Source organism: Molothrus aeneus, chromosome 17 (genome assembly GCF_037042795.1).
Source record: "Molothrus aeneus isolate 106 chromosome 17, BPBGC_Maene_1.0, whole genome shotgun sequence".
Lineage (NCBI taxonomy): Eukaryota > Metazoa > Chordata > Aves > Passeriformes > Icteridae > Molothrus > Molothrus aeneus.
The window spans coordinates 6216053-6347797 of record NC_089662.1 but is presented as its reverse complement, the minus strand read 5'-3'; the positions used below and the strand labels follow the sequence as shown (position 1 = coordinate 6347797).

The window sequence follows — 131745 nt, the reverse complement described above, 5'->3', positions numbered from 1 at the left end:
TTTTTACAACATCCTTTGTTGGCTGGGATCCAGGCAAGCCAGGAGTGCTCTGGTTTGTCACAGCTGAACCACATAATGCCCTAAAGAGCAGCCAGGCTGCTACCTGTGTGGGGCCTTTCACAATGCTCTGCACTTACTTCAACCTGACAGCCCATCTAAAAGCACAGATCCTGTTGTTTTAGTCACATCTCTCTCACGCCCTCTCTAGCTATCAAAAACAAGCCCACAAAGGTGCTAAATGACTGGTGAGACGGAGCCCAGAGGATGAGTAATGAGAGGCTGAGCCGTCAGCCTCGGGTCCCTTGCTAGCCCTGCTGCTTCTCACATTTGTCTAGCCAGGGTTCTCCTGAGGCAAGAGAGCTCAAGGCTGCACAGCACGTGCTGGGCTCTGTTTTTACTGTTGGTATCTACTAAAACTGCATGGGTTCAGCCCATTCAGTGACTTCCAAGCCCTGACAGCAGGAGTTTGGATGGGCTGGACACTCCCATGGGGTATAATAACTCAGCAGACCATCTTCTGCTTCACTGTGCCCTTCTCAGTGCTGGGGTTTGGGTCAGGCTTTTTTTGGTTCAGCCAGGATGAGTAAAAGGCTGTTAAATCAGGCTGATTCTCTTCTGATGACTAAAATGCACATCCAGACTGATGAAGTGCAGGGTAGAGGTGATGTGCAGGCACATTGTCTGTTGCAATATTCACTCACGTGTGAAAGGGAAGAGGAAGCACCTGCGTGTAGAAAGTGCTGTTAAGAGCAAATACTTGCTTATCCACTTCCCTGATTTATAATAAACAAACCATCTCCCCAGGGGCTGTGCTATTCCCCAGCTCTCCAGGCTGGGAAATGGCTAGGCACAGTGAGGAAAAGCTTGAGATCTGGGAAAAAGAGAATGGAAGATCAAAAGCAAGAAGGAGGCCAAAAATGCAGAAGTGTGGGAGGCACAAGAGGAGAAGGAAAGGACTGGGGAGTTTAGCCAGTCCAGAAAAGTTTTGCAGCCAGAGGCAAGTTCAAAAGATCTGAAGAAACGGACTTGAGCACATCCTGTGGGTGGGAGAAAAAGAGACACTAAGCAGGAGCTCATGTACACCAGCAGCCCATCTAGCTCCTCCAAAAAGAGAGAAGCCCATCTGGAAACTCCATCAATCGTCATGAGCATCAGTGTTTTAGAGCACCTGGCTGACTGGCCACACAAGAGAGAGGGGTGCAGCTCAGGCAAGGTGGGTGCCTGTCCTGTGTGGCTGTAAAAACACAGAGGCTGCTGGAAACCTGAACCACGGGGGTTTCATTCTATGAAGCATCTGACAGAGCAGACATTTTGTGGCAAATTTCCCAAGGGTTTGGGAGAGGAGTTTGGCAGATTGTGGCAGAATGAAAGGATGGAAATCTGCAGACAAACCATTTCCTTCAGTCCTTTCATTCATACCAGCTCGTGGTGTTGGCATTGTCACAACAGAGGCAATGCTGGGAATGACAGGTGGAATTTAGTGCATTTGGATTTTAATCAGCAATTATTGTAAAACACAATGATGCTTCAACTGGTAGGTAATTTAGCTCCAATTCCAAAAATATAGACTCATCCATTCTAAATGTCCAATCTCTTCCCTCCAAGCAAACTAGCACATAGAAATGTATGAATGATAACCAAGCAAAGTAATGATGGCTGGAGAATTAAGATGGCTCAGAACTACCCAGCCAAATTACATATTAATAGAATGGCAGCCATCCCAGGCCAGGCTTAGAGAGACTCAGGCTGGCTTCTCTCACTGACACTCCAAGGGCTGTGTCTCTATCTGATTCCCCTGTGCACTCACACAGGCACAGAGGAAAGGAGAGGAAATATTTAAATACTGTTGTAGCAACAATATTCAGTGCCAAGACTGGGAAGTTCTGCTACCTGTGCAGCTACAGCATTTCTTGGCAGGAATACAGAAAACAGAATCATAACATCACAGACATTTCATCTTTCTGGTGTTCTGAGTTTGTGAATTTAGCTTTTTAGCTAAGAATGCATTTGTGAGCTACCACCACACCTGGCATTCAGAAGCTCTCAGAGCTGAACATCTCCCAGCCACTCTGGGAAGCATTCCATAGCAGGGACCTGCCCATGCCCTGGACAGCACTAAACCAGCTCAGACCCTCCTTGGGAGAAACCCAGCAAATGAGGGCACATGAGCTCTGTGCTGCTGAGGCTCAGGCTACCTGGGAGCTGGTTTTGTTTGGGTTTTATGAAATTACAGAATATTTTGAGTTGGGAGGCAGCCTCGTTCCACCCCCCTGCTGTGGGCAGGGTCACCTTCCACTTGACCAGGTTGCTCAGGGCACCATCCAACCTGGCCTTGGACATTTCCAGGGGTGAGACAGCCACAGCTTCTTTGGGGAACCTGTCCCAGGGCCTCACCCCTCTCATAGGTAAGACTTTCTTCCTAATATCTACTCTAATCCTGCCCTCTGGCTTTTTGAAGCCATCTCTCCTTGTCCTGTCAATCCATGCAAATCCTTGTCCAAAGCCCCTCTCCAGCTCTCTGTATCCCCTTTACGCACTGGAAGGGGCTTAAGGGCTCCCCAGAGCCTTCTCTCCTCCAGGCTGAATAGCCCCAACTCTCCCTTTGAGCATCTTTGTGACCTCCTCTGGTGTCACTCCAGCAGCTCCATGTCCTTATGTTGTGGTCCCCAGAGCTGGATGCTGTGGCAGCAGCTCTCTGGCCACAGAGAGAAACACAACTGTCCCAGGCATCATCCTGGGGAAGGCTGTGAGAAGATCAGAGAAAAGAATGAGAAACAATTCTTATCTTCACTTGCTGCACCTGGTATTGTGAACATGGGGAATGTGTTACTGAGATTCGTTTACCAAAGGGTGGTTTCTTAATTAGCCACTGGTGATGGTGTTTGGATTTGAGGACCAATTAGGTCAGCCTGTATAGTAACTGTCTTAAAAGAACAATGGGTTTCTTAATAAAGATTATTATTGATCAGCCTTCTGTGAATCATGGACTCTATGCTAATTATTACCCATTTGGGGATGCCTTGACACTACAGGATGCAGCCCTGCAGGAGTGGTGTCACCAGAGACGAGGGAGAGAACAGCCCCCAATGTGCTGATCTTGCTGCAATCCCTGCTATAAACGTCCCTTAGAGCAGAGACCTCTCAGCAGCCCAATGATAATTTAATTTCGTTTTAATGTGAGGATTTGGGTCCTTCAGTTGCCAGAACATATAACCATGTGGATAAAATGTTCCTTACTGCCACCTGCCTCATCCCAGCATTTCTGCTTCCCTGCAGGAGGGGCCCTCCAGGGCCATGGATGCTGCTGAAGTCAGTGGCTTTTGGGCTACAGCCCCTTTGCACACAGCTCCCAGCCTGGGAGGTAACCAGTTTGTGAAATATCTCTTTTAAACGAGTCTGCTGAGTCTCCAATAAGAAGAGGACAGAAATAATCCTCTGTGAGGCTTCCTACAGATGGGTTTTAGTACCTGTAAATGTTGTAACAAACGGATTTGCTCTGGGATTGGATGGACATTGGCAGATTTATGGAATGAGGTGATGCAGGTGCAGCACAACTGGAACTTGTGGGGACAAATCCCTGCAAGCACTTGAGGGTATTTTAGATGTGTTTCTATCTTGTGCCTGCACCTGGGCTGGGGGTGGTCTCAGCCTAAAGGGTTTTTGTGCCCCACAGTGCTGGGCAAGGCACTAGGAGCCAATGGAGAATGGAGAAAATGCCTTTTCTTCACCTCAGGCGCTAACAACAGTTTGGTGAAATGTGTTTCCATGTTTATGGCTCTACCACAGAAGCTGCTTTAACCCTTTCCCTTGTTTTGCCTTGCCTTTTCCCTCCTCCTTCCTCCAGGCTGTGATAACTGTGTCCCCAAAGGAAAGGAAGATTCACTTGTCTGCAGTTAGCAGAGGGGCTAAATTTGTTATACATTATGCACATTCTTCACGATGCAGCATTTCTTGCTTGAACTTGAGAGGAATAATGTTACATAAGAAGCCCCTAACAGATTGTCTATAGAACACTACACAAGACAAATAGTTCAAAGCTGTGACTCAAACTGTGGAACTACAAACTGAAAGCAAGGCCAGTGCTGATCAACCAAGTGACAACACATGTTTGATCATAATACCCTAAAACATTGCATCTGCTTGAAAATAAACAGAGATCCTTATGACCTGTTGTAGTTATCACCAGCAAGCTCACATTTAGCTTCACAACTCCATTCTGTCTTCTGACAGTCCCCAAAAAAAAAAAAAAGTGAAAAAAGTGCTCTACCTTTCAAAATGCCTTATCTATATATGCCATCAACAGACTGCTCCTTCAAGTGTTGTAACTCCTCTCTTAAATCTCTAAGTATAGAAAACTATAGAAGGAAATATAGAAGGAAATGTAGGGGATTCTGTACTGGGCAGAATGTGTATCTTCTGAAAGTTTAAAATTAAAGCAGCACACTATGAAATTCACCACAAGCATGTCTTGGAAATATATTTTTACAATGATTGTTTTAGTACTCTCAGAGTTATTATATTTCTTATCATCTGCCTATAAGGATACACTGGTAGCACCAGTGAAAATCCAGATAATGTTTTCATGTTTTTACAGACACTATATTTCACCCCAAGTACTGGAATATATCACTCCATTTCTTATCTCACCCATCTTGTTTTTATTCTCCTCTTCACATTTAATTTCAACTCTTTTTTACATTTGCAGTCTCATCAAATCATTCACCCTTTTTTTCAGTCTGTTTCAGGGCATGGTTGCCAGCATTCCTAATGCAATTCAGGCTGCGTTTCACACTTTTCACAAGGAAAAATTTTCAAGTTCATTCAGATTGCTTCCAATCTTCAAAATATTAGTCCTACTCATTCAAATACTTAGTAAAAGTACTGTAAAACAGTTTGCCATATTTTGCTTTTGCTGCCAAAAATACTCCCTTACTTTAGAATTCAGCTATTAAAGTGTTTATCATCATTGCCTGAAAATCTGTCCTTTTTTTACTTCAATTCTTATCATTAATGGTTTGATGTCCCCCATTTCACAAAGATATTGTGCTGAGTTGCCTTGAATCTAGTGGAAAACATCTTCAGTTTGCCTCTGACAAAATGGAGTTGCAGCAGTGATTCAGGACTGCTGAAAAGCTGCTTCAATAAAACAGGACACTTGTCATATGAAAGCAAATATGGTTTGAATGCATCCTAGAGGTCAATAAATCTGCTGCTGGCTGGCTGTTGAGATAACTACCTTGTCTTACAAGGTCTGAGATTGCTTTTGGTTTATATCAGTAAAACTGTGGGGGTTGTAGAAATATGGGCAGGGGGGATTCACTGCTCCTAATGCATCAGCACAGATTGTTCCAGCTCCTGGCTGGATCCCTGATGGACTGGGGGGACAGCACAATCCCTTCCCTGGAGGTCCAGGTTTAGTTTTGGTTTGTTTTGGTTTTTTTTAATTTTGTAAACACCTTGTTAGTTTCTTTCTCTCCTCTCTCTCTAAAATTCACATCACCAAAGGAGATGAGGATTTTGTTTATCCAGCAGCACCTGCCCAAGGTCTTAATGGGCTGATGACACACTCCTCAGCATCTGTAGCAGCTCACTGTGGGGTTCAGGGTCTGGAATCCACTTTTGTTTTCCTTGAGCAAAGGGCCAAATTCAACCTGTATGTGTGAGCTCTTGCAGAGCTGTACCTGGGTGTGTAACCCCAGGAGATGGGGTCCTGTTTCCCAGGGCCATTGGGACTGGGCTCTGTTCCTGTGCATCATCCCAGCTCCACTGACTGCTCCACTTTTACCTTGGGCACAGATGTGCTCCTGCTCCAGCAGATGCATTGCTGCCCTGGGCAAATCACTTATTGGAGCAGATGCTGATTTTTGTTTTTCAAGGCAAAATGCACGCAATGTGGAGCCCTGGACAGCCAGCAGGAACTGCTCCCCCCAGACACACCTTCCCCATCTCCAGCTGATGGCTCTGCAGGCATCTGCCCAGCTTCCCTGTGCCAGGGGCTCTGCTTCCTAACAAAGCTGCTTTCCATAGTGCCAGTGAGTGTTAGAGGGGCCTACACATCCAAACATTTGAAGGAAATGTGAAATACTGATATAGGAAGAGATGGGTAATTGAAAACCAGGGTTAAGCCACAGCTCTGAATTCCATGCAAATTCCCCCATAATGGATTTTGCAGCAGCAGCCCTGAGCTGTACCTGAGCAGCTCTGAAGGGTCTGCTCCCATCACCTGGCTGCTGGGGGGCTGCAGGGGGCTGCAGCACCACCTCTGCTGTCCCCACCTTGCTGGCACAGGACTCAGACAGTGTGGGAACACTCCTGTCCCCACCTGTATTTTGTGGGCGTTTTGTGCATTGATGCAATGGAAAATCCACTCAGTTCCTCCTCAAGCAGAGGCAGGAGCTGTCTGAACACCTCTAGGACATCTGCTCTTGTCACATCCTCAGTCCTCTTTGTGTCTCATCAGTGCACAACTTTATTCTGGAGGTTTGTCCTTGATAAGAGGAGGAGGAGCTCCTCACCAATAGTAGGGTTTCCCTGATTTTGCCTGGTTTTCCCAGGTTTTAGCCCTGGGTCACATCCCTGCTCTTCCCTGTCCCCTCCATGAACACCCAGGGAGCCAGAGGAGAGCAGTGCTGTACCAGCACCTTGGGATGCCCAAGGGCCACTGCTCCTCTTGGCTGCCAGTTAGGGAAAAATCTGGAAATTGGATCCATCTCCAAGAGACTTTGATTTCTTAATTTGCTTTCTGCTTGATTTAGCTCTTTTCTGAAACAATCTCAGCAATGAAAAGCCTTTTCAGAATAGAACAGGAAGGTTTTCTTTCTTCTGAAAACACTGAAACAAGATGTTTTGATTCTGCCAGATTTTTTGTTTGTTTGTTTTGTTTCAAAACAAAATTCCAGTGAAAAGCAGTAAATTTTGTGAAGTACTTTGATTTTGATGGCTCTGTGTATGCTGGCTTCGATATTTTTCTGGCTATCCCCACTTGGGAGAAGCAGGAGGGAAGGCAGAGCAGATGTCACACTGTGCATTGCAGAGCTGGAGATCTGGCACCCATCTGGCAAACAGCCTCAGGAAGAGTGGGAACATGGTGTGGGTGCAGCTGGGCCACAGGAAGGGACAGCACAGGAAGAGGGAGAGCCATGGAAACCTGTCTGATTACAGGGCCAGTAAGCACTGATGGGCCAGCTCTGGCAGCAGAGCTGATTCCCAAGTGACCTTGAACAAATGTCTGAGGCCCTGTGACCTGTGAGGAGGCAACAACCTCTTGTAGCACTGTGTCTACTAAAGATTGAGGCTTTTTAGAGCTGGGGCATCTTTTAATTGAATCACAGAATCACTCAGGTGGCAAAAAACCCATAAAATCACTGAGCCCAGTTTAACCCAGCACTGGCCACCATCACTAATCCATGTCCCAAGACACAATGTGTGGTGGTGTTCACAGGGGTCCCAGGACAAGGGAAGAGATGAGAATCTTGACTCCATGTTTCAGAAGGCTGATTTATTATTTTATGATATATATTATATTAAAAGAAAATGATATATTAAAACTACACTAAAAGAATAGAAGAAAGGATTTCATCAGAAGGCTAGCTAAGGAAAGGCAAGGAATGGTAATAAAATCTTGTGACTGCTCACAGCCTCAACACAGGTGGCTGTCATTGGTCATCAAATAAAACCAATTTCACATGCTGGGTAAACAATTCTCCAAATCACATTCCAAAGCAGCAAAACATGGAGAAGCTGAAGCTTCCCAGCTTCTTAGGAGAAAAGATCCTAACAAAAGGATTTTTCATAAAATATGTCTGTGACAACATCACATCTACATGTCTTTCAAATCCCCTCAGAGCTGGTCACTCAACATGGCTTTTGTGTTGTTATTTTGAACACAGCCTTCATCTAGACTGGACTAGCAAAGCAAGCAAGAGCAGTAATTACCTGGACCTGTGAGTTTTTGTTAAGACAGGCAGTGTCAGAAGAATTTAAATGCAGATCCCAGCATCCTGCCGACACAAAAAGAAATCCAGGCTTTGCAAAGTCAAAGAGAAGCAGTTTTGTCCTCCTGGGAGCTACAAAATAGGTTGGGATGCCAAAAATAACCTGTTACTAGTTATAGATGCTCCAGCTCTTTTACCAAGACATGAAAACTTGAGCTGGGTTTAATACAAGACACTTGTTTAGTGTCACTGTGACCTTCTGCAGATTTGCCACCCCAGCTTTAACCAAATTAAAGACTAATCTATCCTGTCACTTCATCACTTTGTTATTGCACAAAGCTTCCTCAGTGAGATTCAATCCTTCTTGTAATGGCTCTGTTTCCTCTCTGAATTTATTTGCATGAAAACCTGGTTCCTGAGTAGTTGGTCAGGAAATAGGGAGGGATTCAGGCTGCAGCTCTCAGGAACACACAAATGAAGTGGGGGCTCTCACAGGTGGTTTTGGGACTTGGGGTTGCTGCTCCCTTCATTTTAGGGTCAGAGACCCAGCTGGCTTTGGATGTTCCACAGTTTCACACCTGCACTGACAGAGCAGCAGGCTGTGCCGGAGTCCAGTGAGAAAACATTTGGCCCTTCTGAGAGAGTCATGGCCCAAGGATTTTTCTAAGGGAATTAATCTAAAATGCAAACCAAATTCCTGTTCTAGAGACCATTCCGTGGCACAGGGAAAACAGGAAATCCTCTGAGCTGGGCCGCAGAGGTGCCCTTAGTGCTGGCACTGGAGTGACACAGGCAGGGCCCACACAGGGTCCTTCTCCTCCCCACCTTTCTCCTCCCAGCTATTCCATATTTCAGGAGCTCCTTTCCAGTCTCTGTGTGTTCTGGAGAAACCATGAACTGGACAAGAGGCAGAATTGTGTCTGGAAATGGAGATGGCTTAGAGGAAAGATCAGCAGCCTGGTGCTCAGGGCTGGGAATGATCGCATCTCCTGCTCCTTCTGGCCTGGCTGCTGCAACGCCCAGGCCCGAGGGGAGAGGAGAGGCAGCAAAGGGGGTCACTGGAACAGAGATGAGCTAAACAAAGGATAATTTTTCAGGCAACAATTCATCATTTAAAGCTGAAGCAGAGAAATATTTTTGCAGCTAGCACAGCATTAAACAGATGGGCTAAACCACTTCAGCAGCAAGCAGGTGTCTCAGGGCTCTGAAAACCCACCCAGCCACGGCCACAGGGTGATTATCCTGGGTGACCCAGGTGTTTCCAAGACAAGAAGGCCAAATCCCTTCCTGCAGCCACTGCTTTTATTGATTTATTTATCTGCACAATGTGCCAGGGGTGTCTCTGGAGGATGCCTGCAATGGTACAGCCCCTGCCTGAGGAACAGATGCTCCTGGAGAATCATTTCCATTTGCAAGACCTCACATCAAGAGAGCAAACATGAGCCATCCGTGCTGCCTTCGCCCCAGCCTCCCCCTCTGTCCCAGCTCTGCCCTGCTCTTGCCATGGCCACAGCTTCTGTATTTTTTTCAATGCCAAAGCATGCAGAAACAGGCTTGGTCTCCATCTGGTTTGCCTGGTTTGTTCAGGTAGAGCCCTGGTTTCATCCAGGTCGTGTGGGAGGTGGTACAGAACCAGGCAAGGAGAGTGGGAAGGCCCAGGGTTAGTGTTACACTCTGGCACTTGGCATATTCAGGAATTTTCTGAAGCCAGACAAGGGGCTGTGGAGCACTTGGGTGGGTAAAACCCTGGGTGAGGTTTGGAAGAGTGGGAGGGCTGTGGGAAGTGCAAGGCAGACCCTGTTCTGGCACGGTGCTGTGGGAGATCCCAGCTCCCCTTCCCGCTCCCTTCCCAGGTGCAGGCTGGGCCCAGCCTGTCCCAGCCCATGCAGGTCAGGGCTCAGGCACAAGGAGGTGGCACTGGGCATTGTCCTGCCTGTGCCAGGATGTCATCCTCTCAAACATCCATGGCTCTGGGGCCGTGCAGCATCCAGGGAGCATCTCCCCTTCCCTCCTCCACCTGGGAGCTCCTCAGGCAGCAGGTACATATCAGTGCTGGGGCAGCCTGCTTGTCTGCTCCAAAATCAGCCCAGGAGGAGGAGGAGGAGGAGGAGGAGGAGGGCTCAGAGCTACCCAGAGGCAGCTGATGCTGCTGTTGCCGTTGGCAATGGTGCCCTCCGCTCCCTCGGCACCTCGCTGTGCAGCTCTGACGTCAGGGGCCTCTGACAACTTTGCTGTCAGTCAAAACCCTTTTCACAAACAGACACTGACAGTTTGCAGTGCAACCACCAAGCCTGGCTGGCTCCTTTCCTTTCTGTCCTTTTTTTAAGTGCACAGATTGAAATTTTAAATTGCTGGTCCATTGCTGGCCTCTTGAGCAAATGAATTTTCCCGTGGTCCTTAGAGCTGTGTCCTCTCCTCTGCCAGGTCCCCACCCACTGCCACAGCCCTCAGACCAGCCCTGACCCTGGGAGCCTCCCTGCAGCAAGAAAGAGCCTCCAGCCTTGGATTTACCAACACCATGAAGGTCTCAGGGTGATGGTGACTGGAACAAAGTCCTGCATCTCCTGGGGCTGGTCATGTTTAGCAGGTAGTTGAGACCCTACAAAGGCTCATTTTCCCCCTTCTCTTTCCATTTATCTTTCTTTCCTTTTCTCCTTTTCTTTCTTGCAGGAGCAACCAGAGCTGGCCCTGCTTTGGAGATCCTGGGTCCTCCAGCCTGAGGCTCTGAGGGAAGACAGAGATCACTGGGGTTCAGGTGCTTGTGCAGGGAGGCAGCCAGCCAGTGCCTTTTTTCCCTTTATCCTGAGCTGTGCTGGATCCCAGGAAGTGTAATATTTGCTCAAACATCTCAGTAAATCCCCCCTGTGCTACAGGAGGTCACCTTCCCTAATCTGTGATGTCCAATTGCGTAACTGAGGTACTGAACAAATAGCTTAAATTTAATCTGTGTTTGCTTCCACCTCAGGCGTGACAAACCAATTCCTGGGCAAGCACAGTTTCAGCACAGGGTTGGGAACACACACTGGTCATGGAAACCTCGAAAAGAGCAGAAAAAATTAGGGAGATAAACCAAGGAAGGTTTTTCTGCCTGCTGCAGCACCTCTGCCTGTCAAACATCACTCCAAGGCTGGTATTTCCATGCCTTCAGCAGAGATCAAGACTTGCTGTGTCCAGGTGAGGTCCTGGGACAAAAGCAGGAGACATTGCTGTGGATCTCAGCAGGAGGATGCAGTTTTGAGGAGCTTTGTGTCAGTGTTGTGAGGCACCAACTCTCATCATCCCTGAAACCCTCCCACCCCATCCAGCACCAAGGGGAGGGTGGCAGATTAAAGACAACAGAAAAAAAGCAGAGAACAAGGGGCAGCAGGACTGCAGCAGGGCTTGGAAGATGTTCTGTTAACAACGCGGGTGATGAGAGGCAGGGAGGGATTTGGTTCTCTTGTTTCTCTCCACGCTCATTTTTCTTTGGATCATTAATGACCTTTCATTCAACAGCAGAGATATTAATAGGATCCTTCCATTCCAAATGTCCCCATCTCCCCTCTCTGCTCCCCCTCTCTTCACACTTTCTGGCACTCTAACAGTTTCCTTCTCATTAATTAAAACAAATAACAAGCTTATACATCTCATCAGGGTAATTCAGACTCTAAACATATCAGCCATCTCTTGCCCCAGGCACTGTGGATGGAGCAAAACCAGCTCTTTCTCTCCCTGACGTGGTTTCTTCTCCCTCTTGGAACAAGGATGTGCTTTAAATGTCCATCCTCAGCCAGACACCACAGTGAGCAGGAAATATTGTGCCTCTAAGCACCCACTGGGTCCTGCCTGCTCTGCTGCCCTGCCCTGAGCTGCTCTGGCTGGTGCCAGCCCCATGTCACGAGCTGTCACTCCCTTCTGCATGGCACAGATGTCCCAGGTGCTCTGACCCCTGGTAAGCAGTGCCTCACTCCCTGCAGCCACTCATTGCCTCTGGACCCGCTTCCCAGGCTGAGGGATGGACAAACAGCCCTTGGCACGCTGTGGTTTCGATCTGGCCCTTAAATGCAGCCCCCTGCTGAGCCCCTCCACACAGGGGTACAGCCCAGCCCTTCCCATGGCAAACACAGCACAGGGCTGCTGCTGCTGATTTCAGGCACCAAATTCATGTTTTCTACTCCCTTAGCTGAAAGTCTTTGAGTGGGATCACATCAGACAGTAAGAGGGGCCGACACAGAAATGGCTGGGGGCTCACACCACTCCTGGGGATGGGAGGTAATTCTGCACATGGATCTCAGGCAGCTGGGGCATGTGTGTGGCAGGAAGATGCCCCCATGGCTCCGAGCCTGGCACTGCCAGGAGGCAATGAGCATGGTTTCCAAGGGAAAGACAGCAGAAATTGAGTGAAAAGGAGCACATGCTCTTTTTTACCAGGGCTGAAAAACAGCACCAAATCTCTGTCCCTGGAGGTAGCCAGGGAGAGGAGACTGCTGCCCAGCCCACAGAGCATCTTCTGTACAAGAAAAGCCTTAGCTTCAAATCTCCTAATTTACCCTGAGTTTTTCTGTTTAATAGTATTCATAGTGGGAGCCATCTGGACTTGGTACTTTATTAGCTTAGAATAATTCAGCTGCTTTGTTAATCTCATCCCATTTCATAGGGTTCATTCCAGTTTGCTCGTGGTGCACCCCGGGACAGGGCAGGGCTGCTGCCCTCCCTCTCCCTTCACCCATCATGCTGCCAGTGTGGAGCAGCCACCTCAGTGCAGGTCCTGTCTCTCCAAACACGGCCTCACAGGCTTCTTTAACATCTCTGACTCTCTCAGCAGGCAGTTGGAGGCTTCTAAATCCACTGGGCTTTCCTACTGGTAACTGGGGACTGCAGCGAGTCCCTGCAGCTCCTCACAAAGCTTCCCCAGCCCCTGGAGGGGCAGAACTTGGCACTCCCCAAGGGCCCAGAGTTCCAGTGCCACATCCCACACTGGGGGCACTCCCCAGCCCCCCAGGAGCCCAGCAAGCCAGGCTGCTCCTCAGCCACAGGAGCCACTTGCTGCCCCAAATGCTGGCCTTGTTACAAAGCCATAACTGAGCTCCTATCGTGCTAAATGATCACATTTCTCTCTATTGAGAGAAACCAATTTGCCAGCAAATTTTCTTCCGCTCTGCCTGTAGCACTGTACCACTAAGTGGTCATCAAACTGGTGCTGGGCTTCCTGAGCATGTACAGAGGGACAACTCCCATGGACATCATGTTCCTCTCCTCTCCTCTCCTCTCCTCTCCTCTCCTCTCCTCTCCTCTCCTCTCCTCTCCTCTCCTCTCCTCTCCTCTCCTCTCCTCTCCTCTCCTCTCCTCTCCTCTCCTCTCCTCTCCTCTCCTCTCCTCTCCTCTCCTCTCCTCTCCTCTCCTCTCCTCTCCTCTCCTCTCCTCTCCCCCTTCTCTCCACTCTGCCAGGGAAATAGCAGGAACCACGTGAATGAGATCATCTGCTCCAAAATTACTCACAGTGAATTAATCACCCAGAGCGGCAGCACTGCAGTGGGAGTGAGCCAGGGTCACTGGCAAGGAGCTGGTGGCTTGGGGAGGAGGCAGCAGCCCTGCACCAGGGATGGTGCTGCTTGGGCAAAGGTGCTGCAAGGAAGGGCCCTTGTCTTCCTTTCCTGCCACTTGCCTCCACAGAGCCAGTGCTTCACACCACCAGGGTTAGGGTCAGGCTGATGGAAGAGTGCAGCCAGCAGAAAACATCAAATTACTTCCCCCTGGCACCATAAATTAGAAGTGCTCATCCTGCTGAGAGAACCAGGTATGAAGCCAGCCCTGAACCTGGTGAATATTTCCCTGCCCTTTGCCTCTCTGCTGCCCAGCAGAAAAGCAGGGATGGGCAGGGAGGATGGTGCTGCCCTGGGAGGATGCTGCAGGCCAGGGATTGCAAACAGCATTTGCACAGCTGTAGGACAGAAAGGGGCCTTTGCCTGGATGGCAGGTGACACAGCCATGGTGACAAGGACAATTTCATGGCAGTGTGTTACCACACTACTCCTCAAATAACATTTAGTAATAATAATAATCCATGTACCCAGGATGCTTTCAGAGGTGCAGCTCCCTGGTACCCACCTCAGGGTACCACACTATTCCTCAAATAACGTTTAATGATAATAATAAACCATGTACCCAGGATGCTTTCAGAGGTGCAGCTCCCTGGTACCCACCTCAGGTACCCTGGTGCACAATGTTGCCCCACTTTGCTCATCCTCTCCAAATGAAAAGTGCAAAGGTGAAAAGGTCCTAGGGACCTGGCACAAGCTGAAATTACCCAGACTCAGACAATTTAGGACACCGTGTGAATCCCCACAGGAATAAAGCAGCTGAGCTGGGCTGGAAAGAGCAAAGCAGAAGCAGCAAACAGAGCTGGGAAGAGGGTGCCTTTATGGAGCAGTGGGTGAGCCAGCAGCAGGAGGGACAGGGAGCAGAGCAGGAGGGACAGGGAGCAGAGCAGGAGGGACAGGGAGCAGAGCAGCAGGAGGGACAGGGAGCAGAGCAGCAGGGACAGGGAGCAGAGCAGGAGGGGACAGGGAGCAGAGCAGCAGGAGGGACAGGGAGCAGAGCAGGAGGGGACAGGGAGCAGAGCAGCAGGAGGGACAGGGAGCAGAGCAGGAGGGGACAAGGAGCAGAGCAGCAGGAGGGACAGGGGGCAGAGCAGCAGGAGGGACAGGGAGCAGAGCAGGAGGGGACAGGGAGCAGAGCAGGAGGGGACAGGGAGCAGAGCAGGAGGGGACAGGGAACAGAGCAGCAGGAGGGGACAGGGAGCAGAGCAGGAGGGGACAAGGAGCAGAGCAGCAGGAGGGACAGGGGGCAGAGCAGCAGGAGGGACAGGGAGCAGACCATTCCTCCTCCTGCCGTGTCAGCTGTGACAGCGCCTGGCCCCGCGGGGTCTCACAGCCCGCACAGGAGCCCTGCCTGTGGGGAGGTGGCACGGATCCACTGCAGAGACACAGCAAAGAAGGGTTTCTGTGCTGTGGATCTGACCTGCAAACACCTCAGTGGGTGTTTAGTATTTTGCTCCCTGTCTCAGACTGCTCCTTCCTTCTCTCCTGGCCTCTGTGGTTCATTTAGTGATACATGATCCATACCCATGTTCACCTGGCATGGACCTGCATTCCCTGTAGATAAAATGATGTTCACACGCTCAGGTCTGGCAACAGGAGTGAGTTATTTCCCACAGAGGGCCTTAAAGCACTTTGCATTTGTCACCCCACTTGCAGAGGTGCAGAGACAGGAGTGGGTTTGTTCAGTACCACCTGGCAAGAAGATCACTTGCTGCTGGGTGATGGCACCAAGGATGAGCTGCAGGGAGCTGCTGCACAGGGACCTCCAGGCCAGAACTGCCTGCATCAAGCCAGAGACACTATTTTTTTCTTTCCCAGGTATTTTTGCAGGCAGGGATGTTTTGATAGCATGACATTACCCTTCACAGAGCTGGAGAGGGATGCCACCCTGCAGCTGGGGACAACCAGCTCCATTCAGCTCTGAACTCAGCTCCCAGTCCCAGAGCTGGCTGCCAGCTGAATAAAACCACTTTGAATCAGAGACATTAATGGGGATAAAGCATTTGTCCCAGCTCCTGCCCTCTCTGCTACAGCAATGATGCTCACTCAAAACCAAACATTTGTCTTGTATCCACTGCACACCAGGACATGATATCTGTGTGCTTGGATTAATTTGTCAGGTGGAAGATGGAAATTTGTGGATACAGTCACAGGTGTGAGCCCCTGGCAGCCCCTGAGCCCCCAGCCCCCCACCAATATAACACCACACCTGCAACCACAGCTCTCTTCACTGAGAGCAAGCAGGCACAACTTTTCACAAGGATATTTTTTGGGAAAGGCAGCGAGAAGCCTGAGAGAGGAGAAAACAATTCTTATCTCTATTCTCTACTCCTGTTGTTTTTGCACCTGTGGAATGTGTTAGGAAGACTGTTTACCTGAAGTGATTTGTCAATTGGATTCTGCTGAGGGTTGTTTTGTTTCCTTGGCCAACTGGTCCAAGCTGTGTCCTGACTGTCTGGAGACAGTCACAGGTTTTTCTTTAGTACCTTTTGTATAGTATAGTATCTCTTTAATATATTATAGTTATAATATAGTATTAATGTAATATAATATCGTTTTAATAAAGCAATTGTTCAGCATTCTGAATCAATGGGGTCAGATGCCCATCATTCCTAGATGCAGGGGTCAGCCTGTATGTGATGCACATCGTGTGTCCAGCCAGGGCTGTGGCCATCCAGGTGCTGGAACCCAGGAAATTCCTCTGGCTGCCCTGGAGGGCTCCAGCCCCTGCCTCTGAGGGGGGCTCAGAGACCTTGGCACAGAGCCCAGGACCCCTGTGCCTTTGATCTTGACCCATGGAAAAAACAATTACCAACCTTATATGAGGATTTACAAGCCACAACAGTTTAAGTAGAATGACAGTGAATTTAACACGGGGTGAAAAAATAGATTTTTGAGGTTTTTAGAATGGGGGCTCAGGGTCCCAAGACTGAGGAATTTGAGCATGCCCTATCCTTTTTCCTTGTTCTTTCTAGCCTCCATCTTCTGGGTGATGTTGGCACTTTTAGATTGGTTTAGAGTAGAAGCTCACTGTCTAACATAGGTGATAGGTATTGGGAAGTTATGGTAAATAATGTACACAGAGTTTTTAGTATAAAAATATAACACCAGTGTGCCTCAACCTGGTGTTGACAGACCTGGTACACGTAAATAAGTTATGCTAAATAATGTACACGTAGTTTTTAGTATAAAAAGATAACACCAGAGTGCCTCGACCCGACCTGCCAGACAGACCTGCAGCGGGTTGGAGAAAGAATGTTATAGATAAGAAATAATAAACAACCTTAAGAACGAGAACAGAAGAATTCTGACTCCTTCTTTGACAGCCAGGCTGGGAAAAGAGGCTTGTAGGTATCTCAGAGTCACTGTGACCAGCAGAGATTCTGAGATCCAGGCACTGACAGAGCCCTATCTGTGCATTCATCCCACCCAGCATCCCCCCAGAGGAGCTGGGCTGTGTTGTCTGGAGCACTAAGATAATCAGGATGTTGCTTCCCCAAGTGAATGTTTCTGTGGTGTGCCAGTGCTGGGATCCATTCAAAACAGGGATGCTCAGACATGCACTTCCCAGCAGGAGTGTGCATGCAGAACAGCAAGGGGTGTGTGTATGTGCTCAAGGCTTCTCTGGGGTTTTAAGAAACACTAGGGAAATTAGATATTTTTTTAGACCTCTTTTTGCTTTCCGGAAAATTGCATGCCTTAATGAAATGCTTGTGTGTGGGCTCTAAGTCGTCAGCAGCCCAGATAAAGTCCAAATCCATTTTGTTCATGTTTTGCCTGTTTCAGAGAATCCAAACTATTTCAGGGGGATTTATGCCCATCATAAAATCAAGCTCCTGTCCCAAAACAGCTGTAAGAAGGTACAGCTGAAAATATAAAGGTTTAATAAAAACTTGTGGAGTAATTTGACTCTTAATCCCAAACACAATCTCTCCCCTCAAATAACTGCAGTCCCTGCAAGATTAAATTCTCCCTACGTATTGTTTTTAAGTCTGATACCTTCTATTGAGCTTAGCTGGGTTTTAAGTTCTTTAATCATGGCTCTGTAATTGCACATCTTATTCAGTTTGTCATGCAAAGAGTTCCCAAGGAAGATTTTGTAAAGATTTCTCCATATCTGGCAGTAGGGTGTGACACATGTCTGAATTTTGAAGCTGCACTGTGCAGGGAATGCAAAAGGTCAGTACTTTTGAAAAGCAAGAGGAGGCTGGGGCTTGTGTTCTCATTTTACCTCTGAGCAGCAGGTCCCAGGAAAATCAGGACAACTGCAAATTGTTGTTGAACCGGGTGCCTCACAAGTGATGGGGAGTGTGTTCCTGAGGCAGAATGGGTTTGGGGAAAGGCAGGACTAGTCACCCCCTTTGCCCTGAGCTTCCCTTTCTTCCCGTAATTATCAAAATCCCAATTCACAATGGATAACTGAATAGAAGTTTTAAGCGTGGGCTACAAGGAGAAACAGGCAGTGATAAAAAGAGGCCTGAAAAACTCAGGAGACCTGGTGCATCACCAGACCCTCCTAGATGACCTCCAGCAAGTCCTTTGATCCTTGCATTCCCCTGGAAACACTGCTGAGGAGATGTCCCTCTCCACTGCTCTCATCAGCCTGGACTGCAGCCCCTGGGGCTGATGCATGGTGGCCCATGGAGGCAAGGACACAGAGCTTGTAGCATGGGGTGCCCACATCTCCTTTCTTTTTTTGGTTCCCTCAGGCCAGGAATGCAAAGTTCTCCCTTCCCAGGGCTTATTGAAAATATCCTTCAGCTTTACTGCAGTTTGCCTGGACAAAGACAAGACCCTGCAAAAGACTGGCTGTGTTGGCTCTGTCCATGCAAAAGTCACCAAAATAGCTGCTTCACAAGCTCCCCTAGGGCTCACTGGAGAAATGCTCTGGAAACAGTGCCACTGCAACAAGCAGGTCCTGTCTGCATCTCACATACTCAGCAAAACGTCACAACCTGGTTATATTTAAGTCCTCAGCTTGAAAATCATTGTTGTAACCTCCCCTGTGATCTGCCTGGGCAGTGTCATAATTAATGGTGCCCTTGCTCAGAGTACAAGTGGAACATGTGATGGCTCAGTGAGCTATAAATCACGACAGAGTTTCCATCTGGTCCAGCATCTATTTATACCTCACCAGCCCCAATTAACTTTGAAACTTGGGGCTGGTGTTTAAGGAGAAAAATGGTTCTTGAAAAGTGTGATGGGATATGTGGAGATGTGGATGGGAAGGAAGAGATGGTGGAGGCTGACACTTCTCCACAGAGGGAACTGTGGGCTGGTCTCTGCAAGCACCACAGGCCTGTCACAGGGGTTTCCTACCATCAGCTGAAGGCTGTGACTCCCTGCTCTGTCCCAAAGTGTTTTATGATGCATTGCTCCAACCCCTCTGCATCTTCCTCACCAGATTCTGGGATTGCTTTGGCTGAAATGCTTATGTGCCATTCCAGCAGTGCCCAGGTGTGGATGCACCTTGGGCCTGGCACAAGGTATGCCCAGAGCACAGAGTCCTGTGGAGCTGCTGAGGGCTCTGTGTGAGAAGCTATGGCTGGGACACAGCAGTGAGGGATGGTACAAGGGGTGCCTGGCCCAGAGCATCCCCTGGGCACATCCCCAGCTCTGCAGGGAAATGGAGTGGCTGGGAAGGGTACAGCAGGCACACACATCTCTCTCTCCATCCTTGCTGGGTCAAAGCCCCAGCAATGGGCACAGTGCAGAGATGCTGCCTTCCTAAAGAGAGTAAAAATCTGTGCCTGGTTCTCTTGTACAGAGAGCCCACCCACCTCCCCCATCCATCACTCCCTCACGTGTTTCATCTTTTGCTCTTGCAGCACTATGGCTCCTGGAATCCTGGCCAGCTCCCAGCTCAGGTAATTACACACTGTCTTCCAGTATTTGAACAGGATATTTGTTCTCCTCGGTTTCCTGTCCTACACGCCTGTGCAGGGCTGCAGGCAGCCTGTCACCCTGAGTGAGTGTATTTCCCTGGCAGAGGCACTCATCTAGCTCCAGCACTACGTGGGCATTTTGTAAACATGGGATTATGTGGATGCCCTCCCCAGGGACTCCAGGTGGGCTCCAGCTCCTCCTGGGCTGGACACAGTGACCCGAACAGGTGTGGAGCTGTGGCACTTCCATATTTCCACCTTAGCAGGACAACACTCAGCCTGGATCTGAAAACTCCCAAACCCTCAGCTCCCTCTTTGGAAGGCTCTTTATGGCTCACTCCTTGTCACCTCCTCTTGTTTATGGCTCACTCCTTGTCACCTCTTCTGTTGACATCAATCCTTTACAGATGCAATCTCCAGCATGTACAGATAATACCTGACAGGAAGGTCAGAGAAACAGAGTTCATGTGCATCTGCCCTACTTGAAAATCCCACCAGGTGATCGTGAACAGAGCAGTAGCACAGAGCCCTTTGCCAGCACTCCAGGAGCTCTGCTGAGCCAGGGATACACCACCTGCCTCTGGGCTTGTTCCTACCACACTCCCAGGTGCAGGTGGATCACTGTGCTGGAGCTTTCTCTATGGCAATAGGAACAAGCTCTAGGGGAAAAAAAAAGTCCTACTTTCTACCAAATCAGATCTATTCCTGTGCTTTATTGGACTCCTTGTAACGGAATCTTGAAGAAAGTTGGCAACAATTTACTCTTTTTTTTCAGAGTTTCTGGAGCGGGGAAGTCTCGTTAACTAAAGACTGCAGGGAGAAAAGAAAGTTCTTAGAGGAAAAAGTGGAGCACAGTTCTGTTTCCTGAGGGAGGAGAGAAAATGTCCTGGATGGTGGAGCTCAACCCTACTCTCCAAGAAACAGCTAACTGTCCACTGCACAGCCTGCTGAACTCACCCTGCCCTTGGGCAGGAAGGAATTGATTGTCCTGGCCAGGCTGGACTTGACATTCCACCCTTTTGATGGAGAGTCCTGGGGCTCGATCCCTCCAGCTCTGTGAGGTGCCCATGAAGCAGTGCAGCAGGTTATCAGCCCCATCCCTCAGCTCTGTGAGGTGCCCATGAAGCAGTGCAGCAGGTCCATGTTGTTTGAGTAGATTTGGAGCCTGTCCTTGTCACCAGTTATCAGCCCCATGCAGCTGCACCAGAGCCCCAGTCTGCAAAAGGACAGGCAAGGGGCAATCCTAAGCTTCCAGCTCTTTCTGTCCAGCCTCTGCTGACTGTGCCACAGATTTGTATTCGCTGGAGTCCTCATGGTGCTGTCAGGCTGCAGCTGATCACCGTAAACCCCTGGAGAACAGGAGCTGCATTGAAAGCCACATTTTCCTTCTTGGGAAGGAACTCACTACTAAGCAGTTCGGAAGATTTGCATTTTTTTCTTTGCAAAGTTTCTGGATTTGAGCTGGGTGGCAGACAGGTGCCAAGCAGCCTGGGAACCAAGAAAGATGCCTGGCACAGGTTTTCCATGTGCAGCAGTGATTACACAGAGCAACTTCCCTCTGCCGCCAGTCTCAGCTTCCCAAGTGAAGGGAGAGCTCCAAGATGATGATTAGGCTGGGCCTGCTATTTTCTCACTCTGTTCCCACGAGGCTTCCTCACTCTGGTGCTCACAAAGTCTACTGGTTCATAGCTTTCCTGTATTCAGGACTGCTTGGAGATATTATAATCCCAAGGGCTGAGCCCTGGGGCAGGCAGAGCAAATGGCTGTCTCCAACAGCAAGAAAATTAAGAGAGGAAAGGGAGAAGATAGAGAACAGTAAAATCTGTGACACCCTAGTGCTCATCAATAATAGTTTCCACTTAAAATGTCAAATTCTTCTATTTCAGGGGGAGTTCTACCAGTAAAGAAAGCAAAGGACATGTGGGAGACAGACCCTATAAAAAAGCAAACACCAGTTCCAGCCTATCTTGTGCACCCATGGCAGGGACCAGTGTGCATTCCATGTCCACACTGTGGATGGAAGGGAGAGTCATCCCTGCAGCATCTCATGGGGAAACCAGGGGTGTCTGAGCTGCAGAAGAGGAATAGGTTGGCAGAGGAATCAGCAATTTGATGGACCCTGTGCTGGCTGGGGAGTGGGCTCCAAATCTGCTCAAACAAACCAAGGTGCATGGAGCTGCACGTGCACATGTTCCACCACCCCAACACAGCCCAGAGTCAACCTGTCAGTGTGAGCTCTCTCTCCTCTCTCTCTTTAGGGAAGTTTCTTCAGACTTTTGTGAGGAAGCCACTGATGAGGAAGTCACTTTGCCCCGTGGACATGGTGGTTGTGTGAGCTGGGCAGACTGGTGGCCAGGACACTGTGCAGTGCCCCTGGCTCAGTTCAGAGCCCACATGGGGTGGCATTTGCTACCAGCCTCCTTCTCCCAGAGCTAATTGCAGCCTTGCTTTGCAGAGCAGGCACACGTTGAGGCTGTGCTTGGGGACGGCTGGTGGCAGATGGTGTGTGTGTGGTGGCGAGGCAGTGCCACGTCACAGGCTCTCTGAGACATTTGGCCAGGCTTCCTGACAGCCGTGTCCCACCACCCAGGAGTTCAGCTTCCTGGCAAAGCCACTCCTGCACTTCTGAGGAGTGCTCCTGTCCTTGTCACCAGGCTGAGCGGACACCAAACCCTTTCTCTTTGCTTCCTTGCAGGTGAGAGGCTCCCTGGTTGCCTCCTGCCCAGGGCCAGAGAGATTTGCCACACAGCCAAGCAGGGAGTGATGGTCCCTGCCAGCCTGAAACACCCCCACCTGTTGCATCACATCCTAAACTGCACTCTGTGTTCCCTCTGGTGAGGAAGATCTTATTCCCATGCTTTTGGATAAAACCCAGCACAAACAAACCATAACTGATGGTAGATATGACAAATAATGATGATCATGGGAATAATGGCATCACTGCTGCTCCACTGTTTCTTCTGATTTCTTCCTTTATTTAGATAAATGTGAAGAGAAGAGCACAGAGGCTTGGCCATAGAAAGAGAAGTGGGCAGATAAAGAGGCACTGAAGGGATGTGTTATGAAGGACCATAACACCAGTCCTCTGACAACCAGAGGAGTGTAACAGCCTGGGCAGTCTGAGCTCAGCTGCTCAGGAGCCCACTCTGTGCTTTGTCTTGCTGCCTGCTGGTCACAGGATCTGCAGCTGCACTCTGGACTTGTCATCACTGAGATTTTGGAGTGCAGTTCCCAGGACATTGTCCTGATCCCTCACAGTTATTGCCTGGGTTAATGCCATTAACCACAGGGCCATACATGCCACAGGAGGTCCCTAGGCACTGTGACAGGGTTGTCACATCTTGCATAGATCAAGGCTTGGCTGCCTCGATCTATGCATGATGTGACAATGCCCATCGTGGGGCTTCTCCAGCCCCAAAGTGCAAAATGACAGCTTTGTCAGATGACTGTGATGTGATAATGTTGTAACAGGTCTTGATTGTGGCTCCTATGGTCACAGACAGGCTTCAGAAGAGCAGGGCTGCAGCCTCTCCTGCCTTTAGATGGCATTAACCATCAGCTGCCTGGCAGTCCTGCTGACTGACAGCTCTGTCACCAGCACTGCTGCACCCTGTGAAAGGGTTTCATCCCTCTTGCCTGCAGCTTTGGCTGCAGAAATGAACTCTCTGAGCACTCCCATTAGACTGAAGCAGAGGATCACCTGAGACCTGGGCTGGTGTGCAGCACAGGATCAGAACAGCCAGAGCAGTAGATGGCAGGATTTGATTGAGTCCAGGATGTGGTCGCCTGACAGGGGTGTATATTTGGCTCTGTTCTTATTCAAAGGTCATTAAATTAAGATTTCATGAGACCCCCACACTGCTATAAATGTTGCTGAGCTCATTTCCCGCACTGGGTAGTGATTTATCTCACAGCCTTGATAAAATGACTAAGATAAAAATGTCACCCAGTGTCACAGAGTTGTAAGTAAGGTAGAAGGAACAGGAGACTGACACGATGGATTTTCCTAGCAAGGGAAGCATTAATAAATGGTTTCTTTCTGATGTTCTCATTAGTTCTCTCTCATTCATCCTCAGGACCTGCCAAGCACAAATGACACCACCATTCTGCACCAGAATGGAGAGCAGATGCCCCCATGCAACCTTTCTGCATCCAAAACCCCATTTCTATCTCACCCTGCTTAGTAGTTGATGTATCAAGGGGAAGCAAGCAAGATACCACAGTACCTCAAGAACCTTTTACTGTCACATCCAGCCTTGTCTCCTGAAATTTTTTACACTCTGGCAGGAATGGTTTAGAGGAGGCAAGTGGCAGCACCACAGTTCTCTGACACAATCCTTTCTCCCTCCTCATCCAGCAGTGCAGGGGATCACTTACAAAAAAAAAAAAATTATGTCCTGGATTCATTTCCCTTCCTTTCTGCCTGTGAAGAGGTTGTAGACTCTTCTACTTTCTTAGAATCTAATCAAGAATATATTTTTTTCCTTGACTCTTTACTCCGAGGAATGAATGCCAAAGAATTAGTCGTGTCATGATTAGTCCTGACCATGAATCACATTAAATTGCTTCTGTTCCTTTATTGGACATGCTGGCTGGATCCTGGCATGTGTTATTAAATTACTGCTCTGACAGAGAAGAAATAACAATTGTGTGGCAAGTGAGTGCCATAGGAAAGAGGCAGATTTGGGAGCATTGCAGGAGCACAGTTTCTCTTTTCCCTGATAAACAGGAAAAAATCATGTGTAGGAGATGACTTCAAGAAGGAAGCAGAGCATTGGGCTTTGAGGATTTTTCCCCAGGGTTTCTGAGCACCCCAAAATCCCAACCGTGTGTGAGGGGTGTGTTCAGAGCAGTGCCAGGGTATGCTGTGCATGTCAGGTAAAGTTGTTCTGCTTGGGCTGTATCAGATGGATCAAGCAGCAGAGCAACATGGAGAAGAGAAATAGGGGAGCCCTAACACAACACTCCAGTGCTGCAGAAGGCTTCATACAAGCAGAGATATGGCTGATCATCATAAAGATTGTTCAGAGAGAAGAATTAGCCAAGAACTGGAGGTGAAGGGAGGTTAAACATAGGCTGAAGGAGGCCCTGTGGGCATCAGGATGTCAGAAAAGTGAATGTTTCTAAACCACTTCTGTATGGAAGGAGCACAAGCCATGCTTGAGCCATTTTCTGGATTTTTTCCTCTGAGTGAGCTGTTCACAACCTTCTCCTGAGTCAAATGCAGAATCACAACACTTCTGAACATTATAGCAAAGCTATTAAATGCAGGGAGAAACAGTGTGCAAAGAACAGCGCACGTGTGTAGAGAAACTTGCATCATTGCAGCTTGCTGAGCAGAGATGCTAAACCACAAATGAGGAACAGGAAAAGAAAAGCAACTTGACATTGCACCTTCATGTGCACGTGCAGATCCCACAGTTACACCAGCTTGACAAGATCAGAAATATTTGCCTTCTGCTCTTCCATATTGCTGTTCTGAGGAGTTCATTAACACTGAAGTGTCAGCTTTCCCACCCCTCCTTGCTTTCCTGTTGTGGCAGCAGTGTTGCTGTACCCTTGTTTAAGGTAACAATAAATGAAGAAAGACCAGCTTTGGGATGTGGAAACTCTTCCTCAGATCCATGTGTTCAGATCCCTTGCTTCTTTGCACCATCAGAGGTACAATACAAGCTCCAAAGAAGGACATATATGTGCTGATTCCAGACAAATCAGTGAGTCTGTTAAATTATACCTTGTCTCCTGCACTGCCAAGTTTGCCCTCCCTCTGTCTGCAGCTGATGGGTGCAGTTTGAGTGCAGCTCTGGGACATCTAGTGGCTGGTAGCACTTGTAGTTAAGGGCTTAGAGCAGTTTTGTGGTGCTTCCCCCAAGAAATCTGTCAGAAAACCAATTTAAAACAAAAAGACACACGCTGCTTCTATTCCTGGGACTACAAAGACTTCATCCCTTGATATATTCATGTTTGCAAAATGTTTAGGTGTGCATTTGTGATGATTCCTTTGCATCTCTGTCTCACCCAGCCTGGGAAGACATCTTCAGCTGTTCTCATTTCATTGTTTCTTTCCCACAGTTTTTTCTGTATTAAAGGCTTGCCATGTTCCAAGCAGCTGCCATTAGCATAGATAATTGGATAATGTTTTGGCAATCCAAGAGTGAATGTGTTAACACATTGCCATGTACTGCCCTGGCCTTTGGCTGATCTGTGAGCATTTGATAAATGAATCAGGCCCGAAATAAAGATGACTTGTAAAAACCAGACAGATCTTTAATATTAATAGAGAAGTGTGAATTGGGATTTTCAAGAAAGCCTCAGTCTGCTATGAGCCCCAATCCTTATTCTTTCAGGATTAAACTTAGACTGGAACCTAAAGGAGTCAAAGAAGCAGCAAGAGGCCTGGTGTGTTTTATGAGCCTGGATAGTCTCCAAGGAGCTGCAGTATCCTGACCAGAGCTCTAGTCACAGTTGATGGCTTTCTGGGGATTGAGAAAAAATTCAGCTATGTCTTCTCTTCAGTCTTCAATGCAGCCTGTACCTTTCCATCCCTGATGATACCTATTAGCCCTGGACAAAGCAGAGAGTGTATCTCAGCCCAGGAGATTGCCACGCTACCAGGAAAAAGGATTCAGTGCTGGAAAGAGCTTTGTAACTGTGCAATCTTTTCTGATTCATGTTTGTGTCTGCACTGCTCTGAAAATGTGACTTGAGGCACAGCTGAAAGTGCAGCAAATGGCCCAGGGCAGACCCCCTGCTCTTTCCCTTGCCAAATCCTTTATCAGCCATTTGGGAATCTCCTGCAGTGAATCCAGGTCTGCAAGATCAAATTAATTTTGTTATAAACTCCTGGGTGTCACGTACTCCAGAGTACAGTTTGTCATGGGTTAGATACTGAGTCAGCTGTACAAATGTTAAGAGCAGGATCAATTTTCCATGATTCTTTTCCAGGAATCCTGCTGAGGAAACTCAGGTGGCCCAGTATCAGCCTTCAGACTGTTTTCTTGCTCTGTTCCTGGAAAGCAGGAGAACAATGCTCATGATGTCAAAGGGTTCATTAAAAGGATGTCAAAAGTGACTCATTTGGAGAGTTCCTCCTGGAGTCAAGGGACTGTTTAAACAGCTCCTTAAAAACACAAATGAATCTGCAAAATGCTGACTTGCTCAGGAACCCAAATTCTGGCCATCTCAACTGCCCCCCACTGCTCACATCAAGGTCAGCATGAAGGAACTTTTTGTTTATGCTGTTGTTGAATTCTGCCGGGGATAAAAATATGTTCTGTGCTTGGAAATCATTGTAATTTCCAAAAGCATGTCACTGAGTAAGTCACAAAGCTAAAGTGAATCTTGGTTTTGGATTCTCTTTTTTGTTTTGCCAGATCAGACTGTCTTACAGTTCAGCAGGGAAATGACATTTTGTTTTGTAAATACTCACACAGAACTTGAAGTTTCCCTTAAAGGCTTTAAGCTTTGTGGAAAAGTAGATCAAATCTAGTAACATATTGAATCTGGTTAGTGAAATTTCAGGAAGTGCAGTGTGATGAAATGTCCTTACTTCGCCCTTGGGAGAAATGGTACCTTCATTATAACCAAACAGCTTTTTCATATGGAAATAGCAGGTGGCAGGAGTAGAAACAGACTTTCATTTTCAGAGAAACAGACGGAACAATTCCAGTAAAAGTGGAATAGCAGAGCTAGGTTGAAATGGTTGGCAGTTTTATTCTGCAAAAATATTCTACTTCTGCCATGAGAAGACGTGTCACTCCTTCCCCTCTCTGTTTTTCAGCCCCCTCAGTACAGCTCAAATAAAAGTGTCTACTGTAAGGACCAGAGTTTAAATATAATTTAGGAAGAAATCTAGTTCAGTTTGTTTGGGAAAACTCTCCAAATCTATCCCAGAGCTGCACACAAACTTCCGGGGAGAAAAAGCAATTAAGAGCACTGAATGCACAAAATAATCCATGGAGCCAGTGTCAGACAAAACTGAACTCACAGCTCTCAGGGCTATGATTTATTAATCCTTTTATCAGGCCTATGCCATTCTCTGAGTTATTTTCCAGCTCTGACTGCTGGCAAGCATTTCCTTGGAAGCTGTGAACTGTTAAACTATTAACAGTCTAGTGGTAGGTGCTTATTAAGAAAAAGACACCTTGAAGCACAAGCCAGAATAAAGAATAGATATCCAGCTGGAGTTGTGCTACTTCAGAACTCTCACCCCGACTCGTCTGAGAAAAATCAAGTTTTTGAGAGTCAATTGCATGGGGAGGTGGATGAACAGTCATCCCCTCCTCTGCAATTGATTCATTGCACTCTGGAATTTGGGATTTGGGGCAGAAATGGAAAGAAGGAAATTGCTGTCCTATTTAGGAGCAGATAAAACTCCACCCTGTGCTGTAAATTCTTTTTTAAAAGTCAGGGTTTTCACAGGATGAAGGTTAAATATTTAATGCATTTATACTAATTATAAAGAAACACTTTGGAGCTCCAGGCAGCTTGTATAGTTCTTTAAACTTCACATTTTTAGCCCTTTGGATAGTTCCTGTTTAAAAGGAGAAAAGCAAACACCAAAAACCCAGGCTGGACTTTGAAGTATGGCCTGAAACAGATCCATATTGCTGGGAGAGAAGCTGCCTTTCCCCAGAGACATCCAGAGAAAACGTCATGCCAGGCTCCCCTATGCATTATACCAAAGAAGGAGCTCCACCACTCTGTGTCTTAAGGAGATTTTTCTCCCAGTTTTCCATAAGGGGCCTGGACTTGTCCAAGCTGATCTCACCAAATCCCAAAGGGACCCATCCCTCTGCCAAGCTGAGGCTCCTCATCTGGCTGCATCTTTCCATAAAGAATTCCATAAAGAATTTCCATAAAGAATTCCATCTTTCCATAAAGAATCCTGCACATGCTGAGGAGTGAAACATCAAAACCGTAGCCGACCTACCTGTCATTACCCCAGGGAGGGTTATTCCTCCCATAGCTGCTTTTCTAGCAGAAATCCCACTTCAAAGGCACCTGAAGATAGCTGCTTGTGAGGAAGCTGGAGCTCTGTGGGACCCAGGCAGCCAAGGCTTGGAAGAGACACTGGCTTGGAAGTTCTACACAGCAGACTGGTATTAAATACCAAAAGAGAAAAGAATGAGAAATCAGGAAATGGAATAATATTGGTATTTCCTAAAGATCAGAGTTTCCTATGAAAATGAACACATGCCATGCAATTTCAAAATATCAAGACATTTGCCTTTCTTTAGAGCTTCTCAGAAACAGCTAATAAATAAAGTTCAGGGGTTGGGAAGTCACCTCTTCAAACCTCTCTTCATATGCTGCTTTGAAACTGGATTTCCTTAGGGTCACTGAGTTGGCAGTTTTGAAGGGTTTGCTATGTGTTCCTTGGCTTGAATTTTTCTTAGGCATTACCTGGCATCAGAAGTACACACTGACTCTCCAGGTCCCAGCAGCTACAAAATTTACAGCAATATATTCCATTCCATTTCTCCTTGTTTTTTTACACTGCCACTTTTTATGAGCAGAACATAAATTACCTGAGTTTAATTCATGACCTAAAGTTCAGTGCATTTCCCCAGAAATAGCATTCTCTGTTTGGGGCACTACTGCCAAAATTGCATTCCTGGAGCTGAATTCCTATCCCATCCAAGACATTTGTTCCAACCACATTTCCCATCATACTATTTTATACTATTTAGGTCATTTATATTTTCATGCTCCCACAGTTACTTCTTGTAAGTTGCTTTGCAATTATGCTCTTAACTGAGTTCTCTAAAGTCACCTTCAGACCTTTAAACACCTTCAAATTAAAACAACCACTTGACTTTTGTCCAAATCACATTTAATAGAGAAGCTGCACTAAACCACTTGCATTCCTTGGACAGAAGGAAGGACTGAAAGATGCCCAAACAAAGTATTATTTAGTCTAGCATTTAGTTGGCAGGGACCATGAGGAAAACCTGATGCTCTTTGCTTTAAAGGTTGCTTTAATTAAACTTATTAATAGTTCTATCCTATGCAAAATGCTTATGCTTGAGCCCAGTTTAGTTGTAATTTTAGTTCTAACTAACCTAACTCTAGTTTTAATTTCATCACAGTAGTCTGTAATGTCACAAGCAGCCTATGCACACAGAAAATACATGACATTATGCAGAAGTTTTTTCCCTTGGAGCTTTTTAAAATTTCCTATTGCAGAAATATTAATTTTAAAAATACTGTTTTGCTCTTTCACGTTCCTTGTTGATTTCTTACAAGTCTCCTTTCTTAGAGCCATCATGTGCAATTCAAAGCACACCACAAACAGCACTGGCAAATGATGGAATTCTTAATATTCTGATGAGACTTCTGGTGAACATCCCAGCTGTCAGCTCCAGCAGGTCAGTTGTGTCAGCTGCCACAAACCACTACACCAGTTCCATGTGGGATCCATCACCTAATCCACTATTTAGTGATCTGGGAGATCAGCTTAGAATAACTGAAACATCTGGCTGTACACTCTCATACACAGAGCAGAAGATTGGGAAAATGAATACCAGAACAGTCAAGAAATAAAATATACTCAGTTGGTGGCGATTGCATTTTGTGAGTGTCTTTCATACAGCTTGGAAGTGAAACACCCTCGTTTTTCACTCAGGCTATAGGGAGAGATCAGCTGCAGGGACAGCGATCGTGCACTGCCATCAACTGTTTGCTTCTGGTACCCACAGCAGCTGAGACCTACAACTTTCAACACAAATGACCAAAACCAAAAAAATCACAAAAATTGAGCGACTGGTCAGCATGCATTTTTGAACAAAGCTTTATGCACTTATTTTAGTAGAAATCTCAGGTTCATTTTTCCTGTACCAGCAGCCGCACACCTGAGGGCAGGTACGGGCTGCCGAGATCAGAGACTGGAGCACTCGAGCTCTGGTGCCATCTGCTGGGAACAGATATCAGGATGTTCTGACACGGCTGCTCGCACGGGAGTGGAGCCAGCCCTCCCTGTTTGGCAGCTGACATCTTTGTCAAAGAGCTTGTTCCACTTCTTCTACCTGCTCTTGATGTTAAGTACTAACTCAGTGCTAGAGAAGTGGTTTGGAGATGGAAAGTCTCTCTCTCTAGTGAATCATTTGCAAAAGACATGAACCAAGTGTCCCTGCAGCCCCAGCCGCCTGCAGAGCCTCCTTTGAAGGGTGAAGCCTGGGGTGTATCCAGGGAAGGGTTCGGGTCTCACAGTCCTTGTGAAGAACCTCTCCTCCAGCAAAGGGACTCCACCTCGGCCATGAGCTGTCTCCTCTTTCAGAGCAAATCCCGTGATCTCCTCCCTTCTGGTTTACTCTTTGTGAGCACTCTCTCAGGGCAGCTGCTCTGTGCTCCCCACGGCAGTGACAGGGTTAACACTGACCAGCTGCTAAAGCCAAATTCCATTTATATCTCACACTTATCTACCTGAAATGTGGCTCTTTGGAAAAACCCACGGCAGGATGTTTTCTGCTGGAGAGCCAGGGCAGGCTGGCCTCTGTTGTGCTTGTTTACTCATGGATCCAGCCTGTCCCTGAGGTAAAGGCTGTTCTTGCACAGAGTTTGGTGTCTCCTGTTTTAGATCCTTTGAGCTGATGTGCACTTCCTCCTCTGAAAGGTGACACATTGAGCCACTTGCTGCTGGTGCAAGCTTTTCCAGAGTTGAGGTTTGGTGCTGGTATCAGCCTTCACCATCCCTGGAGGAACTGCAGGGTGCTGTGGTATTCACATTTTTTGGACAAGATTTTTTCGTTTAGGATTTTTTTTTTCTGGGAAGCTGAAAAGCAGCTAGAGGTTTTAGAGAAAAGAAAAACAAATTTTATTTCATTTGCTTTTCTTGTGTTGTGTTTATTTAGAATGTGTTTGGAGATTGTTTACTTACAGGTGATTGCTTAATTGGATTTTGGTGTGAGTTGTTTTAACTCATTGACTAATTAGGGTTAAGCTGTGTTGGGACCCTGAAAAGAGTCACGAGTTTTCATTATTTTTTTTAGTATTTAGTAGGGGTTTTTTTTTTGTATTTTTAGTATAGTATAGTATTTTTAATATAATATTATATTAAATAATATTATTTAATATAGTATTTTTATTAGTATACTATAATAAAGTAATAAATTAGTTTTTTAAGAACATAGAGCCAGATGCATCATTATCTTCCCTCATCAGTAGACCCTATTTACAATAGGGTGCCCTGCTTATCTCTCGCACCAGAGCAGCCACAGGACTGGGAAGGCCCCAGGGTAGGAAGAGCTCAGGGAGGAATGATCTGTATCATTAACACAGTTATGTCTCAGTGGCCTCTGACCCAGCAGGGACCCAGCTGCAGGAGCTCAGTGAAAGCAGAGGGTGATGCTTCACCTCCATGACTACACAGCATGGAACTGTCCCACCTGGATACCGTGGTGGAGATTGCATGTTCCAAAAGTACCAGTTGAGAAGGATTGCGAGCACCTCAGCAGTGATGATGAGAATTTTGTGTGGACAAATTGGAGGAGCTGTATGAAAGGAGCTCAGTGCATCTCACTGCAAGTAAGAGGCATGAGCTGTAATAACACAGGCAGGAAGGGGAGAAGGGTGAGGGAGGCACAGTGGGAGTCTAAATGAACAGGTGTCGACAGCACACCTCTGCAAACTGAGTATGATACACAGATATGCAGGCAAGGAGTGCAAGGAGTGTCAAAACCAAGTAATTCTGCCATGAATCAGCACCCCCAAGGCCTCAGCAAGAGCACTGGGAACGGCCCAAATAGAAACTGAGAAGATAAGGACTATGGGGAAGATCAGGGGAAAAAACAAGTTTTGCCTAGAAAAGAAAAAAGAGAGTGATGACAGCAACTAATGGAGCTGAATCAGTGTTTGCAGCTTAAGATAACTTGTGGGTGCCAAATAATTTTCCTTCTGACTTTCCAAAGTAATTAACCTTTGGACTGAGACTAAGCAGGAAATTAATGAAGTCCTTCCATCACCAAAAAGGAATCTGACAGTGACTTTGACGGGCCCAGGACTGTATCTGAAAGTAGAAGAGAAAATTGGACTCTGGGATGCTGTAATTGAACTGAGCCCAAATAATAACACTGACGAGTGCTGCTGCCATAGATTTGAGATCTGGGTGCAGCGCAATTGAGTTGTGTGTCCTGTCACTTCTTATCCAAAAGGATTATATGGATTACAAAACTGAATCACTTTACTTGGATTCCTTTTTGGAGACCAAGCTAGACTTCTCCTCATGGCCCAAAAATGTTCTCTTTTGCCATTTCCCTAGAAAATGTAGTTTATTAGTTGCAAAAAACTTATCTAGCCAGTAAGGATCTTGATTTTTCAGTGAAAACATGCAACTGAAGGGAAGACATTTTTCAGGGAAAACATGCCACTGTTGTAGGGAAGAGTTGCTACTACAACAGCATTTAAAGGTGATTTTGCAATTCAAAGCATTTGTGAAATTTGATTTTGAGGGTGCACAGAATAACCGCAGTTCCTGTTTTCCGAGGATACGTCCCTTCTATGTCCCTTTGGAATGGTGTGCTCAGGGAGGTGGCAGGGTCACTGTCCCTGCTGGTGTCTCGGGCCGGGTGCAGCACTCCCTGCCACGCTCTAACTGGCACGGCGGTGGTCAGTTATAGGTCGGACTCGATGATTTTAGAGGTCTTTTCCAACCTAATCAATCCTGTGATTCTGTGACTACCGTGAGGTCCAGCCAAAGAACAGCAGTGCGAAAAGGCAAGAAAACCAGAAACTCTTTCTTTTGTTGTCGGAGAAACTGCTGCACTTCCAGGCCGCAGCACCCCCTGCCCAAACTCCCACCCCAGCGCCTCCCGCCGCACCAGGGAGCTCCGCGGAGACAAAGAGCGGCGGGTGCGGGGGTGTGAGCGCACCGCAGGCCGTGTCTGGGGGGTTCTCCCCGCTCGGGGTGCGCTCACACAGCAGGCGGGCCCCGCTCACCCCGCTGAGCCCCGGGGCCGGGCCGGGCCGGGCCGGGCGGGATGAGCCCCGTCGCCATGGCGACCGTCCCGCCGGGGCGGCGCGCGGGGCGGTGGCGCCCCCTGGCGCCGGAAGGGGCGTGTCGCGCGGCGGAAGCGGGGCCGAGCGCCGCAGGGTGTGTGCGCGTGTCCGTGCGAGCGGCCGCCGCTGCCGTCGCCTCCGCCCGTGGGATCCGCGCGCGCCGCCAGGTGAGGGCCCGCGGCCGCCATCGCGGTGGGCATCGCCATCGCGGGGCATCGGCATCGCGACCCGCGGGCCGGCCCGCCCCGGCCTGCCCCCGCCCGCTCCACCCCGCGCGGGGAGCCGCAGGCCGCGGCGGGCGCGCCGTGCGGGGGTTCCCGCGGGAGGGTCCCCGCTTCTGCCTCCCCGCTCCTGCGTCCCTCGGGCCGGGTAACGGTGCGACCCTCGCCCGGCGGGCTCGGGCGGGCGGCGCCGCCCCTCGGCGAGCGGCCGGCGCTGCCCCGCCCCGCCCCGGTGAGTCACTCGGTGCCCGGGGCGCGGCCGCGCTCACCTGGGCCCGCCCGGCAGGAAGGGCTGCGAGCCCCGGGCCCCGAGCGGCGCTGCCCGGAGCTCGCCGACACCGCCGCACGGCTGGGCCGGCCCCGGGCTTCCCAACGCCGGGAGCTCCGTGCCCAGCCCGGAGAGCGCAGCTGCCGTGGCCGTGCCCGTGAGCCGGCCCACGTAGGTGGTCATGGCCCTGTATGAGCGCTTTAGAAGGGAACAAAATGCGTTTGTTAATTTCCGATTTTGATCATTCGTATCTATTTGGGAATAGGGATGCGTTTAGGGAGGACTCCACAGGGAAAGAAGGTTGGTTCAAGCCAGTCCCAGCTTACAAAAAGGCTGGGCAGTAGCCCAGATCTAATGGCTATGGGTTTTGTTTGAGGTATGTATAACCAGGTGTTAATTGGGATGTTGAAATAACAGTGGTACACAACCATTGTATTGGCATAAATGCATCTCACGCAGAGATCACAATATAGATCGGTTGCTTTTAGATAGATTCCTTATTAATAGTTAAAATACATTTTCCAGTGATAGGAAAACAAAAAAATACGTCATGTAGCACCATAAAAGCTAAATTCCCATGGAAAAGTATCAGAGACTTTGGCAACGTTTGTAATGGTTTGTATCTTCAGTGGCTGTAGGAATATTTGTGTTTTCACATGTTCACTAACACAGGATACCTCAGTCAGAAATTGCAATATTTTTATATGGAAAAAATGAGCTTTTATTTTAAAGCAATAATGAGATATAATCTGGTCTAGAAAAGAAAACAAGAACACAAGTGCCTTTTTCTCTCTTCATATTAAAGGACTGCAAAAATATCCCCTGTATCATATTTTGTTTATTAAATGGGTACCAATAAAGTGATAGACTCGTTGCACAGATGGGCCTGGTGCAGTTTTCTCAACCTCATTATGTCAGTACCGCATGTTCTGATCTCTGCTATTTTGATGTTGAGTCGTTTATTTTTTCCTGAGCGGGCCTGTGCCAGTATGCAGCCTTTTGTGATGCATGTGAATAAACTCGGATGAGGAGGAGCTCAGTAAATAATTATTTGGTTAATGAGGTAAAAGCTCCTGCTCTGATCCGTGTGGTATCCTAATACCAGGCATTACAGTAGTGTGTCTGTTACATGGCCACATTTCTTGCCCCACCCTGTAATATAAATACTGTCAGTTTATTATTAACAAAATTGATTTACCTGTGATATGAATACATTAGTTTGGCATGAACTTAATGCCTGGGGGAAGGTTTTTTGGGTTTACTCACAATTTCCACCTGGATTCTAGCCAAAACCAATTTTGGTTGGAACAAAAAGGTGTTGCCATGTGGGGATGTTGTGCTGTGGAAGTGCCAGCATGTCTCCACCTGCAGCTGTCCTGAGCAAAGGGCCATAGGCAGGAGCAGAGCTCTGCTTTTCAGCCTGGCATTAGGAAGAGCAAGGCTGCTGTCACTAAATTTGAGATGTCCATACAATATCAGTGTCCCCACATGCTGTTGGTAGTGGTGATAGGCATTTTATAATTCTCTATGGAGACTGAAAACCATTGAGTGTCATTTTATTCACTTTTACGAAGCAACAAGTAATGATGGCAGCAGATGGCCAGAGCAGGGTGAGGCATGGCTTTATAGAATGTTAATTTTATCTCAACATTTGCATAGAGATTTGAGCTGAAGGCCAGGGTAGATGCAGAGGAGGCTGAAGTTATGTGCTGCACAAGGTCAGCAAGAATATCACAGCTGTGAAGTCATGTTCCTTTTTCCCTCATTATGTTTGCAGGATATTTTACTGAACTTGTTATACCCAAGCTTCTGACAGGAAGATTTTGCTGTTCAGATCTTAACAGAGCCATTCATTTTCTAATCAGTTATTTAACAACCCATGGTAGCCTTTGAGAGAACCATCTAGAGAAACACAACCAATAAAATCAAATGCCTCATACTGCAAGAAAGCAAGGAAGGTTCCTTGCACTCAACTGAAAGAGTTGCACTCCATTTCCTATAAAAAATAAATGTTGGAAGCGCTGTCCAGTTGACAGGGAATGCTATCCCCATCATGCAGGTACTTGTGTCAGCATGTGTGTACCTGAATGGTGGAGAATGATTTTCTGTTTATTTTAGAAATTATGTCCCCAGAACTCTTACTCTCTGTAGTTATAGAACTGTAATTTGAGATACTGCTCACCTCACGTGAATGTTTATTTTCAGAATGAATTGCCTGTCCAGAAATCAAATAAGGTGTGTTCACATATTGTTTGAATACTGAACTGCAAATTCTGTACCAGTCTGCTGCTTCTTTTGTTAGAATTTGAGTGGACTTACAGAGCTTATGACTGGGAGGTATGATTGCCTCCCATTTCACCAAACCTCCTTTTGTTCCTTTCTCACAGTGAAATATGCAGGTCTGGTTACCTGCAGCTCTGCTCAACTTGTTAGGGACCAGTATGTCAAACCAATAACTACACTGCTTTCTCACCAGTTCTTTTCTACAAAGTGGAAGTGTTGGTCTGATAGATTCTCATGCTTGCTGTAGAGAGAAAAACAGTGCACAAAAATCAATGAATTAATTAGCATCAGAAGAACAGGTCATCAAGAGCAGCAGACTTCAGACCAATGTAAGCTTATTAGTATTGTCCTGTCAGTTCAATATGTTATATAAGCCAGATTATTTTCAGTGTCAGTTTTCATTTGATTTTTACAGACTTTAAGCACAGTTAGTTCTGATTCATTTTGGCTTTGTCCTAAAGAGCCCATATGAATGGGAGCCAATAAAGGCTACAGAGCAGATGGAATAAGTGCTAAGGAGTAAGCTGTAGTTCTCAAAATCCTGCAGTCTTCTGGAGTACAGTAGCTGCATGTTTTACCCCTCAGCTGTTAATGGCATGTAAACCTCCAGTTTTGTGTGTCCATCCACTCTTGAAAGATCCATGGACCTGATTCCAGGTGCTGTTCCCAGACTGGCCACACAATCCCCTTCTCACTGCATCTTCCACTCACTGAAAGATGCAGGCAGCTACAAACTAGTGAGTTTTGCAGGTCCTGACCTTCACCTTTGGCGCTTTGTGATGCGTTTCAGTCTTTTCCACACGGGTGTAAAGCTTTTCTGGAGTGTGAGTAAGCACTTGTAACTTACAGTGCCTGCATACATGCTCTTCTGCATTTGTAAGAGAGATTGAAAGAACTCTAGGCTGTATGGGAGATAGAGGGGAAAAAATAGTAAAAAAATTGCATTTTGAGTGTGGGACTTCAGGTGACTGAAATTTCTGGCAGCTGGTGCTATTGGCTGTGACTGCTGGGCAGTGGTTGGCATTCCTTATTGTGAACAGTGTCCAGCCACTTTTTCGAGGGCTGCAAAGTCGTGTCAGGCAGATTCTTAAGAAGACAGTGTCTTAAGAATTTGAACTGTGTTAATGCATCTAATATCAGAATCTTCTGCTTAGAACAGGCAACTTTCAGGACTCCTCCATGGCTGTGATCTGCACGTCTCTGCTCCTTTTTCCATCTTCCCTCTTTTCCCTTTGCCACCATGGCATGGCTTTATCAGTGCTAGAATAGACCATTCCTGTCAGCCTCCTGTTCATCACCTCTGTGTGTTTTGCTCCTAGCTGCAGGTAACCTTTGGTAGATGGCTTCTGTGTGTGGCCTAGGTGTATTTTTAGCTCTAGGCTTTGCTTGTTTCAGACCGTGGCACACTGGTCCATTGTTAGAGTGTGGCTTTCATCTCCTCTCTGGGAGGGACCAGTTATAACTGATAGTTGCTTCTTTGCCTTTTCAAACATCACTCCTTTCCTTGTATCTTTTTTCCTTCTGGCAAACACTTCCCTCTTTTGGAGCTCAAGCCAGCATAGCTCTGCAAAGCTCTCTCCAAGCTTCTAACAAGGTAAGCAATGGAGAATCAAATGAGGATTTTAAGTGTTCCTTTATGCAGCATCCTGGGAAGGAAGTAATGGTAGGCTTACTGTCATTGGCAGATATTTTGGTGTGGGCAATGATTTTCTTACTGCATTTGAGTTCTGTTAAATCCATGTTACTGAATAATATTTGTGTTTCGTAGCAAGCTAACAGTACAGATATTAACACAAATTAACTAAAATCAAGCCTCTGTACACTGAATTCTTGTGTCAAAACTAAGCCAGTGAAGCACTCGGGAGCTCCATCTTTAATGATGAGTTTGAGTTTCATATATGCATAAATGACTTTCATGTGCATAAATTAGTTACATTGCTGAGGAAAGTTGCTTGATGAGAAGCAACATTCTAATCTTTGTGCTGGTATTTTACTTGTATAATTGATATGTTAAACTGGTTTCTGGATCTCTTTTATCCATTAGGTCTTTGTGTTTTCCTTCATGTGCAGTTCCCTTTGTGATTTCCTTCATGTGTCCTTATATGAACCAATTGACTCCTGTGAACTGTCTTGCATCTAAATATAAATATGTTAGTGAGCTTGATAAAACAAACTGCACCCTTTCAAAACTAAACCATATTGTTTGTAAACAGAATTCTGCACAGATGACTTGTCTACAGATTACACCACTATTGGCAAAGTGCAGATCAAAGATAAAACTAAGTGACTTTTCAATGGCAAAATGTAAACTCAGTTGAAGCTGCTTGCCTCTGCATTTCAACAAGCAGTCTGCTTCCACATAACAATCACATTCCATGAGAAGAAGAGGAGAAGATAAAATGTCTGCAGTAGAAATACTTCTAGAAGCTGTGCAGACAACGAAGAAACTAAAAGTGCTCTGAAACGGTTTAGTTTTAGTGTCCTGTTGTTTAAAGTTGGCTCTTGTAATGTAAAAAGCATTCTTCAGATGTACTTTGCTCATGTTCAGATGTTAGTGAGTGACTAGAGAAATGCCACTCACAAATTACTTCCTGCCTTGAGCACATAGTCTGCAAATAGTGCTGAGTTAAGGGAATGGTTTACAAGGTTTGAAAGACCCAACAGGGAAAAGTGGGATGGGTTATCTCAAGGGGAAATGGTCTGATGATTTCCTTGGGCTTGTTCTGCATTGGTGCTGTGATAGCCTTTAAAGTAGGAAGAAACAAAGCACATCACAAATCCCACTTAACCTTTTCCATCATCAGGAGCTAGTTGTTTGATAAGCCTGTGGAAACCAATGGTAATATCCCCAGGGTAAAAGCTTACTGGAGAAGAGAGAACCAAATGAATCATGCTTTACCACAAGTTGTCACTCTGCTGCCCACAGTCACCCTGTCATGAAAACAAATTTGAGGGCTTTGATCTGAAGTCTGTGTGGCACCTTTCAATAGGACCCAGAATCCACTGGTTTAAACACAGCAATTGAAATGGAGCTGAACCAGAGCCCAACTTTATTTACCAGTAAAAGATCCCTTTCCAGGAAGCTGGTTGTAGTATTCTTTGTCATTCCTTTGAGTGCCTTAAGGAGATGGATGTCTTAGAATCTATAAAGGATCAAACACAAGCAGGAGTGAGTGTGACTCGCAGATACAGAGCAGGTACATTTGGTTGCTGGGTTTACTTCAGGAACTTTTATGTGAAATAACAATGTTTGACTTGATATCCTGGGTGATTTTTCTTTTTTGCTAAAGTGGAATATCGTCAGCTGGAGGTACAGAATGTGCTCATCTCAAAATAATTTTGTAGTTAGGACTCATCCTCAGCAGTGTGAGCAGTGTGTGAATTTGGGGATGTATCACAATTGGAATTTGGGTCTGTGTCTCATTGTCCTGTTTGAGGATTTGGTTTTCCAGGGGACTGGTTTTCCTCTCTAATAGTGTGGTAGGTGATCCTTGGAGTAGAATACAAGCTGAGCAGTGTGCAAGATGTTCTCCATCAGAAGCCTGTCAGACTGGAATCTTCAAAGATGAGAGCCAGGAAAAAGGCTGCAGCAATCTCTTTCAGCGTGTTGGTTCTTTCTAATAGGACTGTAGGTGCTTCTGTAATGAACAGAAGTCTGTGAAATACAAATGAAAACTTACTGTTCTTGTTTGCTTTTTATTTTTGTTTTAGAAGTGGTTTTTAGGCTGTAAGTCTCAGCCTGACGACTTACCTGGATAGTGAGAGCCCTGATTAGGATTTAGGAGTGGGAGAGGATAATTATGCTTGGTACTGATGAGAATAACAGTTCTGGATGTGTCAAAATTGAACCTGCTCACCTGGAGAAATTTTACAGATTAATTTGGGTTGTCTGTAAGTTTGTGAAGTATTGAGGTCTATTTTGATAAAGGCAAAGAAGCTGCTTTACTTTCTCCTGTGAACCTGGCCCTGGATGGTTTATTTATTCTCCCTCGCATAAGCTCTTCAGTGACCCTGTGGCCATGTGAAGTGCTTTCACAGCTTTGGTTGCTAAACTGCATTATGAGAAATGATAAACAAGCTGATTCCATAAAAGCAATTTGCTTTGTAGCAGTGGCCATTGTGTGGGCCACGTCCTATTCAGATTTTATGAATGTCAATGTTATTTAAAAGGTCTTGAAAACCCGAGACTGCAGCCACCCTAGCTGTGTAGAGTCGTCCATTGTGTGTATGTTGATGCATATGTAAAATAACCCACGTTATTTTCTGGCAGAACATTATAAATGCACTTTCCACAGTTGCCAACACTACAGCTTTCCTGGGTATGGTTTATGTAAACCCACGGAAACATCTCCTCTAACTTTGCAAAAATCTTCAGTATCAGAAGGAGCTGTCCAATGTTTCAGTGCTCCTAAGTAGTTGCTCTTGTACTGCAGTGGAGGGAAACAAACAACAACAGCAACAACAAACAAACAAACCTGAAAAAGCCCCAGCAACCTGGTGGTTTCTTGGTTAATATCTTCCCAGCTGAGTGAGCTGTGGCTGGTAGAGAGAGGAGAGATTCACATAGGACTGTGCTTAATACCAAAATGACTTTTGCTGCATTTTGAAGAATGATGCTTTCATATCTTCAGGATTGTCATTAGTCATTTACACATGGAAATTATACACATTTGACAAAAGGTCAAATACATTCTTTAAAAGAAACCCTTTGTATTACTTTATTACAGTTGATAGATTTCCCTTTTATTACTAACTGTGAGATCTGCTTCAGCATGAACTTTCCCAGTGCAGACCACGGAGACATTTTTCTCTCTTTTTATTCCTCGCTCATTGCAGGACAGCCATGGATAAAAGTGAGTTGGTACAGAAAGCCAAGCTGGCTGAGCAGGCCGAGCGTTACGATGACATGGCTGCTGCTATGAAGGCTGTCACTGAGCAGGGACATGAACTGTCCAATGAAGAAAGGAATCTCCTCTCCGTGGCCTACAAGAACGTGGTCGGTGCCCGTCGCTCATCCTGGCGTGTGATTTCCAGCATCGAACAGAAAACAGAGAGAAATGAGAAGAAACAGCAGATGGGAAAAGAATATCGTGAGAAAATTGAGGCTGAATTGCAGGATATCTGCAATGATGTTCTGGTAATAATCCAACAGCAAAAATAACAGTAGTTAGTACTGCAGCATTCTTCAGAGAGACTTAAGGAATTTTAGTAGTGCTGTAGACACTGCAGCACCTTAGCAGGGGAATAATTTTACATAGCTACATATTTGGGTCCAATTCTAGTTCCTAGAATGGAGCTAAGTCATTTAGCTTGCTTCTTAGGGAATATTTGTTATAAAACAGTGTATTTTTTTTAGCAGCAAATAGCAAGCAAGGCCATGTTAAAGACCCCTGGCTGCTGGCTGGAGGGGGTTCACCATGGAAACAAATTTAGATCTGGGGCACTGACATGAGCCCTGCTAAAAGGCCTGCTCTTTAAATTACTTAATTAATGAATGCTGATGTCCTAAGTCTTGTTTAGTACCTTTTTTTAATGGAGAAGGTGTGTAGTTCTTCTTCCAGACTGATTTTGCTCTTTCTTTCACTCAGACAGGAGGGACTCCTTTTATTTTTGTTCCATTTGCATGAGATCAGTCAGGAGCAGATGATGTCAGTGCAGTCAATCTTTGCATCTCTTTCTGAGTGCACATGTGCTGCCTATGCCACTGTCAAACTTTTCAGCTGAAGCTGGAGATAGAATCAGTTTATTGTGGACAATTTCACAGCTCTGCACAGAATTCAAATTTGTGGCAGCAAAAGTGACCAGATGTGCTAATTTCCAGCTGCTGCTTTTCATTAGTTTGGTCATGGATGTGGGTTTGCATCAGCAGGCTTAAGCCCTGATAGCCTTCAGATCCTGCAGGAGGGAATTGTGGGTAGGATCAACATAGCACATTTTCAGCTCTCCATAGATTAGGCTACAAGTAGTTTATCTTTTTTTTTTCCCAGACTTTAGACAGCAGTAGGCAAAGAGATTAACACAGGAGTCTGCGTAAGTCATGACAGAAGTCATTGTTACTGTTTGAACAGTTCATGCTCACCATTGTAACAAAGGCTCTGTTTCAGACATTATTTTTATGACTCAGGAAACACTACTTTTTTTTTTAATGTTTCTCAGGAACTCCTGGATAAGTACCTTATTGTCAATGCCACACAGCCAGAAAGCAAGGTCTTCTATTTGAAAATGAAAGGTGATTACTACAGATACCTCTCAGAGGTGGCATCTGGGGACAATAAGCAAAGTAAGTAGAAATGAAATCTCTCTCTCTCTGTGGAGCAAGCAGAATCAAGTATAAAACCCACTTGTATTCTTTTCCCCAACATCCTGTATTTATTTGTTTTTACTGCTGCTCTGTAGTTATGAAGATAGGTGCAGTGCAAGTCACTGTTGGAGAAAGACATCACTGAAATTAATTGACAGATGTTCATCAGTACAGTCAAACTCTGCTTGCAGCCCCTGACCACAGTAGCTAGTTTTCAAGCATATGTGGCAGTGTAAAATCATTTTCCTGGAGAATGTAGGTTTCTTTCTCATAGAAAATGCTTCGTTTGTTTGATCTTATGTGTAAACTATGAATTCAGCTCAAGTCTTCACTGTTTGCAAACTTTCTCTATTCAAATTTGATATATTGGGCTTCTGGATTCTGAAGTCATAAATTCTGAAATGGGAAAGCAGTGCTGAACTGTCTGAATTCCTGTGAGTGTCTGATGTAGTCCATGAATTGCAAACTTAGCTTGATGTCAGTATGGAGCTTATTGTTACTCATCAGCTGGGAAGGGACTGTTGGCTTTGCCAACCTGAAATACAAAGTTCATGACCTAACTACAGCAGTTTAGTTACCTCTTCTTCCCCATATGGTTTTGTCTGGATTTATTATTGATAACTGTGACTTCTTCAGCTGGGCTGAAAATGAATGTTTTAAACCAGAACACTTGAGTAGAGTTTGTGTCCATTCAGATTGGTTGGAATTTGTTGAATAAATTTTATTTTAAGTTTCTATTTAAAAAATCTATTTCAGCATTAGTTGTTCAGCAAGTGGAAGGCTTTTGCTTGTAAAAACATTGAAAGAAGTGTATGTGCATAGGTAATTGTATGAATTTCTGGTGGTGTGGTAGTCTAGGCTAGGAATATAATTGCTTCCCCAGTGAAGTAGAGGGATGTACTGTGTATTGATGTGGTTGTAATTGCTTCTTTGCAGCAACGGTAGCAAACTCCCAGCAAGCTTATCAGGAGGCATTTGAAATTAGCAAGAAAGAGATGCAGCCAACACACCCCATTCGACTCGGTTTGGCTCTAAATTTCTCTGTCTTCTACTATGAGATCCTAAATTCTCCTGAAAAAGCCTGTAATCTGGCAAAGACGGTAAGCAGACTCTTCATATCACCAATTTTTGTGGAGGCTGAGGAGGTAATTACATGGTTACAGTAGCACTTTGTAGATGATTATGCTTTCTCATATCAAATTCCTTAAAAATGCTGTCATAAAATGGTTGTCATTGTAGTTATATTTTCAGGTAAGTTGGTTTGCTAGACTAGCTTAGCTTTGGGTAAGATAATTTGCTACTGCAGCTGTTCCAGTGACAGGGAAGACAAATTGTCTCTGTTTAATGTCCACCTAATTCTCTTAGAATGTGTTTGTGTCAAAATTGAAAACACTTGAATTAATTTAGCAATTCTAAAGTGAAATATTTATTTAAATTGAAGCACTTAGCCAGTACATGAAGTGTTGTCTGTGTGCCAGTCTTTGTAGCCCTAAATGTCCTTGTTATCCATATGCATGTGTGCCTCTCTCTCCAGAGACCAAAAAGAGCTTTTGTGATGGGTTGTGGCAAACAAATAGCCAGTCATTTTTTCCTTAGCCTTTTTCCTAAAATGGGATTAGTCTTCTAAATGGAACATTTTGTGTCTGTGAAAATTGTCTGGTAGTAACTTGAATAATATGGCATTAGGTGAATATTTGTGTTCTTAATATGCACTTCAATAAGACTTTGTAGCAAGAAGTGATGCTGTGCTGTAAAATACTGCTGCTGTTCTTGCCTTTTTTAGTTAAAATGCTTACATCTGTTTGAAACCTGAATGAAGAAATAGCAGCTACGGCTCTCAGACTCACAGTATTGATTTTCAAGGGCAACAGATGGATGGGAAGAATGGCTTTGTTAATCTCTAGTGGAACATACCTGATTTCCTCTGCTGTTTTGAAAAGAAATTGGAAACCGTCCTCCCCACTGTCGAAAAGTCTCGTGTTCCATTTTCTTGTCTACTGACTCATGTGCAATATATATAAATATATACTCATTCAAGTAATGGTACCTTTGTCTTTCACTGCTTATTTAGACCAGGGAGACCTTACTTTTTAATGAAAGTCCCTTTTTTGTAAATGTTGTCGTAAACATGACTTCAAGCTATGTGAACCATTTTTCAGCATGACGCATAGAGTGCTCTTGCCTCTTCAGTATTTGGTATTGGCATTTAGTAACATTTTTCTGGGCTTTTAACTGGACATCCCTGAAGACTTCTGTTTTCCCTGGGCTGTCTAGGATCTGGTGCTGACTTTGTTTTACATTTCTTCTTGTGGTGGGAAAGAAAAATACTGGAAGCTTTTTTATAGAATGTGGATAGTAATGTGGCAAATTTTAAGCTCTGTATAAGCAGAAGTGACTTCAGGAAGCTGAGTGTGAAAGGGCTGTGTTTATGTTTTTAGGCATTTGATGAAGCGATAGCAGAGCTGGACACGCTGAATGAAGAGTCCTACAAAGACAGCACCCTGATCATGCAGCTGCTTAGGGACAACCTCACTGTGAGTACCATGGGGCAAACCACTGCACTCTAGGCTGCTGCACTCTGAAGTGGGACTCAGCATCTGAAAGCTAATGCGGTTCTGTGCCGTTAAAAGCTTTTTCTGAGGCGTTAACTGCATGTGTTAACTGCGATGCTTTTTGTAACCAGACCAGTTAGACTTGCTTGTTCAAACTACGAATCACTTGTTAACTGCTGTAGCAAACTCAGATTCCTTTTGTAACACAGAGTGGAGTTTGTTCTCAACAGTTTTATGTGGAACTTCCTGGCTTGTGCTAGCTTCTTGCTTATCTTTTATTCATGTTCTAGTTTATTATTCTTCAGCTTTACTATTAAGTTCAGTTCTGCATTGCTCTTAGCTGAGAAAATTGCACAGCTACTACTAATTACGCTGTCTTCCCTTTCCTGACAATTGTAATTAACTGTGCTTCCAGCATAAACACATGTTTGTATTTCCTTACAGCTATGGACGTCGGAAAACCAGGGAGATGAAGGGGATGCTGGGGAGGGAGAGAACTAATGGCTGTCACGCTTCACTATATGTTCAATGTCACCCTGTATCCTACACATAATCCCTTTGTGCGACAAGCAAAAAGAATAGTACATTGACTTTCACAACCTCAACGTAGCAAAAACTGTCTGTGGGGTAAAACCGGTTGGTTGGTGTTTTGTGTACCTAGAGCGGAGGTCGGTTATTCCAATGGCATTCCGAACTTTCCTATTCTGAACATTTACAGTTCCGATTACCGTGTTTATATTTTTAACTGAACACTGTGATGATAATAATAATAAAGGGTTTTGTGATTGCAATTGACTTTACAAAACTCTTCTTGGTAGAAAAGTAGACATCAATTATGTAACTCTGGCGAGCTTAATTTGGCACCAAAATAGTTGAAGTACAATTCTGTTGTAAAGTTGTACAGAAAGTTATAGAGATTCTATTGTGACACTGGGGCATGGAAGGAAAACAATCCAATGTATGGCATTTCAGTTAGGGACACTGCTATGAGGTAGTTGAACAGGCACACTCTGTAGACATTTGTAACCTAGTCTGAGGCACCACTTTCAGTCAAAAGCTCACTTTGTCAATCCTGTCTTTCTGGGGATGGGGTTTGTTTTGGGGAGGAGGGAAACGGGAGTTAGCAGCTTGATTTCCAAACTCTACACTGGCAGATAACTGGGGTTTGACTTCTCAAAGTGCTTTCATGCTCATACCACATGCATGACTAAGCCCCTTCCCACAGCAATAACTTTTACCTAGTTACAATTTAGATACTCTTCAGTAGTAAATATTCTTGGTTCGCTGCCATGGACTTGCAATAGGAGAAGATTCAATTTTTTGAATGGCCTTATTAATTTGAATGATACCATGAAGTGATCTGCCACTTTTGCATTACTTTACTCTTAGGTAAATCAAAATCTCCATGGTATTCCCATTCTCAATTTATCCTGAAAACTTCTAAAGTAATCCACTGAGCCATCTTTTAGTTCACTTTATTCTCCCACTGGACTCTGTTCATCCTTGACCCTGTCACCTGTTTAAACTCCATTAAAGCAGTTTTGGACTCCCATATGCATCATCCTTTCTTTGGTTCCTGGTGATGTCAGGATGGTGGATGAGGCCTGCACCTCACCAAGGACAGGTTTCTTCCTTGGGCGTTTAAGAGCTGCCAGTGCTGCTGTGTTCTTCAGCTCTTGTCTGCCATTCTTTGGTAGTACCAGGAAACTGGCTCAAGTACTGGCTCAAATATTCAGGATTTCCCATCTCATACTGGAATGCAGACCTACACATCTGTAATGCTTGTAATATTTGAGCTCCAAACGTCCTCACCTTGTCACGTTTCAAACATGTCCCATTAAACAAAACCTAGTAAGAGTTGCGTGAATAATGCAGTGGAAAAGATTAGGAATAGTCACCTATCAGTCCTGTGGTATCATCCCCTGCCTTCACATTCCACTTAGGTATAGGATCCATCTGTTTGTCCATCTGTCTGCTGAAGAGAATTTCATGCACTGATTTTAAAACTCCCCTCTACTAGCTGAACAAATTGTGCAGTTAATACTTGGCGCTTGATAAATGCAGTAGTGAATGTGGAACCGAGCCTGTCTGTATATCTGGTAGCTCTTTTCGCTTTGTTTTTACTGACCAGTATTCTGCCTAAAGTTTGCTTCTGTGACGGTTATATTGCCTAGCACACACGTGGTTGTGAGAATAGTATAGCAAAAAGAAATACCTGGTTATTGATGTACTAGATTTGTGTATGTCTTTTAAACAGTTCTAGTTTCACCTTACACAAAATAATCAGGAAAGTGTAAAAGAATTCAAAAGTGAATAATAAAAAAAAAATTTTATCATTTGGTTGTCTGTTGTCTTTGCTGTAGTAGTGCCGAAACCTGTGGTAGTAAAATCACCACTTGTACTCGGTTTTCAGTTTGTGGACTGTGTGAGTTGATTCATGGTTTACAAATACTGAGTTACTCATTCCTTTAACGAGAGACTTTCCCACACACCCTCCCAGATTTGGAGGAGAAAACACTGTTTCTCTTTTTCATCAAGGGCATACTTGTAGTACATTGCCAGTGCAGAGCTTAAATGCAATTCTAAATAACCATTGAACTTGCCACGAGTCATTACGTATTGTAGGGTCAAACACACTGTAAATGAGAAAAGCCTGTTGGTTACATTTAGAGATTTTTCTAGGGAACCTTTTAAATATCCACTCTGTGCACAGGACTGGCCTCACCTCTGCACACCCAGAGGTCTCACACTGGGCTGTGCTAAAGGAACACCAAGTGTGCAAAATAGCAGAGATGCACTGGACATAAGAGCACGTGAAGGGATGGATGGCAGTAGCCAGGCAGCCTGAAAGCTTCAAGGAAGCTTGGTCCTGCTCCCAGAGTGTGGCAACACAGAAGTGTGCACAGTGGAAAATGTCACTTGGCTGCTCTTTATTGACCAATGAAGGCATTAGGACAAAATCTAACCAGCTGTTGCTTGACCACTGTTCTGTCCTGTGCCATGGCTGTACATGGCGGTCCTTCCATGTCTGGAATTATTGCTACTTTGTCATTTTCTTCAGCCTTCATGGACATACCTAAATGTATGCACATACCACACAAATTATTTTATAGTGTGCACCAACTCCCAGTCTGACTCATGCTGATGGCATTGTCAGCTCTGAGAAGAAAAATCCCTGCATTTGCTAGCTGCTCCTGTTCAGAGACCCCTCCTGTCTTAGTCCTTTCACATAACATCTCTCATCCTGGCTGTCTCTTTTGGGGAAATCGTGAGCTGAGGAGGCTGGTCTGCAGCAGTGATGAGTTGCGGGGGTGTCTCCATTTTTGTTTAATTCTGTCTTTCTGGGAAAGGGCACTGCAGCTGGTCCAGCCACAGTAAGAGTCCAGGTGCACTCAACATGTTCAAGTCATCCAACTGTTGCTGCTGCAGATTCTCGGTGCTGACGCTGATCTGACCTTCGGGTGAGGCCTCTTGGTGTGATAAACCACCAGAAAGCTTTTGTGAAGGTGATGGTTCTGATTGCCTCGCAACTGACCCTCCCGAGGGTGCAGGATGGGGTGGAGCCGGATGCTGGGGGAGCTGCTTTGGAGTTTCACTGCCTGCGGCTCGAGGTTCCTGTGTGCTTTCATCTGGCGTTTCAGCAGCACAATCACGTCCAGAACAGCTGGGGTGCGATCTCAGTGGGTGAAAGTGAGCTTACAGAGCCCCTGGGCCATACAGACAAGAGGTGATGATGGCAGAGGCCATATTCCCTGGCACTCTGCTGGGTCCTGAGGGAGATTGCTGTGGAATTCAGAAGTGCACGAGTGCCCAGTGATGAGGGATTTGTAACCCAGCTGTGTACGGCTCCTGCCTGAACTCCTTAACTTCAGAGAATTACATGTCAGAAGGTGAATGCGATTTCCTAAAAGCGCGTGGGTGGGACACGCTGTCAGTGTTCCAGGGTGACACGCAGCTCAATTCCCCTTTGGGAAGGCAGGAGATGCGCAGGAGCTGCGATTCGCGAAGATGAGGAGCTGCATTGCACCTGCTGAACCCCTGAGCGCTCAGCCCCGCGGGGGCCGCCCCTGCCCTGCCCTGCCCTGCCCTGCCCGCGGGGGTGTCCGCTCCGCACCTGGCCGGGGTGGGGCGGTGGGCGGGGGTCCCGTCCCGCCCCCGGGGCCGCCGCGGAAGAGGCGCCCGGTGCCGGCAGCCTCAGTGGAGCGGTGCTGCCTCGGCGGGCGCTCGGTGTGAGTGCGGGGTCGGCTCCCAGCGCCCAGCTCCGGCTGCCGGGGTCGGTTCTCCGGGGCGGGCGGCCTCGGGCAGGGTGAGCAGCGCTCCTCGGGCAGCCCCGGTCCGTGGCCGGCGCTGTGCGCTGCCCGGGGCTCCCGGCGGGGCTGTGCCGCCTCTGCCCGCCCGCTCCCCGCATCGTCGCTCCGGCCGCCTCCTCCCCGTTTGAGCTCCCTTCCCTCCGTGCCCCGCTGGCTCTGGAGGGGCGCTGGGGCTGCTCTGTTACCCTGTGTTTGTTTTTGGGGGGCTCTCAGGGCGGTGCGAGGAGCGGGGCTGTGTCACGGAGCCGGTGCGTGGCTCCGCCGTGGGGACCTGCCTTTGGCCGGGGGGTTGCTCGATACACCTCTCCTATATATGTGTATTAATTTTGGGTATCTACAGGTGTCTAAACAAGTGTCTCAGGACTTTTGAGCTTTAAGGTAAGAGCCCCAAGGATGGATTTATATGCTTTTTGGGCAGGACCTGCGTTTCTGTGTTCCTAGGCAGTAGCCCGGCGGTCTCAAGCACTGTCTGTTGTCTTCACACAGAATTTTATGCTCAACTGAAACCAGGCAGAGACTGAGCATCAATTTGCCTGCTCTGGGAACAGTAGTCAACAAGCTGAGAAACTGGAAGGGATGGTTAAAACCCTGTGTCTGCCTTGTTAGACATGGACCTGTTTGCAGGGAGCACGTGGGCTGCAGTTCTGCTCCCTGGCCATCAGTACAAACCCCCACTCCTTGGGTCTGCCCCAGCTGGAGGGAGCCATCAAGGAGTTAAAATAGAAGTCTCTGGTGGAGAAGGGCTGTTTACCTTCTGAGAAATTAAACTCCATTTTATTTTTCTTGGGGTTTGAGTGTTTTAAGGAGCAAATCTCTGTGTGTGTAGTGTCCCACTGCATCCTTCCAGGGTGTGTAAGGGCTGTGAGGTGCAGACCACTCCAGCTCAAGTTTTGTACCAAAATTGTTATGTCCTGGCAAGTTTTGAGATTGCAGCTTCCTTGGGGCATTCCTGATCCTAGTGCTGCTGGTGGGAAGGGAAGGGCATTGCTTTGACTTGTGCTGCTGCAGTGGGGCCAGCCCCAGTGTGGGTCTGTGATTGCACAGGCAATCTGAAACCTGTGCCCTGCAGCCTCGGGTCTGTCTCCTTCTGCAGCTGAGCTCTGTGGGTGACCATGAATGCCAGTGGCCCTGGCTATCCCTTAGCCTCTCTCTATGTGGGAGACCTGCACCCAGATGTGACTGAAGCCATGCTGTATGAGAAGTTCTCCCCTGCTGGGCCCATCATGTCCATCCGAGTGTGCCGGGACGTGGCCACGCGCCGCTCGCTCGGCTATGCCTACATCAACTTCCAGCAGCCTGTGGATGGTAGGTTCCTCATAGCAGCTCTGAGGACCTGCCTCGCAGCAGGGACTTGGGTGGGCCTTGGGACAGGGGGGAGCAGTTGTCTGAATGGTTGTGTTGCTGTTGGGGGCTTGGTTCTCACTAATCCCAGCCTGCTCTCTGATGGTGACCCATCCTGCTTCCATCTCTTCTTAGCATCTGGGAAAGGATGCAGCTGCTGGGCTCTGGTGACTTGCAAGAGTTGCCTCCGTCCTTCTTCTCCTATCAGAGAAGGGCACCAAAACCCCTTCTGCCCTTCTCCTGGGGTACCCAGCTGCCCACTGGCTCACAGTGTAAAGTGAGGCCACTCCCCTGGCAGGCATTACCATGACACAGTGCTGTAATTGGAAGGTGTTCCACGCTGAAGTGAGGCTGTAATGATGGGAAGGTGTTGATTTAGTTGCCCTAGAGACCAAAATCCTTACTGGGTAAATTAGCTGGGCATCTGCCAGACTGGAGCTTGTTGTGAAATGGTTGATCCTTGGGAGTCAGGGTGCCTTTGGAGAGAAAAGAAGTAATTAGTCAAAGAGTGGTGTGGCTGGAGGGGTGGGGAGGCAGAGCTGCCTATCCCATTTAGGTTAACAAGCCCCTGTCCCCGATTCCTGTGCCTATCTCAGCTGCTGCAGAATGTGAGGCAGATCTGTGTCTGTTACTCCCCTCTCCTCCCCCTCCTTTGCCAGCTGAGCGAGCCCTGGACACCATGAACTTCGAGGTGATCAAAGGCCGACCCATCCGCATCATGTGGTCCCAACGGGACCCCGGGCTCAGGAAATCAGGGGTTGGAAACGTCTTCATCAAGAACCTGGATGATTCCATTGATAACAAAGCCCTGTATGACACATTCTCTACCTTTGGAAACATCCTGTCATGCAAGGTACGTATGCCCAGGGCCCTGCAGGAGAGGACTTGCTGCAGAGCTGCCCTCACTCTTGGAAGCATGCTCCAGCCAGCTGGAATTCCCTTTCTCATTTCACTTCCCACATCTCCTTTCAATTCCCAGCTGCTTTGAAGCCAGAAGGCTTTGCTATGTTTCCCCTCAGAATGGGGGCTTTCCTCCCAGTCCCTGCACAGGGATGTTATGTGCCATCCTGTCCCAGCTCAGTGCACCAGTGGCATGTGGGTCTTGAGCCACAAGTTCCTGGATATCATATAAAGCAGCATAGATCTGGTCCTGGGATTGCCCACCTCCCTGACCTGCTGCCAACATCCCTAAAGAGCTCAGCTGCAGTGGGAGCAGGATGTTGGGGAGGGAAAATGCCCCTGGAAAATAGGGCTGGGTTTTCCTCTGATGTACTCATGTACAAACATGGAGAAAAACAGTGTCTGTCTCTTTCCTTTGCCCCTCATGCTGTGTTTGTAGGTGGTTTGTGATGAAAATGGATCCCGTGGCTATGGCTTTGTCCACTTTGAGACACATGAGGCAGCAACTCGGGCCATTGAGACCATGAATGGGATGTTGCTCAATGACAGGAAGGTGTAAGTGGATCAAGGCAAGGGAGGAGCAGAGCCAAGTGCAGAGCCCAGACCCCTCTCTCTGGCACTATCAGGCATCCCCTTCCTGCTGCTCTGTGTTCTTCCCTTTTCCATCCCTGCTGGGCATGGCAGCTCTGCTGCTCTCTGGGACAGTGAGTCACTTGTGGTGGGTGCTGGGGGAAGTGTGATAGTGGTTTGGAGCTGCTCCCAGATGGTGGAGAAGGAGTCCAGCCCCAGGCTGGGTTTTATTGCTGAGGAGGTGTAATGAGTGCCCACAAAGTAGAGCTGGTCCCTGATCTTGGCTGTTGCCATCAGATAATCAGGGCAGGAAGAGGTTTTGTTGTTGTTCCTCTCTCTGTTTGCATTGCATCATCTCACTCTACCTCCCACAGAGGCAAGGGCTGCCGAGAGTGTTGGAGAATGCTTTGGAGGAAGAGAGCTGGCACTTGGTGGTATCCTTTGGGGTCTTTTGTGGTGGTGGCCTCCTTTGAAGTCTTTTGATGTCTCCTGGGGTGACACATCCCTACTTCTGGCCGTGGCAATGGGGAGTTTGGGTCCACGTATGCCAGAGTGGGACATGCAGAAGGTGCTGTATGTGAAGCTCATGGTGAGTCTGTGGGTGAGCAAAGCATGGCCTGAAGTGATGGGATCTCTCTTGGCCTGTGCTGACACAGGTGTGCCTGAGTCCATCTTCCCTCTGCAGAGGACATGCAGGGTTTGAGGCCTCTTCCTTCCTTCCCACAGATTTGTTGGACACTTCAAATCCCGCAAAGAGCGCGAGGCAGAGGTTGGGGCTAGGGCAATAGAATTCACCAATGTCTACATCAAAAACTTCGGGGATGACATGGATGATGACAGACTGAGGGAAATATTCTCCAAGTTTGGTGAGTGCAGTTGTTGAAATGTCCTCATGTCTGATAAACTGGAGTTGGGGCAACCTAAAATGAAGTGGGGGGAGTGTTTGGCTGAAATAGCAGCTCCTTCTCTTGTGAGATGTGACTTGTTTAAACATCCCCCACATAAAAGGACTGCAGTCACTTCATTTGTCAGGATGTTACATGTGCTTTCCTGCTGTGACAGAGGATAACTTGTACTTGGTGCTGTCTTGAAAAAAGTACGTTTTTTCTTTCTTGGATAGTTTTTTTTTAATTGTCTTGTCAACAGCATACTGTGGGGTTACAGGAACCCTGGGAATAAGAATTGTTGAGTCTGAATGTAAGGAAAACAGGTTTTTCAGTTTAGTCACTACTGGAGGATGCCCCTTATGATGAGTTTTAGTGTTGTGCTAATCCATGGGCCATACTGTCCATGCTTGGTCAGTGTCATCCTAAGTAATTTGTGATTATCCTTCATATGAACCCAATCTGTGTTCATATATAAAGAAGATGAGATTTTCTAGCCAAAGGAATTCACTGCACTGGCTGGAGAGGCTGAAGAGGCCAGGGCAATGAGAGCAGCAGCCTGGGTTGGAGGGATAACCCTCACCCAACCTCACAGCCTGCTGTCCCTGCCTCTCGGGGATCCCTTTGTCCGTCCTCCTGCTGGGCTCTTCCAGCTGCCCTGGCTGTCCAGGGTCCTTGCTGGGCTGGTGTCTCCTGCTGGTTCCCAGCACAGTGCTGCACGCTGGCAGCACCCCCTCACTGGGCACCCCTCAGACTCTGCTTTCCTTCCCTGCTGCAGGAAAGACCTTGAGTGTCAAGGTCATGATGGACAGCACTGGCCGCTCAAAGGGCTTCGGGTTCGTCAACTTTGAGAAGCACGAGGAAGCCCAGAAGGCAAGAGGCTCCCCACTGCCCATCTCCCTCCTGAGACTGTCACCTGGTGATGTCCCCACCTCTCCTCAGGGGGAACCTCACCAGCTTTGTGCCTGTCTGGGAGCTGGTACTGGGCACCTGGATGGGCAGGGCCTGGCCAGGGGAGCAGCTCTCTGCCTGTGCTGGGGCTGCCCTGGGGTGCGGGGTGAGGAGCAGAGCTGTGGCCATGGGCTCCCTGCTGTCTGAGAGCCCTTCCCTCCCCGGCAGGCGGTGGCTGACATGAACGGGAAGGAGCTCAACGGGCGGGTGCTGTACGTGGGCCGCGCCCAGAAGCGGCTGGAGCGCCAGAGCGAGCTCAAGAGGAAATTCGAGCAGATGAAGCAAGAGAGGGTGAACAGGTACCAGGTAAGAGAGAGCAGGGGGCTCCATCCTGCAGGTCTGCAACAGGGGCACTCTCAGCTTGGGACAGCACAGAGCTCTCCAGAGCAGATCAGCAGGGTGGGCACCTCCTGCAATGAGGGGTCAGTCACTGCCTGGGAATGTCCTGGGAAGCAACATCAGGAAAGGGGAAAGATTTAAACCCAGGGTGGTGTTGAGAGGTGAACACATGGGTCTGCCAATTTCCAGAAATATCAATCTGGAAATGAGACAGCTTCATGAGGTTCAGCAGGGTCCCAGTGATGGTGTGGGTGCCCTCTTCCCTTGGGGTGTTTGCATAAATTCTACTCAAAATACACAATCCTGGCCCCTCTCTGTGCCTCTGCTCCTGCAGGGGGTGTCTCTGTGGGATGTCCCATCCTCCATCTGAGCTGCTGGTGAAATGTGCATCCAGTGTAACAAACTGCTGTAAACTTTGGCATCCCAAGCTGCTTTTTTTTCACCTCTGTGCAGGGGGTCAACCTGTATGTGAAGAACTTGGATGATGGAATAGATGATGAGAGGCTGAGGAAGGAGTTCTCCCCTTATGGCACCATCACCAGTGCCAAGGTGAGGGACTGGAGCTCCTGGGGTCAGTAAACCAGTGCACTCAGCCCTTGGGGATGGGTAGGGATTATCATCCTCTTGAATTACACTTCCCTGCTGATGGCGTGTATCTCAAGCCAGGTGTAAGGGACATGCTGCTTCACCTCACACTGTCCTGAGGAGCAAATATTTGTTGGGCTTTGTTGAATTACCCCAGCCCTGGTGAGGTGCCAGGTATGGGACCTTAAAGCTGCAGCATTCTGAGTATTGCCCAGCTGCTCTGTGACACTGGTACAAATGAAAATGACCCACAAGCCACCTCTCTCAGGACAGTGGGGGGACAGGCTGGTGTTTGGCCTTTTGGAACACCAGGGACACATCACTCTTTTCACTGGCACTGGTGTCAGGATTCTCTGGAAGGCAACATGTAAAGGATGGGCAACATCTAAGGGTCTGACTTTAAGGCCAGCTGCCTGTAACCTGCCAGGGACAGAGGCTGCCTGGCCCTTGTCAGGGCACAGAGTCCCACTGATCCCCATCCCTTGCTGGCTCCTGCAGCATTAAGCACCAGAGCATTTCTGGTCCACAGCCCCTGTGAGACTGAGGCACAGATTACCCCCAGATGATCACAGGCTCCTGATCCCAGGCTGGTCCTGGCTCTGCCATCTTCATTTCCCAAACCTACTGCCTGAGCAACTCCTGCCCTTCCCCAGAGGAACCTGTTTGTGGGAGAGGTGCAGTCCCATCCATCCCACGCTGGGTGTGGGGGCTGAGATGGGCTGCCTGTGGCTGGATCACACACACCCCCCCTCACACTGTGTTTTGTGGATGCTGCAGCGATCTGTGGACTGAGCTGTCTTGTTCTAATCCTGTTTTAGGTGATGACAGAGGGTGGCCGCAGCAAAGGGTTTGGGTTTGTATGTTTTTCCTCCCCAGAGGAGGCCACCAAGGCGGTGACAGAAATGAACGGGCGCATTGTCAGCACCAAGCCTCTCTACGTGGCGCTGGCGCAGAGGAAGGAGGAGCGGAAAGCCATCCTCACCAACCAGTACATGCAGAGGCTGGCCACCATGAGGGCCCTGCCTGGCCCTCTCCTGGGCTCTTTCCAGACCCCCCCAGGGTACTTCCTACCCCCCATGCCTCAGGTGAGTCCTGCTCCCCAATGGCTGCCTTGCACAAGGACCCAAATCTGCCCTGGAACGGGGTGGCAGTGGGGCTGAGGAGCAGAGCTTGGGTTGTGCAGATCTGGGCACACTGTGACCGTGTTCACAGGGGTCTGAGGATGAGGAAACAGACGAGGATCTGACTCCATGTTTCAGAAGGCTTGATTTGTTATTTTATGATATATAATTATATTAAAACTATACTAAAAGAATAGAAGAAAGGATGTCATCAGAAGGCTGGCTAAGAATAGAAAAGGAATGATAACAAAGGCTTGTGACTGACCAAGGTCTGATCTAGCTGGACTGTGATTGGCCATTAATTAGAAACAACCACTTGAGACCAATCACAGATCCACCTGCTGCATTCCACAGCAGCAGATAATTATTGTTAACATTTTGTTCCTGAGGCCACTCAGCTTCTCAGGAGGAAAAATCCTAAGGAAAGGATTTTTCATGAAAGATGTCTGTGACAAGCACACCCTGTGGAGCCAGTGGGATCTGATGGGTGGGGTGCAGGTGCTGCAGGAAATGGGCTGGGATTTCATAGTTACTGCTATGGAAGGAAGGCAGGAGGCGTTTGGTGGGAGGGAAGCATGGAGAGCAAGGGAGAAGGGTTGGTTGCACCTACAGAGGCGCAGAAGCTCTTGAGGAGGCACAAAGCAGAGGCCATGCTGACAGCAGGGCTGGAGCTCAGTCTTTAAAGTACTCTGGCACCCTGTCAAAGCCATGGTTTTGGCTTGTCTGTCTGTGTGCAGCAGCCACCAAGAGGCTCTGGGTTAGTTCTGGCTCAGCTCAGCTCCCCAGTCATGTTGGATGTGTTCTTCTTCCCCAGCCACAAACCAGAGCTGCCTTCTACGGCCCCAGCCCTGTTGTCCCAGTCCGCCCTGCCACTCGCTGGAGTGCGCAGCCCTCCCGGCCTCCCTGTGAGTCTGCCTGCCTCTCCCTGGGGGCTCTTGGCACCAGGTGGGCTCAGTCAGGGACTGAGGGTCTTTAAAGGCAGCAGGGAGTGTGTAACCATGAGGGTTTGTCTTGGAAAAGCGTGCAGGGGTTTGGTGCAGGCCCACGGTGATGGACACCAGGAGGTGAGGTGTTGGCAGTGACACCAGAGAGGAGGTGCTCCTGAACTGTCCCCAGCCACAGCCACTCTCCCCATGTCTCCTTCCATGCCTCTGCTACCAAGCAGCTTCACTGTGTGTGTTCTCTGTCTCTCTGCAGCAGTGTACCCTGAAGCCACCCCCATCCTGAGGGCTGCGGTGCCGCCCCGGCGCCTGCTGTCCAACATCAGCACCACCAGACAGGCCTCCACCCAGGTGCCCCGAGTGCCCCCCCAGGCCCACAGAGTGGGTGAGTGGGGGAAGGACCCCCGTGGTATCACTGTGGTGGCAAGGGTGCTTACTGTGAGCTCAGGTCTCCAGTAGGATGGATTGGTTTGTGGGATTGCTCATGGAGGAGTCTGGTGGTGTGATGGAGTTGGAGCAATGTCTGTAGGAGCTAAGTAACTTTTTGGGGAAGGTTGGGATCTTTCAGGTAATGGGACAGGTGTCTGATGTGCAGATTGGTCTTGTTGGTGGCTAGGCCTTGAATATGATCCTTAAAGCAGATGGTGATGCAGCCACAGCACCTGGGCTTAGTGCCTGGACAAAGGCAGGGGATTGGAAAGGATCTTAGGGGCACAGGAAGGGGATCTTACAGGCTGAACTGCTGCCAGTGCCACACCTCATGTTAGAGAGGTTTGGAGCTGAGACCCAGACCGTGCTGGCATCCCCAGTGCCTGGCTGTGCTGAGGCTGGCCCTGGGTCTTGGGGTGTCCCCTCCACACACGACCAGCTGGGGCAGTGACTGCCTTCCCATCTTCATGGGATTTTGCCCAAAGTTATCTTTGTCACTGAGTGTCTAATTGCTGAAGTGAGCAGTGGGACCAGGAGGGCTGTCTGTGGCTTGTCCCTTCTCTTTTTGTCGTTGTCCTCTCATTTCTCTGTCTTTACCTTCCTTTGGGATGAGCTGGCAGACCAGGCTCTCACAGCCCACCCTCACAGCCCAGTGCTGTTCCCCTTCTCTGGCTGCTGATGCTGGTGGGTTTCAGCAGGAGAGCTGATGAGCTGTGGGTGCCTTTGCCAGCTCTCCTGCCCTCTGCACAAACCAGACCACCCCACCCCAAGGGCAGCAGTGCCTGCCTGTCCTGGGGAAGCTGCCTTTCACCTGGGGGCTGCTTTGGCCCATGTAGGACTTTTCAGGCTCTCCAAACAAGCACACTGTCCTTGTGGCTTCAGCCTCCTTGGCACAGGCATGCATTTAAGGACCCCTCCTCACAAATGTTCTTGTCCCCACTGCAGCCAACATCGGGACACAGACAGTGAGCACCCGGATGCCCTCCTCGTCTGCCCTGCCACGGGGGGCCCAGCAGTACAAGTACTCCTCCTCTGCCAGGAACATGCAGCCCATGGGGCACATGCCACCTGTGATGGCCCCACAGGTAAGTGCTCTGCAGCCACCAGAATGTGACATTCCTGGTCCTGCTCTGGGATAATGTGACTGCTGAGCCCTGGGATCCCCATTGTGGGGCTGTGGCTCCAGTAGCCACACAGCTCCAGTGCTTGATTCCAGCTTTTCTGCAAGCTGCTGTTTGAATACAAACTGACAATGCATCTTGGAAGGCTGAAATGCCCCGTTGTGGTTGGTATTGAGCACCATTCCTGCAAGTCAGGTGACTCACATCCCTTCCAGCCTTTGATTGCTGTTCTTCCCTGTTTTTCCCCCAGGTGGGAGAACCTGCTGTGCATGTCCAGGGGCAGGAGCCACTGACAGCATCCTTGCTTGCAGCAGCCCCCCCTCAGGAACAGAAGCAGATGATTGGTGGGTGCCAGGCTGCTCTGCTGGAGCAGGTCCAGCTGCAGGGCCCTGGGGGCATTTGGGCTTGTATGCACCAGGGCAAAATTAACTGATGGGAGAAGCTCTAAGGCTTTGTGGGATTGCTCTGATATTATGCTGCTTAAAAAAATAATAATAAATTCAGTCTGTGTTGGAACTGGATGGGAGCAATAAAGCCACTCCCTGTCTGCATGAGCTGCCTGACAGTGAGAAGTGTCTGGTGAAGCTTTGCAGAGAGGCAGAGCTCCATCCAGGTGCTGCCAGGCTGTGCCAGGGCATTTCCAATTCCCCTGAGCTCTGAACCATCCTGCACTGATGAACAGCTTGGTGGCCATGGGGGTTAAGGTCAGCTGTGCCACACAGCCCTTGGGTTTCAGGTGTTCTGTGGTGGAGCAGGCAGTGCCCTGGTGTGGGACAGCATTGCTTGGCCTGGCCAAAGCACAGCAGGTCACAGACTGTGGTGGTGTTCACAGGGGTCTGAGGATGAGGGAAGAGATGAGGATCTGACTCCTTGTTTCAGAAGGCTGATTTATTATTTTATGATATATATTATATTAAAACTATACTAAAAGAATAGAAGAAAGCTAGCTTTCTGATGAAATCCTAAGAATAGAAAAGGAATGATAACAAAGGCTTGTGACTGACCAGACAGTCTGAGACAGCCGGACTGTGATTGGCCATTAATTAGAAACAACCACATGAGACCAATCACAGATCCACCTGCTGCATTCCTCAGCAGCAGATAACCATTGTTTACATTTTGTTCCTGAGGCCTCTCAGCTTCTCAGGAGAAAAAAATCCTAAAGACAAGATTTTTCAGAAAATATCATAGCTACAACAGACCAGCTCTTTGTTCCCAGGAGGAAACTGCTCCTGCAGAAACTGTGCAGGGGTGGGCAGGTGTGCACAGCTCCACTGCCCTGTGCCCACTGTAGGTGCCTGCTGCTGACTTCACCCAGCAGCTTCCTGTGGCTGAGACGTGCTGGAGCAGCTTTGCCTGTGAGCAGTGGTTTTCCCCACCACCATCACCACCCTTGTGTCCCATTTCAGTTGAGCAGGCAGGAGGGCTTGCGGTGGGTTAAAATGCTGGGGGCTTGCATGGTTCTCATGTCCTGGCTGCTGTTTGGAGCAGGTGAGCGCCTCTACCCTCTGATCCATGTGATGCATCCCTCACTGGCTGGCAAGATCACTGGGATGCTGCTGGAGATTGACAACTCTGAGCTGCTGCTGCTCCTGGAGTCCCCAGAGTCCCTGCGCTCCAAGGTAGGACAGACCCAGTGCCCAAACAAATCCCTCTCCAAGGGGCTGATGTCCTGCTGCTGCCAGGGAAGGGGGGCACAGCCCAGGACACTGATCACTGCAGGAAGAGCAAGTAGCTGCAGGTTTTATTTTCAAGTGAAAAAGGAGCCCCGGGTTGATGTCACCACACCCAGTGCCTGAATGTCTGCCTGCCTTCAGCAAAAGGAGAAGCTGGAAGCAGCTCCCTGAAAGCACATGAGGATGAGCTGAGGGTGGTTTGGAGGTGGCTGGGAAGCAAGAGGGGAAAAGTAGGGTGGTATCTCTGCATGGAAGCAGCTCTTTGCTCAGAACAGAAACCAGCAAACTGCTGCCTCTCTGCAGTATTTCTTCAGTTTCCTTCTTACTTCTGGTAAATATTTAGCTTTGGTTCCCATCAAAGTAGTTGAAGTGAATTGACTGCATCTTTTTGTTGCTCCTTGGAGACAGGAGCTGCTTTCACCCTTCCCCTGCTGTATTTTTGAGGAGCCTGGGCTCTGCTGGGTGGTGTCAGGTAGCTTCACCTGCGAAAGCTGACTTCTGTCTAGCAAGTTCTGACTTGATAATAAAGGAGAGATGCCTCAGAATTTCCCTTGGTAAGAGACAGAGAAGGTCTTTAGGCTGCTCAGTCTCCTGCAGAAGCTTGGATTTTGTAATTGTTCCAGTTCTTTACCTTTTGAGAGCAGCTCTGTGTGGAGGCTGCATTGGGACCTGAAGTGTTGAGTTCCCGGTGCAGTTTTCCACTGGAGCAGCTCCACTCCTCCCCCTTGTGCTCTGTTGTCAGATCGAGGAGGCAGTGACTGTTCTCCAGGCACACCAGAGCACGGAGACACCCCACAAGGGCCCTGCTGGGGCCTTCCTGCCCTGACTCCAGGTGGGTGCTGGGGCCCTGCTGTGCTCAGAGCCTCTGGGCTCTTAACTCTGGAACTGGGGATTGGGTTTCTCATCCAGGCCAAGCGAGGTTTAATGAGCAGTATCAGTGTCTTTGACTGTAATATTCCATTTCTTAAATTGCATCCTCTATTTTCTGGACTTAGTTGTACCACGGAGACCTGTGTGGGCTCTTTCTATGTTGATGAGGGCAATGACTCTGCTACCAGAAAGGAATATAGGAAAGATCCTTGCTTTTCTGTAGGTCTAGTGGAGACCAGCACAATCTTTCCTGGGAGTTCCCAGTGGGGTTTTTTTGGTAGATATCCTATAAAATATCCCTTGTGTGCTTGATCAGGGAACTGGCCCTGCTGCTGAGGCTGGGATAGACACACTAACAAAGCAATTCAGACTGTATCTACCACTTTGAAGATATTTCAGACATCTTTTTGACTTATGATATCAAAGTAACAGTGTTAATCCAAGTTCAGGTGAATTTCATGTTTTCTGGATTGAACTCTTCCTTTAGCAGTTAAAAATTACATGTGTGGGTTCTCTGTTTCTTGCAGACTATGGGACTGAGAGCAAGCCCTGAGAGTGTTGCTGCTGAAGAACAGGAGCAGGAACCCCACCATGCTGTTGGAATCATGCCCATACAGTGACCCTGGCTTGTCTTCACATGCCCCATCCTATTGTTTGTGTGTATTCTAACCCCTGTAGAATTGCCTCCTCCTGCACCTGTAAAAATCCTCACATTAAATCTCTTCTCACCACTGAAAGCACCTTGTGAAATGTGGTATGGAACCCAGCCTGGGGCAGCTGCCCAGAAAATGATAAGTGCTGATGAATCATCATTTTAGTGAATTTATTGGGTTCTGTAGTTTTATTTGTTCATGTAGCTGACACTAATAAAGAGCTGATACTTCCACCCCCACAAAGGGTTAGTTCCCTTGGCAGGACAAGCCAAGGTTTTGCTTCTCACAGGTGGAAGGATGGACTCAGGCTGCAGTAATTAGGGATTGAAGTTGGTGGTGCTGGTGGGGTGTCAGTCTGGAGAGCTGACAGAAGGGACATACAGCATTACATTAACAAATTGCCAACCAACAGGCTCCTCTAATCCTTTCTGATTCCCTAGGAGGATGGATTTAAGCAAAACAGGATGAATGGATTGCTGCAGTTCTCCTCCAGTAATGAACCTTATAGACCTGCAGCAATGGCCTGGAGTGTCTCCTGCTGCTCACCACAGGGTCTGTCTGTGTGTCTGTGCTGCACAAGATCAACTTTCTGAGGAATTGTGAGGCAGCTGTAAATCAAAGCTGTGTTTCCCATGTGTCTCTGAGCAGAGGTTCCCAGGAGTCACTGGAGAGCCTGCAAGCATTCATGACTGCGTCGTGTCCTACAAGGACACCTCCTGCTTGCAGGGGGAGCTGGGACCTGTTGCTGCTGTCTTTGTGCTCCCTGTGTTGCTGTCACCACCTTGGCCTTAATGCTCTGCTCTTCCTAGTTAGGAAAGGAATCTCAGTCCCTAGAGACTCCTCAGTGCTCGAGGCTGGTGATGCACTGACCTCACTTGACTGCTCCCTGGAGCTGGCAGGAGCACCCCTCCACCAGCACCACCCACCTGCTTTCTGTGCAGCTTCTGCTGGTTTTGCTGTCTCAATCTTCCTTCTGTGCTGTATCATACTCTCCCTTCAGCTCCCTGCTGAGTCACCCCTCCTACCTCTTGTTTTCCTTCCAGCATTTTAATAGAACCACTTACACATTTGCTCCTGCATGGTGTCTGCTCTGCTCCACTGGGATTCTTCACTGGGGGTTTTCATCATTGCTTTTTCTCACCTTCATTTCACCAGTTCTTCCTCTGACGTCCTTAAATATTTATTTTCCTCCTATAGTGGATGCCTCAGCCTGAGCTGTTCACTGTTTAGATATCATCTTCTCAGTGAGATGCTTATAAAGGACTTTAATTCACTTAATATACAGAACCCTGATTTGTTATTTCTCTCTTAAGTGTCACGGGCTGGAAGCTTTTCTGCTTTGTGTCTAGAGGAAAAACATCTATTTGCAGGAGTGTAATGCACAAAAGGAGAGCTGGAATGCAGCTGTACAAGTAAACTTCATTCTGCTGTTGTTTAGCTTGGCTGCATCATTTTTTCAGGTGTAGCAGGGCACTTCAGGGGTGCCTGTGACACCACCTACAGGGCCAGGTGGCTGTGCTGGGTGAGCCCTCCTTAAAACCAGAGGTGGGGCCTGGGAACACAGGGATATCAGAATAGCCTCTGAAAGGATATGAACAAGGAGAAGAGGATTCAAAATCATCAGAAAAGGTGAAGCTTGGCCCTTGGATCCCTGATGACACTGGAAATGATTCAGAGTGGCTCCCTGGCTGCAGTCCTGGGTGAAGTCTGAGGCTTTAGGGAGTTGAGGCAGCAATGCAAATGAGTCTGGAGCAGCTGCTGTGTCTGAGAGGGGCAGATGAAGGTGAGTCCCTGTCACAAAACCCCTCTGCTGCCCTGTGGCCAGCACTACCCTTGCCCACCTGGGCAGTGTCAGCACAGACAGCAGCACCTCAGCAGGAGCAGAGGCAGAAGTGCCCCTGAGCTTGCAGTGGTGTCTCACTGCTGTGCATGGCCTTTGTCCACGTGCTGCTGTTGCTGGGGAAATCTTTTTGGTGTCAGGCACAACCAAAACTGCTGTTTTGAGGGGAAGGAGATGGTGGCTGCTGCTGCTTGGGGGTGCTGCAATGAGCTGCTGTTGAACAGTGCAGGTGTCTGCCACTCAGGTACCAGCAGGGCTGCCAAAAGGAGAGCTCCAAAGTGAAGCCAGTCCTACTTCTGGACTCCTGGACTCCCACTCCTAGTGCTTTTCTGCTTCTCTGGGTACTGCTGTGTGCTTCCCCACCCTGGAATCCATCACACCTGCCCCAAGAGCCTGGGCAAGGGCTGGCTGTGGGATCAATGGAGCTGCCACGCTTAGAAGCAGGAATGGAGTGAATGCAGCAATTTGTGCCCCTCAGGGAGGACTTGTTCCAAGCCCTGGCACATTTCAGCTGATGGAGTACAGCCCTGGGAACACCAAAAAGCTGTTTAATGTCAGGCTAAGGTAAGAGGTCTTTGTCTTCAATGGCATTAGAGGGATTGCTCTCTATTCAATTGCTCCCAAAATTCAATTCAGTGAGGTGCCTGCCTGAAACACTGCTGGGAGAGGCAACGTAGGAAACAAATATTTTTCAACCCTGACCAAGGGCTAGCTTCTTATTATCTTATTATTCTGTATTATGAGTTATGAATTATTCTGGATTATTCTGGATTATGAGCTGAGGCAGAGGGCAAGGCTGAGCAAGGGCTGGAAACCATGATGCAGTGCTGTGCTCTCCTTGGCATGCCTTTCCCAGCCCCAGTGTCCCTGGAGCTTTTGGTTCTCTGAACTCTAACTTGCAGGGCAACTATGAGCTGAGGTCACTGTCTGAAAGAGCAAAGCCCTGTACAGTGCCTGAAGTCCTCTGACAAACAGAGGGGACAGGATGAAATGGTTAAACAAGTGTTTCCCTTCCCCTATTCCATCCATCACAAAAATCACAGTCCTAGAGTGAAAATAAACATGGCTTTAATGAGAACAGGTTTTAACAGTTCACAAAGTAACTCCAACTATCTCTTTATCTACCATTTAAAATCAGTGCCATCAATATCAGATCAGGAGAAATTTCAACATGCATTGAAGTAGTAAGCCAGACCTCAGCTGGGGTGTTACTGTGTATTTTCCTCCCTGTAACACCCCATAGCAACTGCTCCAAAAGGCACAGAGGAGCTAAAGTGTTTTTGGTTTTTTTAAATTTTTTTTTACAAAAAACACAAGACAAAAAAAACATTGCAAAATTCCCAAGCACCCAGAATCTGAAAGAATAGTGCACAGTGTAACAAGGCAGGCCCAACTTGCTGCTGTTTTCTTAAATGTGCAGAATAATTAAAGAAAGCTGCTACTGTAAACATCTGCCCAGCCACACTAAGCAGCAGAACCCAGCTGAGGGCCAGCAGGCATCAGGGGGGAGAGGGAACAAGCTTGGCCCTGTGCAGTAACTGTGCCCCTGCCACAAGAGGGGTATGTGGTGCTCTGGCAACTGCAGCAGCTCTTGCAGCGACTTTCAGTAATAGCAGCACAAATGCAGCAAAACTGTCACCTGAATAAGGACTAAAACCCCTCTGCTTGTAGCTCTTCAGACAGGAACAGCCACTCCTGTGCATCTTAGCCAACATGTAAAGAGTCCCTGAGGCCAATAGTTAGAGGCAAGTTGACTTCAACCAGGAAAATGAACCTAAATGCCTCTTGGGGAGGGGCACTAAAGCTATGCATGATCACAGAGCCAGCTGAATAGAGTTTGATACAGATTATGTCTTAGCAATCACTGTGCTGGTACAGAACCTCTTAGATCTCAGCAGCACTGGAAGATTTCAACCCCAATCCTGCATTGACTGGTCCCTGTATCAACAGCAGAAGGGAGAAAGCTTTTCTCTGCAGTGGAAAAGAAAGCTTTCCTGGTTGCTTGGTTACCCTAGGCTCTGTTCAGTTCTTGCAGTAATCTCAGTGCAGCTGTGTTCTTTGGTTCAGTTTTCAACAAGCTCTTGATGTCAGCAATACTTGATTTGTAATCCTAGAAAGAGAATATTTTATATTTTTATTTCATTAATAATTTATTTCATATATATTTTATTTCATTAATATGAAATCCTAGAAAGTGAAGGGGTGTTGAATTTGCAGGCACCTCCGACAGGGGAAGAGATGAGAATCTTGACTTCATGTTTCAGAAGGCTGATTTATTGCTTTATGATATATATTATATTAAAAGAAAATTATATATTAAAACTATACTAAAAGAATAGAAGAAAGGATTTCATCAGAAGGCTAGCAAGGAAAAGAATGGAATGATGATAAAGTCTTGTGACTGACCAGGGAGTCTGAGACAGCTGGACTGTGATTGGCCATTAATTAAAAACAACCACATAAGACCAATCAAAGATGCACCTGCTGCATTCCACAGCAGCAGATAATCATTGTTTACATTTCATTTCTGAGGCCTCTCAGCTTCTCAGGAGAAAAATCCTATCGAAAGCATTTTTCATAAAATATGTCCATGACAGAAGGGGTAGTGCATTAAAAAAGTCTAAGGCAGAACTACTGCCCAGCAAGAGAGGCAAAGACAGCACAGTCAAGCCTGTGCCTCCCTCTCTGTGACTGCTCAAGCACTGGCATTGATGTAGCTATTCTAAAACATGTTCCAGCTAGGACTGAAATGATAATTTCATCACTCAAGTGCATTCTGAGCCCAACACCAATGCAATATGTACTCCAGTACTGACTCCAGCATTCCTCATGAGACAAAAAGATAAAGCTCAACCCTGGTCTCTGTGGTGACCAGGGACAGGATCTGTGGGAATGGCCTGAAGTTGTGTTGGGGAGCTCTGGGTTGTGTATTAGGAAAAGGTTCTTCAGCTCTCGGGCCCAGGGTATCATTGCTGGGGCTGGTGCTGTGCAGGGTGAAGAGTTGGACTCAGAGGTCCCTGTGTGGGCCCTTTCCAACTCAGCATAGTCTGTGATTCCGTGAAAAGCAGTTGCCTTCAGCATCTCTAGAAATAGGACCTAATGCAGATAAACTCATGAGATTCAAACAGCAAAGTTGATGTCTGACTCTTGGTCCTTAAAGGTCTGATGGCAGAGGTTGTCTAGCACAGGAACAAGCCCTAAAGGGTATCTCTGGCTCTGATCGTGCAGCAACAGCTATCTAGTCCTAGCCTGAAGCCCTGCAGAAACTCCTGACTTACCTTCAGTTCTTTAAGTGCTTGAGCACGCCTGTAGAGTGCCTTCACGTTCTTAGGATCCAACTTCAGAGCTTCAGTGCAGTCCTGTGCTGCTTCCTTGTATTGCTTCAGGCTCAGGTAACAGAGAGCTCTGCAACACACACAGCTGCTCAGAGACCTTTGGCTGGAAGCAGCATCCAGAGCCACAACAGAGCAGCTGTCAGGGCAGCACAAAGCTGGGCTCCAGAACCATCCTCGTGTGCTGTGTCATCTTACTCTGGAACTCAAGTTTGTTTCGTTTACAGGGAGGAAAAAAAGGAAATGGTTTTTCAAAGAAACAAAAAGGAAGATGTTTAGAGCAACCTGCCCTAAAGACAAAGTGCACTTGCATTTGGAGGATGCAGGTTCCTGCCTCTGCCAGTGCAGCACCTGCTCTGCCTGCTGCAGCTCCATACAAGTACTTTGAGTGTTTAAGAACAGCAATCTGCAGTTTGAGGTCTGTAGGACAGCAAAGTAGTCAAGGGAGAAATGCCCTGGCAGCCCAGAGGGAAGGGTCTCCAAGGAGTTCTGTAGCACCTGATCAAAGAATGTTACACTACAGAGGAAGCTGCACTTGGGGTGAACCTGAGGGGGTGGTTTTATTTTATTTATTAGTTTGGGAGCAAATATTAAACAGTTCTGCCAGGAAGTGCCATGGTGGTTTTTATACAGGGCTAAGAAACAGTTGGGCAAAGAGCTGAACAGTACCTGTTGGTGTAAGTTGCACATTCCTTGTTGAGCTTTAAACTCTCAGTGTACTTCTCAACTGCTTTTTTATGGTTTCCTTTCTTTACTAATTCATTTCCTTCTTCCTTAAGCACTCTAGCTCTCTCCATGCCAGCAGCAGTCTTGTCTGGAAATGGTGTGAAAGGATACAGAACTCTATAAAACCAACAAGAATATCACAGCCTCACAGAAAACAAATATCCCCATACCAGAGACAAGACACAGAGACATCAAAGAAATCAGAATCAACAGAAAAGGCTGTGGCAGAACCAGGCCTGGGTTTTCCCAGGCCTCAGCCCTGGCTGCAAACACACCAAGCAGGTGTGGCAGCTGTCTTGTTCATCACCCTTGGGACTACAGGGCTCTCTGCCCAGCCCAAGGGCACGTCCCCACCTCCTTCTCCCCGTGGTGCAGTTGCAGGAGGAGTGTTTGCCCCAGGGGCCTGGGCAGAAGGAACGCTCCACCTCGTCTGGGCAGAAACAGGCACTGTGGGGATTGGTGGCAGCTTCTGACGCCAGTTCACACCATCCTTCTCCAGCAGGGCTTTAGTCATCCTGGAAGAGACAGCTCCCAGTCACCCTGGCTGGGCCATGCAGTACCAGCCCGGTCACTTTTAACCTGGCTTGTGTATTAAGAACAGCATCTCTCTGTTTGCTAATTTCTTTACATGCATCTCAGCTAGGTTTATTCTACAGACAGGACATTTGCAAAAAGATTATCTTCGCACCAGCAGGGCTAAAAATACAACTGGACACGGGCTGGGGCTGTGACTGCTCAGGTGAGCAAGAGATGCATTTCACTCTTTGGTCTGGCAAGCAGCGGGCATCAGAAAGAGAACAGGACTATAGCAGCCTGTAACCATAGGGAGTCTTAAAGGATAGAATACTGAACTTTAGTTCATTATTTCCTTTAAACCAGGCACTGAGCAGAGCAAAAACAGTCCCACAGCAATCATTCGACCAGCACCCCGAAAGGCACCAGCAGGCAGAGGGAGCACAGCCAGGGACCCGTGTGCCTGGGACCCAGCTTGGTCCTGCCAGGGCAGCAGGAGTGAGCACGGCTGGAGCAGCAGCACCCAACTGCGGGCACCGGGCACCGTTCCTTACCTGTTGACTCCATCGTGCGCCGCCTGCACGGAGCAGTCCACCTGCAGCGCCGTCTTGTAGTCCACATAGGCCAGCGAGTACCTCTCCAGAGCCTCGTACGCCGCTGCCCGCCGCAGGAGGGGCTTGATCCCGAACGGGACGAGCTCCAGGGCGCTGCGGAGGAGGGCAGAGCGCCGTGAGCCAGCGCGCCCCGGGGCTGCGCCGCGCTCCGCCCGCCCCGACCGCGCCGGGCTCAGCGCTCCCCGCGGCCCCGGCCGGTGTCCCCGGCCCCGCCGCCGCTCACCTGCTGCAGTCGGCCACGCAGAGGCTGCAGGCGCCGTCCTTGAGGTGGCAGGCGGCGCGGTTGGCCAGCAGCACGCTGCGCTCCTCGGCGCTGGCATCGCCTGCGCGGGGCACAGCCGCGATTCAGCCGCGATTCAGAGGGGTGTCCCCGCCCGCCCGCCCCGAGCCGTGCCCTACCTGCGGCTTCCAGCTGCGCCAGCGCCCGGGAGTAGAGCTCGGCGGCCGGGCCGTACTGCCCGCGGCGGAACTCCTCGTTGCCGGCCCGGCGCAGCGCACCGGGGGAGCCGGGGGACGCGGCCATCGCGCCGCCACAGCCGCCGCCGCGCCCGGGAAGCCGCGCCTCTGCCGCCGGAGCCGGGGCGGGCGCTCCCCACTGGCATCCGGCGGCGGGCGGAAGCGGCGGCGGAGCGGTGCCATGGAGCAGTGAGGGACGGAGCGGCTCGCCGACAGACCGCCATGGAGACGGTGCAGCTGCGGAACCCGCGCCGGTAAGCGCGGGCTGTGTCCCTGCCGGGAGCGGGGATGCTCCGGCCCGTGTCACCCCCTTGCTGGCGGTGCCCGGCCGGGAGCGGGGCTGCGGGCGCGCCGAGCTCCGGCCCCCTCGGTTCTTTGGAGCCGCGGCGCCGTGGGCAGCAGCCCCTGGCACCGGGCAGCGCCTGCTGGGACAGCCCCGCACTCAGGTGCGGGAAAACGGCTGAAACTGGAACGCTGGGGAGAAGGCGCTGCCCGCGCTGCTGCCGGAGCTCCCGCCGGCTACCGCGGCTGTACGAGCTGTGCTGTGCCCGTGCCCGTGGGGTGACACTGCCCCGGTCACTTGTTCTCCCGTCGCGTCTCTCTTTGGGTGAGTTTTGTGCGGGTCTGTGCCCCCAGTGCCGTGTCCGGGCGTGGTGCCCAACCCTGGCACTGCCGCCTTCCCGCCGTGCCCGGGCACACCGAGCACACGGGACATACCGGGTACACCGCGCAAACTGGGCACACCGGGCACACTGCGCAAACCGGACACAGCGGGCACCCTGTGCACAGCGAGCACACCGGGCACACTGAGCACATCAGGTACACCGAGCACATCGGGTACACTGAGCACACCAAGTACACCGGACACACCGGGTATACCGAGCATACCGGGCACACCGGGCCCAGCAAGCACAGCGGACACACCGGGCACACAGGGCATACCGGGCACACCGAGCACACGGGCACACAGGGCACACCGATCCCGGACCCTCGGGGGTTTCGGGGCGACCCCCGCACGAAGCCGTGAGTCCGTATCTCGGGCTGCCAGGCCGGGCCGGGCTGCGGGGCAGAGCTGGGATGGAGTGTCAGTGTCAGAATCCTATCAGTGCCTCGCAGCTGGGGCCCGGGGACGCTTCGGCAGCGAACAAAGGAAGCTGCTGGCGCTGGTCCCCTGTGGCATTGGCCCCTTTGGTTAAACAGTGATGTGTATTCTGTTAAAAAACAAAACAAGCTTGGTTTTATTCTATAATTGCTTATGGGGCAGGTGATTAAGATTAGATCTGAATAACAACAGAGGTGAGATTGGGTTTGTGTTGCTGTTCCATCTGTGTGGTATAAACATCCAGGAGAAAGGCAGAGTGTGTCAGACAGCAGTGAGTGCACTCGATGGAGCAGGACAATGCAAAGTAATTGGGCTCCTGGTCTGTAGTAGAAATTAGGCTGTTTGCTGCAAGCACAGTAGTTGTCTGGTTATTGTGTTTGGGTATATGAAAAGTCTTTTTTTTTTCCTTTTATGCTAGTAGAATTTAGGCCTCAACTTGAACAAGAAGGGTCTGCCTCTTGTGTCACCACATTTTCGGCTCCTTGGAAATGGTGGCTTATGTGTTTTCTGGTGCATGTGTTACTTGCTTTTCCCCTTTTCCCACAGCTTCTTCCCTCTCCATTTTCACAGGGACAAGTAAATTCTTTTTAATGCTTATCTGAGCAGGGAAGCTAGCAGCTACTTTCAGTATTTCACCACTTCCTGAGTCTGCTTCTATATAATGTTTCCTCTGCTTCAGGAAGCCATTGTATGTGCTCCATGCGTGAGCTGTTCCTCCCGTGTGGCTTTTGTACATAAACATAATAGCCAGGGGTCAATGAATGGTTTTTCATTCTATTTCTGAAGAAATTGGGTTAAAAAGTTATATATTTAGTATAAAAATTAGTATTCCTGTGACTGGAGTCCTGATCTTTAGCAGCAGCTGTAAGAGCTTTCAGGAGCAACTCGCAGTTGCAGGCAACCACATGTTTTACTTTAAACACCAGCCAGTGCTAAAAACTCTGACTCTTTTAAGTTTCTGTGTTTAAAAAACTCGAACGAGCTGATTTAGGGAGTTTGGAGGGGGTTTTGTTGGCTGGTTTTTGTTTTTGTTTATTGTTGTTTCAGATTTTTTTTTAGTTCACGTGAAAATGAAAGAGCACTTGTTTGTGAGCTGTTGGATACTCTTACAACTGACAATAAAATACTGTTTTCAGACCTTTTTGTTATGTAGTCCTTAGCTGTTTCAGGAGGTTTGGTGAACAGCTCTCCAGTGTAGACTCAAACAAATATGATTGAGCTTCTTGTTGCTTTGTGTACAGGATCTCCCTAAAAGCTGTACTGGGGGAAAGGGTGGCCACGTGAAGAATCACAGCACATGGCAGGTTTTTATTCCTAGAAATTATTTCAGCTGACTCTTATTAGCAATGCTTTAAGAGGGATGGCTTCAAGATCCTGAGAGTCAGATACAGTTTCCTTTTTCCTGGTAGATTTTTCCTAGTATATGTCCAGGCCCATGAAGTTCCCTTTTTTTGGTAGGTATCCTTCCATTCCAGATATTGAAATTCAGCAGATATGTTCAATGGCTTCAAGACTGTGCCATGCTGAGATGTGACCACCAGCATATAGATCCTGAAACTGATTTCTGCCTAGAGGACCTGTAGATTTATATGCCTGCTCACATTCTATTCTTTGTAATTCCCAGTCCTTTTTTGCTATTGGATGCTAATAATAATGGGTCTCCTCATCAGGTGAAATAAACTTACTTCATAATCAATTTACTTCATGCCAAACTTTTTGTATGTTTAAGTGGTGCTATTTATTCTTCTCTTTCAGCAGAGCCCAAACTGCCATAAAATCAAATGTAATAATTTCTTTCTTCTTACTCATACAGGCAGCTGAAGAAGTTAGATGAAGACAGTTTAACCAAACAACCTGAAGAAGTATTTGATGTCCTGGAGAAGCTTGGAGAAGGGTATGTGTTGTGTTCCAGTGGGCCAAGTGTACATTTCTCTAGGAAAACACATCTGTGTAACAGAGATGTGTTCAGTGGACTCTGATGTTTCACTTTTGTCATGGTCCTCTTTCTGAAAGGTAGCTACTGACATAGTTACATTGTTTGGTTAATAACAGAATAAAGAATTTGATTCCCAGGAGCTTAATTCAAATAGCAGGTTATGGGTCAGCAGTAGGGAGTGTAAAAGTTTGTCCAAAATCCCAGCCTGGAGTTGGTAGAACCCTTGGGAACTCGAGAGATTTTGTAGTTCATCCTTGGTACCTCTTGAGGAAGATCTGCCTGGTGGAAGTGAACTTGTGATGCTGTGCCCTTTGGTGAGGCAGAGCAGCATGGGAACACTCCTGCAGTGACATGTTCACTGCCTTGAGCAGTTTGAAAAGACTGAGTTGTAAATCTGCCTGGCTGCTGTAAGTAAAGAAGCTGGAAATAGGAGTGATAATATCTGACAGGAACAAGCAAACCTCTGTGACCAGAGCTGTAGTTCTTCCTGATGCTCAGCTTGTACTCTATGCTGGAAAAAGAGACTTTTTAGGTGTTGAATTTGTGTGAAAGGCCATTCCAAAGCTATGGTCAGTGTAATGATGGTGTGCTCCTTCCTCACTGTCTAAGTTTTCTGACTTATTTGTATTACAATGTTTAAAAGCTAGTGCGCTGATTATTTACATTAAAATATTTTAAATAAAAAAAATAGTTAATATTTTCCTGATGGTTACACTCGCAAAAAGCAAAGCCATAAACATGTGTATTTTTTAAACCATTACTAGATTCAGTATTTTTTTAATGTTTTGTTTTCCAGTTCTTATGGCAGTGTGTTCAAAGCCATCCATAAAGAAACGGGTCAGGTTGTTGCAATTAAACAAGTTCCTGTGGAATCTGACCTGCAAGAAATCATCAAGGAAATATCCATAATGCAACAATGTGACAGGTAAGTGTGTGCTGCAAAACCCTTTATTGGCATGCAAGGAAAAGCATCACCCATGACCTGGCATTTAATCAAATAAGAGCCCTGATCTTGTGTAGGAGCATTGAGGGTAGGACGGTGGGGACGGACAGAGACGAGAGATCTCTGCAGCCAGGGCTGGAACTTGGGGTTTATTGCAAAGGGCCCTGCTGGGAGCTGCCAGCCACAGCTCAGAGCAGGGCTGAGAGAAGAGAGGGGTAGAGAGGATGAGAGGGTAAGAGAGTAAGGGAGTAAAAAGGGTAAGAGAGCAAAAGTGTAAGAGAGTGAGGTTCCCGTTACAAAACAATAAATCTTCTGTGTTGAATATTCTAATTCTCACTAACCAATCTAGTACAATATACAAATCCTATAGCATTTACACACAGCCTATAAGAATCACTACATTACCAGACTGTGTTACATTTTAAACCCTAAAAACTCCTCTTTGGGCCCCTTCTGCCAAGCTAGTAGGGTCTGCTCTGACCCTTGGATCTGTCTGCAAGCAGAGGGCGTTGTTCCATCAAAAGGGGATCACCTTCAGCCAGCCACAGCATTGTTTTCCAGTTGTTCAGTAACTGAGGGATCTCAAAGCTTGCTTTCATTTCAATCTCGCTTATAGTTTCCATATTCTCAAAATCTTTTGCCAGACAATCATATTGATAAGGCTTTCCTGTTTCATCTTCCCCAACAATCTTGACTTAAATGTTTTTTGAAAGGCTGGACTTGTACAATCAAGTTACATGGTATCAACTGAGCCACCTTAGCTGACCATTTGGGTAGTGCAAAGGTAAGAGCAGAGGTGTAGCTTGCAGCAGGAGAGGGCACTCAGCTGAGAGGAGTAGCCCTGCACTGGCTGCAGCTGAGAGCCAGCCCTGTGAGCAGTCACTGCCTCCTGCCTGGGCACCGTCACTTCTTGGACAGTGGGACCTTGACTGTGTGCTGGGCAGCAGCTGCCCTGCCCACAGGGGTGGTGGTGCCTTCCCAGCAAGGCATAGAAAGCTGTCAGAGGGAGGTTTTTTGTTTCTTTTTTAAAGGGCACGTGGATGAGAGCCGCTAATGCATGACTGCTCTTGCGTGTGCACAGCTCCGTGCTGTCACCTGCTCATGGCAGCACTGTCCTTCCTGCTCCTGTCCTGCCTCTGCAGGCTCTGCTGCAGTGCAAGCTCTCCGCTGATCTGAGCATCCCCTGAATAACCTGCTGGCAGCTCTGTGATGGTTGTTGTTCCCCTTTGTGCATGTTTTTATAGGAAGAGGTGCTGCAGTGACTTAGCCAGTGAAGAGCTTGTGGGTAGGGAAGACCCTCTCAAAGTCCAAGGCTGAAGGTTTTAAATACACTCATTTCTTCTGGTGTTATGAATCTGGCCTTAGGAAACACTACTTTGAAGGACTTCCTGTGTGGAAAGCCATTTAAAATAAATTGCATGAGCAGTATAAAACTGTGGTCGTAGTCACTTACTCTATTGGATTCCACTCTCACTGTAGTTACATGAAGATGACTTAGGGGCAGGCAGCAGAGTGTATCTTGAAAAGAAATTGTTCCTGAAAAATCTTCCTGTGTAACTTGAAATGCATTACTACTTTCTCTTAAATTAAATATTAGTATTGTAAGGCCTAAAGTGAGACCTTAGAGTTGTGAGCAGCAGAGGAGTGAATCACTGGAGCATCACATTTTCTGTGCAGTTAAGGGACACTGTACAGTGTGACTGACCTGCTAGGTTTAAAGCTTTTTCAGTAGAAAATGTTCAGCAGAAAATAAATTAAACACGTTTTTGTTCCTTAGCTCCATTCCCATCACATCAGGGACAGTCTTTCTGTTAGTTTCTGCTTTACCTTTTCCAGAGGACACATGATTTTTCTGAGCAGTATACTTTACTAGGTTTTTTGCTTTTTGGGCAGACAGCTGACTGAGACTGAGTCTTAGGTTGTGCTGAGATCCTAAAATATATCCTGGACTAAATCAAAGAGACAAGTAGGTTCACGTGGTAGTGGGGGAACATTTTTCTTAGTGAGCATGATAGTTATTTTCCAGCACATTGTGGGCTTTATTTATTGTTTCTATTTGTCTGTAAATGTTCTGCAGCACCTTTTCCAGGGGCAGCTGTGGCCTGTTTCCCATTCCCTGTCCTGCCCCAGCCCTGACCCTGCTGTAACCTGGTTCAGGGAGCTGAACCAGACTGAAGGCTAATCACCCCTTGTTTCCGTGGGATTTGTTGGACACTTTAGCTCCCTGGAGTGACTTACTGGCAGGTCATACGAGCCCTGCTGTGGGAACAGGCTTGGCAGGACTGGGGAGCCCTGTGCAGAATTCAGGGTGTTCTGGAATACTTCTGCTCTGGGTTGGCATTTCAGCACTGAGTTTCTAAAACGTACTTAGGGTCTCTGCAGTGTATTGTGCTTATTCAGTGATGCTGCTTCCTGGTGTTTGACCCTTTGTTTTATCCTTCTTCTTTCCTAGTCCTCATGTGGTGAAATACTACGGCAGCTATTTTAAGAACACAGACCTGTGGATAGTCATGGAATACTGTGGTGCTGGATCTGTGTCTGACATTATTCGGTTACGAAATAAAACTGTACGTGTGTCCTTTCTCCTTCGAGTGCAGGGGTGGGACTATGGCTGTCCAGCAGCTCAAGGAAGCTGAGTAGTTGGGGCATAATTCTCAGAGTTCAGTGCCTGACACAACCATTGGTCATAATTTGAGATGCAGGTCCTTTGTTACTCTGAAAATGAGAAAACTGATTCCATTGAGTTTTGGTTTTTTGGACAATTTAATTGGTGTGTTGGTTTTCTTGAAAACCCATATTGATTCCAAGTAAGACCCTACTTTGCCTTACTCAGGTTATTTAAGGATAAGAATTACTAGCTGAGGAAGGGTTATGGCATATGAAATGTGGCAGTGTATTTATTTATTTGTGTCTGCTGGTTGTGATCTAATTCTGCTCCATAACGCTGTAAGTCACTAACTGATTCCCCATTGGTATGGCAACCTTTAGTGAAGGCAATTAGGTGGCAATTAGTGAATCTCAGTAAAATACAGACCAAAGCACAGTAGTGCTGTGTCTCATCCACTGGTATGTTGGCAGTAACTCTTCCCTTCTTCAGCTCACAGAGGAGGAAATTGCTACGATAGTGCAATCAACTCTGAAAGGACTTGAGTACCTGCATTTTATGAGGAAAATACACAGGGACATCAAAGCTGGAAATATATTGCTAAATACAGAGGGACATGCTAAACTTGCTGATTTTGGAGTGGCAGGACAACTCACAGTAAGTAAAACCAGGGTGGCTGTGTGCATTTCAATTTATCTTTTTAACCTGCGTGTGTGATGGGAATGTGGAGCTGGACAAATTGTTCATAGCTGGTTTTTAGCACTTTGCACCATGAGATGCTAAACCAGCAGCAAATCAGAGCAGATCTTCCTCTGTGGAAGCTGTTACAACTAAGTAGTGGTTTGCAATAGCATTTGCTGCTTTTTTTAGTATACTTTTAAGTTCTGTGAGCACATTTTAATTGATCTTTGCAAACTTCTGTATTCTAGTCTTGCTGAGTCTAATAATCTGCAAGATAATTAGGGTGATAATTAATGATGATTAATCATTAATGACTGTTTGTGGCTAATACAGTTGCTGTTGTCTGGATCTTTATCCTTTTCTCCTCAGGACACCATGGCAAAGCGGAACACAGTCATAGGGACCCCATTTTGGATGGCTCCAGAGGTGATTCAGGAAATTGGATATAATTGTGTGGCAGACATCTGGTCCCTGGGAATCACTGCAATAGAAATGGCTGAAGGAAAGCCACCATATGCAGATATTCATCCCATGAGGGTAAGGACTGTGGCCTTAAATGTATTGCTGTATGGAAAAGGTTTGATATCCCAGCTGGCTGAATCATATATCAGCATGCAATCTTGTTTTTAATGTATAGAACAAGTTGTTTTCTGTCAGTTCTTTGTACTGTTGATTAAATTAAAAACAGGTCTTTGTCAAGAAGAATCTGCATGGGAATAAAAACAATCACAATTCTCTTTTGTTAAGACATAGCTGGTGCTCTGTGTTGGATGTGAAGGATATTTTCAGCTGCATTATGCAAAGTGGATTTTTAAATTTTTTTTTTTTAATGCAAGCACAAATTTTAGGGACTGAAAAATGTCAGATTCACACTTTTGGGGCACATAATGGCTCAGCCAGGTGTGAGCACCTAGGGAGAAAAGTCTGTTTTCCTGCTACTTGATCCCTGTGAGCAGATTTGTGTGTAATATTGGCACAAACTCCTCAGAGGCAGCACCTTGAAAAGTAGACTGTTCTTTAGTACCAGCATGTGTTTGGGTGTATTTATGTTGAACTGTTGGTTTTAAGCTTTGTTGTGGAAATCTGAAATGCTCTTCTGCTTTAGGCAATTTTCATGATTCCTACCAATCCTCCTCCAACATTCCGGAAGCCGGAGCTGTGGTCGGACAATTTTACAGACTTTGTGAAGCAGTGTCTTGTGAAGAGCCCGGAGCAGAGAGCCACTGCAACACAGCTGCTGCAGGTCTGCTTTTCTTAGGAGAGCATAAATTCTGGGGGAGGCTTGCCCAGGGTAGGCTGTGCTGTGTGGCTCTTGAGATGTTGGTTTCGTTTCTTGCTGCTCCTGCTCACTGCAGATTTTACTTTTTAGTAACTCGTTGTAAAAATTTCACACGACTTCAACTTCTCAGTTCTTCTCCAAGAACCAGTCTGACTTCAACTTCCTTTGTCTTCTCCGGGGTGTTTTTGTTGTTTTGGCTTTCAGAGTTTGTTGCTGGTTTGCTGGTTTTGTTTTGTTTGGATTTGTTGTTTTACTTTCAAATTCCCACCAGCACTGCCAAGAAAGTGTCTCTTAAAACACAAAACAGGGCAGGCTAAGTCTAAGTGGTTGCTCAGAATGTTCCAGGCATGGTAATGGTCTGTGTAATTGGTTCTTGACAGCTAAGCTAAGGAAAGAAGTGTAGAGCTGTGGGTGGTGAATGAGCCCAAGGTCTCACATCAGTTGTGCCCTTGGAGCTTGATCTTGTTTGGAGGGTGGAAGGTCTCCCTCCTGTGCCAAACAGAAGGACTGGGTAATTATTTTAGCAATGTTTCGAGTTAAACCTTAATTTGATTTGAAGTAGGCCATAGTAACAGTGTTCTACTGTTCTGTCCTGCTTTGGATGCAGTGCTTATTTGTTTTTAAAATACTTCTCAGCATCCATTTGTTAAAAGTGCCAAAGGAGTATCAATTCTGAGAGACCTGATTAATGAAGCAATGGACATCAAGCTGAAACGCCAAGAGGCACAGCAGCGTGAACTGGATCAGGAGGATGAAGAAAATTCAGTGAGTATTCAATAGCAGCAGTGTGCAAAGTCCAAACTCTCACTCCTTTCAGAAGGCTTAACTGCTTCGGGTTTTGTTTTTGCAACATTTTGTCCAATTGCCAGTGGATTTGACTTAGTTCTGGAGTTTTCTACTTTATGACTGTGTAACCTGATGGTTGGTGCCTGCTCAAGCTGTATTTGAGTGGGACAGGCAGCATGAGTGGGGTACTGTTCACCTTATAGTGTAGCTTGAGGCTAGGCTACAGAGTGCTGTATGCAGAAGACTTGGTTCATTTTGCCCAGTTGGATTATATTATTTATGCAGTAGTGAGAATGTTTTCATTGTAGATTCAGGTCTTAGACTGCTCTCCTTGTACAGAATAATAATATCATCTCTGATGCACTGTGATATAAGTCTGTTGTGTTGTTTTACTGTTGTGCTTTAGAACATCCCTTATAGAAACTTTCTTCTACACAAGAGCAACCGACAGAAGCCTGAGGTGAGGGCATGGGAAGTGTTCAGGGCTTGCTGTGAATTTGGCTCTCTGTTTCAGTGGTTACAGCATGTGGATTTGGGAAGCATGTTGAAAGCTGGTTTTTGAGCCTCTGCCTGCTTCAGCCTGAGTAAATGAAATGGGCAGCACAAGGCATTGTATGCCAGCCCTGCCCAGGGGTGACACTTGAGCAGCATGGTCCCTGGTGTCTGTGCTGAACACATTGTGCATCTGGTTTTGCACTCTAGGACTGGATATTTATTCAGTGTGGAAGTAACTTTATTGGTCACATTGCCATGATGTCAATTCTACGAGTACTGTCCCTACCCTGAGTTTTGTCTTTGCCATCCCTTCTTCATTTCTGACTGATCTGGGGTCACAGTGCTGACAGGCGGTGTCTGTGTGGTGGAGTTAAGTCCTCTCTGTTGGTGTGTGTTTTTTCCTGAAGCTTCTCTACTCCATGTCTGCTAGCAGAAAAGCTTCCCAAACATTTCCCAAGTGATGTGAAAACTTCTGATGCAGTCCTTTGTTAAATGATGTGTAGCTAACAAATTTATTACTTCCTCTCACCCACTCAACTCCACACAAAATTAATTCTCCTCTATTAGCATCTTGTGTAGTTTTCTCCTCTCTTGCTTTTGGTTTTGAGGTTGGAAAGTAAATTTTATAGACACTCCTGACAGAACAGGTAAAATGCTGGGAACATCAGAACATGGAGAGGTGACTTCTCTCTTTCCATGATATTGAGATGGAATATTAGAGTTTGATGTGCAACACCTGTGTGTTTTCCTTCTAACACTAACACAGATCAGTAAGGCAATGGTCACATAAAGAATGTGAACTTCATTCTGAGAACAAAACATGAGCATCTCAGCTAAGGTGAGATGCCTAGAAACTCTACTGTAAACCTGGAAAGGGACTTCTGTTCCTGCAGTTGGATAGCTGGTCCACAATTTCAAGAAACCAACTGGATTGTGGAAATCTTGACCCTGTTCTTCATGAAGTCCTAGTCACAATACACACTTAGTGAAGCACACACCACCTGATGAAACTGCCACCTTTGGCTAACAGAACTCTGCCAGGAAGTTGTTCTTCTCCCAAGCCAAAATTGCTTTGAAGAGGTTGTGTTTTCCTACAGAATCAGTCTCCTAAGCCTTGGCAGCAGCAATTCCAACTTTTGTTATTAGTCCCTTTAAGCAAATGGAAAGCTAAAAAGTAATTTTCACTGAAAAAAGTTATGCAACTTTGATAATTTGTTTGAATCCTTTTTAAAGATTTGCAAATGTAATTAATTTTTTTTCAGTGCCCCTGAAGTTTATAATGAGTTGAACTACCTAAATGTTAGAAATGGAAAAAAACAAGATGAGGGGCTTTTCTTTCCATGTGTCACATACTCTCCAGACTTAGACCTGGTGACTCCTCAGTGAGCTGTACCACTGGAGAACAGTGGGTTAGGGTCAGCTCTCAGAACTGCCTGCATGAATAGAAACACTGGTGACTGATTGAGTGCTCTAATCTACTCTTACAGACACTTCACCAGCTCAAAAATGAGGTACAGCTTGCACTGAGAAGTTTCTGCTGATTATTTATCTGTTCTCTTACTTATCATGCTGGCAGAAAAGCATTCATTAGTTTTCATTACCTGTTTGGAGATGACAGGGAGAGAACAAAGTGCATAAACCAAACGTTGCTTCTGTGTGTGTCTGTAAAAAAACCCTCTGAATTAGTGTGACTTAAACACAGCCATTCTTCATGGCACTTCGTCAGTAAAATCTGTGTTTGTGGCATGTTTGAACAGGAGGAGGATGAGACAGATTCGGGCACCATGGTGAGGGCAAGTGGAGATGAAACTGGCACAATCAGAGCTGTGAACACCATGAGTGATGGAGCCAACACCATGATAGAACACGATGGCACCCTGGAGTCCCAGCTGGGCACAATGGTCATCAACACCGAGGAGGAGGAGGAGGAGGAGGGCACCATGAAAAGTAAGGAAACATCTCTGACTTCTAGAATATTGCTTAAAGCTTCATGTGGGCTATGATATGTATTCCCAACCTGCTTTGATATTTTTGGTTGATTATTGTGTCTTTCGGATGTAGTGAGCCAGAACTCTTAGGTCGGTGCCCTCTGAGAAACCTTCCTAGGCCCAAGTTTCAAGCCATGGTATAGTTGAAGTGCAATTTCCACAATTTCCACAAGCTTCTGCGTTAATCAAATGAGATCTGATTCTTGGTAGTAATCTGGGGTTTTTTTTTGTCAGTTCTATTTTGCTGGTCTTGTATTTTTCACAGAATGTAGAGGGGACGCTAACAAGGGGTTAATCACAAGGTGTGTGTTGCTTTAGATGATGATCTGGCTGTAACCTGGCTCTGAAAGCAGAAAGTCTGTTTTAGGAGTGGTGCATTCAATGAAGAGACAGAATTATGAAATGACAAATATATTGAAGGCTTCTTCACATCAGGACATGCAGTGGGAGGGGTTGGCATCTCTCTGGAGTGCTGCTCTTCTTCTGTGTTACTGCAGTCACTGAGGACAGCCCAGTGAGCTCTGTTGCTGTTTTAGACATTTGAGTTGAAATCCATGCTGCCCTAAAACAGGAGAGCTTACTAAAGCCACAAGCCTTGTCAGAGGTTGTAAGATTTAAAATTGTGACTGATAGCCTTACAGCTTGAGCTGGAAAAAGGTTGAAAATATTTCTTTGATTAAAGAAATGGCAGGAAGTAGAAAAGTATGACTACAAGAAAAGGAATTTTTCTGAATTGTGGGTTCTCACAGAAATCCATTCCACTGGTTTGTTAACCTCCCAGCCCTGAGGCAGAGGCAGTGAGGGATGACTCGATGGCCAGCCTGGATGTTTGTTTGCTCAAGGACTGGAGAAAGTGCTGACTGAGGGCTTAGCAATACTCAAGTGTGATCACCACATGCAAGGCTTGTTCTTTTGGCTCTGGCACTGCTTCCAAAGGCTTCCTTGGCCATCTGGTATTGAGCCTTTAGCTGTTCTTCACAGGAGTTTGGAAGAATCCTTTCCTCAGGAATATCTGTGCTGAAAGCTTCTTCCCTGTCAGGGCCCTTTGAAGCTTGTGAAATAATGTTGGGTTTGAGAGGGACATTTCAGCAGAATCCCTTTAAAGATTTTTCCAAACTTTGATAAACATGATTCAGCACATTAAAACCCAGAGGTGTCAGTCCATGTAGCAGCCTGGGGCAGCAAAGACAATGGTGTGGTGGAACAAGGTTGGTCTAGCAAGGAGATGGATGCAGCAAAAATGGCATCCAAAGAAAGGGACATTTCAATGGTATTCAATAAACCTGGGGAAGCTGCAGTTTCTTTACTAACAGCCAGCACTGATAGTTTCTCATCCTCAGTGTGTATTGTTCCATTTCATGGCTCACAGTATCAGAGGTTTTGCTGTCTGGTGCTCCTGCACTGTGGCAGTAAAGCACCTCTTGGATTTATCTTCCACGTTTGACATGTGCTTATCTTCTCACTATCTTTTTAAGGCTGCAGTGCTTGTATCTCAAAAGCACCTGGTGCTGTGTGTGAAGTGGTGTTCAGGGGCTTGAGGAGATGCCTTTGATAGTCTCTCTTTAGCAAGGACACTCAGGTTTTGAGCAGAGAGAGTTTCAGGGATGCAGCGATGCCTTTAGCACAGGGCAGGCTCTCCCCTCAAGAGGGAGCTCCACAACAGGCTCTGACACCACCAGAGCTCCGTGACTGCAAAGTGCAGTTTTATTTTAAACCCTCCTGAGACTTCAGGCTCCTTAAGAACTCCCTGCTCCTCAGCTGCTGCTGTGCAAGGCGTCCACAGCCAGGTGTGTGGCAGCAGCCCTGGAGGTGGTGGCTGGCACTGGGACCACTTCCATGCCATGGGCTTCACACAGTGATGCCCGCTCAGTCCATTTATTCTGCATTTTGCCTGTTTGTAGCTCCATTCCAGCAAATCTGATGTCAATGATAATGATAACCTTATCTTAACACCCTTTTCTCCTCCTCTGGTGGTGTAACTCTGAAATGCTGGCTGCTGCACAGAGCACTTCTCAGTTTGTTTTGGGGATGCAAGGCAGTGTCTCTGAGCGGCTTGCCCTTTGTGAGGATTCCCTGCAGCTCCATTTTTCAGCTTGCCATTTACATATTCATAACATTCAGTTAAATGCATTTAGCCCTAAAGCTCATCGGCCTGCTGCAGAACCCTCTGGAGAAAGTGCTTTTTTGTGATCTTAAATATAAATATAATAATGCTGTTTGAGGACAACTGAGTTTTAAGGAGCTTCATCGAATCATATTTTTAAAGGCACCTATAATTTTTTTTGGCAGTTTGTCTTATGACTCACAATAGAACCTATTTTTAAGTCAATAAAAAAACTTCTGGTTTGTTTTTTTACACGGCATTATAGCTTCCCTAGGTGTCCTGGGCTTTTTAACTGTAGGTTTCTGAAGTTATGTTCTAGCCCTTCTTTCTAATTAAAAAGTATAAATCTGTGTCTTAACGAGTTTTTTGTTTGGTTGTATTTCTTTTTAATGTAAAAGGTGTGTAAAGTGTTGTATTTCAGTGTTTCATAGATAGGATTGTCTTAGAAATCTCTGGCAAACAACTTCCAATAGCCTTGAAAGTAAAAATAACTTCCAGTAGACTTGAAAGTGATTCTTGCATAAATCAGTTTGTGACTTTTTAGGCTCAGAGGAATCTTAAATTCCAGTATTTTACATTGGGGGAGAAGTTTTGTTTTGCAGTCAATTGAGCTGTAATTGTGTTTGCTTAAATTCTTTCGTTTGCTTGGCTTTATTCTGGGCACTCAATATAAATAGTCAGGCATCATTAAAAATGTCACTGTGACATTCTGTTACACATTGTGAAAGCACTCAAGTGATTGCCTGAGACTGCAGGTACTAAATTGTGCTGCGACACATTTTACTTCGAAATCGATTGCTGAAAGATTACTTATGGATTGCAGTTAAACTATTCCAGGAAAACTTTAAATGTAGCTGGAGAACTATAGATGAGCAATGATTTGTAATAACAGGCATTTCCATTGTGCTTGAGAGCTGGAATAACTTTTGGGCTGTTAATATGTCTGCAAATGTCCTTTTTTAATTTTTTCTATGGGAGAATATATAGTGCTAGTAAACAGTGAAGCATTTTTTATTCTTTATGCTTTTACTCTTCCTTTTTCTGCTTTACTTGCTGTACTTGTTTAGATAGTGGAATCTTGGCATGAATTTGTCTCTTTGATTTAAAGAGTGGAACATAATTTTATTATAATGTTGCCTTCCTTGAACACCGCAATACAATCAGATCCAAGTGAAATTGGATCTAGTTTGTCTAGTACTATAGTCTGCCCTATTTTCTCTGTTAAAGTACATCTTGCTTGTTTAAGCATCAAATAATTGGTGAATTACATTGGAGAATGCAGAACTGCCAGCAGCAGCGTGAGTTGGGCTGTCTGGTATTTGGGTTGAGGTGAATGAGGAATCTGGAGACAGGGGAAGGATTGTGGTTCTGGGGTTCTTCTTCATGAGGCACACATTCACTACAGGGTCTGGTGCAGAAATAGACCAGAAGCTTTAGTAACACTGTTGTCTCTACCTTGATAATGTAATGTGCTGGTAAAAATTCTTTAGAGTCTGTAAATGTTCAAAATAAAAAAAATCCAGGCTTCATTCTTACACAGTTTGAGGTGGCTTGGGTTTTGTTGTGCTTTTACCATGCCCACACTAAGCATGGTTGTGTCATTTTAAAAAAGTATTTCCCCTTTTGAGGGGGAATTGGGCTTCATTAGCAAATTAAATGAGCTAAGATGCAAACTTGGCAATTTCCTATTTGAAAAATGATTCAGAGTAAGCTTGTCATCTTGGTGGCTGTGTGAGACATCCAGTGGGTGACACTTAAACCTGAGCCAGAGAAATGTTTCTGCCAAGACTCAGGAAACATTTTTTCCCCGTGAATTAACCTGAGATTTTTCACATAAAGCAATGGCTGTAAAACCTGCAGTGTGAGCAGCAGAATGAGAATGGGTGGCAGGAGGATTATGTGATTGCATTAATATTGTAATTGACTAAAGTATTACTGATGTATAGCTGAGGTAGCTATAATATCATTAGCTGTCCAGAAAAGTGCAGTGGCACTTTATCCAAATTGCTCATGCAGCTACTGTGGAGAATAACTCCACATCTTGTCAGGATTTCCATCACGTGTGTGTCAAAGATACTGACCAAAGGTTCTTGGTTTGCCTCTGCTTTTCTCCATGGACAACAACAGCTCTTTGCAGCAGCTTCCCACTACTTAGTGTTATTAATGTCCAGTGGTGCAGTTCTGTGTTTAAAGCAAATTGGTCCATTTAGTCATAATTGAACCATAAAACACTCCCAGCATTATAATGCATTTAAATAACATGCTGCTTATACCAACTCCTACATTGATTAAATTATTCTCGAGCTGTAAGAATCATCCTACTGCCACTCTTGGGGTGTGGAGAATACAAATCTGCACAGAGGAATGTTCCTCTTGCTTTTTGACTTTAATAGCAGCCTTGCTGGCAAGCTTGACATAAGCAGTGGCCAGCAAAATTTGTTTAAGAGTATTAAGCTGTGTGAACATGAAGACTTAGGGATGGGAGGTGTTGTGTGTGCTGTCATTTTGTTGTGGGGTTTTTGTTGTGTGTTTTGTTTTTCTTTTGGAACACTGGCCCTAGTAATTGAAATATTGGCTCTGGGCAGGCTGGAGAATGAAGGGAAGTTAATCCAGGATCTAAGGGGGATGCTTGTCCACCTTTGGTTGTCCTGCACATTTGACAAAGCTTCATTGCCATGACAAAGTTTATTACCTGTTTATCTCAGTGTCAGAGATACTGAAATTGGAGAAAGGATGTATGTGTTTAACAGAGCTATTTTTGCTGGTTTTAACAGTTTATTATTGAGCACTCCTGTATTTAATCAGAAAGTAGCGGATTTTTTTTTTTTTTCTGGACAGAAGCATTTTTCTTGGTGAAGATGGGAGATGTGATTAACAGGGTCCTGAGCACTGCACAGGAGGCAGTGTGCTTCAGGAGACTCAACCAAGAGACAGAGTAGTAGTAGTAAATCACCTACTAAGTACATCTCTGTCCCATGCACATTCATGCATTTGCACATACAGGCAAACTGCAGCCTACCTGTCTCTTCTAAGAATAAACTTATTCCCTACTGGATCAAAATAAATCCTGGAGAAAGCCTTACTCCTAAGCAGGAATAAGAAAAAGTGTAAACTCTTAAATTCCTTCATTGCAGAAGTTCAAAACCAAATTTGTTTCTACCAGCAGATTTTCAAGCTTCAGGGGAAAAAAATGTTCATTGCAATGTTGTTTTCTGTTCTCTCTAGATAAGCAAATGAGTTTCTGGCTTATGAATAGAAAGGGAGTTAGGAAGTGCTTACTTGGTTCTGTGCCAGCTGGGGAGCCTGAGCTGTTACCCACAGGTGCTGGATGTGAAGCCTACATCCCTGCTGATGAGGGTGTTTCTCATGAAGATTTATGAGGAGCTGAGCCAGAGGATGCAGAATAGGAAATGTTCACTTTTTGTGGATGCACCTTCACATCTCTCTGCCTGTCACGTGCAGTGGCTGCTGGACTAAATTAGCAATTCAGGCTAATGAGGTGAAAGACGTGAGCTGGCCACTGAAAATTGTGATGGAGGAAGAAAGCTGCTCTGTGTTTATAATAATGTCTGAGATTTAAAGCAGAGGAGACGTGAAAGGAGGTAACCTGACCTTAAGCACCTTCAATTACTGTGAGGATTTCCTCCCCTATTTTTGGAAGGGTTCTCACTATAGATGTTGCAGCTTTGGGTAAGTGTTGGTGCTCTTCTCCTTAGATGACTTTCACACCTTATTCATCCATAGGTTGATTTTTATGTTCATTTAGGAGTTTCTTATTAATAGCAGAAGCTGTTGGGAGTGTTTTGGTTTGATTTAATTTGAGATAGGCCATAATTATGGGGAGACTTGTCCTCATAAAGAGATAAAAAGTGTTACGTGTTCTGCTTTTAATGCATGGAAATTTCAGCTCCTCTTGCCATGGGATGAACTTATTAATGATGGAGCAATTTTTGCTCTGGTTGAATAATTTGACATCTCTCTGCTCTGCTGCTTAAAATGACTCAGTCCTCTTCAGACTGTACAAATTATGCTGTCCAGCTGCTAAAGTTCATCTGTGATCTCTAAAAAATAGCCCAAAGCAAAGAAAACTGCAGTTCCATTTGAAATTTAATATTAATGAAGTGTTGCTTACACATGACCATCAGGCAATTTTCTGTGCATCCTAAGTATGTATTTTCAGTCTCAAAGTTACATAATTGAATATAAAGCAGCAGCTTACTGAGACTAGTGAGGGCTAAGGCTTAGTAGAGGTTGCAGCCTCTGAATTTTTGACAAATGCACATACATATACCAAGGATCATGTCTTAGTTGGAAATCACTAATCACTTAGTTGATCACTTAATTGTTGCTGATTTATGCCAGCTTCATTGTAAATTAATTTGTAGCATTATCTCCTGTGCCCAGCCATAACTCCAGCTCCAATTTTTGTGGTGCAGGGAGGAAATCTAATCATTGTGACTTCAAGAACAAGTATTTAACTCTTAACTATATAAGCTGCCTTGAGTAAAGTGCACACAAAATGTGTTCCTGAGGTTCTCTTACTCTCCCTCTCATGACAAGCTTTGTAACTCCAAAATATTCACCCCAGGTAGACCTTAGCAATCCCTTTCAAGAGGAAAGAATAATAAACCAAGGATTCTTCTGATGTCAAGTTTGAGTAGAGAAGAATAATTTTAGAGAAAAGCAGAAATTTTAGTTTCATTGCTCAGCAAGCTTGTTCAGATAGATAGAAGGCCTTTGTAAATCTCCCTTTCTTTTTGAAAGCATCCTTTGAAGCTTGTAAGCTTCTGAAAATTTTCAATTGTGAGAGCTAATTTGGCAAAATCAACAAAATGAGTCTTTTTATTTCTGGGGCTAGATGATAACAAGTGATCTGGTTCCATGGATATTCTTTACTGCTGTGTATGAAGAGTAAATCTGTTGCTGGTTTGATTGACTGGGCTGTTTCTTCTTTATCATTCTCCTTTCTCTGTAGCATCATATGGAAATGCAAATGACTTGCAGGCTCTCCACACCTCCTTTGTCATCTTTTGCTTCATGTGAGGTGGTTTGTATGCTGCAGCCAGCCTCTAAGACTGACCTATTCCATTCCCTCAACTATTCAGACAGGTGGCATTTTTGGAAAGGAGTGGACTGTTGTTCAGTTTTTTCCTTACAAGTTGTCCTTGCTGTAGCCTGGCAGAGGAGAGGATCCAGGTGCTGGCTTCTTGCAGAGCCCTGCCTGTACCTGTCACTTGTGTTTGGGCTGTTTGTGCTTGGAGAGGGACCTTGCCACGTGGAGTTGGACATTGCTTTCCAGTGCTGAAGGATAACACAGAAATTCAAGTTTACAGGGATATTTGTTGTGCACAACTTAGAGCATTCTCTACCTTTGGACCCACTAGTTTCACACCTTTTTCTGTTCTCATACACAATAGTACTGGTGTTTTTATACTTTTTAAGCATGACTTTAAAACCAGCCCACACCTGTGAGTTTTCCATGGAGGGCTTCTGCTCCTCACAGAATGCAGGCTGAGCTCTGGGCAGCCCTCCCTGCTCTGCACAGCCACTCTGAACCTGCAATTCTGCAGTCAGTTGGACCAGCCCCAGCAGAGCTGTGGTGTTCCATTTGTGTAATTAATATAGCTCCTAAAAAAATGACTGCATATCTAAATGATAGACCTTTAATGGCTCCAGGGAGCTCTCATGGCTCATCCTTAGAAGCAACTCTTTAGATTCCAAAATAGATGCAACAGTGAAGCCTTTCTTGTCACCACGGGGTGACCTTCTCATAAAAGGCTCTTCTCCACCACAGTTGTGATCTCACTTTCTGTCAAATGCTCATATTTTAGCCTAACCCTATAAAATTAGGAAGTTAAATGCTTTTTGGCACGGACACGTTTGGTGCGGTGTCATCTTTCAGCAGCATCTGCTTCTGCAAATAGCAGGGATCGATTTTGGTCTTTGGCTGCCTGTTACCAAAATTTTAAAGATATAGTGGTGTGACTCTTGTGTTGAATTAATAGCAGGTCATCTTTGGAAAGATGACACTGCTGCTAAGTGCTAAGATTGACAAAAAGAAGTTCAGTTGTGCTGGGATGATAATTGATTTGGTGTAATGTCTTTCTGTCTCCAGGAGCATTTCTGTCCATCTTGCTGCATCCACACCCCTACAGAGATCATAGCAGCAACTAAAATTTCAGATATCTTAGATCTGCATCACAGCTATTTCTCCTTTTATATTGCCATCTCTTTTTTTCCCCATTTTTTGTCAGTTAGCAATCTCTGCTTTATATCAGTTAAAAAACAAAGAAGCACTAAGAAGCACTAAGAAGCACAGTGTTATGTGTTGATGTGTGGAAATGTACTAAAATTGATGACTAAATGTACTTAAATTGGTGACTAAATGTATTTAAATTGGTGACTAAATGTTGCTTGTGTTTGCAAGGCCTAAGGTGGCTGCAGGGTGAGAGGTGTCTGATGGTGGGTGTGAAGAGCATGTGCCACAAAAGCACTTGGGTGGGCAGGGAGCTCTGGTGCTCATCATGCTGATTCCCTATGTGCAGTTGTCCCTGGAATGGGACAAGTGCAAAGTCAGATCTGGTTGCTTGAGGCCTTGAAAGTCACCCCAGTCCCATTCTGTTGCACAACCATCCTTGCTGTGAAACTTCCTTCCTTTTGTTCAGCCCAGCCCAGTTACCCTTTGCAGCAGTTCGTTTCCCCTCGTCCTCTCACTGGGAGATCACACAGAAACTTCATTGCCCTGCACTTCAGGAGAGCAGATTTTGGCTTCTTCAGGAATAAGCTTGGTAGAGTATCATGGAATAAAGTCATGGAGGGACAAGGAGCCCAAAAAGCTGGTTCAAACATCCAAGGCTAACTTCCTCCAAGCTCGGGAGCAATGCATCCTGACAATGGGAAAGTCAGGCAAAAATGCCATGAGGACTGCATGGATGAACAAGGATCTCCTGGACAAACTCAGCCACAAAACGGAAGCCTGCAGCCTTGCTTACCCTTACAGAGGGTAAAAGCAAGGACAGGTAGCATGGGGGAAATTCACATAGATTGTCCAAACAGCCAAGGATCACGTTAGGAATGCTGAAACCCTGATAGAATTAAGTATGGCCAGGGACATCAAGGGCAGCAAGAAAATCTTGTATAGGTCCATAATTTTCCCTGTTCTTCCTTTTGTCACCGACAGCCCTGAGCTGAGTGGTGCAGTTGGCATGCTGGAGGGAAGGGATGCCCTCCCGTGGGACCTGGGCACACTGCTGAGGTGGGACTCTGCAAATCTCTTCTGCCCAGTGCAAGAGCTGCAGTTCTTGGTAAAACACAAGATGTGAGGAAATGGGCCTGGTTATTTTAACTGACACCCTGAATTAAGCTCTGGTTTGAGTGAACAGTTTTTTAGAAAGTAAGTAGACAAGAACTGAATAAGCCAATGTCACTGGAGTGAAACATTTGCTTTCACAGTCTCTTCTGCTGCAAACAGTGATCTTCAAAACAGAATACAAACATGATTTAGATTTTCTCTTTTTCTCCCCCTAGGAAGTCTTAATTATTGAGACTCAGGCTAGCTATCAGTGAGCTGTGCATAGATTAGCCTGACTAGTTATGAATTCCTCTCTTTCTACAAAATTAGTTGGTGTTAAACATTGCCATGATTGTCCATAATAACTTACCTCCTGCTTCAAGCAGGCTGAGCTGCAGCAGGGTGCAAGGGGTGTGTTTATTTCATTCTAAATAAATGTTTTATCACTCAGCAGTAATTGGATTGTGATTGTATTTCAGTAATTATTCCCAACAGCAAAGCTGTTCTCCACTTTGCAGACGTGTTCTCTGCCTGACCTTCACGCTGCTGGTCTGAAGGTGTCTTTCTTGATCTAATTATGTATGATGAGTTCTTTAGTTTTGTTTTTTAAAAAAGGGGAACTACTGCCAGGGGTATAATAATTTGTCTTTGCTCCAGTTGTCATGGTGCAAAAGTATCAGCACTTCAGTTCATGCTTGAGCTTTTAGCTGGCCCTGGAGAGGCAGAAAGATGCAGGGCTTTTTCAAAATGCATCATGACATTTAGGCTGTGCAGAACCACACTTCTCTCAGTATCACAACCCAAATATCCTGCCAAGATTTCTCATACTTTGTAGAAATTTGTTCTGCATTTAACATGTCTATAGACAAATAATTTCCTAGAATATCTTGTAGCTGACCAGGGACTTCATCCACTTCTCTAAGGTTCAGACAGATTCTGCCAGGGAAGTTCTGGATCACTGGGTGGCAATTTTATATGCAAGAATAATATTCTGTGATTAAATCTTAATGAGTTTCCAGAGCAGCTAATATTTTTTCAAGAGGAAAGCGCTGCTGAATGTCCTCAGAGAGGACTGTTTTGTGACAGCCTGCCTTCTGTACAGACTCTTGTGGGAGAGTCTCTGCATTACACAGACCTTGCCAACCCATCACAGGACATCCCCTGTGTGCCTGTTTGAAGCTCTAAACTCTTGGTTGGTTGCCTGCCTGACAGATTATATTTATTTCAAATGTATGGCATTCAGCACTGAACTTATTTCTGCACTCCAGACTTCAGGCTGTTCTGATGCCATTTTCTGCTAACTCCAGTCCTGATCCTGCTTTCTGAAAATTATGGTTTCTGCATCACCTCAAACATATGTTTCAAGTATGAGTAACTTATTCTAGAGAACCCTGTGTTACAGAACAGAAGCATTCAGTGGGTTACAGTGCTTGCTTCTGTGCTGCTCACAGGTTTTGGGGATTGCAGGAGCAGGGCAGTGGCACTGAGCTGTGAGCAGCCTTCAGCTGTGCCTGCAGCTCTCATGGTCCTGTGCTGCAGCCCTGCTGAAGCACATTTGCTTAGTTTGGATGAGACTCTTTAGGAATTAGCTGTGCTGGAACTCAGGACAGCCCAGTTGAAGTGTGCACAGCCTGGGCAGCATCTGGGGCTGGGCTGGTTGCACTGCTGAAGAAATCTTCCCTTGGAGATGCTGGAAGCCCTGTAACCTTGACTTGGTGTGAAGTTAAATTTCGTGTTTTCTTCCTGTTTTGGCTTTTATTGTTGCTGTCTGTGTTGGGAATTAGCCTTTCCATCCTCTCACATTTCATCACTTCCTTCCTTATTGTGCTGTCATCACCCTACAAATGAAGCCATCCTTCCATTTCTTGTTACCCCAAGTTTCTTAATTACAGCCTAGAATTGAATGGTTAATCTGCTTAGCTGGCTTGTTTGAGTCCAAGTCTAAGCATTTCTTCCACTAAGAAAGTTGGTTCAGAAGAGCTAATTTACAAAAACCAGGGCAGTAAACTTGAACACCTACTGACTATTTATAAAAATTAAAAAAACCCCAAATTTTGAAAGCTAAATAAGCCTTTCCACCCAAACAATATAGAAAAGTTGACTGCCTCTACCCAAGGCAAATTTTGTGGTATTTATAAGGTGTTTGTGGTCTTTGAAAGCCTCATTTTTGTCCTGTTCTGTTCACAAATGTAAAGGTGAGTTTCTTGTAGAACAGCTCTGTTTATTTTTGAAGCTTGCTTCCTTTGCAGTGCATCCTGGCAGGGATGGAGGAGCCCAGCCTGTGTGGCCAGCAGCTGTTCAGTTCTGCCTCTCAGGCCATGGACTTGGTTACCTGGAGTGTTCTGGCAGGGATGGATTGCAGGTCTAGAGGCCAAGGCCTCCAGCACTGTAATCACTTCTGTGCTGGGCTCTCAGCTCTCCTTCTCCACTTTTCCCTCTCTGCCGTCAGTTTTATGATGGAAAAAGCTGCTGAAAAATAGTATTTTAGCAAGTGCTTTAGCAGTACTGTGTGATTTAGTGTGTGCTAAAAAAATAAAATCACTTCTGGGTATGATGTAGGGCTGTATAACCAAAATTGTATTTTTCAAAACAACTATTTTTTTTCTTATTTTTAATATTTCCAGGGAGGGATGAAACAATGCAGCCAGCCAGACCATCATTCCTTGAATACTTTGAACAGAAAGAGAAGGAGAATCAAATCAATAGCTTTGGGAAGAATGTTTCTGGCCAGACAAAAAATTCATCTGATTGGAAAGTACCACAGGATGGAGACTACGAATTTGTAAGTCTATACTTTGAAATTCAATCAATGTGACAATCTTGAAGAATTTTAGTCAGCTGCCATGAGATTATTTCTTGTTTTGACAGACTAATGGAAACTTGAGGAGGTTCTAATTGCTAATGCATTTGGATGGGGCATTTTGAAAAACTGGTTTTCTTTATGTATTTCTCAGTAATCACAGCCAGTCATTATCTGTAAACGTTCCTTGTTTAAAAGCAAACAAAGGAACAAAAAAGCCTGAGGACATGAAGGTATAAGCTGTCTTGCTTTACTTCCCCATTATGCATTTAAAATTTAAAAAAAAAAATTCCAGATGGCAGTTGGTAAATGCAAATCCTCAGTGTCTAGTGTTTGACAAAGAACAGCATTAGAACTATTAAATTTCCTTGTTTTTCTCAAGCTTTGGCACTGGTTTTTGTTTTATTATACAAACATCAAGCTTGTCTTCATTTCTCTTTTCAAATCCTTATTTTCATTCTTCCTTCCTAAGGCTGACGTGCTCAGAAGTTTCAGGAACTTTTCAGAAGTTTAAAGAAAGACCTGTTATTCATAAATTTGATTTAAATTTTTGTGTGTGTGTGTGTGTTTGAGGATGTAAAATTTCATGTTTGATTTCAGAAAGCCAGGAGATACTGGGCATTGTTCTCTCCTCATTTTTCTGCAGTGATCTTCCACTTTTTGCCTTTTCAGTGGTTCAGGCTGTCACTCTGGCAGTAGCTGGTGATACTCACTCCCCAAACTGTGCAAAGCAAATTCCCTCTGCTGTTCACAACTCGAGGAGATGCCTCCCTTCAAGGCTGGAATAACAGCTGGAGCTTTTCTTTCCCTTTCTGTAGATTGTATAGATTTACTGCTGTTATTTTGTTGTCTTTGCTCCTGCTTTTCTTATTTTCTTGCTCAGGCTGCAAAGAATAGCTGAGGGAACCTACTGCATTCCCTCCCTCCTAGCCCTTTGCACTCTTATCTTTGTTATCTTTGGTCTCAAGGCATAAAGCCACTGCATAAATGTGGTTTGTGCAAAAGTAACCCTCAAGCTGCCTGTGTCTCACAGGGCTTGGGCCCAACACACAGATACTTCATTTATCTCATTCACCTCATGCTGTACCTTAATTGAATGATAAACAATTGGTTTTTAATGAGTGGCATTTCCCAGGAGACAAGGGCTGCTTCTGAGGATCTTCAGAGTCTTTTGTAGCCTGCAGGGGATGGCCCAGGGGGAAATTTGCTGTAATTATTTTACTTTCTCACTGGGTTGATAGCAAGTTTAGCAGTGAATTTCCTCTGAGTGGGATGCACTCCCCTGGGAGCTGTAGGTGCAGGGAACACACAGCCAGCACAGGCAACCCAAGCAAAGCTCTCTGCCTTTCCAGCAAGCAGGACCCACAAATATTTTTAGAAGATGAAAAGCAACTCCTGTGCCATGTGTGACCCTGTTTACTGATTTCCATTAGTACTGCAGTATTGCCATGTGCACAGATTCCCACTGTGCTGGAAGCAATAGAAGTGAGCAATTAATTGGCCTTTGGGTCACCTTTGTGAAGGAATTTGTAGAAATTTCACTTCCCAGCTCTGTGTTTCTCTAGTTCAATTGTGTATCAATGTACCAGCCTGCCTTGCATATAAATTTTGGAACAGAGCTACTTTTTTTCCTGTAGGATGAGAAAATTGCTTGAAAGCTGCCTTAATAAATAACGTGGGTGTTTTTATTGCCCTTATCTGAGGTTTAGTACAAGCTCACGTTGTATAACGTAGTCAAAGACTTAAAATCATGGATTTTTCCCATTTGGCTAAAAGTTGATTGATTTGATGACTATCTATGGGTAAAAGTTGTGTTTATTAATGATTTATTAATTGAAAGCATCAATGTAATAAGCACTGTGGAGTAAGAAAAAAAGGCATTTATCAGGTGTATCCAGTAGCTCTGTACCTGCCTGCAGCTATAATTTCTGCATTGCCAAAGTAGGCAGGTTTGAGCAGCCTTTTTCTACAGTTTGCAGCATTCCAAGCAGAGATGAGATCAGTGAGATGCCAGTTAAATCTTTGTTCCTCTGGGCCTTAAGAAATGATTGAAATATTATTGCTTTCTGCTACTGCAGACTAGATAAATTTGCCTTCTCTCCTTTTCTGTATTCCTCTCCCTCCTCTGTGACTAGCACCTGGAGTCTCCTGTCTTCCAAAACAAAAAAAAAAAAAAGGCAATTAAATTACAAAAGATTTTTACTCTTTTTTTGCCTGTGGCAAAACCATTTGACCTTTTCTTGACTAACATTGTTGTTCTGAAGCAGGCAAATAAGACACTATTTATATCACAATGGCAATGTCACATTAGATGAGGGTTAGATTGAGTCAACCCCAACCACTGCAGAGCTGAAAACCCAGAGATCCTCTTCTGAAAGGTGATGAACTCCTAAATTCCTCCTAACTGTGATGCTTGGCAGTGTTCTGGTTGTGGTCAGAGATGGCTTTAATCCAGAGTATTTCCAGAAAAGTATTTCCAGCCTTGGATTTCTGAGGTGGAAGTTGTTATTAAATGATTAGTCAGTGCTTGATGCTGTTAATGTTTATTCCCTCTCATGTTTGAGCAAGGATCTTTAAGCCCTGTTTGACTGTGAACAATATTTTCAACAACGTTATGATTTATTTAACGTGGAGAGAAAAATACTAATTATGGGCAAAAATTCTTGCTTTTAGGAAGAACATAACAAACTCTAGCAGAGATTGCTGCAGGGGTAGGCTGATAATAAGCAGGCTGCATTGTATGGATAATTCCTAATTGCCATAATCAGATCTCAAAATTTTTGTTGTTGCAATTGATTTTGCCAGTGAACATTAGTCACATGCTGTTGCACAGACTTAATAATGCTAGAAGATTTGTTTAGACAATGTCCTACATTTTTTCACTTTAATCTTTCAGTAGTACTGTAACATACAGGAAAATTAGCTGTGTAGTGTTTCCTGCCCTTAGACACAACAAATCCTTTACTTATTCCTATTTTAAAAGCCTTTTAACTGCTCTGAGCACGTCAGTATTCTAATATCACTTGTGGTTAAAATACAATCACTTGTTTTTACTCTGGCCCTGCTTGAAAGGCCCTCAGTGTTGCCAAACCCCTTGTAGCACATATTTGTGGATCAGCCAGTCATGAATGTTGTGTATTACATCAGTAATCCTTTTATTGAAAGCCTGTTTTGTTAGCAAATTAGCAGGTGCCAGCCACTCCTGGCTTGTGGGAGCTTTGACAACACTGAAACCTTTTCAATTTTATTCCATGAGTGTGGTTCCACAGGCAAAAATCAGTGGCACTTGGGCCCCTGTCAGTCTCAAATTTCGCTGTGATGATGTGGCTGTGGGTTTTTTAAAATACCTGTAGTGTTGAGCTCAGGTTTTGCTGTAATTCTAAGTCATATTTTTTTCATTTATCAGTGAATTTTTGCTATCCTAGGGGCTTGTTTTGGATGTGAAGTCAAGTAGGACATGAACTTCTGACAGAGATTAGGGCAAGAGTGCTGCAGGACATCAAATCTTGATGGAATTGGAGCTGTTTGCTCCAAGGCTTTCTTTGATTCCAGCACCTGTGGATCTGCCAAGCATTCCTTGCCTTGTGAGGTGCCTGTTGAGAGCTGGATTGGTGCAGACACGTCCCAGGACTGCAGCTGCTCTCTGTGCTGCCCTGCAGAGCAGCAGGAGGCAGCTGGGCTGTTGGAGGGGGGCAGTGCCATTCCCCTGCAGGTACTCCTCCTTTTCTGCACTGGCATTCTCCATCCTGCTGGGAAGGAAGATAACAACCATGGTTTACATGTCTCTTTCCTAAGAAGTGTGCTGCTTCTTTTGGGAAAACCCTGATTTGCTTGCATCTGCAAGGTCTTGGTGAGTCAGACCTGTTCCCATTCCTGCAATTAGGATGGACCCTGATATGGGTCCATCCTTCTCTCTCCTTGGCTTAATGGAGTGGATCTGCATTCACAGGTCCTCTCATTGAAGCAGAAACACATTGGAGCAGAGCTTCTGTCCTTAGGAAAAGAAAACTAATGTATACTGTCACGGTCATATTTTCTGGAAATTCCCTTTGCCAGGGTTTCTTCTCCTGGGAAGCTGAGAATCCTCAGAGAAAAATGAAAACAATAATTATCTGATTTGCTTCTCCTGTCTTTTGCTGCTTTGGAGTGTGGTTTGGAGATTGTTTATCCAACAGTGAATTGTTTTTACTTAATGACCAATCATGGTCAGGCTGTGTCAGACTCTGGAAGGAGTCACAAGTTTTCATTATCATTCTTGTTAAGCCTTCTGTAAATATCCTTTATTCTTTAGTATAGTTTTAGTATAGCATAATATACTATGATATGATATGATATGATATTATATGATATGATATGCCTTCTAAGAACATGGAGTCAGATTCTCAATTCCTCCTTCATCCAGGAGACCCAGAAAATACCACAATATACCCAGGAGGATGTCAGGCTCTGCAGAAGTGGAAGCAGTAGACGTGGCCAGTTTGTCACATTTCTGTGGAAGGTGACAGTTGCCGTGGCCTTTGGTCACAGTGCCACCACCCTCAGCCTGCTGGGGGTGAACCTGTGTTTGTTTCAGCTCTGTGTCTGTGCTGGGAGTGCCATTCTCTGGGCTGGCTCATCCCTTCAGCTCCCTCTGAGCTGTGTCTCCCCGGCTGCTGATGGGAATTCCTTTGGACAGGAAAGATTGCTGTGATTTCCCTGCATTCCCAAGCAGCCTGCATCACTTCTCAGTGCACAGTGTCATCTGCTCCTCTGCTGCTGCTGGGGAGGGCTGTCCTGCAAGCAGCAGAGCTGTGGCTTAGGAAATTTTTCCAGGGGGAAATAAAAGATGAGCAGGAGGTGTTAATTGCCTCTAATTGGGAGGAAGAAGGCAAGAGCTCATCAGCTGCCACTTCTACCAGGGCTGCACAGGCAGAGCCCCCAGGTACAAGCACAGTTCTGGTCTGCACCCTGCCTGTCAGGGAAGGAGCCGCAGTGATTGCAGGAGCTCTGGGATCACACCCAGCTCTTCCCCACCTACTGATCCCTTCCCAGCTGTTTCACCTGCTGCTTCCAAAGTCTCAGGCCACAATTTGCTGTCCATGTGTGACTTCTCTGTGGAATGAGCTCCTTAAAACAGACCAGTGTTGATATGAGAAATCTTCATATCAGAAGTGTCTGTACAGCACTTACTCTGGTCTGTTACAGACACATTTTATGAAAAATCCTTTCCTTAGGATTTTTTCTCCTGAGAAGCTGAGAGGCCTCAGGAGCAAAATGTAACCAATGGTTATCTGCTGCTGTGGAATGCAACAGGTGCATCTGGGATTGGTCTCATGTGGTTGTTTCTAATTAATGGCCAATCACAGTCCAGCTGGCTCAGACTCTGAGCCACAAGCCTTTGTTATTCATTCTTCCTTTTCTATTCTTAGCTAACCTATTGATGAAATCTTTTCTTTTATTCTTTTAGTATAGTTTTAATATAATATATATCATAAAATAATAAATCAAGCCTTCTGAAACATGGAGTCAGATCCTCGTCTCTTCCCTCAACCAAAAACCCCTGTGAACAGGGTCACACTGGCCTCTGGTTCTCTTTGCTTACCCTGAGAGCTGCCCAGGGCTCCTTGGAGCTGGAAGCTGTAGGAGTTGGATGCTGGCTCACCAAGTCAGTGGTCTGACAAGTGGTTGAAGCAAAACATCAAGGAAACTCTTAAAATTTAATTAAGTCCAATTTCCAAAAGCATATTTGCCTCTTTTGGAGATCTTAAATTGCAGAAGGTATCACAACTACAGTCTCCTTCAAATAGCTGAATAACTGCATGTCCATTTATAATTATTTGATAGGAAACTGATATTTTCTCTGTCTCTAAGCAGCTTCTGGCTAGGGCTTTTAACAGCTACTGCTTAGATTTTTCTTTTTTTACAAGTATAATGTAGATAAAAGCAAACCTTCCTCTTCCCTGAGTGAAGATATAATTATTTTTCTTGAAGTAGTAAAGAAAAATAAAATTTTCTGTTTATTGGAGACAGTGATTGATTATGGTGATCTCACCTGGGATATTCTGTTATTATTCATATCCTCATTTCTGTGATTTTACTTAGTAGTTCAAAAACTTTACATTGGAAACAGATTTTTTAAATAAATAAATAAATAAATAAGTAAACCCACTTCTGGTATCTTTACCAGCAAAAAAGGGAAGTGTGTTGGTCTAATGGTGTCTTCAGCTTGAACAAGAGGCTGTTTGTTTGCAGTGAAAATGGGAATGTGAATCTGGTTAGACAAGTTAGGTATTGGTGTGATAGCAGGAAATTGAAGTGTATAGAAAGCTGAATTCTTTCAGAGCAAGGCTGCCAGAGCACTAGGACCATGGTATCTTGTTTATATGTATTTAATTCTATATTTTATGGGTAGACAGCCACCTGCAGATCAGAGTGTGCCTGTGTGTGTCAGGTGTGGTCCAGGCAGGCAGGACCCAGCCAGGGGGGATGGCAGTGGGCTGGAGTCCAGGCCAGGGAGTCTCGGGGCTTCTGCTGCTCAGAGTGACCCCGAGATGTGTTAGAAAGTCTCTTTTCCCAGCCTGGCAGTCAGGGAAGGAGTCAGAACTCTTCAGTTCTCGTTCTCAAGGTTGTTCATTGTTTCTTATCTATAATATTCTTTCTCCTGTCCAGCCGAGGTCTGCTCAGCAGGACAGTCAGAGGCACTCTGCCTGCCCCCAGGGTGGTGTTATCTTTTCATATTAAAAACTACATGTACATTATTTACCATAACTTCCCAATACCTATCACCTATGTTAGACAGGGAGCTTCTACTCTAAACCAATCTAAAAGTGCCAACATCACAGCAGAAGATGAAGGCCAAGAAGAAGAAGGAGAAAGGCTGGACATGCCCTGATTCCTCCATCTTGCCCCCTGAACTCCCATTCTAAAACCCCAAAAAATCTATTTTTCACCCATGACAAACTAATTATTATTCTACTTAGACTTTCATGGCTTGCAGATCCTCATCTAAGGTTGGTAATTTTTTCCATGGGTCATAATCAAACCCACAGACATCTTGGGCTCTGTGCCAGGGTCTCTGAGCCCCCTGGCAGGGGTCCTGGCACTCCAGGACAGCCAGAGGGATGTCCTGAATTCTGACAAGGGAGGTGCAGTGAGGATGCCCTCTGGAGCACCCGGTGCTGCTCAGCCTGGCCCCACCCAGCCACAGTCCCAGTGGAACCCCAGGTGCAGGAACTGCAGCTGCTGCTGCTGCCCTGTGCAATACCTGCAGTGGACGTGGCCATGGCTCAGCACAGCCCAGCCCCTCTCCCAGCTCTCATGGCTGCACACTGGAACCATCTGTTTCTTTCACTGCAAGTGATTTATGGGGAGGAACTGTTGGAGGGCAGGTGATTTATTGCTTATCAATAACAGTAAACACACGCTGCTTTACAATGACCAGAGTCTCTAATTTATTGCATTCTGTCTGTGAAGGTGTCATTTGTCTTGTGAACAGCTCGTTGTCTGCCAGGATCTGGAACATCCAACGGCTTTGGTTTCTCTGAACATCCATTTGGATAGCATTTGTTAGCAATCTAATATTGATGCTTTATAGCTTTACTACCTTTTGTCCTTTTAAAAGTTCAATCGATTAAAAACTTGAGAGTATTTTCTGTGCAGTTGCCAGCTTTGAAAATGATGGCAGACTGAATAATTGGCTCTTATTTTGTTGGAATTGGTCTTTGGGTCTTTGCTAGCAGTAGGAGGAAGGCATGCTGAGGATGCAGGGTTAAGGCAGATGCTAGGAATACTTGCATTATATGGGAAAGCTGCTGGTGTGTGACTTTTTGTAATTTATCATTTTACAGTGTTTCCTGACTTTGCTGTGATCCTCTTAGGTTTATCTTCTTTTTACTTCTGCCTTTTAAGCAGCTTGGTAAAGGTGTCAGATGCAGGCCTCTGCCCTAATCTTTCTGTTTCTCCTTTCTCCCAGACAAAATACTCAAGTGAGTAATTTGAGTTGGTTACTGAGACACCAGAAAGTCTGTCTGCTTGGACAGCAGCAAAAAAAGTTGTGTTAGAGTGTGCACATTTGTAGGTCATTTAAACAGCATCACTGAAAATCAAATAATCTTGTGACTTCTATTGAATTATTATGAAACTTAGATTATATTCTTCATTTTCTAAGAGAGCAAGTTTCTCTGACCCTTGTGTGATGAATCAAGATTGATTGTTCAAAAAATTCGTCTGAATACATTAGTTTTGTGTAGAAGAATAAAAAAGTTTGGTTAAAGTAGAGCATTTTTCAGTAACATTTTTCGAAGACTAAACCAAACACTTTGAGTGAATCTTCAGGGATTTCCCTGTCCAAGTGTTTCTTCCCTTCATCTGTCATGAACTCTCCTTTTTCCCAGTGGTGACTGGAATAAAAATTACTTCTCAGACACTGACTTCTTCCAATAGTCTTACTTTGAACATAAAGTGAACTTATTTGCTGGGGCATTCATCAGTTTGAGAGATAAGGCCAGATCTGGGATGGCTGATTGATATCTCTGTCCAGGCACTGTGGAACTAGGGCAGGTTCCTGGCTGGGAAGCAAGAAAACTTGAGGTACTTGTTTCTGCTGTGCTGGATCTAAAATAAAGATTTCTTTCTGTGGGAGAGCATTAAGGCTACTATTTTTTTCCTTTTTGTGGGAGGGAGGAATAAACAAACTGGAATAAAAGGACTGTTTTTCTGACAACAGGAGGCAGTCCAGGATAGAAAATTATTAACTTTCAAACCTGAATTGTACCCCCATGGTATCTCCTGGTTATTGAGGAGGATCTTGAAGTGTATTGCTTAGATGTAGTTCCACTGTGAAGTATGATTTATAAAAAGAGACAGGTTTTCCTGATGTTTTATTCATTGGTTTTAAATGTCACCTGTCTTGATTCATAACACTGACATTCCTTGAATGGATTTCCTTTTTTTTTTCTCTTCAGCCATCTGCCAAGAATTTTTAAAGCTCTGTTAATTGTTTATTTCTCTTTTAGGCATTACCTTTCCAGCATACTTAGTATGTTATTCCCAGCAAATACTTTTAACTTGTGACATCTTTATTAAGGACAAATGGTTCATTCTTGTCACCTTGTAGTCAAACAATCTTTTTAAAAATAAACCCAGGAGCAGCTTGCTTCTCCTTTTTATTGTTTAAGTAGTCTTGAATGTTCTGTAACATTTGCATGAGGAAGACACTCTGAACCTCACTGCAAACCTCATTGGATTTGTGGCCAATGTGACTCACAGCAAGTTCTGTGTACGTAGGTTTGATAAACCTTTCCAAATTCCCTTTGTAACAACAACAAAAGAAGAATATGCCACATTTGTTTTAAAAATTTGTTAGCAATATTTAAAATTGAAAAAGGTACTTCAAAGACATGACTCTTGTCTCTGCTGGGGAAGAGAATAGATTCTTGCTCTCTCCCATTTGGTAACAGGGTCATTGCTCACCACCTGCTTTCACTTTGGTGCAAACTGACATTGACTGCAAAGCACTTACTGCCACAGCTTGCTGTCAAATTTTCATTTTTTGCTATATTTTTGTATATAGCAGGCCTTCTGTGACATGAGGCTTTTAGATGAAACCTGCAGTGAATGGGAAGTAAAATGAGTTGCTGTAGTTTGTTGCTTAGGTCATAGCCCTTAATGGAGACTGAAATAATGTAACCTGAAATTAACTTCATATCAGAGTACTCAGACTTGTAAATTCATCTTCCTGGACTATCTTGGAGGCCCCTTGCCTACTGTAGATTTAATCTGCTAAGACATTGACTGAAAGTTTTGCAGATGAGCTAAGTAACTAAAAGAATTTCATCCTGGGTCTCTGCTTATTGGGTTTGTTCCACTGCTGCTGCATGCATTTCTGCTTTGGGAGAAAGGGGAGAGGAATTGGTAGCTGAAGGTGTTATGCTGGAAAAATGCTCTCTGACCACACTGAATTCTTCAGAAAACCTGTTTGAGCCTTGTTGTGCCTTGAGATCTGTTTTCAGGGCTGGATGTGTTCTTGGCACAGCACAGCATCTCCCTTAAAGAAAGAACACTGCTGCTGAAACAAGATCTATTTGAAATGCTTCTGAAATCTTCTTCCAGCTCATCTGTCAGTGCAAATGTTTGCAAAGGGTAATGGAGCTTGAAAAGACAAGCTTGTCCAGGTTTTTCTCATCTGTACCAAAAAGGGCTCCTTTTGGAGACTCTTTGCATGGAGAGTTTATTTTAGCTGCTCTGGGTTGCCTTTGGGGGATGGAGTCTGGGCCATCTGGAAAAGTCAGGGCATGAAGCTTCCATCAGGCCTCTGTGAGCACTTTCCAGTGGGCAGGTTCTCACCTGGACCAGTGCCTGAAGTGATGAACTGTGAGGGGAGCAAAGTTCCCTCAGCTCTGACTGCTGGACCTGGTGCATTTGACCTTGTGCAGCCTCTTCTTGTGTCCCTTTAAAACCTGCAGGACCATCGAGGCATTGCTTATTGCCACACACTGCTGTGTGTGTGTGTGTGTGTGTGTGTGTGTGTGTGTGTGTGTGTGTAACCTTGGGGTTCTTGGATCAGATATTGGGGTGAAATCCTTCCCTGGGAGCCCTGGCACAGGTGCCCGGAGCAGCTGTGGCTGCCCCTGGATCCCTGGAAGTGTCCAAAGCCAGGCTGGACAGGGCTCAGAGCCACCTGGGACAGTGGAAGGCGTCCCTGCCCATGGCAAGGGGGGCACTGGATGGGCTTTAAGGTCCCTTCCCACCCAAACCATTTTATGATTGATAATCAAAGCTTTCACCTTCAGGAAGAGGGAGAAAGAACAGCTTAATACACATAGACTGATACGGTCTGAAAGGAATATTATTCAGGAATGAAGTGTTTAATTCCTTGTTTTGTGTCCTGCCATCACGCAGGATTGTTATAAATGGACACAACAAGAAAAAGTGAACAACTGGGGAAACCTTTCATAGTGAATTGTGCAGGTTAATTCAAGACAGATTTTGTGGAGATGGCTCACTTGGGGACTGTCCCAAAAAATATTCGCCTCTTAAATATATGCCCCTGGTTTTAAAGACAACTGCATGGACATTGAGCTATTTATTTTTCCAGAATGCCCTGGAAATCTCTGTATTTCAGTCTTTCCTCAGAAAGCTTTTAATTCTCCTTCCTGTCTTTTTTGCCTTCAAGTTGCAGCTGTTTCCTCCTTTCCCTGAGTGAAACGGGAGGCAGGGCAGCATTGGACCAGGGTTTTTAATGAGCCCCTCTTTTGGGTAGACAATGTGGAGTCTTCCTGAAAGCAAACCCCTTTCAGCAGCTCTCCTGGAGCTGGAACTAAAATGGGAGACTAAGACTTAAAAATGTTTGTTGAATAAAGTTTAATACTCTTAAGATAAATAGGCCCAAGTTATTTAAAGCTGTGATGGCTGCTTGCCATGGATGATGTAGTCTGAAGCCTTTGAAATTGGAACTCTGTGTTTTAAGCATTCACTTAAAAGTGAAAAGGCCTAAAAATCTGCCTTGCAGATTTGAGTGTGTGAAGTCTTCAGATATGTTAATGATGCTTCTTACTCCACATCATTAGTAAAAGCTGTATTCAAGTACTGATTTAGTGTTAATTAATTGGTTACCACTTCAGTTACATTTGTATTTCATACTGAGAAATATCGTATGAATTAATCACTCTGAGTTCAGGTATTCTTACTTCAGTTATTCTGCTTTATTCAGGATACATGATCCTGAATGAAGAAATTAATTGTTAATCCTTCAGCAAGTAGGGCCCTTAGGACAAGGGAGAGAGGGGTGAAGGGTGCCTGGAATTGGAAGGGAGCTCCTTTATAGACATATGTACCCTTCCTAGAAGAACTTTGTTAAAGTGAAGCACCTTATTGTTATGAATGCCAATAAGGATTCCAGTTTTTCTGAATTTATAAAAAATTATTTGATTTGTAAAAAAATTTTGTTTGATTTGAAGGAATCAGCATTTTCTGACAGATTGCTCTTCTTAAAAAAAAAAAAGAGAAAAAGCCCACGTTGGTCAGCTCTGTAATTTATAGCTGAGTTGTGCAGCTAGCCAGATCCTCATGGCCTAATGACATGATTTATTTTAGCATGTTCAGAGGTATTTTTGTACTCTTACTTAAGAAAATTAAATCATTATCACTTAGAGGAGGAAAAAAACCCTGCTGTTTTTATTTAATCAAACCTCTGGCAAGCAAGTGCTTTTTAAAAGCAAACGGTGCTCGTTTTTTTACTTTTTTTTTTTCCCTTGCTTGCTTGTCCAGACAGGCTGACCTTTTAGCTTAGTTTGTAATTCAGTTACTGAAAAAAGAATAGCAGTGAGATAACTTGTCTTTGTGGTTATAGGATTAGTCAGCCACTTTCTAAGTTGCTAAAGGGTTTCAAGGTTTGGACTTCCTGAAGTTCAGTACTGCAGAATACCATTGTCACGACCATTTGTCATTTCCTTTATTTACACTAAGTGTGCACAGGACTTGGGATGATTTTGGAAGTCAGTGGGGCTATTCACGCTCATAATTGACACTAAGGCTAAAAAAGGAAATTTAATCTTGGACTTTAGAAGATTGAAATGAATTGCTCTTTTTTTTTAAAAAAAAGCTTCATTTTTTTAATGATCACTCAGCACTCATATCTACAAGTAGACCTTTGGATGGGTTTTCTTCCTTAATACTTCAGGCAATGCTGAGGGTAGTAGCAGCTTGCAGAATTCTATAGCTGGGCTTCCAAAACTTCCCTGAGCCTTGTAAGGATTACAGCAGGGATTAGTGAAGTGCAGTTCTTGGCTGGGAGCAGCCCAGGGATGCCAGTGCTGTGGATCCAGGCTGTGGTGTTCCCACAATTCTGTCAGGGTAGCCTGGGGGAATGGGATGTTGGCTGTGATCCTCTGAAATTGGGAATTTCCTGATACCTTGCTGTTTTGGTTTGGAAAGACAGGTGTGTGCTAAGGAAGGCAGGAGCCTCCCCTGAAGTGGAAAATGCAAACCCCCTCCCTCTGAATTATTATAAATTTGAAATTAAGGGGCTCTCATTCCTCTTATTCCTGCTCCCTTTTTTTTTTTTTTTCCGGAATAACAGTTCTTCATTAGGGAAGAAAATAAAAAAATAAAATAAACAATGCAGTAAACCAAAACAACACTGACAGAGTCAGAACCCAACCTGACACCCTGTGGGTCAGGGTGTTGGCAGCAGTCCCATTGGAATTGTGGCTGCAGTCCCCCAGGAGTGTCAGGGCTGGTTCTGCTGGAGCAGGGATCCTGTAGAAAGGTGCAGTCTCTTCCTCTGAAGATCCAGTGGAAGAGGCAGCTGCTGCTCCTCTGGGAAATCCAGTGGAGAAGCTGCTCTGCTGTCCCAGAATCTCAGATTGTATCCAGGTAGGAATGCTTGGCTCCTCCCCTGGGTGGAGCATCTCCCCATGGGATGATGGAATTTTATCAGCCATGCAGGGAGACTCAATGGCCCATGAACAGAAGATAATTAATAATTAATGGCCCATGAACAGAAGAGATCTCCTGGAGGGAGGACTGGTTTATGGAAGAGATAAGGAAAACTGCCCAATTAACATAAGAGAACTGCCACACCTCTAACAGATGGCCAATAGAATACACATTGCCCTGCCACAGGGGACACTTGCCAACAGCAAAGCTGCTCTCTGGTTCCTAAAGGCTTTCAAGGAATAGGGGAAAATGTCCAAAGTGTGGGGAGGGTAGGAAGGCAGAGGTGCCTCTGAGCTGGTGAGGAGCAGTTGTGTGTCTGTTCCAGAGCAGCCACAGGAAGGGGCTGCTCAAGGTGGGATTGGGAAAGGTCCTTGCTGAACCAGTAGGATCAAACATTATGGGTGTAAATGTAGCCTGAAATAAGGTATAGTGCAGTAGCAAACAGTGGCCCCAGCAGGCCCTGGTGAGACCCCAGCAGTGGAGCAGTGCTGGAGCAGAGGGGCAGCTGCCCCTGGAGCTGGGATCCTGTGCCTGCTTGGGAGAAGCCTTGCTCAGGCTGCCAGGCTGGGGAGAGAGGTCTGTCATTCCTGCAGAGGCAGTTCCAGTTCAGACACGATCTTCCCAGTGTGTCTGGCAAGGAGAAGGATGGCACACATGGCCCTGCAGGAATTCTGCAGGGGTAGTACAGATACCATGGTCTGGTGTCACGAGCCTTTATTTTAATTAAGTAAGCAGAGCTACATGGAAAATGACCTGGGATCCTTACTGGTATCATAACAATAAGGTGCTTCACTTTCAGTAGCTCCACATCTGTGCCAGTGAGGTAGAGCCATCCCAAACACTTCTCTTGAGAGCCCCTGGGTCCCCTCTGATATAACTCTCTGTTGAGATGCACTTCTCCAGTTCAGCTGGGGATCAAAAGCTGAGTGTGTGGTAGTGTCCATCTTTTCTTTCAGAAAAGTGATGCTGTGATTGCACTTAAATATTTAACTGGCTGAAGCTGACTTGACCTGTGGGTCACCTGATGATCTCACTGACAGGGGTGTTTCTTTGTGGAAAGCCACCTGCTGCTCAGGTGAGGGGGCCTCAGAAGAGTCTCCAGATGTGTACTGATCACAGCTCCTGCTGTGATCTCTCCATCTTTGTGCAGTTGTAGCTGCAGTGCTCTTTTGGCTGGTGCTGGATGCTGCAGCCCTTGATGTGCTTTGCCAGTATATTGCCTAAATAATTAAGGTGCTTTAAAAGCAGAAGCTTGTGCTGCTGAGACTTATTTTTCAAATCTTTTGAAAGATTAATATCTGTATTTTTAATCTTGCATGAAATCCCACAATGAGTGCATTTCATCCACTGCTTTCATAACAGTGAGAAACTTCACTGACATGCTGATGCTAAAAGGAAGGAAAAGCAGGATAATTAGTGCTTGTGTAGGCACAAGGGCTCGTTCTGATTTACTGCAGCCCCTCTGTAGCATGGCTGCTTGACAGATCTGTGAAGTTGTAGGGACCTGATGGATGAGGAGAAATGGTCAGAAAGTGCCAGTAGGTCCTTGTGTCCTTTGCATTTGACAACTTAAAGTGAATAAATAGTTAATGCCTGCTCATACATTACATCAAAGCTTTCTCGTGCTGGAAACGTAAACGAGAACGAGAACGAGGCACTTAATTTTTAGAGCAGTGATTGAAAGTATGCCAAGTGATATTGAGGCAGCATTTCAGGAAAAATGCTATGGGAAAAAAATGGTATGCTATTCCAACACCAATTTATATCACCATCTTCAAGATCTAAAGTCTGGAGCACTGCTGAGCCTGAGAAATTACCTTACTACAATTTAATTTTGGCTGGAGAAATTGAGGACTTTTTTTTTTCTGGTTTAAAAAAAGTGCATAGTACTTTTGAGTAATCTGTGTCCTCAGAGTATATTTGATGTGAGCATTTAATGGATACCTTGTTTAACCAGTCTTTCAAGTTACAGGAAGCTAATTCCAGGATAATCTCAGCTCTTACACTTGTCAGAGCTCCCACTGATGAATCCCTGGGTTCTGCCACCCCTCCCTGGCTTGTCTCTCTGTAGCACCACTGCAGTCCTGCAGCTGCAGGCTGAGCTCTGCCCCAAGGTGGCTGCTGCAAACAGTGGCTGGGATGGGAGAGCTCCTCCCAAAAATAAAACTCTTCTTGAGGAGGTGACAGCACACGAGTTCAGGAGTTGAGGTGGATTCACACCAAGCTGACCTGCAGGGTTCTGGAGAAGGAAGTGTCAGTGCCCTTGGTTTTATCAGTGGGGAAGCATCTTGGTAGCCTTGGTGATAGCCAAGGTCAAGTGAAGCAAGAGTTTAATTATTCTCTTCTGTGAAGAGCCTCCCTTCCTAAAGGACACCTGAACATTTAATTGAACTTGTAGGAATTGTTTTATACTTGTCTCACATGTAGCCACTTCTGCTGTGTGATCATCAGCAGCCTCCCCTGAGGGGTTTCCACACCATTGCAGTCCCAGTTGGTTCTGGTTTTGTTTTTCCAAAGCAGACTGTTGCTTCTGTATTACTGTGGAAATGCTTTGCATTCTCTCTAACAGCAAATTCTTGTTTGGCATTTAATGTTTACCATAGCTTGGGTAACTTGATTTGGGTAAAACCCCTCCTCAAGCCACACTTAGAGTTTGCCTGTCTAAATACACACAAAAATTGATGGGTTGTGCTCCCTGCTGATGGCATTGATGAGTTTTGTGGGGGGCTTTGATCACTGGGTATGCAGTCAAGAGCTGTTAGATTGCAGCATAAAACTAGGCTTAAAAGGAAACTATAACAATAAAAGCTGTGCTAAATAGACAATTAATTTGTTTTTCCTTGGCTCCCATCTAGCTTGTATCTTTTCTACTAAGAATTTATTTCCCTGTGTAGCGTGGGAAGCTGCAATTTTATTATTTCTGTATTTTAGTCTTCAAACTCCCACTGCCCCTTATGAAGTGATAATTGCCAAAGCCAGTTTTTCTAAAGGCTATATAAAACTTAAAAGTTTGACATCAAGTTATGTTGAGCAGTAAATGCCACCTGGAATCTCTGGGTGAAAGGCAGGCAGAGCAATTGCTACAGCTGGGTGTTTTCTTTCTAAAAAGCCACAGGCTCTTGGTGACAGTGGGAGGAAATTTGGAAAACACCCTGGGCATGTGGAAGACAAGTGTTCAAACTCACAGGAATGATGGTAGAGGAATATGTCTAGAGGGCTAAGGAAAAACAACTTCCTAATTTTATTTGTAGGATTGGTTGTAGTACCAAGACTTAGAAATATTCTCTTTCTGAAGAACTGTTCAAATGCTTTCAGCAGGAGGAAAGTAACTTCATCTTACCAGTGTTGTACTTACTCCAATTTTAGCTCCAGAAGCCAGGGTCCATCTGCACATTTGAAAAGTGATGGTAGAAAAGCTGCATCCACCCAGGGGATGGAGGGTTCCTGTTTGGCACAAGCCTCAGGATTTCAAAGATAGTATTTAAAAGCAAAGCCCAGATAGCTTGAAACCTTGCAGACATGCAAAGAAAAGGCTTTGTGCTAAATGCAGGGGTCAAATTCAGTGTCAGTGAGTAAAAAGAAAATTTCAGGAGGAACATGTTTTCCACTTGTCCCAAGATAATATTTTTTTGATTCCTGTGCAGGCAGTGAACTAGAGCTTGGCCAAAACTCTTTGTTGGGAGAGAAATGTGTGAAAGCTGCTGGGAAACAGCTCATTTCTGCTTGATGCTTGTAATTCATGCAGCAAGGAGGTTTGGCTGGCAGTGGCTTTGCCAGAGGAGCAGATCAGAATGATGGCTGAAGCGGCTCAGGGGTCACTGGGCAGCTGTATTTATGTCAGTAGTGCAGGCTGGTCCAGGCAGTGGTGACCTTGTGCTGCTCAGGGGCTCTCGAGGGACCAGAGGATGTGCCAAGCCCCAGACTGGGCAAGCTGCAGACCTTGCTGCAGGCAAACCAGCACGGCTGCTCCTTGCTGTGAGGGCTCTGGGTACTAAAAGGACTGGGATAAATTATTTCCACCAGCTTCTAATTCAAAAAGTTTTCACCATTTTTGGGGGTTTTGTTTGGTTTTCGTGGGGACGGGGCAGAGGATGAGTTAATTCTCTAGGCTTTGTGTTTTACAACAGATTTTTTTTGTTGTTGTTTTATGTGAAACAGAAATCTGGCATGGTGGCAGGGTTTTGGGCTGTGTCCTGCTTGGGACAGAACAGTAGAGGTATAAAGTTCAGACCATGGTGCCCTTGAATGCCAAACCCGTGGCTGTGTCTGCAGAGAGCTTAGATTATTCTCCTTTTGCTCCTTTACATTCAGTAGAATATCATGTTGCTGTGACACTTTACCTGACTGTAAGAAATGAAGTGGGGTTTTCCCCCCTGTTTTTAAAATGCTGATTTGAAAGAACTGCAACTCAGAAGCAGTTTGCTGAGTTGAACATTATTCAGTGGGGTAGTTGTCTGCAAATCTGTCAGAAATGCTGACAAAGGAATGTCATGAATAGCTTACAAACCTTCTCCTTGAGGAAGAAATTGTATTTCAAATTATCTGTTCCTGATTTGTCCATCACTACTGCATAGGCATGGAAAGGCTGCAGGTTATGTCCTTCTAAAGGATATAATTATGTATGTCCTTCTGAATTATACAGTAGAAATCATCAGCATGTTAAAACAAGATGTTGCTGTCAGTGGTATCTGAAGAAAACAAACAGCATCCAACAGCTGTGGGTGAGAGGCTTTCAGATGAGCACTTCCACCTCTGGCATATGTCTTCATTTGGGCATTTTTACAGAGTTAAGATCATTCTCAAAATCTCAAGTAAAAATTCAGCTTTTGATCAAACAGTTAAAAATTAGCTTTCTCAACATACAGGCTTGCTGGAAGAGTTTCATGTGCTGCCTCCTCACAATTTTGATAGATTTGTTTGGCCAACCTTAGAACAAGTATTTTTTATCCAGCTTTACATTTGAAATGAGATTCCTTCCTTTAGAAGTTTGTCTTAGGTATTTGATCAGAATGGACAAAAATAGAGACAGTTAGACTTCTTAGAGCAGAGGAAATGCTGAGAAGTAAGGAGAGGAATGGGACTGAGCCCATGGCTAAAACCAGCTCTAATTGCAGCTGCTCAGTGCTGAGACTTTACCCTGAGTAACTGTCTGTCATGAGATGCTGTCCTTGTCCTTCTTGCCTTATTTTGCTCCTGGCATTTCTCTAAGAGAATAATGTCATTGTCCCAGGAGTGCAGAAACAGATACACTGGAGTCTAAAACTTCATTTCTGTGGCATTGCCTTACAGCGCAATGCCAGGCAGCAAAGTGAAATGGAGGCCAGCTCATTTTGAACAGTTTGCTGGGCTTTTGTTTCCTTCTGAAGATGTGTGTGTGGGTGGAAGGACAGGCTGAGTGATTGCCCAGGCCGGGTCCCCAGGCTCTTGCTGCTGCAGCAGGAGCAGAGGGCCGGGTGTCCCCTGCTCTGGGTGGCTCTCGTGGCTCTCACTGGGCACCTGCCAGTCTCCCATCAGCTCATCTGGGCTGAGCAGTCACCTCCTGGGCCTTGCACCAGCGCTGCCCTTTGGCTTCTCCCCCCCTTGCAGGAGCAGTGTGGCATTCACAGACCGTGTGCCATCGTTCCAGGTGAAAACTGTGAGTTGTTCATGCTCACTGTTTCCTGTGCTCCCAGGCTCCTGGGCACATGGACTTGCCTCCCTTCCTTCCCCCAGCCTCCCTGCCGTGTTTAACCCATGACCAGCTCTGTAAGCTCTGCTGTGCTCTGCATCATGCAGGTAACCCACTTCCAGTTGGCTCATACTCACATAAATCTGGGGCTTTGCCCACTCCAGACTTAGCTGTGCTCCAGCATCTTCCACACTGTTCAGCCATCTGTCCTGGCAAGCACAGTCCCTGGGATTGTCAAAGCTGTTGTGTCCCTTGGCAAGCAGCTCCTACACTTTGCAGGAAGGCTTGGTGTGTCAGTGGAGGATGTCCCTGATGCTCCATCCTGTTCAAGGACAGCTGTAGGGCACTGTTTTCTTACTCCACGTGTCCTGGAGAGCCCATTGCTGTACATCTGCTCTGCCAGCTCAGGCACTTTGTTTCTGGCTCTGAGCAGCACCCAGGCACTTCAGGAGGATGGCAGAGAAGGCTCAAAGGGCACTTCTGGAAGATTGCAGCCCTAGGGCAATTTCTCACATCATTGTGAGAAATTGCCCTAACAGTTGGCTTAGACCTTGAGCAAGGTGGTTTAGATTTGTTCCAAAACTCTCTTTAAGCAGTCCAGCACTGGGAGAGGTGTAGCTGCTTAGTATATGTATTCAGTACTTGTATTAATATTTTCTTCTGGTTTGCATTTTTATTTGACTTTTCAATTCCCTGGACTATGAGGAAGTGGAATGTTGAATAATTACCTGCTCCTTAATAAATTAGTGTGAAAAGGCAACTGGTGCCATGCATCAACTTAAACTGCTGCCTGTTAAAGTTGCATTAATGTGTATAAATAATATATATCTTTGTGGAGGAAGTGCTTTGTCTTTCTAATGAACAGTTGCCTGATTGGAAAGGCTGAAATACTGTATACCCTGGGCAGAAAGGTTGTTTCATGTGTGCCTGGATTATTAAAATGGATTTGTGATCTTGAAGCAGCAGAATATGAAGTTATTTAGCAGAATATGCAAAAGAACTTCAAAAGACATTGTGAGAAATTAGATAGCAGGTGACTTTGTGATTTAGGGACTGGTATCTTTTCCACTCAGGAAAACGCATCAGGAGTTCCATATCTTAGTTTTAAGGAATGATGCAAACTGCCATTAAACATTCATTTGTTGCCTTATTGTAGGCAGCAAACATTTCACTTCATATTTTGGTTCAGAAATGGCTTGAAGAAAAATCATGACAGCTGATTAATTAACAGCTAAACTAGGACAGCCCCACTTGCAGGAAAATAAAGATAAGTCACTTAATTATGACATTTGTTGAAAACAACAAAAAAAATTTGACAGTTTTTTGTGCACAAGAAAGAACCCACATTATTTTGCATATTCTTAGCATCCACAGCAGGTGTTTAGTGATAGCAGGTGCTGCACAGTCATTTCTGTCCTGCTGGAGTGCCTGTAAAACAGTCTCTCCTGTGATCACTTGGTCTTGGATGGGGAAAGGACTGGTGCTTAGGTAAACATTTGAAGCACTTCCAGTGTCCATATTTTTAACATTATACTAAAATCCTGTCTGTTGCACCAGTTATAATATTATAACATTACATAAAGGCTGTAGCTGTGGACAATCTACACTGTCCCAGGCCACACTTGGCATCTGTAATCACAGAGCAAAACTTTTACTTGGCAAATTGCCACAAAGCAAAAGACAGCCAGTAAACAAAAAGGTCAGGCAGAGAGAGAGAATTCAGGGAGAGGGAGCTCGTCCAGATGAGCCTGACTTCTTCACGTGTACAGGAAAATACAAATTGTACTTGCATATTTTATCAGTACAAGGCTGACCCAAAGTGACCTGGTGTGTGTTTGTGCTCTGGGATTTCTGGTGTAGCAGAGTCTGAATTCCTCACCATGACTGAAATTCAGCCTCATTGTACATAATTGCCTTTTTTTTTCACATGCAGCTTTTGTCAATGATATTATTTTCTTCCTGTTCCCTATGTCTTAGTCTTTTAGCATAAGGAGGTTTCATTGCAAAGAAAGGGGAGGAGAAGAGAACTTTGCTTTCTTTCCATCTCAGTGCAGCATTTTTGTCCTAAGCCTGCAAAACAAAGCATTAAAAAAGCAACTCCATGGGGGAAACATTTCACTGGTTGGTTGTGTGCTCACACTGCCAGCAACCAGAGCATGTAATGTACCTGTGAAATGAGCAGCAGCAGTATCCTGGGGCTCCCACCACTCTCACTGAGGGCAGCAGCCTGGAGCAGAGCTCTGGGTGTCTTTCCCTGCTGGAAGATGCTCTGTGGCCGTCCAAGGAGCAGCAGGATCCCTGCAGGTGTGCAGGTGATGGTTGTACTGATTTATGTCTCTGTTCCTCTTGTGTCTCCCTGCTAGCTGAAGACTTGGAGCGTGGATGAGCTGCAGAAGAGGCTCTCTGCCCTGGACCCCATGATGGAGCAGGAGATCGAGGAGATTCGCCAGAAGTACCAATCCAAACGCCAGCCCATCCTCGACGCCATCGAAGCCAAGAAGCGGCGGCAGCAGAACTTCTGAGCCACGGGGGGAGCCTTCCCCCAGCCTCAAACAATCAGCCCCTTGCTTTTATGACTACTGAACAGATTGATTTCTATTGAAATATGCTAGCAAAATAGAGGGCAATACTTCTGCTCGTTTATTTTTCCATAGCACCTTTTGTGAACTCAGGAATGCCGTCACGTGGAAAATCCTGATTTTATGTTTTAATGTTAGACACGTATTTAAAACGTAATTCCAAAAGAGTTCTGTTACTGTTTTTAGGAGGGTTGTTTTTAAACCAGAGGAACCAGATAGAAATTGGCTAATGAAAGTTGGCTCACTCTCTTTTCAACTGAACTTTCAGGAGTCTATTTTGGTTTAAGTTAATACAGATGGTTGTCTGTAACAGCTGATTCTTTTGTGGGTTTTTTGTTTTTGTTTTCCTTTGTGAATGCACAGACTCGATTTCAAGCTGTTAACTGTTTCTACTGTTAAGGTACTGATAAGTTTTAGGTCACTGAAGAGAGCAGGTGAGAACATGTACAAACTGTTCCAGCCTTTTGAAAGAAACTTAAATCTCAGTTTTTAAAAAGCCTGTAATAAGCCCCATGCCTTACACTGTGTGCTTTAAGCAAGTGTGATTTCTTCAAGACCTCAGTTTTGTCCTCGTTTTGTGTACTTCATGAATTTACACGAGTAGATAAAGCATGTTGTGCCTCCATAAGAAATTACATTCTGTAATTTAAAATCCACACCCACTTAAAACCAAAAGCCAGTCAGTGATCTGATACCCCTTTGTCTGTCTGTTTGGAAATGTCCTTCAGGGAGACCCTGCTGAGAATGGAGTGCTGGGAAAAAGAAACAGCGTTTGAATGGGTGGAAGTTGTGTGAACCTCTCTCAGGAATTAGGTACTTCAGCTGTGTCTAAGAGGACTTAAAAATCTCCACAGCTTGTGAAATGTTTTATAGGCTTCATTTCAAATTTAGACCTTTGGATGCTTGAATAAAAACTTGATTTCACAATCCTTCACATTTCTGCAAGGTTTAGCACATCAGGATAGTCAAACTGAAAGTAAGGACTGTTAAATTAACAAAGATGTGCATTTATGGTGGTGGAGCAAAGGCGGAGTCGATCTGGATGAGAAGACAATTACCAGTGTCCTGCTGGAAGAGGTTCAGTCTCTTCCAGCTCCTCTGGATGCTCTTGTGTTGTTGTTTTTTTTTTTTAATTTCCCTGCCATCCTGCCCAGCATAGCTCAATCAGCCACAATGCCCCAGGCACGTACAATCGCTGTGGGGATGGTGCAATCAGCTCACATCAGAGTGGAGAGTAAAACAAGGCCTGTTTGAGGGCAGAGACTGAGCCATGCCTCTGCCCCCTGGGCTCTGACAGCACAGCTGTGCAGTTCTAGGTGTGCCTAGCATATGATGGAATGTTTGGGCAAAGCAAGTGTTTCTACCAATGTTATTTTTGTTTTGTTCTGATAGAGGGAATGGTTTCCACATCCTGCTTCTGAACTTGGCCTTGGTACATCACCCAGATGATTAAACAGCAGTGTCTCCTGAATCAAATGCTGCTACAGAGGTGATGTGTTTGTTTCATGTTTCTGTAGGGTCTTGTTTCCCCACTGGAGCAGGCTCTTGGCTGCTGCTCACAGTTCTGCTCCACAGCTGTGAAAGGAACCAAGCCATCCTTACCCTCATTGCATGGCTTTGTCTCAGTTTGCTAATGCAGTGGGATCACAGCTGTCCCTAAGGAAAAGGGAGGCAGTAAGCAGTGTATGTAGGATGCTGCAGGAGGAGCACATCCTGGGATAGCCAGCAATTTGACAGCTCCAGGTACTGGGGAACATCAGGGCTCCTGCCATTGCTCATCTGGAATCTGTGCAATGGGCTTTGCCCTAACCATGTGTTCATGATGAGCAATTTTCATGAGCATCCTTTGCATCAGAGAAACTCCTCCAACTCAGCAGGGAGTTCTCTGGTCAGTGTTAGATCCTGTATAAGTCATTTGGGTGGATCTGGCCCAGTACCTCTGGTGTGACAAACACAGAGGTCTGTGACATGGTAAATTGTGCACTGCCCGTGTGGCGTGGGTCAAGCCTGTTCTGCTGGAAGGATTTTTCCTCTGCACTGTATAGATAACTCTCTAGAGATCAGAGGGCATTAGAAACCCCAACTTTAAGGTGAAACACCACGAGATGGTGTCTATTTACAGAATATGCAACCTGTGACTGCTGTAACTGAATGTAAGCACTCTTGAAATACTCTGCTTTGCTGACGTGATTGTCTTAAAATATAGCAAACGAACCAAAATAACTAAAACTGGTCCAATGGCTTAACTGTCTTTGAACCTTTCTAAAATGCTTGCAGTGGGTGAGACTTAATGATGTTTCTTGCATTTGGAGCTGTAGTGCAGAGGAATTATTTTCTCCTTCACTGATTTTCCATTTGTTGGAGAAAATGTTTCCCCTTTTGGTCCCTTTGTAGAATGTCTGGGATCACAGTACCTGTTCATTCCTCAGAGTCCTCCAAGCTATGACCAAGGCTGGTACCATAAGGGAAGGATGTTTTGACAAAGTTTTAAGCAAAAAACTTGCATAATTGAGAATTCATGTGCTCCTTGGGCCCATCTGCATTTGGAAAGGGTTCTGGACAAACCATTCTCTTTGCTTCTAAAACCCAGAGATACTGATGGTGTCAGTCATGTGAGACTTACAAATGTGAAGTTTGTAGCTTTAACTTTTTTTGTAACAAAGAAATTAGCAACACTGGCATAAACTGCTGACTTGAAATGCTGTTTTGTAAGATCTGGCTGTTTGTATATAATAGTGTTGGGTCTTTAGTTTGTATATGTATGGAACAGTAACTTTTGTTGCATTCCTCTCAGTTTGATACAGGAGATTTTGTTTCATCTTTCTCAAATATCTTGCCTTATTTGTTCAAAGGGGCAAATAAACTGTCCCTACCTGAAAGCATCAGTGTTGTGTCTCATATTTATGCACTGCAGTGTTTGGGGGTGTTGCTGTTTACCAGGACAAGTTTTAAGATGATGCACCTCTACTCAGCCAATGTTACACAACGTTCTGGAGGAGAGCACAAGCTTTCAGGAGCACGGGCAGTGAACATGTTTTAGAACTTTACTAACTCTGCAGCTCGGGGTGAGATTGCTTGAGCGGAGGGGCAGTTCCACGTGCTGGGTTCAGGAGGTGATGCTCAGGCAGTTCCAACAGGGAGGAGCACAGGCAGCCCTGCCTGGAGCTCCAGCCATGCAGGAGGGATGATTTCCCCATGGGGTGCTTTGGCAGATGGGGATGCTGAGCTCTGCTGTAGGTCCTTGCTGTCTGCAGCAGCTTCCCTGAGCCTGCAGGCACATTTGGGGCTAGGTACATACCAATCTATCCACCTTCCTACACAACAGGTGAGGCTGGAGGCTCGCTCCTAATTCTGGCTCACTTGCTGCACTTTGAGCTTTCTAGCTCAGGGAAAGATGAAGCTGACAGTGAGTGGGTGCTGCCTTCCAATGGTGAACTGTTGGCTTCGATGTGGTTTCCCTGAGCAGTTACTAAATCTGTCCTGGAGGGATGACTAACTGGAGCAGAGACAGAATTCATTCAGGAGTCAGCTTTGGTTAGCAATTCCGGAAGAAACAAAATAGATCTGAGCTTTTAAGTGTTGGGAAGGAGCTTGGAAATCAAAGGGAGGGAGGCTGCGGGCTTTTCTAGTAACTGGGGAAGCCTGGAGCTCTCACATCTTCTCAGCAGCATTACCAGGGTATTGTGGAGCCCCAGAGCAAAGGGAGGGAGGGTTGTGCAGCCGTAGCAGGGGAGGGTTTGTGTGCACCCCCTCTGTTCTGGCAGCACTGCACCTGCTGCACAAACTTCTGCATGTGGCTAACAAACCCAGCAACAGCAGCTACCCATGAGCTGGGGCTGGTGGTTAGCCTTGGTTTCCTCCCCCATAGAGGAAAAAGTCAGCTCTTCACTAAGCCCATAGCACCAGCAGTTTTTAATAATTATAAGCATTAAGCTACACGAGCTGCTGTGCCAGTGTCCTTTTTGCCCAAGTACTCATTTCCTACACCTTTATTTTGTACCGTTTCCTGCTGTCCAGAGGCCAAAAGAGTCTGAGCTTGGATAAATGCTGAGTGTTGGCTGACAGCCCTGCCTCGAGAGTTGACAATTTTTCATTTCACTAATCATTTTGGCAAAATTCTGACGAGTCAAACCAGGAAATACCCATCAGCTCTTTCTAGACTGAAAGTTAATTGCTCTTTAATTTAAGGGCCCAGGAAGAAAGCCAATGTGTTTAAAAACTTTGAAACAATTCAATTTCATCTATGAAGGACTGCCCTGCTCCCCTCTAGGGTGTTGCTGTCCAAACAAATACAGTGCTGGACGTGGAGGGAGCCCAGAGTCCCTGAGTCCCATCCTCAGCGGTGACAGGAGCCTCTTGCAGTCCTGTCTGCGCACAGCCAGCAGACAACTGAGCTGTAGGGTGCATTTTCCTCAGCCCAAGGGGCTCACAAGCTCTGGACCAATATTCCTTCACTACAGAGAGTATGATCTTGAAAGAAATGTGGGGCAGTTTTTCCCACTGTGCTGCTCTCAGCAGGTCTGGATGTGAACATGCATTGCTGATGCTGTGCCTCCCTGCATGCCTGACCTGTGGGTTTTATTCCCTGAAATGGTGTGACCTGTCTAGGCACGTTTGGTTCATTTCATTCCATGCCTTCAAGGCTGCTCATTTGGCTCTCTCAGATGGTTAGAATAGAAGTCTTGATTTTGTGTTTTTCCTACAACTAAGTTAGCACTTGGGTTCAGGTAAAGGCTAAAGTGAACCCATAAGTATATGTAGACCTTGGGGCTGTCTCACTACAAGGCAAAAGTGGTTTAGCATTATTTTGTAAAAAAAAAAAAAAATGGAATTACTGCACTGTTTGTTTTTACTGATCTCCTTCCATAGTTCAGCAAACAGAAGTAACACTGATTCAACATGCCAAGCAGTGTGCTCAAGCAGTGAGAACTGATTTTTGCTGAGGTCAGCAGGGTTGTAGGAATCTGTGAGCAGGAGAGATCCCAGAAACACTACCAGTGAGGAGTCTTTCCTTTCTCTAAATAAAGCCCTTTAAATTCTCCTGGTTTTCTCATTACCAGCCAAGTGCACAGACCATGCTCAGGGTAGTCATGGATCTGAAAGTTGGCAAAGGAAAAGAAGTTTTAAACAAAGGTAATGAAGTTTACTTTGTCTCTTTGAGCAGAGTTGTCTAATTCTCAGCTGCATTAAACAGCTTAATAAGGTCACTCCTTAATCACCGTTCCCTGGAGGCAAGAGAGTCATGCTTTAGTCAATCATTTGGTGAATGTGGAAAGCAGCTTTGTAGGAATAACCTGATAAAGTGTGTAATTGATTTACCCACTGTATCAAATGAAAATGCAGCCACTCAGGAAAACTGATTAGGGATTAGCAAAAGAACACGAGTTTCCTGCTTGCCTTAGCACTAGTAAGAGAGGCCTGTCCTTGCAGCCCAGAGCTGCACAGCCTCGCAGGGAGCGTGGGCTGTGCTCACCCACTCTGCTGCTGGGCACCTTCCTGCTCTGCACAGCTCCAGCTCTGCCAGATCTGCCTGCACAGCAGTGGGAGGATTTTCCTGGTGCACTTACTCAGAGCCATACAAATCCTAATGTCTTCACAGGGAGCAGGAGGCTAAAAAAAGAAAACATCTTTCATGGCTTTCCCAAACCCAAGCTCGGAGCTCTCGTGCCCCAGCCCCCTCTGTTGTGCCCTTGCCATGGGGCAGAGGGGCTCACAGATCCTGCCTTGCTTAGAGCCCCCAAGGTAGGGCAGCTTTTGCATTGGAATGATTGGCAGAATGTGGATTTTTAATTTTTTTTATGGGAAAGCTCTCAAAGGAATAAAGATTGAACTGGTTTTACCCCATCGTGCCCAGCAGACAGGGAGAGCAGTGGTGCCCTCCCCAGCCAGCCCCTGCAGAGCAGCAGCCTAGAGACCCCACCTCATTTCAGAGCATCAGAGAGCCACAGACAGCACCAGGATTCCCTCCCTCCCAGCTGTGATGCCTGTGAGTGGCTTTTCCCAGAGCCCACCAGCTCCAACACATCCCCAGGAATGCCTGGTTCACTGAGCCTCAGGAAGGTGAGTTAGTTACTCCAGCCAGGATCACAGCAGTGCTCCAGGCATGAGGACAGCTGTCAGCTAGAGAGCATCCAGCATCCCACAGCATCCCACAGCTCCCACCATCCAGAGCAGAGCTGAGGTGGGAGCTCTGCTGGGCTCCAAGGTGGGGCTGGAGCTGCTGACAGGGACCTGCAGCACTGGCTGCTCCTGCTCACCCTGACCCAGCCCTGGCTCAGCCCATGGGCTGCACGAGCACATCCAGCTGCCACAAAAACAGAAACCAGCATCCACAGCAGGTCATTGAGGTCTTTAATAAAATATACAGTATGCATCCCATGCATAGATAGAAAATTAATTTACATGCTTCTAATTATTTGCATAATGCTTTTTCATTAATAGATATAATTTGCTCTTCACATTTGAATACATTTTGCTACTGGAATATTTATGTTGAGAAGGGGAAACTCCTTCCTGTATTCAAGTAACAGTGCAGCAGGAGCTGGTTGGAGCAGAGGGTGCTGCTCTCCAGTCCCAGCTCCCAGCAGGAATAAGCACAGAGAGGACCATGGAGTTGGTACTGGAAGACTTGATGATGCCAGAAGCGTGAGCACCCTCCCATCCCACACCACCACTCCTTGGGGAGCCTCCCTGAGTCCCACTGGGCTTGGAAAAGCTGGACCTGCACCAGTGTTGGCTTTCCTTGCCTGTGACCAGCAGATTGCTACAGGCAGAGCCAGCACCAGCAAATACAGCTGTGCTTAAACCCAGCCAGGAAAGCAGCAGCAAAGCCATGGTCCAGGTACGTGGGGTCATCCTGCAGCCTTTAAAGTGTGTTTGAGGTGTTTGGGATTGTGGGATGCACATTTCTCCTGCTCAAAACAGGCATTGCTGGGTGCACTTCTCTGTGGGCAACAGAGCTGCACCATTTCCAAACAGAGAACAGGGTGGGAGGGTGAGGAAAAGCTCTGTAGGGAATTAATGCTGTGCCCTGAAAGTGCTCAGGTGGGCTGTGGTCCAGGCAGGAAGGGGTTTGTGTTCCAGGCTGACCTCCCTGCCTGGCTGTGAGGGGCTCAGGGGCTGTGGTGACAAAAGCAGCGCAAGGTCCCCTCTGCCCCAGCTCTCTCCCTGCAGGGGGAAGGTGAGTGCAGCAGCACTTGGGGGGCTCAGCTCCCTGTGAGGACACCTGGGGCAGTGTGACCCCCTCCTTACAGCCCTCCTGGCCCCGAGACAGGGAGGGAAGAGGCAGGACAAAGCCAGGCTAGGAGCTGTGGTGAGGGAGACCAGGGTTTGGGGGACAGCCCCACTGGGATTGGCTCCTCAGCTCCCCCAGCTTTGACCCCTTTGACTGCTGCTGCCTCAGAGTTCAGTGTTCCTTCTGCCATCCTGGCCATCCCCAGGTGTGTGGGCAGTGTCCCTGCCCCATGTGTGGGCAGTGCTCCCAGCTGTGCCACGCTCCCAGCACAGCCCCAGATCCCTGCGGGTGCTGACAGTGCAGGAGAGCAGATAAATCCCAGCAATGGAAAGAAGGTGGGGTTCAGTCCACCCCACTCCCATGGGGCTCACCCTGAGCTGGACACTCCCTCTCCTCCCATACAGGCTCATTCCCTTTCCTTTATGGCTGGATGGGCAGTTGAGCCTTTTGAGCCTGTTTCCTGCTGGGGGTGGGACAAGGCTGGGGCTGGAGATGACATGGCACAGGATCTCTAAGGGCTGCCAGCCTGGTGAGGGCTGCCTCATCCTTGAGCTATTTAACCTCATCCTGGACAACGCAAAACATTAGGGCAGAGGAAAATCCCCCTCCATACACCTGGGGCAGTGCCTGATCAGGGGTCACTTGTATTTCTTATTTTCTGCCTCCCTTTCTGGCAGGGGTAAATCCAGCACCACAACCTCCCTTTGCAGCCACGGGTGAGCAAGGTGAAGGCTGAGACACATCCAGGCAGGCACAGGGTCTGGAAGCAGCCAGCACCCCCTGGGCATCGCCTCCAACCCCTCCTGTCCTTCACAGGGTGATGCCAGCCATGGCTCCTCTGCTGTGTCCTGGTGCTCACCATGAGCAAGTCCCACATGCCCCAGGTGGGTCCCAGCAGGTTCCAAATGCCCCAGGTGGGTCCCAGCAGGTCCCAGGTGCCCCAGGTGAGTCCCAGCAGGTCCCAGGTGCCCCAGGTGGGTCCCAGCAGGTTTTAAATGCCCCAGGTGGGTCCCAGCAGGTCCCAGGTGCCCCAGGGCTGCAGAGCAAGGGCTCAGGGGCTGGGGTGGGCCCCGGGGGTCAGGCCACGTCGGTCGGGGCTGGCTCTGTCCAGGGAGGTCTCGCTCAGGGCCTCGGAGTCGGGGTCATGGCTGGAGGTGCTGCCGCCCTCCTCGGGCTCCTTCTTGCCGCTGTTCCTCACGGCCGCCTCCAGCGCCTTCTGCTTGCGGTAGAAGTGGGAGAACTTGTTGAAGATGATGGTGATGGGCAGTGCCACCACCAGGATGCCCCCCAGGATGCAGCCCGAGGCCGCCAGCTTGCCCGCCACGGTGACGGGCACCACGTCCCCGTAGCCCACAGTGGTCATGCTGACCGTGCCCCACCACCAGCACGCCGGGATGGTGTCGAAGCCGACGTCCTCCTCCTTCTCTGCAGTGTAGGCCACGCCAGAGAAGACAGAGACGCCCACAGCCAGGTAGAGCAGCAGGATCCCCACCTCTCTGTAGCTGTGCTGGAAGGCAAAGCAGAGCCCTTGGTGAGCGAGGGGCACTGATCAGGACACAGGGATCCCACAGTGCAAACACAGCCTCCCTGCACTCCTCCACAGGGATCCCAGGGCTTCCATCCACCTCTGCTGTGGGATGTCCTGCTCCAGGGGTGCGCTGGGGTGGGGCAGGAGTGACTCACACCTGGAGCAAGTGGTGCAGCCGGGAATCGTTCCTGGCACCCACAGCTGCCTCTCTGCACTCCACCAGCCTGTGAGTGCTGGGAGGGAAGACAGATCTGGGCTCCCCAGCCAGGGATCCCCAGCAGAAGCTGCTCCCCTGCCTCCAGCACTCACTCTGGCCTGATCTCAGCTAACAATATTTAGCACATTTTCCTTTTATCTTGGCAGGTCCCCAGAAACCACCTAATAGCAGCCACTAAAAGAAGCAATTTGTACCTTCCTGAGTCGCTGGCACTGCTCACAGAGAGGACGTGGTCTCTGCTGCAGGCTCAGCTCAGCTCTTACCCAGGTCTCAGGCCAGGCTCCCTGGGGACCCCTGAGCCCCAGGGTCCCTCCTGTACCCCCACACCACTGAGCCACAGCATTCATGAAACCCGTTGTTACACACACATAGAAACATCACATCAGAGCTGACGCCAAACCAAACATCCCTGGTCATCAGGGCAGACCAGGGACCCATCCAGTGTCAGCATGGGCTGGTCTTAGCACCCATCCTGCAGGGTGCTGCAAGCCCCAGCTTGATGAGGTACAGCCCAAGGGATCTGGGAGCCTTGGTGGGAATAGAGCCCTGGGACACCCAACCCTGATGGCAGTGGTATGCAATGCTCCTTGAAGAAGACATCATTTCTCTGGTTTCAACCTAAAACATTTGTGCTGTGATCTTTCTTTTTATATTCCTAACATTTGAACAAAGTATAAACCTGTGCCAGGAGCCCAGGGGGAACAGGCAGTGGGCAGCTGGAGGACCAGGCAGCAAGTCATGCCAGGAAGGGACTGCCAGGGGACAGGCTGCCACCACCATCCTCCCAGCATGGCTTTGTGCAATCACCTCTTGACTGCCATAAGTGAATTTTTTGGATGTTTCTGCCCACTGACCTGCCAGCTTGCTCTTCATCTTTTGGGAAAAGGAAAGCAGAGCTCTGATTATAGGGATTTTTTCCCAGTCTCCTAACAAGCAGAGAATGCTTTATCGGAGACCACATAACGGCTAAAGGAAACAACATTTGAACAAAGCAAACAGCAGCAGATGTGGGAAAAGGCTTCTGTGGTTGGGATGAGACTTAAAAGGAGGTGGATTCATGGCAGGGAATAAGGAGACTTTGCTTAGACAGCTGGCAAAAGCTGCTCAGATAATGCCAGTAATACCAAATAACCTCCTCTTCCTCCCCTTCCTCCTCCTTCTCCTCCCTTTCTCCTCACTCACCTACAGCAGTGCCAGGGGAGCTCCTTGAGAGGACAAACAGCTCAGAGCCAAGGGTGTATCACTTGGCCAAGAATGACCTGCTCCTGGCTGGAAGTTAACAGCAGGTATGTACATCCCAGCTGGGGACCAGCAGCACCAAATAACCTCATGCATTTTTAAAGAGTATCACTTCTGGCCCTGGGATGTGTTGGAGGGGGAAGGCAAAGGGGAAGTCAGGAAGCTCCATAGCTCCTGCTGCTTCAATTTACACATAGGGTCAGGGTTTGCAGCACAAGGAAGGCTCCAGAAACCTCCCAGCTGATCCTCAGGCACTGGCTGCCATCTATTTGCAGCCCTTTATCTGCAAAACTTCTGGTTTGCTCACTGATTGAGGGGGAAGGCAGCTGCAGCTGGGGTTTGGCTGGGATGCAGTTTTAGCCATGGTTTGAGCGGGATGCAGGCTTAGCCAGGGGTCAGATGGAATGCAGGTTTAGCCAAGGGTCGGGTGGGATGCAGGCTTGGATAGGGTTTGGGTGGGATGCAGTTTTAACCAGGGTTTGGGTGGGTTGCAGGCTTAGCAAGCAGCCAGCCTTGGGGGAGGCAATGCTAGGTAATAAAAGACTCCAGCAAAAAGCCCTCCAAGCAGCAGTCTCTCCAGGTTCCTGCCAAATGCACATCTTTTCTCCAGCACAGCAGAAGAATTGGAATGGAAGAGCCCACTTTGAGTCTTGCTAGAAATAGGAGCGTGGAAACCCAGCAAAGATGGCCCATGGTAGTGACAGCAGGGTGACACGGGATGTGCAGAGTTCCAACCTCTTTATGTATTAATGCCCCTGAGGGGACAGACAACAACTCCTGAAGATCCCTGTATGTGCTGTAATTACCCAGGGACCAACATCTATCAACAGCCAGTGGGAGAGGGGTCCAAACCCACACCCACAGAGCTGCAGTAGTGGTAAAGGATGTCGGGCATGGTGGGGAGGAAGAGCAGAGACGTGTAGGAAGCCTCTCCTCAAATTAAACACGCTGTGGATCAGGCCCCAAGCAGTCTGAGGGCTGTTCAGGGTTTACAGGGCACAAATGGCAGAATTCCCTCAGCTAGCACTCTGGTGACAGGGGAACAATCACTCAGCTTGCCAGAGCCATCGCTCCCCCTTCCTGGCTGTTAACAGCCTCCACTGCTCTGCTCCTGCTCTCTGCTCTCGCAATAGGAAGTAAATTATGATTAACAAGACGTTGTAATTTATGTGCCCACTAAATCACAATGCCAAGCTGCTGCATCAGATTTGTGTCTTTGCTCATCCCCATTCAGAGCTGGCTGCGGAGTCCCCAGGAAGGGGCACTTTCCAGCACGTCACTGGCTGAATCAGCCGCTCGTCAGAGGCCGGAGCCGCGATGCTGCCGGCTCCCCAGACCTCCTTTAGTGCTTAGTAATGTGCACATGAGTCCATCAGTGCCTGCTCTGCTGAAAGGTGGTGTTCATGCTTGGATGGAGCACCAGCAGGACTTAGGGAGCCCTTTCCACCTGTGCAAGTTTACTTGAATTTCACCAGCAGTTTTACCTGGGTCTGTCACTTGTCAGTGCCCTTTCAAGGTGAGTGTTCAGAAGCAAGTGTGATGCAGGTAGGACTTCAGGCATCTTCATTTCAAGCAACCCACCCTGGACCCTGTTCTCAGCAGTTTTTGAGGATGTCAGGAATATTTTGATGCTCTGTGGGCTCTGCAAGATTAATTCTGGGCAGGGCTGATCCTGCGTCAGAGCAGAAGCTGGCAGAAGACCTTTCCTGCTGCCCATCCTCACCCCCATTCACACTCAATGGTTGCTTTCCTCCGTGACTCAGCCATGGGAACAGGTCCAACCCCAGCAGCCAAGGCCAGTACACCCCATGCCAGCCCTGTCACTGCTGCAGCAGCAAAAACAGGGTGTCCCCAGCTACTCATCCCTGACATGGCCTTTCAGAGGGAGCAGCACTAGGAGCTGCAGCTCCCTCCCATGCCAGGCACTGAGTGGGAGGGGAGTGGCCCTTTGGTTGAATTTCAGGCTCTGTTACAAAGATTGCTTCCTTGGCCATTCGTGTGGCACACTAGTCATTTGAAGGGGGTAAAGCCCAGGGATATTTGTGCAATTGACCCAAGAAGAGGCAATGTTTGCCCTGGTGATCATCCCCCCATGCCCAGCACCAGCTCCATGCGTGGAAGGGCATTGGGAGCATGTGTCACTCTGAGCAGGCTCAAGGATCAGCTTTAGGATTCCTGTTGATGCAATCACCAAGAACCAGGGACAATTAAAGGCTGAGTTTAATTGGCCTCTGCACCAGGCTGGATTTTCTGTGTAAGCACAGGAGGTGAGTTTCCTTCTCCCCAGATTCAGGAACATGGCCTTCAGCAGGAGAAGGATGGAGGGGAGAGATGGTGGGGGTGAGCAGAACCACACTGGGTATGGAAGCTCTCCTGCTTCACCGCTGAGCTGCAGTGATGGAGGTCTGGCTGCAGCACCAGGATAGTGAGGATTGCAGGACAGATTTCAAGTTGCCCTTGGTGTGTCTAAAGACACCAGGGGAGCTGTGGGTGGGGATCTGGAGAAATAAGCCTTGGGGCATGTTATGGGAGATGTGGACCCTCTCACCAGACCTGCAGGGATGCTGCATCTAGGTACACCTGAATCCTGGTCCTCCACTTGCTCAGCATTTCCTCCAGACCTTCCTCCTGAGGACCACATGGTCCTGGGACCAGCTTCCCCCAGCCCTGCTTGCCAATTTTTCTATCACACTGAGGGGCAACTGCTGGAAACCCAGGCTCTGCTGAGCCCCTTCCTAGGGCTGGTTGTCCCATGCCATACAACTCACCCGTTGCTTTTCTATTGCTGCTTTGTGCCAGTCCCAACCTCACTGTATCCTGAAGCATTCAAGTATCAACTCAGCTGGAGCAGGATTTCTGTTTCCCTAAAAGGGCAGACACCAGGGGTTGGGCACTGGCCTCTGGTCAGCTGGCAGCATGCCCTTAGGAGGGTTCCCCATTTTCCAGAATGGGGACAGAAGCAGCCCTGAGCCACTCACACTGGTGCTGGCAGACCCAACAGCTGCTGGCTGGCCTGCTACCTGCTCAGCAGGTCACTCTCAGCCCTACTAGGCACTAGTCTAAAGGAGTAGGTAAGGAGATAGAGAGCCAGTTTACCTTCAAGGTGGCCCCCAGTGACCTGAGTCCGGTGGAGTGCCGAGCCAGCTTCAGCACCCGGAATATCCTCATGAGCCGAAACACCTGCACCACCTTGCCCAGGTTGCCCAGCTCTGAGTCACTGCCCATGGTCACGTCCACCAGGAGGGTGAAGTAGAAGGGCAACACTGACACAATGTCAATCAGGTTCAGTGGGTGCTTGAAGAACTTCCTGGGGTTGGGTGAGAGCAGGAGGCGGGAGGACACTTCAAAGGTGAACCAGGAGATGCAGAAATACTCCAGCTTGTGCAGGATGGGTTCATCGAGCACGTTGCCATTCTCATCCACCTCCTGGTACTCGGGCATGCTGTGGATGCACATGGTGGCTATGGACACCAGCACCACGCTGATGGACACGAAGCTGAAGAGCTTGCTGGGGATGGAGTAGCCCGGGTTCTCCATGGTGAGCCAGAGGCGCTTGCGCAGGTTGCCGCAGCGCAGGGTGCTGTAGCGCAGCAGGTCGTGGTTGATGTCAGAGATCTCATCAGGGGACGTGTCCACGCTGCTCACCTCGCTCTCCTCGTCCCAGTTGTGGTGCCGGCTCTCCAGCTTGCGCTCGTGGTAGCGGTAGCTGCAGCAGGAGTCCAGGAAGAACTCATTGATGCCCCAGTACTCGATCTCCTGGCAGAAGGAGAAGACGCACAGCTCCTCCATGACGTGCAGCTTGCCCGTCTGGTAGAAGTGGAGGACGTAGAGGAAGAAGCCGGGGTTTCTGTCGAAGTAGAACTCCCTGGCACTCACGTCGTAGTCATCGCAGAGCTGCAGGATGGACTCCTCCGAGTCGCAGGAGAGCAGCCGGCCCAGGCGCGTGTCGGGGAACTTGGAGAGCGCGCTGGAGCTGAGCCGCCGCCGCAGACCGCCCACGTTGATGTTGATAACGTCCTCCTCAAAACTGGGACCCCAGTAGTTTAAGGTCTTGTTGACCATGATCAGCAGAGCAGGAGCGGGTTCCACCTGTGGATGAGACAGCGGGGCTGGAGGGCTGCTCCTGGATGTGGGGGAGCAGAAGCACCCTGGGGAATGAGGAGGGATGTTTGCATTTTGAGAAGTGAGGACCAAGGAGAGAGAAGGGGAGAAAAACAGCTTTAGACTGCTGTTCTCCTGTGGTATGGAAACTAAAAAAAAGAAAAGCCAATGATTTTTCCATGTGAAACTTTTCCTTGATTTTTTACCTGCTAAAATTTCTCCCTTTGCAGGTTGTTAATGGCCTAAGGAAGGCAGTTTAATTCACCTCCAGTACCTCACCCATGGGGCTCTCCTTCTTCAAACAGGTAATTAGTTACTGAAGAGAAGATTTATTCCCCAAAGAGTCTCCCAGAGGAAAAATTAGATCTTGTCAAATCACCACTGCTGTGATTCTGCCAAAGTGCTTTGTAGCCCCACTACCCACGCTACTAATTAGACCTGGTCAAAAAGTCCTTAGATGGTGCAATCTTTCCAGCAGCACAGGCAGTTTTGCCAAAATCAAAGTATTGTCACAGAAGGTGTCAATTTTAGGGAGAATTTGAGAGGAAGAAGTGTCAAAACAATTCATCTGCCTGTTTTGTTTCCTCTTGTGTGTCCTGCCATGTAAAATATTAAGATTATTTTGATTATGTTGAAACATAGCAAAAACATGATTCAGAATCACTGATGACTGAATAAAATCTGTATGTCAATGGGGAAATAAAAACCCAGCATTTTGATTTCTATTGCATTTTAGGGATTTATAAGTTTCAGGGAGCTGGGCTTTTTTGCGCGGCAGAAATTCTATTTTCTAATGAGAAACCGTTAAAGCATCAAAGAAAGAGGAGCGTTCCCAGATGCAGATGCATTTACCTGTCTTGCTCAGAAATTTAGAGCAAAAAGGCAAATAAAAAGCATCGTGATCTTTACGCACCACCTTGAAATCAGATTTTTCCACCTGCCTTATTCGTCAAAACAACCAGGGGACACATGGAGCAGCCCTGTACTCACAGGATCTCCCTGCTCCTGGCACAGAGTGGTGGGGTTTGAGGGACACTGCTTTGCTCTCTTGGTGGAGGAATTACATTTTTTCCTGTCTTATGTCACCCACAGAATTTTCCAAGCTTTTAGGGGCCGCAGGGACAGAGGGCACAAACAGGCAGCAGGAGCTGAGGGAAAAAAGACTGCAGCCCCTGCAGTGATGCTGAGGTGCCAGCAGACCCCACAGAGAACAGCCTGGTCCCACACCGAGGTCAGGAACATGAGCTAGGTCACAACACCCAGGGGAGTCCCATGAGTTCTTCCTCAGCAGCCATCTCACCGGGTTTATGGGGCAAACACCAGGGCTCTGCTTGCTTTCCAGTCTGAGAACCTCGGTGTGAAAGGTCTGTCAGACTGGGAGGGACCTGGGGGACACGGTCACCTCTAAATCTGTAGGGTAGAGCAGAGCTGCAGAGGAACAGGTAATGGAGCCACGGTTGAGCCCTGGAGGTGTTTTTTAAGCTGAGCATGGCTGTGGGTGCAGGAAATGCCAGATTTGTGTGAAACAGCCTGGCAAAAGCATCTGTGAACTCCACTGCATCTCCCAGCCCGGGGCTCCTTAAAGACACAGCTTTGCACCACAACCAGCACTTCCATCACACCACGTCTGGAGGAGGCAACCAGCTGGTGATAAACCTCAGAGCTTAATGGACTCCATGTCTCGCCTTTCAAACGGGAGGGAAGAAGGAGAAGGATCCATTTTTAATGCTTAAGCCAAAAGCAAGGGAGAAGAAGGGGTGTAAACCCTTCTTTCAGGGATAAATTGGAATTTCAGTGTCAGATTGGCTTTTCCAGAGAAGACATCACACAGCCCATCTGTGGGGTAGGGATGACTAATCCAGGTTCCTTCCAGAAGGATGCTCATGCATTCAGGCTATAAGCACACACACACAGATTGGGGAACCTGGAGGTGCATCTGTGGGATCCAGCTGATCCCAAAACCAACCTCAGACTCTCTCTGCACCCTCCCTATAGAGCAGCCTCTCTGAAAGGTGAGGCCACTAAAACCAAAGGCAAGGTGGCTTGGGGGCTGGGCTGGGGCACAGGACAGCCCAGGATGGCAGGACAAGCCTGAAGCATTCCTCCAGCTCAGCAGGACCATCCCCAGTGCACAGCTGTGGCTCTGGGTGAGACGTGCCAAACCCTGACAGCCAGAAGGGGATGGCTCCTACCCCTCTCCCAGCTCAAAATTAAAAGATGGGTGTCAGGACCTGCAAGGTTTGTAGCCCAGGGAAATCCCTCCATCCCTCCTGCACTGGAAGCAGACTGAGGAGAAGGGTCACGAACTGCCAGAGATGTTCCTTTATGATATTCACTTATGAATAGACCAAATTATTTCTGCCCACATACAGCTTTCATCTAGGAATCTAAAGCAGCAATTAATAGTTTTATAACTCTCTTGCCTATTTGTTCCACAAGCAGCTAAGCTCAGCTTTAGAACAGAACTGGGCTTTGAACTGGGACCCAGTGTGATCTCCCCTGTTGGACCATCAAAGCTTGCACCCCACTCACGTTTGCAGGGGAATCAGCTGGGAAACAAAAG

General features: G+C 46.6%; 5 protein-coding genes across 8 annotated transcripts in view; 3 read left to right on the top strand and 2 right to left on the bottom strand.

The window, feature by feature from the left end:
* The first annotated feature begins 33453 nt into the window (after window positions 1–33453).
* Window positions 33454–47354, top strand: YWHAB (tyrosine 3-monooxygenase/tryptophan 5-monooxygenase activation protein beta). The gene is made up of 6 exons (XM_066561294.1): window positions 33454–33560; window positions 41002–41302; window positions 42322–42445; window positions 43403–43566; window positions 44905–45000; window positions 45463–47354. Exons 2-6 carry the CDS (start codon window positions 41009–41011, stop codon window positions 45517–45519), a joined length of 735 nt encoding a protein of 244 aa, XP_066417391.1. The 5' UTR covers window positions 33454–33560; window positions 41002–41008; the 3' UTR covers window positions 45520–47354.
* A 3071-nt stretch (window positions 47355–50425) lies between these two features.
* Window positions 50426–61755, top strand: PABPC1L (poly(A) binding protein cytoplasmic 1 like). The gene is made up of 15 exons (XM_066561594.1): window positions 50426–50633; window positions 51329–51522; window positions 52009–52124; window positions 52866–53005; window positions 53802–53896; window positions 54143–54280; window positions 54767–54862; window positions 55717–55983; window positions 56834–56924; window positions 57217–57345; window positions 58335–58474; window positions 58761–58854; window positions 60002–60132; window positions 60929–61018; window positions 61584–61755. The coding sequence occupies exons 1-14, from the start codon at window positions 50441–50443 to the stop codon at window positions 61010–61012; spliced, it is 1908 nt and encodes a 635-aa protein (XP_066417691.1). The 5' UTR covers window positions 50426–50440; the 3' UTR covers window positions 61013–61018; window positions 61584–61755.
* Window positions 61756–64595: 2840 nt separating this feature from the next.
* TOMM34 (translocase of outer mitochondrial membrane 34) lies at window positions 64596–69257 on the bottom strand. Its single transcript, XM_066561336.1, has 7 exons — window positions 69134–69257; window positions 68958–69057; window positions 68675–68827; window positions 67962–68122; window positions 67551–67695; window positions 66828–66954; window positions 64596–65659 (listed from the first exon to the last, which is right to left on the bottom strand). The coding sequence occupies exons 1-7, from the start codon at window positions 69255–69257 to the stop codon at window positions 65561–65563; spliced, it is 909 nt and encodes a 302-aa protein (XP_066417433.1). The 3' UTR covers window positions 64596–65560.
* A 95-nt stretch (window positions 69258–69352) lies between these two features.
* STK4 (serine/threonine kinase 4) lies at window positions 69353–117742 on the top strand. 2 transcript variants are annotated; one of them, XM_066561334.1, is made up of 12 exons: window positions 69353–69444; window positions 72106–72186; window positions 73025–73153; window positions 75624–75738; window positions 76269–76433; window positions 76827–76994; window positions 77563–77700; window positions 78373–78501; window positions 78929–78982; window positions 80775–80964; window positions 93025–93182; window positions 114648–117742. In XM_066561334.1, exons 1-12 carry the CDS (start codon window positions 69413–69415, stop codon window positions 114804–114806), a joined length of 1518 nt encoding a protein of 505 aa, XP_066417431.1. In that variant the 5' UTR covers window positions 69353–69412; the 3' UTR covers window positions 114807–117742. The 2 variants fall into 2 exon arrangements, with proteins under 2 accessions (XP_066417431.1, XP_066417432.1); XM_066561335.1 differs by lacking the exon at window positions 78929–78982.
* A 3455-nt stretch (window positions 117743–121197) lies between these two features.
* KCNS1 (potassium voltage-gated channel modifier subfamily S member 1) overlaps window positions 121198–131745 on the bottom strand; it is a 12937-nt gene continuing 2389 nt past the window's right edge. For 2 of the 3 annotated variants that reach the window (XM_066561795.1, XM_066561797.1), the window contains exons 2-3: window positions 128178–129170; window positions 121198–123604 (exon numbers count right to left, since the gene is read on the bottom strand). In XM_066561795.1, the coding sequence (XP_066417892.1) occupies window positions 123149–123604; window positions 128178–129143 (1422 nt within the window). In that variant the 5' untranslated portion in view covers window positions 129144–129170 and the 3' untranslated portion in view covers window positions 121198–123148. Of the gene's footprint in view, window positions 123605–128177; window positions 129230–131745 lie in introns of all 3 variants that reach the window. The other variant, XM_066561796.1, reaches the window with a different exon arrangement.

Coding starts and splice junctions, on each gene's coding strand:
- YWHAB (XM_066561294.1), top strand. CDS start 41,009: ATGGATAAAAGTGAGTTGGTACAGAAAGCCAAGCTGGCTGAGCAGGCC. Junction 41,303..42,321: donor ATATCTGCAATGATGTTCTG/GTAATAATCCAA, acceptor AATGTTTCTCAG/GAACTCCTGGATAAGTACCT. Junction 45,001..45,462: donor TGCTTAGGGACAACCTCACT/GTGAGTACCATG, acceptor ATTTCCTTACAG/CTATGGACGTCGGAAAACCA.
- PABPC1L (XM_066561594.1), top strand. CDS start 50,441: ATGAATGCCAGTGGCCCTGGCTATCCCTTAGCCTCTCTCTATGTGGGA. Junction 55,984..56,833: donor TCCTACCCCCCATGCCTCAG/GTGAGTCCTGCT, acceptor CTTCTTCCCCAG/CCACAAACCAGAGCTGCCTT. Junction 58,475..58,760: donor CACCTGTGATGGCCCCACAG/GTAAGTGCTCTG, acceptor TTTTTCCCCCAG/GTGGGAGAACCTGCTGTGCA.
- TOMM34 (XM_066561336.1), bottom strand. CDS start 69,257: ATGGCCGCGTCCCCCGGCTCCCCCGGTGCGCTGCGCCGGGCCGGCAAC. Junction 69,058..69,133: donor GGCGCAGCTGGAAGCCGCAG/GTAGGGCACGGC, acceptor TGCCCCGCGCAG/GCGATGCCAGCGCCGAGGAG. Junction 66,955..67,550: donor TGTGCAACTTACACCAACAG/GTACTGTTCAGC, acceptor TGTGTGTTGCAG/AGCTCTCTGTTACCTGAGCC.
- STK4 (XM_066561334.1), top strand. CDS start 69,413: ATGGAGACGGTGCAGCTGCGGAACCCGCGCCG. Junction 69,445..72,105: donor CAGCTGCGGAACCCGCGCCG/GTAAGCGCGGGC, acceptor TTACTCATACAG/GCAGCTGAAGAAGTTAGATG. Junction 72,187..73,024: donor CTGGAGAAGCTTGGAGAAGG/GTATGTGTTGTG, acceptor TTTGTTTTCCAG/TTCTTATGGCAGTGTGTTCA.